The sequence below is a fragment of the Cydia amplana genome, chromosome 6 (assembly GCF_948474715.1).
Source record: "Cydia amplana chromosome 6, ilCydAmpl1.1, whole genome shotgun sequence".
In the NCBI taxonomy this organism is placed as follows: domain Eukaryota; kingdom Metazoa; phylum Arthropoda; class Insecta; order Lepidoptera; family Tortricidae; genus Cydia; species Cydia amplana.
In genome coordinates this window covers 6844581-6984225 of record NC_086074.1, presented here as the reverse complement: position 1 = coordinate 6984225, position 139645 = coordinate 6844581, and the positions used below count along the sequence as shown (strand labels likewise).

General features: G+C 36.4%; 1 protein-coding gene across 1 annotated transcript; it reads right to left on the bottom strand.

Moving 5' to 3' along the window:
* Nucleotides 1–19756: 19756 nt before the first annotated feature.
* Nucleotides 19757–85241, bottom strand: LOC134648768 (ras-related protein Rap-2b). The gene is made up of 3 exons (XM_063503323.1): nt 85033–85241; nt 43066–43498; nt 19757–20143 (listed from the first exon to the last, which is right to left on the bottom strand). The coding sequence occupies exons 1-3, from the start codon at nt 85119–85121 to the stop codon at nt 19832–19834; spliced, it is 834 nt and encodes a 277-aa protein (XP_063359393.1). The 5' UTR covers nt 85122–85241; the 3' UTR covers nt 19757–19831.
* Between the last annotated feature and the right edge of the window lie 54404 nt (nt 85242–139645).

The window sequence follows — 139645 nt, the reverse complement described above, 5'->3', positions numbered from 1 at the left end:
ATTTAAATAAGAGTAAACAAAATCTACCCTCAAATGGTTTCTTAAGCCAGTTGAGGGTAGATAAAAGCATTACATGATCAAAATAATGTAGGTTAGTCAGGTTGTTCAGTGACTGAACCAGGCGGTTTTCTATTTGGTTGGTTAACCAATAAATGTTGTAATTACCCGAAAATGCACAAATTGTTTGTGTACTTTTATTTAAATACCTAAAGATACAGACTGTAGTTGAAATCTAAATCTAGAATAGATCTAGTACGTGTCGTCTCTTGTGAATATCTTGAAGTTCGAATACGGCAGTAAGTATTTCGTAAAGGTAGTGCCGGAATATCGGGAACTCCTAAAACCAAATGTATAAGGTAAATACCTACTACTAAATTCTGGTTGTAATGTAATCGTCAGAATTGTCTAGGATGAATGTCAAAGGAAGTTACCGGTGAAAGACCTACTTTTGTATCCTGGTATAATTAATGAAATAAAAAATAGCTGATAAGATACCAATACATAAATAACTCGGCTTGCTAAAGAATGAAATCACATCAAAGGTATAGCGGCCTGCGGTTGATGTATTTCTTTCTTATTTCCGCAGCGGAAATCGAAACTTAATAACTATTCTTTAATCAATTTGCGGCTTTTCTTAAAGTAGAATTGGATTTTTGTTGATAATTTATAACCTAAAAACGCCAAAACTCGCTCAATTGTATAGAGATAACATCTGTACCCATGTCCTAGCGTACCCATTGAGTTTGAACAATACTATAACGACCGCTGACCTTAAATGCTATTATACTTGTATGTGCTGTGTCCCCCGTGGTTATGATGTATGTTTTTAATTGTGATAGTCTGTGCGGAAAGAGAAGAGTCGTGGAATTTATTAGGCCCCATACATTCCAAGACTCTTCTCTTTCCGAAAAGACTCTAAAGGTGTTATTTTAATACAAATTCGGATTATTCTACGACGATATTATTCTGACACATTTAATTATATACTTTCTGAAACTTGGATGAGAAATTCGACGGAAAACTTGAGTCTTGCAACTTAGCCACAGCTACGAGTATAGTCGATCTCACAAGTACACGTATGTATTGTTTGTTTTACATTCTCTTTTCCATACTTTGCTGCATTAATGTTATTGATATGTTATCACTTACCTACTTACTTACTTACTTGTTATGTTATGACTCGTAGCGCATCTGACTCGTACCAATTTATACATTAGGCATAAGTCCGAGCATGAACAAGTAAATAGATATGAGGTTAAATTAATAATATCATGTACACATCAAAATATGAAGGTAACTCTAAGTAAAACTAAATTTTCTACAGTATAATATCAACAACAATTTACGCATATTGTTTTAATTACTTTAAATATACTCGTAACATTTACCGTAGGCATTATGTCAGTATTTTTAATTGTTTTATATTTTAGAGTGTACGCTTACACGTGGAACAGAAATAAAACAGTACCTTCCTGAATTTGAATACGAGAGAACGGTTGAAATTAAAAGCTGTTATGTTACGATGAGAAGGGTCACTTGTGGTAAAACGTTGACGTTTACCCAAAAACGTATCAGGAAACTTTTCAAATAAAACGAAACCTAGCTCACGAATTGCAAAAATCAATTTCGCTTAATGAAATAACTTTTGTCCAGTGGGTGCTAGATTTTTTTTGATTGTTTTTTCCATTTGAATTTTTCCGAGACATTATGTAGGTACTACCTAAATAAAATACTTATTATCATGTTTAAAATTCAAAAGTTATATTTAACTCGTCGCTCATTTTATCTAGTTGCGTAACTTTCTTACAAACGTCGACAAGAACGTATCCAAATTAGGCTGCACATCTTAATAAGAGAGTTGCAGAGCAAAATAATAAACTTAAATCTATAATTAGTTAATAAGTTGTTTACATACCTTATTTGACATGTAAAATATTATGTTTTATGAATAAGTAAATGATTTACGAGTACATCTTTAGTAATATAATAAATGACATAATTAGATAAGTATGGTAATAATAAGAATCTAATAAATGCAATACACAGATGTCAAATAAGCCACTCTAAAGCGAATAGAATTTTATATGTTCGTTTTTGAGTACAGACGTTGGTTTTTACAACGGATTATACCGGTCACAGTAAAGCTAAGTCATTTCATTTGAATATATCTGCTGAACAAACCTGAAAACGGAATGAAGCAAACTTTCCTAATCGCCCTAAGCAAGCCATTACTGAAGATAAAATGAGGCTGCCGTGCAGACACCGTACTGCATAACTTCTCGATTATAGCCGTTCATTTTCTGCATTTTTAATATATCTGTTTTTTGGGTCATTAGCAATCCATATCATTATCAAATTACCTTTTTAAGTTTTTGCGGCCGAATGTTGAAAAGCTTAAACGAAACAAAATTGGATTTAAAATTATTCATTGATTTATCTTGATATTATATTTACCTACTAAATAAATGCATTCGTTAGGCGGGTGGATCAACTATTTCTTGTTGTTATTCAGTCCGGTCAGCCAAGAGACAATATTAGCATAATTTGTTAGAAGACATTGTACCTACACCAAGTTCTTCTTACACTCTTGGTAAACAACCCTCACTGGAAAGGGTTTATAAGAATCACAAAAAAGCGTATTTGGTGTATTTAAATGCCTAAAAATCAGGTTTTAAAGAGTGACCCAGGAGAACGTCACCATGGCAACAAGAAAAAGTTGATTCACCCAGGCGTACCTACATGGCTCCGTAAAATTTGTCATATCAATTCAAATTAATAACTTTCGTTTCCAAATAAAAGAATTGTAGGTATATTGCATTGTTGTTGAATAAGCTGAATATCGTATAGCACAGCTAAAAGATACTCGTACATCATTCATAACCCTCGACCAACTAGCAGCCAGTAGCAAAACCAGCACAGGTTTGTTATACTTATTGTAGGGTCGACTACAAAGAGATGTATCCACTTTTTCACCTTATTACAAGGCAATAAGGTGAAAAAGTGGATACATCTCTTTGTAGTCGACTGTACACGTACTACAGTGTGGGTCTACCCATTCAGTGACAAGGGTCATTTAATTACGGGCCCGGTAAATAAATAGACAGAAACAAAGGGCCAGAGTCGAGCATCGGTCTAAATCTAAATGACGGAAATATCAAACGAGAAACAAAACAGGAAGGTACAATGTCATTTCCCTGTATCTGTTTGAATTTTGAATGTAATCAATAACATCCACAAGTTTTGTTAACTTTCCCATTATTTATTTTATTTATAAATGGCATGTATAACAAAGACATCAGGTTCCATTTTTTTATCTTTGGAAATAACGATATATGTACAAGTTATTTAGTCAAGTATGTTACTTTTTAGATTAGCTATTAAATTTAGTGGTACCTATTGCCTAAACACATACCTATTTCATGTAACCTACACCACCAAACTCGTGAAATTTATTATACTAGTCGTACATTTACTCTAGATAGAATTAATTGCTATTTTAGTTCGTTTGTGCGCCTAAATAATTTCATCAGGCATTCCGATAAATCCATTACAATCTCCTTCTCATCTCGGAAGGAATGAGACAGGTTTGGCTAAACTAAATTAGACATTTGTTCTTTTATATACAACTTATAGGCGCAAACTTTGGGCAAACCACTTTTCAGCCTTCGTCTAGGCCTTTTCACAATTTGGTTAATTCAGACCAAAATTGGCTACATATACCGAAGTAGCTTGGGATAGGGCAGTGGTTCCCAAACTGGGCTCCCTGGGGCGCAGTAGAGAGGGACGCCGTAAGGCAATCCTCACCATGTTACCTGTCTACTTATTTCGAATAGCCTAGCTAGGTTAGGGCACCGCCGCCGAAATTTTAAACTAACAAGTGCGCCGCGGACTGAGTGTAAGGCCTGAGTGGACGCTCGAGTTGGGCGTGCAGCGGGGCGGGGCGTGCGGCGTGCATGTTAAACAAATGTAAATGTATAGGAGCGGTATTAGTGCACGCTGCTCAAATCACTTGTGAGCCCGACGCCACGCTGCACGCCCCGCCGAACGCTCCGCTTCGAGCGTCCACTCAGGCCTTATACTGAGAAATATTGGGAACCCCTGGGATAGGGTTATTGCGAGTATATGTTGTTACTCTTGGATGAACCATATTTATATCCAATACCTTTATGGTAAAATAGAGTAAACCATAGTACACATTGTATCAGATGTTAGTCATAGACATAGGTTTAGAAGTAGTATAAAGTAACCGTCACAATTTAATTGTTCTAGGTACAGTGCAGTGGGCCAAGAAAGTGGTCTACCAGTTTTGACAAAAGTTTCTGCGAGATCTAACGATCACTAAGGTTGACAATTGTCAATGACATAATATTGAATCGACCTTGTTGTCTCATGACGTTCAAACGAACCTCAACCGTAGGGCGGTAGACCACATTTTTGGCCGACTGTACATAAAGAGACATATCTCTGGTAGTATCCGCTACTTTTGAACTTTAAATAGCCCTTTAATTTTATTGCAGTATTTTATGTAAAGTCAAACTTATATATAGTTCTAGACATAAAACTTAGTTTGAAAAATGGTTTCCTACGTAAGATTACACCGCCACTGTTGTTAAAAACCCGCAAATATTATATATTGAATAATTTTACGGTTTAGACTCACTTGTTTTGTCGCGCGAGTGACTTAAAACAAATTCAATGTGAGTATATCTCACAACAGTTTAAATTCGATTATATATTGAGTATTCAAGCTGACGGCTACCGCAGTAACACCTGTACGGTTATAGTTTGTAGCTTTCTAGTAGACCCCGAAGGCTTATCCTATTGTCTATTGTTCAGTAAAACCGCACGTGCTACTTACCTACAAAAAAGGGTCCTAAGTATTCTATTTGGCACCTGAGCGCGGGGTAGTCCAACGCTCAAAAAACCAGTGTAGGTGCGCTCTCCGATAACGCGCCTTTGTTACGCATCTCGATGACACATTTTAGACTGGTTCCTTAGCGTTCGACTCGCCGGCACTCAGTAACCGAAGTACCGATTTTTTATGCAGGTGGTTGTGGCACGTGGCACGAGCGGTTTTTCTTAACAATAGACAATAGGATTAGCCTTCGGGGTCTATTAGAAAGCTACAAACTATACCATCAGTTTGTCACTGACATAAACGATAGCGTAAATGTCAGTTTTGACACTGTCAGTGACTCATGGTACGGGGTCTGGGCTAACCTCTAAACTAAAAGATGAAAGATTTAATCGCTCGAATGGTCAAGGTTAGGTGCGTTAATGTAGGCATTCATTAAACTTAAGACGTATTGGTAGTTTATACTTCGCTGGGCAGAATGTTGCCGGTTCACCGGCTTCTTTCATGCAAGCTGCGATGTGCTAGATTGACTATAATAGACAGATAGATAAATACAGGGTGCCATTTGAGTCGTGATCAGTAATATGTTTTACTAACTCTATAAACAACGAGCAATTTAATGCCCCTACTCTTACTAAAATCAGACAAGATTTTTTTTTTGTTTGTTTTTTGTCATTTATTTTGCTTTTATAAGTGGATTTAGGATATTACAACGGCTTATTAAGATATTTAAATTAGTAAATTGAATCGCCTCTTTGAATCGGAACTGTCACTGACATCAATTTTGTCATTTGTCCCAGTTAGAAATAAAATTTACTTAATTTTTCATTTGAAATATCTTACAAAGCTGTTTAAATACCACATTGCTACTTGTAAAAGTAAAATAAATGACAAAAAATAAACAAAAAAATAAAAAAAATCTTGTCTGATTTTAGTAAGAGTAGGGGCATTAAATTGCTCGTTGTTTATAGAGTTAGAAAAACATATTACTGATCACGACTCAAATGGCACCCTGTAGAATACTCTTTATTGGCACACCTCATTAAAAAGATAGGTACACAAGAAAAGAACAATTGATTAAATGTAGAGGCAGACAACAGGCGGTCTTATCGCTAAAGAGCGATCACTTCCAGACAACCTTTGGGTAGCGGAAAACAGAGAAATAATCGAAAAAGTAGGTGTTGCAAAAACATAATATTGAGTTACATAGAGTAACCTTTGTACGCTGATCGAGTCAAAGTGAATAAAGGATGAAAACATTTATTTTTGCACACTATTGGATGATAATGTAACACCAAAATGGTGAATAGATTTTTGTAACGGATTTTCTCTCGACATTCAGATATTACATTAACAGTAAATCTCGCTCACATATGACATATTATTGAATATTGATATGTGACGTTCCACGTGGTGATTGCATAAATAACCCGAATGTCTTTTTAATGTTGTTATTTTTAATTTAAATTTTTAATTTTAATTATAATTTATATTCATATACAATGTAAATTGTGACTGAATAAAAAATGAAATGAAATTAAATGAATGCAAATTAGAATGATAAAAAATTAACTTAACTTGAAATTTTAAATAATTGTTTTTAGGAAAAAAGTATGATTCTACTACCCATTCTACTTATTAGTTTTAAACATAAGTTGCACCAAACCTAAACTTTGCTCTATTGTTAAACAAAAGCTACTCTCATTGCCGTAAATACAACATTAGTTAATCATCTTAGTACACTGTACAGTTAGTCTGCTACAAGATATATCGGAGCGGCTGAGGTGCTCAAAATATCTGAACAAGCACAAATAAAGCTTGAATAGAGGCGTGTTCAGATATTTGTGATTCAATTGATTTTACAACCACTTTGTTGCCCATCCACTCCCACACCCACCGCTAGACATCTGCCAGGCGCCCGGATTAATTAATAATGATAGTATGGCATGCTAACTAGAGGGATTTCGTTACTCTATAAATTGCATACCTATTTCCGTGGCTAGCTCTTAGACCAATGTTCCTCATACATTACGAGTAAATGTGACAAGTTAACTGTCCCTCCGGCGGCAGCATCTGGCTGAGTTTCAGTCGAGAGATAGATGAGTTCCAGCTGTAAGTCTGAGTACCAGCAAAAAGTTGATAGACTCTCATAGAACTACAAAAACATATGTAGTAAAAGTATTCTATTGATATAACAGAAAACATGTCTATAGTATATTTTATGTAGGAAGGGTACGGTGACAGCTGTAATCTCCATTAAATTTAGGTATAACCTTAAAACGCAAAGTATGAATTGGCAATCACTGTACACAAGCTATATGAAAAAAAAAAAACTATAACATCTTCCTCAAACTGTGGCGTTACGACTTAAGTATAATTATGTTCTTGATAAAGTTTTGTACCTATCTGAAAAATAAATAAAAAGGGAATAAAAATGTTTTGTACAATTAACTAATAAGAAACTGGTCAAGCGCGAGTCAGTCTTAGCGGAAGCATATTTATAATTGCTACTTACCGAGAAATCCAACATCAGTTGTGTCAAAAGTGATATTTCTTTAAGTAGATACGTCACTTTTGACATTGACAGATCCATATCAAATTCATATCATGTCGATACAACCAGAATACTCCTCCGTAGTGTAGGTGTATTACGCTACGTGGTGTAGCACATCGTAGCGCGTAGCATCATATTTCTGCTTTTTTGTAGCAAACACTAACCATGACTTCTACTTAGGTATTTTGAGGGTAGTGATTAGAACATACAAGAGGCGCATTCAAGTTTTTATGACGGCAAATTTGAGACATATATCGTACAAAAATCAATCCGGTAGAAAGGTATACCTCTTAAAACGTAGGTACAAATAATAAGTTCAATAGATGATGTTTTGGAGAAGGAAATAATTATTTAAAAACCGATACCATCAATTATTAGTTGTGAATTACGTTGTCACGTATTTACTCGATTCTAGCCCCATTGATAAATACAGACACACTAAAACTAGTTCCTAGAAGCAGAAGACAATATTGTTCTTTCAATCATGTCAGGTGAACTTTTCGCACGGTTGTATTAAACTGAAGAAGTGGTCTTATACCATTGTTTCATCGTGTTGTACAAACAAGTAAAAAATCTTTAAGAAAACATATACGACACTATGCTTAAAGCAATTGTGAGTCAGGTGCAATTTGCTCGTGATCTTCCTGCAGGCGCACAAGTGATTGTGTATTTTCATCACCTGGCACTACTTTTCCCCCAAATAAAACGCCTGGCATTGTTATATTTGAATTAAATACATAATTAGCTATTATATCACACCAAACTCAGAGCTCTATAAATTGCACACCTTCAATTGATTTTACAACCCCTTTGTTGTGCATCCACTCCCGCACCCACCGCTGAACAGCTGCCAGGCGCCCGAATTAATTAATAATCATAGTATGGCATATATACTAATATAACTAGAGGGATTTCGTTGCTCTATAAATTGCATACCTATTTCCGTGGCTAGCTCTCCGGCTAGTGCATGTTAAAGCGTATAGGAGCGGCTTTAGTGCACGCTGCTCAAATTACTCCTGACCCCGACGCCACGCTGCACGCCCCGCCGAACGATCCGCTTCGAGCGTCTGCTCAGGCCTTACACTAACCTAAATTATTTAAATGTGGTTTTTGTCCTTCTGAATGTTCGTAAACATACATATAAATATGATAGGCACATCTTCTGCAGCAAACAAATAAAGTGCCATTTTGAATCTATTTTATTGTAAATACAAACACTATAACACTTTAAACTCTCGCGTTTTGTACACATATGAATATTTATCGCATTAGACCCTTTTGTGAAATTAAATATGAATACAAACACGCATAATTATACCTCCTTAACTAGGGAGGTCCTCCCTAGTTAAAACTTGCTACATTTTACTACCTGGCCCTAAAAAGAATTATTCATTTCAACTTGTACTCTGTAGGTACCCATCACAGACAAGACAAAAGAAAACCTATTTTTGTACTCTAAATTTTGCCTCTTAATGCAATACTCAGAAAAATATCGAATAGATATCTAGTTTTAAATAGAATAGATTTTTTTTCGAGCTTTGTTGTGCAAGATATTTATTTTATGTACCACGAATACTTAGTTACCTACTTATCTTTCTTGAATGGCAGCTTAGTACAGTTTCGCCACACAGGCTCCTTTGTGATGCGACTAATACTGAACACCTAATGTAGCGAAGCTTCCGCCACGTAATTAATTGGACAATGGCAAAACCGGATTATGCTACTTTTAATTAAACACAATACAATACAATACAATACATACACCATTCTTATTTACTACGTCAGCAGTACTTAATTATTATTACACTAGAAAAAAATAGGAACCTATTGGGTTTTATAAACTGAAATAGATGTTATTAAATTGTACAACGGGACTTAATCGCGTATCCCCGAGACCACGGGGACAACGCCGTCCTCGAAACGTCGGAGGTAAATCTTAAAACTTAGATACGCGATTAAGTCCCGTTGTACAATTTAATAATGTGTAAAAATCGTGAAAACTTAAATCAGTGTGAAATAGATGTTATATATTTAAAAAGAAAAGTGACGAAGCCCTCCAGTGGTCCCAAACCCAAAGTGGTGGTATTGGTCAGTGGTGGTGGTTGTTCCCAAAATTGTCTACTGGGTTTTAATTTTATCTCTTTATCCATTTTACTGTTATAATACTTCTAACAAGAAAAATGATCCGTCTTCTTCCGAGTTTCCGCTTCTTTCACCGGCTTAGGTCTAACTTCATAAAGCACAACAATAAATAAAATTAGGCTGATGAAGTACCTTCAAATAAAAGGGAGATAAGCAAATCCGCAAAAGTTTAAATAACATTAAAACACTCCACTTCCCTTTACCCTTAAATATAATAATGTTATTTGCAAGGCCTTTGTACCCAAAATGTGATTCTCTCTATAAACATAAGGTCCGAAGTTTAAATTCCTTATTTATTTTTTCTATACACAATACACATACACACGATATAAGTATCTTCTAAAACCTTTAGTATAAGTCGAACTTTGTACCTAGTATAGTACAAACAAACAGGTATTTATTGTAATTAATTTAATACTTACTCACTTGGCTGGCTCGATGACCCAAAATGAGTCTTGGCCTCCAACACAAGAGCACGCCACTTTGCTCGGCCCAGAGCGGTATCAATTAATTAATATAATGCGTTTAACGAATATTTAAATAGTTAAGCACAAAATAATGAAGTGTCATGTTCTATTATTCGTTTTATCATAGTAATACAGCCAAAGCCTGCGAAGCTAAGATAAACATAAGCTTCATGGCATCTGTGAAAGCATCTTCGCATTAATGTAAGTAATCGCCTCCTGAACGGCAATTGACTCGGCGCTGGGACGATTTATTGGTAGGCATTTGTTTTTTAAAGACATTAATATGGTATGGTGATTCTATATGTCTTAGTTTCATTTATCTGATTTAAATACCTAACTAAACATACGCATAACATACAGTATTACTTATATTATTTGTCCCAACTTTCTACAAGTACTCGTATCGTAGACTACTAAACAGTTAACTTTTAACATAAATATGAAACGAAACACATTGCCAAAAATATGTTTCATAACTTCAAGGATCCTTTTTACTCAGCCCTACAAAATTTTCCTACAATTGTTTTAGTCTTAATGAAAACTGCCTTTATTAGCGCGACGTGTGTGTGACGCGAGTGGTGACATTACACGGTTTCGGAATTTGGATGAGTTTAGATTAAAAAAAATCGTTATAACCTTCGACATCCGACTAATACCAATACTAAGCACCTGAATACTGTAGTCCGTAGCATCTTTCCCCTTATTTATAGACTGCGATAAATACATTTCTTCCAAAATTCGATACAAGCTTTTACTGCGTCGCGATTGAAAGGGACCGACGAGTCGTAGAATGAATGAAGGTTATTGGAAACGGAAGATTGCGGAGATTCTGATGAGTTGCAGATTGGATAGGGGAAGGGTGGTCGAGGCTGTCGCGGTGAATGGCGAGTGTGTAGAGTGAAGGTGTCGGCTGCACGGGAGGCGATGTATCGATCGGGGCTGCGCAACAAGTGCCGGCGGCCCGCGCGGCCGCCACGCGCCGCGCCGCGCCTACCCACACCGTGCCCAACGTCTTAAGCGCGCCGACAATTTAAGATTCCTGCTTATTGGTCAGATTTTCGGGAGGTGAATGTTATATCGACACTTTATTACGCGGTTAAAATGAACTTTTATATGAGAAACATTTGCCTCATATTTTTATTAGGTAGGTACATATACTCTCATTGATCATCAAAAAAGTGCGAGTCGGACTCGCCCATGAATGGTTCCGTAAATTAAATGTTTTTTTATATATTTGAGTTGATTGAATGAAAGGTAAATTGCGGTTTACGATTTATGACGTATTAAAAAAAACTACTTACTAGATCTCGGTCAAACTAATTTTCGGTGGAAGTTTGCATGGTAATGTCCATCATATATTTTTTTTAGTTTTATCATTCTCTTATTTTAGAAGTTACAGGGGGGGGACACACATTTTACCACTTTGGAAGTGTCTCTCGCGCAAACTATTCAGTTTAGAAAAAAAATATATTATAAACCTCAATATAATTTTTGAAGACCTATCCATAGATACCCCACACGTATGGGTATGATGAAAAAAAATTTTGAGTTCAGTTCTACGATAAATATGGGGAACCCCCAAAATTTATTGTTTTTTTTTTCTATTTTAGTGTGAAAATGTTAATGCGGTTTACCGAATACATCTACTTACTAAGTTTCAACAGTATAGTTTCGGAAAAAAGTAACTGTGACATACGGACGGACAGACAGACAGACATGACGAATCCATAAGGGTTCAGTTTTTTGCCATTTAGCGACGGAACCCTAAAAACTGCACATTAAGAAAATATTAATTGAAAAATAAATAATAATAAGTGTTTTTTTTTTCGATTCTAAAACAGTTCTTATACCTACTATTTGTACTATAAATGTAATTCACAATAGGTTTTAATATATTTAACACGGTTAAAAAATAGAACGAGTTTTGGTATTGTATGTCTCGTCTTTTTGTTGTAAACACAATTACCATTTTACCGGCATAAAACCAATTTTTTTATGATTATTTTCGTATACTTGCATCATAAGCAATACCGAACTTACCTCTATGTTCGTATTATGAAGCAAATAAAAACCCTCGTCTCACTAATACAATAATGTGGCTTGGAGTAACCAAAACTTCAAATCATCAAAATACGAAGAAAACCAACAAATACTCCGACGGCTACATACTCGTTCGAGTAAACACAATAACCATACAACTTTCAGCTTCAGCACATACCCCTTTCTAATCGGCTATGTAAAATCAGACTTCGAAGTTTCTTATGTATTATTTCAATTGCTTTGAACAGACGTATTGTGTGTAAGCGAGATTCCATTAAAGTGGTCTTATCTTGATTTAATACTAATTCTAGACCATGTACCGTCCACTTACCCGTATTCGAACAATGCTTCTAAGATATCACTGCGGTACGATAACGATTTGTCAGTGTCAAAAGTGTAATATTTTAATAAAAAACGTCACTTTTATCACTGACAAATCGATATCGTACCGCAGTGATCTCTTAGAAGCATTGTTCGAATTGGGCCGATAGTAGTGCAAACATGCAACAAAATGCAGTGATAGTATGTAGTAATATCACACATATCAACGTCAAGTTGAATTTTGAAAGTTCGAATGACTAATGATAATGATATCTGAGTGTTACCTGTAAGCCATAGTAGTACATAGAAATCCCTTTTGTGATACCACATAGTTACCTATCCCTTGGCGATAGTGGGGTGACTTGGATCGCAAAACTTTTCGCGTTCACCTCGAAGATAAAACGGATCCCGGAATTTGTTAGTTCGCTTCATGTTCATGTGTCGTTAAAAGGTTGGAAACTCAAGGGACGGATTCTAACTGTTCGATAGTGAGCGACTCTGTTAGAAGCTGACGTGCTTAACTAGCTGCCGTATTAAATGACAAATAAAAACGGCTAAAGTATCAGGTTCTTCAAAAAAGTCATAGGCGTCCATAGGCTACGGTGACTGCTTACCACCAAGCGAGCAATATGTTTGTTTGCCACCGACATGGAAGGTTAATAAAATCAATGGCAACAAATAGACGCATTTTCTATCGGAACCGGTCATCTTCGTCCATGGAGATAAGCATGGTTTTCTATTTTTATACTGTACCACAGAATAATATTATCATACAGAACGGCCACGCACCGCCCCGCCACGACTGACCGACTCGCATTACCTCGCCCCGCGACATGAATCTGGCGGACTTCTGGCGCTCAGTAAAGCGACTTACCCACACATACACAATGACGCGTGTACAGACGTGCCGTGCAGTCGTGCACACATATAAACGCAAATGATTTTTGATGTATGATGTGTCCGCCCTGTGACTGTACCTGAGGCGCTCCTTATGCGTTGCTGACCTTAGCAAACTTTAATACTCACTTTTTAAAAACCCCGTCACACGTCATAGTGAATATGAATCACGTTAACCTTTTGGTCGCCACGTCAATGAAGTAATAAAGTGTCATCAATGCCAAGCCACAAATTTGCCACACATCTATAGTTCGTTTTTTTAGCATTAGAAATAAGGTAAACAATCTTGATGTGTCTTTTAATTGAAAAACATATTTTAAAAATAAGTTACGGCAAATATGTGACAATTATGAATCTAATACGATCATTTATATTCTTCTGCTTTCATAAGTAATCGTTTTTGATTGTTAAAAAGCGTTTTTCAATTAAAAGACATGTCAAAATCGTTTACCTTCTTGCAAGTGTCTTTCTAATGCTAAAAAAAACGAACTATAGTCGTGGCGTGTGGGGCACGAAATGTACTGACTTTATATCAAGTCAATGGTGGCGAAAAGGTTAAGGGGTTGCTCACTCTCGTACCTACGTATATAGGCAACTATTTAATTTGTATACTTATTAGGTAGGTGTAATTTGCTACGTACCTACCAGAGACTAGTCAATGTTAAAGACGGACAACCTCCATTGAAATTATAAATAGCAGTGAGATGGCAATTTTCATACATAAACTAAAACGTTAAAATAATATTTAATGTCACCTACAACATTGACGATTCTCACGTCGTTATATGGGGGTTGTCAGACTTCTTTGTTTGCTAGACTGTGCTACGTACCTATCTACCTACCTAAACGACCGTTTTGATGACCGGACCTGGCCTAGTGGGTAGTGACCCTGCCTATGAAGCCGATGGTCCCGGGTTCGAATCCTGGTAAGGGCATTTATTTGTATGATGATACAGATATTTGTTCCTGAGTCATGGTTGTTTTCTATGTATTTAAGTATTTATATATATTATATATATCGTTGTCTGAGTACCCACAACACAAGCCTTCTTGAGCTTACCGTGGGGCTTAGTCAATTTGTGTAAGAATGTCCCTATAATATTTATTATTTATTATTATTTATTTATTAAACGGGATGACTTTAGGACATTTTGGGGATACTTTGATAGTTTTAAAACTGCCACTAAATTAGCATTATTCATTATTTTCCCGAACTGTTCATGTAACAAGTTAGATTATTATACATACTTGTTTACCTACTACTAAAAATTCCGAATAAAAATATGTTACGGATGGAAAACTGAAATATCGAAGGCGCCCCTGCATTTCAAAGTCACCCCGGTTTGCCGTACACATTTTTAAGTATATCACAATAATCTTTACTGAGTTTAAATGTAAGCAAAATTCCCTCAACATTACCGTTAAAGTAAGTTAGAAAAACACAACAAATATGCGGAATTCAGAGTTTTATCTGCTGCCGTTTTGCCGCCGGCTGACATCCCGTTCATACTTGCTCCCTGTGACCTTTAGGGCAACAACCGGATATAATATTACAGGAAAATATTTCTTGAATATTTATAATAACGTCAACCGAGGTAAATGCGTCTCTTGTGGTAAATGCGTCATTTGAAGATATCTTCGAAACGCAACATATTATAACTATTAAAGCCATCTGCATTTAAAGTTCAGTGACCACACTTCTAACATAGAGGGTTGCAATAGTTCTAAAATGTTCCGTTTAGAAGAAATTTTTAAAAGACGCATTTAGCTCAAGTGACGCATTTACCTCGGTTTACCTTATGGCTGAAAAAACCGTGATATCCTAAAGTAAACTTGCTCCTGTGAAAAAATAATGGTGACAGCCTGTTGATGTTGCAAAAATATCGTTAGTATCATTTCATTGCAATGAAAATTACATTTGTATGAGTAGCTATCCTATTTTTTATACTGTAACCTGAGTGCTATACCTATATCATTCGTAGTTTTATCAAGTGAAGAAAGGAAGTTACTCTGTCATTAAAAAATGCAGTACTGAAGTATAATATTAATGTTTATTCAAAGACAATGTTATAACATTCTGTATTATTTCCTTAAGTAGTCGTATTAAAACATCTGTTTCAAGTATTACATATATGCAAAACACAGAATATACCGAAATTTGTATCATACAAGGGCCCTACACATTTCAAATCCTCAGTGCTAAATAGGACAATCACGTATTTATACAGCATACAATATTATATTTCATAAACATCAATATTTAGTAATTATTGGCTTTCTAGTGGTAGAAATATATTTTATACGTAGGTATAAAGATAAGCATATTGTATCCTTGCTTTCTTTATAAAGAGTGTCATCATAATATTATTCTAATGTCGATTTTTATTTTGCCTTGAAATAGTTTATGGGTAAACTTTTCTCCTCATCATCAAGTCATATTTATGGGTAAACCCTTATTTTGCCGACAATCGTCTTAAAGGATTAAGTTTACATTTTTTTCGTAAGTAATTCCAAATTGCCAAATACAGGTTTCACAAAATATTTACCTATTGTAAGTAAACGAAAAATGTCAGATTATTTTTTATGTTTGAAATACAATTAGTTACCAATATAAATTTATAAATATTATAAAAAGACGAAAATCTCAGTAATTTTATTTATTCGTGAAATGAATTTCGGCAAATACCTAGTTTGTCGGTAAAATAAGGGAACGCTCTATTTTATATATATTTAAAATATTATTTTTATTAGAACAGAAAATAATTAACAGAGTTACATCTGGGAACTAAGGATCCCTATTTATTAAAAAAGGCACGTCCATAAACTTGAAATACTTTAAGTTACCTTTATAAATTCTTTGAATTAGAAGGATTCCAACTTAACTATTTAGATCGAATATTATACAAAACTGAAATAAATGCCTACTTTATAAGGTAAATAGGTTGTATGATAAATACGAGGTAGATTATACTAGTTAAAAGGGACAGATAGTTCTTAACTTACCATTTATATTTTTGTAGCCTCATATTAGCTAACAGTTTGTGGAACATATCATAACTTCAAAAGTTCCTTCATATTTAAGGGTGGCCACACTTCTTAAAAATATTTTAATACCGTGATTGTTTTAATATAATGACTCACTAAATAGACACCGGAGGCATATCTATTAAGTTATAAAACATGGTAAATACCACACATGTATTTGTTGGCCAGGCCCGCGAACCACGAATATTCAGAAATAAAATGTTAAAGTTAACTTAAATAGATATATGTTTGTCCTGGAAATTATCACGTGGCGTTTCTATGGGAGCGCAAAACGGATAGAGTTGCAGGCAGCAATCACAAATATTTCACACAACTAGTTGCATATTTTACTCATCTATTTGAGTTTCACAATATGCCTCCCGGTTGTTGCATGTTTGCAACATGAATCTCTATTGGTCGATATCGCGGTCGGACATCCAAGGGAATAGAGCTGAGCATGATGCGTACCATGTTACATGCACACGACACGCCATTTTGCCTACATAACGATCGATTTAACATGTAACGTACGAAGTTAAACCATTTATGAGGGAGCAAATATATATCAATATTAGTTAAGTTATTACAACTATAAATTATGGCTAGCGGTAAATTCCTGAAATGTAATAAAACCTCACCCATTTCGTCAACGAATTTAACTCATTATGCAACTCAAGTATTAAGTTGCAAATGTGTCACATAGAATAGTAACACATGACAAAAAAAGTATTGTAAAACAGCAACGTAACATATATGAAGGTCATCAAAATAAGGTGCAGCCGGAAAATGAACGAATTGACACTGCAGCAGTCACCAGCGATTAGCTTTGTCTTTTTTAAACGCTAAAAGCGACGTGACGCGTGACTTTACGGGAACGCTCGTATCAAAAGCAGTGTCAGCGAGGTCGCATAACGTCGCGTCATTTTTGCCGCTCTCGGATTTGATCTGTTTCCTGCATGACAGGCACGGTTAGATCTATTAATTTAATTTGCCGGGCTTTGCTCTAAACCTTATTCTGATAAAGCGCAAGTATGTACTTGTATTAAGCGAACAAATAAAGAATTGTGTACCTGCGGCTTTTCTCTCTGGTATAGCATGAGCTAGCATCTGATTATAAAGTTAAGTACTTATTATTTTATTTTTGAATTTTATGCAAGAGCACAACACGAACTACTTACTATTCACGATAAGAAATGACACCTACCTAGGACACATCTGAAGTTTCATACAATACATTCAGTCGATTTTTGCTTCTCTACAAAAACTGGAGGTCCCCAGCTCCTACAGAGTCCTGTACCCTACATTCAACTTACAGATAATCCAGTCATAGATACCACCTTTCTTATCTAACATGTATTTTTTTACATCCATTGCTCTGAAATATAATCTAAACTTACGTAAAAAGTTCGCTTGGCGTTGGCGTTATTAGACATATACAACATTACCTATAATGTGTATTTATTTTAATTTTAAACAGGGGAATTGAATTAGACATTGTCTTACAGGAAAAACAAATATTGCAAAAGATTTTTTGATGTGCTTTCAAAATTGACCAGTGGTACTTGGCAGTAAGAATATAGTTGTGTTCCTTGATTTACAGATACATTAAATCTACTAGGGGTATAAACTTATATTAAAGTACAGTCAACGTCGTAAATACCTGATGATATAATTGGAAACCACTTAAACTCGTGGAAAATTTTAGGAGGATTTAACAGTAACTTCTGTAACTGTTTTCCAATTTATTCGGGTATCAGCGTAATTCGTCCCATTCGTTTTTCGTTCATTTCTTATGTCCGTCTCATTCTGTGTTCGTCACTCATTCTTTATTCGTCTCGATCGCTATATGTCCCTATCGTCTTAAGTACAATTATGTAACCTGTCTCTTTCTTAACAAGTCTTTTTCGTTTTTCGTCACGGTCTTCCTAGGACTCATTCTTTCTTATTCCCTTTCGATTTTTGTCTCATTCACTTATTCGTCTCATTTTTCATGCATTCGTTATTAGTCACATTCGTGATTAGTCTCATTCATTTTCAGTCTAATTCTAAGTTCGTTACATTCGTTTTGCGTCTCGTTTTCTTAGTTTTTGTGGCTGCGGAATTAGAAAATTTGCGTTTCAAAAATCATGGCCAACATCTTGATGTTGGCCATGATTTTATTGTAAACGAATACCATGACGATTATTGACGGCATATCAAAATCTATGAATGCAGTTATTCTCATTTTTTCATATGAAATAATGTTTACCTTGAGAAAAATTAACTATCTTAAGTGTCTTAAGTTCCAGACCCTTCAGGGCCCTCATTTTATTCCGTTCTGTGTATGTACGGGACATATAAACTTCAATTTGTTTATGAATTCCGATCCGGAGGACATATGAATAGCAACTAAGACCTACTAGTACGGGACGATTAGCGAACGTGCCCAAAAAAGAACGGAACGAGTTACCATTAAAGACAAAAAAAGAGTGAGACGAATAACGAAAGTGACTAAAGATAAAGTGCGAATGATACCAAAAAAGAGAGACACAAACAAAGACATAGTCCTAGGAAGACCGTGACGAAAAAACGAAAAAGACTTGTTAAGAAAGAGACAGGTTACATAATTGTACTTAAGACGATAGGGACATATAGCGATCGAGACGAATAAAGAATGAGTGACGAACACAGAATGAGACGGACATAAGAAATGAACGAAAAACGAATGGGACGAATTACGCTGATACCTTTATTCGGAAACCCTTTCTACCGCAGTATTATCTTTAAGTTATTTATTACAGATATAAATCCTAGACAAAGCAGGTACCTATCTACCCATCCACAGATTATACTATAAATGGAGATTTGAAACTTTTAAAATTAAATTGCTTAGGAACTTACCTACTTACTGGCATTTTACTTGCAATTAGTTCATTGAAAGAAAATGTTCATATTAATTGAAAGTAATTAATGATTTAATGAACAAAAACATTTATAACAAGTTTTGTTATATTATTTCTCCAATTGAAACTTCATAAGTAATTATAATTATAAATGACACAGAAGTAGTAAGTTTTATTTTAAGGGGTAAACTCGCGCCGTTAAACAAAAGTTTTCAACACCTCGTGGGGATTTAAATTAAATTCACGATTAGGTAACAATAATGGACGTCCAAATAAACCGGAGTAATCCAAATAAGGCCTAGTTTCCCCTCTGGGTTGGAAGGACAGATGGCAGTCGCTTTCGTAAAAACTAGTGCCTATGCCAATTCTTAGGATTAGGTGTCAGGCGGATCCCAGGCTTCCATGAGCCATGGCATAATGCCGGAAGGTGATAATGACAATGGACGTCCAAATCAAAATTAACTTAAGTGTTAATGGTTTTGAAAACTCGATACCAAATGATATTTGTTACCAACGTTGTCAATTAATGTTTTTTACCAATATATATTCAATGCCAATAAAGGCCTTGGCAGATGAAGAATCTTTTTGTGATATTTACCACGTATCCGCGTTATATTAAAATTGAGAGCCTACAAGTTGGTTTCGAACTTTAAGAAATGACGCAAGAGTTGCGTTTGCTGTTAGCATGCCGTTCTCTAATCTGTTGAAGGTGCGCGAGCTGCGCGGGCGAGGGTACGTGGGGGGCAGTGGTGGGGGGAGTGCCGGGCGCGCCGTGCGGCCCGGTGGGGAGGGACTGGCGCCGGCGCCGGCGCAGCGCCGGGGACAGGTTGTACTTCACTTTGGCCTGCACCAGCAGCTCCTTGAAGATCTGGGACACGTTCATGTTGTCTTTGGCTGAAGCCTCCACGAATCCGTTCTCCCAGTCGACGGTGACCACGGACTCGGTTGTGTGGAAATCAACCTGTTGAAGAAAACCAATCTTATATTATCTTATGGTAATGCAAGATTGTAAACGAAATTGTTTCAATTAAAGTTCGGACCGGACGAATATGGATTTAAGTGAAGTGATATAACGTTTTTTATACGACGGCCACGTTTCAATATTTGCAATATTAGCCCAGTAAAATACGGTTGCGTAAAACATTTAATTATAGCCAGATTTTTTAAATATAATTCTAATAAGACACTAAGAGAATATGCAGGAATCCTACCCGGATAGCTACCCGGATGTAGGTAAAATGACAAAAACGGGGTAACCGTTATTTTCATTATAATTTTTATATACAGGTATTATATAACGACAATTTTGACTAAAATTAGTACGAGTAAAAAGCGCAAACACAGAAAAATTATTCACGTATTAATATGTAATTCTACAAATGTACGAAGCGAGTAATTCATGTAGGTATTAATTTCCTAGAAACAAATATTAATGAGTAGTGCTTAATTTAAATGGTAAAATATGGTTTTTGAGAAAAAAAAAATACCGTTTGTTATAGGTGCAGTACCCATTCCTCTGGTACTCTGGTACTGGTACGGTTTCCTCCATATTTGTAGGATTTTTTTTGTTTGTTGGATTATAGGTATATAATACTAAAATCGTGATTCCGTTTAACTATAAACATCAGCTATTAAATTATTTCCAATTAACCATACTTCCAATCCGTAAAATGAATGGAATATGGTACCAGTTGGTATGGGACACGTGTCGTATTGCGCCCATTTTTGTTTCTATTTCAATGAAAACGTCTACGAGTCCTGCAAATAAAATCTCTTGTCAGAAAATAAAATTCCTATTCGATCTTCTATCACATTTTTTATTTAAAATGGAGCCAAACCGACGAAATTGAGGTACAAGCTTAGTTTCCTCGAAATCCATCAATATTCAATATCATCAAATGCCATATTCCGAAGAATTGACAAGTGCAAATTGATTTATAATTAACATGTCACCGTCAGCAACTCAACGTAGGTACGTTGAACCTTAATGAGCTCCCGGAAGATTTATTGCAATAAGTTTTACGAGCCACGTTCCTAAGGTGCGAGTGGCGACGTCGAGTGATTTGGTACCGTAAAATGCGGTGAGTAGGGTCAAAACTGAAATTCAAACCTCGATAACATTTTATTTTTACTTATGAAAACTGAATGGTGTATATAATAAGTGTTCCGGACGTTTGTATTTTAGTTTTTATTTTATTTTGGGTAGTTCCATTTCATAACTTTGACGATAAAGAGGAAAACCCACCTCACCCCGTAGTGCCTCGTATTTGGGGTGAGAGGGGTTTTCATACAAAGGTGATTTTGGAAGATTGTTGGATCGATTTTTTTTATTAATGCGTATTAGTATAGCTCCATTTTAAATTGGAATACATTATTTTTGTAGCAGTAGCCTTAAATCCCTTCTCACCCCCCTCTCAAACCTTCTCTCCCCATTCATAACCCACCTCTCCCCGCGAAACCTACTCACCCCGTTCTACGGTAAGATCATAGATGAACCTTAACACAGAGTCCGCCGCAAGAAGCGATTTTTTTAAACTTGGAGTCACACAGGCACTATTTAATTTGTAGAAATGTTAGTTAGATACTCAGTTGTGTCCTGTCACTTTACGCAACAGCAGCCCACGTTTACCCTTAAAATTCAAAAATAATTATACTCGACTATAAAGTGAATGGTGGCGCTCCCGCAGGTACCTACTAGTTATAGTCATTAAGTTTAAGAGTGACAACGCAACGTATGGTTGCTGTGAGTCTTCTATTATGGTCCATCCAGTAGGTACCTAGTTGACCTGTGGGAAGACAAACGAGAGCAACAGATGCCTACTCGTATCTGCGAGGAAACCGGAGATATTATTCTTCGTCGTCGGTGTGCTAAAAAATAAACAGAGACAGAACATTCCGTGACTTCGTTTGTGTATTATAATAGAGCGAAAAACTTTTTCATACAGAGGTAGTGTTTGTTTTTATTCTTTCGTAACGTGGATCAAATGCTACTTTGTTTTTTATAAGGAACAGTTTACAATTTAACGTTTAGTTACGTCAATATAGGTACGTATCTTAACTAGCTACCTCATAATTGAAAAGATAAATCAAAACCTCCGTGAAGACGGATTGGAAGTTTCAGAAAGGACTATTATTATAAAATATCCTTTCTCGATAGCACGCCAAAGACACCTGGTCTCAACTCAATAATGTGTACACGAAGTTTAATCGAAATCTGCTGAAAACTTTTGGGCTATCCTAAGGATCTGCTCTATCATGAAATTGAGCAAGTTATTTCGGGTCACGGTCGGAAATTACGTGTCTTTTAGAGTGACGATCAGTTATGAACTTAGTAGATACTTAGAAAATTTGTTGAGAAATACTGCTAACTTTCTTAACAAAAACTGGTTTAAAAAAGATGAAAAGGTTCATGTAATTAGTTACACCAGCGAAAATATGATCAAAGAAAGAAAGATAATTTAAAAAGTCGTGTAATAACAGAAAAAAAACCAAACGGGACACGTTAGACCCAAATTCACCTGATTCGTGCTATTATTTTTATTAAACCAGAAAACAAAATACTAGTTGAGTTAGGCAGCCATAATCATGACAACAAATGAACAGTAAGTAATACCTACATATGAATAAAACCTTTGCAAAGGTCGACGGGTTTTTAAAAAAGCTAAGATAAAGTTCTCTGTTGATTGAGGTAGCTAGCTGTCTTCAATCTGCCATGAAATAGTACTTAAACATCCAATACATGAATCTAGTATAACTGGATTGGGCATGAGTGGTGGGGATAACTGACAGAACGGGATAGTCTTATGTATCTTTCAGTAGGAGTAGCAGCGAAAGCGCTATTATTGTTTGTCCTTGTCACAGTCTCACATCTTGTTTTATTCCCCACCGTAAATTGACCACCGTGATTGGTCGAATTCATTTGTTGCCCACCATAACAAATAAATTCGACCAATCATAGCGGCGCAATGCGACGCTATGATTGGTCGAATTTATATGTTTTGTCCCTCACGGAGGCACGCGTAGACCACTTCTATAGGATGCTACCTTCTATGATCCAATACGTTCGTAGAGGTGTATTAAGAACGGATATTGGCGACTCGGGCGTCGGGCAGCCGCGTCCGACATTGCGGTCCGGACGCTGCGGCGGAACTCTGAACTCCGCAGGTACTGTTTTATGTTCCGAGCATTAACATTTACTGTTGTGGAATTTACGACTAAAGTTTTATGAGAGATAAGCGGCATAAAACGGTTGAGTGGCTCACAGATGTGCCGGTGCACGAGCTTGGTTAAACACCAAAATAAAATCCATATTTTTATTAGGTATATATGTCGCAGTCGGATCGTATAATCCGCCGTATTACATTACGGCTAGCCGTTTTACAAAACAGGGGCGTTTTGAAATGCGGCGGTTCGACGATTAGCCGGATTGAATGCGGCTGAATGAAAATCCGCCGGAATGTATTCGGCGCCATACATTCTTCAACACGGCTAGCCGTAATGTAATACAGCGAGTCATTAGCCGCCGCTTTGACAGTTTTTAGTTCCCATTTTTAACACTCGTGGCGCTGCCTGACATAACAACAACAAACTGAAAAACGCTGGGGTGTCCATCAAATTTGGAGTTCGTCGGACTGTTTCTTTTCAAAAAACATTTCCTTCGCAACTTAACTAGACGGAGCCCCGCTTCGTGGGGCTCCTATTTCTGAGCGGTTTGCCCTTCGGGCATCTGAAGCTACCTAACGAACCTAACCTACCTACTTATTGATTTAGTGAGACATCCGTGAAAACATTACACTTTGGGGAAAAAAGCGATTACATTTTAAAGTGTTTTGGTTCTTCATTCGGCAAAAAAGTATCGCTGGAGTAAACTAACTAATATTTTAAACATGAGCAGGTATTCATTTAATGATTTTTTATTGCTCGTTTAGTCAATGCCTAAATAACTAGAAATATAGAAGGAACAAATGCAAACATGCTGTTAAGATTGCATGACAATGGCATATTTAAAAATAAGGGTAATGCAGATCGTTTTATAGCGATAGCCGCCGGTGATGGTGTACAATGAAGTTAATCAACACACGATATCACATATTAAGGTAATGTGAATTTAAATAAATGGTAATAAACTTCTGGAACTTTTAGTACCATACTAACCTTGATATGTAAACAAAACTATTAACGTTTGTAGGTTTGCACTTGTAGGTCTTAAACATAAACAAACCTAAAGGCCAAGGAGTTGACAAGAGACACATGGCGATGGTTTCTATGTTTTTTTTTTAATTTTCTGGCCTGGTTACGAGACATTTAAGCCAAGCGTTTCTGTAATACAGTATACTGTAATACATAATAAGTTGCTAAGCGGGCGAGGTGTTCAAAATTACCTTGTCACGTTCTTATTCTTTTAACAATAAAGTCGCGTCAAGATAATTTTGAACACCTGGCCCGCTTAGTAACTTCGGCTGCTGACTGTACAAAAACGTACCTAAGCGCATATCATTGTCACAGAACACAAATGCAACCGTCACAGTGCAGTGACAGCTGACATAGTTGCATGTCGGCCGTGTCCGAGACGTGTCGGCGCTTACACAGGAAATTCGATTCCGCCCATACTGCCAACAAATTGCAACTGGACCCAAACACACTTCCATATTTCCGCTAGCTAAAATACTTCGGACGCTAAAAGGATTGGCCTGGAAAAGGCTTTCTACTGTTTGCATTAAATTGGGGTGCATGTGGCATCGAAAATTTCATAACAAAATTCGCTTTGGCATTCTCTCTACACAATACCTACTCATCGCAAGGAGTCCGGCCTATGAATAAAATAAATTTAAATACCAATTTTTATTTGTGTGTCGCATCCCAGAAGAACTCAGCCAACAACGTCATAACTACAGTAACTACAGTTGCATACTATCAATATTTTTAATGACAACTCAAATCGTAATGGCCGCTAAATTAATATTTACTTTCACCATTATGTCCACTTTAACTTTCGAACACTTAACTATGTCGGAGCGAGACACCAGAAGGACGTATTGCAGTGTTACAGTTCATAGCTTTAAACGCCTGTATAAAATCGATTAGCAATGTTTGGCTACATATTATTTGCTTGTAACGGAATCATAAAGTTGCGTAGAGAGTAACGCCACCATCTATTGGCGTATTGATGAACTAAGATGACAGGTAGAAGGCTTTGGAACGTCAAGAGGGGTATCTTGAGTGAACGTAGGCACGAGCAGGCATTTTTGTCGTTATGTTGGTAGACTGGTCAGGCAGGTTTACCAACTTGAATTGGAGGCGGGAGCGGTTGGCTCCGCCGCTGGAGCTGGCTTCCTTCTTCTTGATCGGACCGCGCTAGAGATCGGACGTTAGCCAAGCTCGTGCCTAATTCGCTACGTTCCTGAAGGCTTACACCTGAAGGATTATTCTGAAAGCTTATAGATTCTCACGTTGTTTAACCGTTTAGCTAAGTGTTTTATTCCAAGTGTTATTTTGATTTCTTATGTGCCATTAGAAGCTTACTTTTGTAAAATAAAGAAACTATGTGTTGTTTTGAAAAGATGTGTCCCGCCGAGTTTGTTGCCGGGTTAAATCTTCTCGGGTCAGAGGTGTAGGGTTGGAACCGGTTTAGTTTGACTGAAATAAAGATTTGAACGATTTCATGTGATCTTTTTATTTTGAATTTAACCAGACAACATTCTAATAGCAATTAGTTCTTTTCATCATTTAGTACTGAAATATAGTAGGCACTAGTATGGTTAATGAGTCCGAATGTTTATTTCATGCGTTTGTAGCATACCTACTATTTTGGCTGTGAAGTAATACATCTAGGTACTACCCCCACGCGCCCACCGCCATCGGGACCATCCGTCCCCGACATCAGCAAGTGGGATAGATGCGGAGTTTCATGTATTGCTTACACAGCCACCTGGGAGCGTGGTGTATTTCTGGTGACCTACATTCCATAATCTGGACACTTTGTAATGTGTCCTGCAGCCGGAGCCGAGCGAGCTTGCGGACGCCATTGCGCCCGTGATACAGAGGCGGCTGTGCAGTATCTTCTGTGCTGGAGATTTGGAAATAAAAGGACAGGTTTCGTTTAATTGTTTATTAGTGAATTTTATTTTGAGTGTAATGGCGAAGCATAACAGTTGAACGTAACTAATAAGCTGTCACTTTTCGTATTGGCCCATTTACCGTGCTACTTATTTTTGGAACACGTGTTTGTTTGTTCATGGAATTAAATAAAACGCACTCATTGAAGTTTAAATTTTATTCTGAGATTTTTGAAGTCCCGTATACATTGGAAACATGTTTTTTTGTGTCTGCTAAGTACCTTGCATTTCATAAACCTTTTGAGTTTAGCCTGCATTCATGATAAACCTGATACCGTGCAAATGATAATTTCAGTAACAGCCAGCTATGTTGAACCACATCGTGTCTCTCGCAACCTGCCGCAGCAACGGCAACGGCAAGCGGAAAGGATCAGCCTCCGTGCTTGGGTTGGACCTCACCACCACCACCTTTGACTTGGTCGCGTGCATCATACTCTATTAAGCTGGTGAGCAGTTCCCATTTCGTTGGGATTATTTTGAGATGTTTACTTCTGCATAGAAGTCTTGAGCGAGTTTCTGTTGTTAAAGCTAAAGAAGAAAGCTATCTTTAGTGATTTTGATCAGTAATGTTCAGTTTCAGTTGATCAGTTGACGCTGATAGTGCCAATGGTTCTGAGTAACATGATTTAAAGACCTCTTTTTATTTTCTTTTTTTGGAATTCATCGTTAACATTGTTTTGCTTTCGACGGACTGAAAGCTTGTACTTTTGTAGGGCTGAAATTACGCCCGATAGACTGGGCACTACTGTTTTGCTTTCGATAGACTGAAGGCACGCCCGATGGACTGGGCAATACTGTCATGCTTTCGACAGACTGAAGGCACGCCCGATCGACTGGGCAATACTGTTTTGCTTTCGATGGACTGAAAGTATGCCCGATGGACTGGGTATTGTTTAGTGACCGCATCAGAAGTGCCGGAGCATGTAAGAGGTGCACGTGGTCTGCTTTTTATGTGCAGAATGCTCTTTGCGAGGAGTAGCACTTACGCGGCTGAGATGGTTACTTCTGACGAGGGTCTGGTATCTGCCGAAGGACTGGCAATGCACCGAAGGACTGGTGTTGTTTTGTTAAAAATGAATTCCCGTTTATGTACTGTGTTCATATGAGTAAAATTGGAACTATCAATTCAGAATGTTATTTATTTTAAGATGTCTTACAAAAATTTAGATCACATATGACCTTTTTTTTTTAATGCCAGATAATTTCCCCGTAAATTGATATTGATGACAATAGTAGTGATACTGTCGAGCAATGAATTGGAGCTGTTGTGATTTGTGTTTTGATGTTTGGGATTGTTCTGTTTTCACATAAATTTGAGAGTATTCGCCAGATGGAGGCGATGATTATTGGAGTGTATCCGTTAGATAGCGGCGATGATTACTGATGATTATTTTTATTTAGTCGTTGCTCGATTTTTGACTAGAGAATTGAGGATTGTTAAAGTAATTTTGAACAATTTTTTTTTTCTGGTTGGATTGATAACAAAGTTTGATTTTAATATTAATTTGAGTGAGACCCAAATTGTTGGTCAGGAATGACCGAGCGATGAGATACTGTGCTGTATGTTTTGTTTCAGTATCAAATGCATACACCCACACACGAGGACGTGTGTAACGCAGGACGGCCGTGTCGGAGCGAGACACCAGAAGGACGTATTGCAGTGTTACAGTTCATAGCTTTAAACGCCTGTATAAAATCGATTAGCAATGTTTGGCTACATATTATTTGCTTGTAACGGAATCATAAAGTTGCGTAGAGAGTAACGCCACCATCTATTGGCGTATTGATGAACTAAGATGACAGGTAGAAGGCTTTGGAACGTCAAGAGGGGTATCTTGAGTGAACGTAGGCACGAGCAGGCATTTTTGTCGTTATGTTGGTAGACTGGTCAGGCAGGTTTACCAACTTGAATTGGAGGCGGGAGCGGTTGGCTCCGCCGCTGGAGCTGGCTTCCTTCTTCTTGATCGGACCGCGCTAGAGATCGGACGTTAGCCAAGCTCGTGCCTAATTCGCTACGTTCCTGAAGGCTTACACCTGAAGGATTATTCTGAAAGCTTATAGATTCTCACGTTGTTTAACCGTTTAGCTAAGTGTTTTATTCCAAGTGTTATTTTGATTTCTTATGTGCCATTAGAAGCTTACTTTTGTAAAATAAAGAAACTATGTGTTGTTTTGAAAAGATGTGTCCCGCCGAGTTTGTTGCCGGGTTAAATCTTCTCGGGTCAGAGGTGTAGGGTTGGAACCGGTTTAGTTTGACTGAAATAAAGATTTGAACGATTTCATGTGATCTTTTTATTTTGAATTTAACCAGACAACATTCTAATAGCAATTAGTTCTTTTCATCATTTAGTACTGAAATATAGTAGGCACTAGTATGGTTAATGAGTCCGAATGTTTATTTCATGCGTTTGTAGCATACCTACTATTTTGGCTGTGAAGTAATACATCTAGGTACTACCCCCACGCGCCCACCGCCATCGGGACCATCCGTCCCCGACAACTATATCATATTTTTAAGGTGACTAGCTCGGGTAAGATTAGGTCCCGTGCTTAATTTTATTTTGACAATTAACTGAGAAGAAACCGTACTTAGACTGGGAATACTTTACTTTAATCTGATTAGTTGTAAAAATAACAACACCTTGAAGATATTTATCCATTTATTTTCTTGTCTTCTTCCAATTCACAATAATCTCTTCTCTTGACAACCGCCTGCTAGCACGACTCAACAACCAAAGAGAGCTGTCCGCCAAGTGTCTTTCTTTTTATACCCAACCAATAACAGTCATCAATTTCAAACTACCCTTAACTTTAAAAACGAATTAAATAGGTATGCTAAATACCAAAAACCCTACACTCGTCCATCCTGACTCCGTGTATGTCCTCATACACGTGCCAGGTGGAAACCCTACACTTGGCCGACAGACTACGTATACTACTTAACAGTGGATACACTAATCGCATAGGATACGAAACAGTTTCAATCAGGCATCAGCAAGTCAAAATCTCAAAACATCATCTAAATAACCTTTCGTATGCCTGCCACACAATTTGGACTAGAATTTACAGTTTCAAGGTTATTAATTCAGTGGTAAATTTTGACTAAAGCATACGAAGGGTTAAAATTGTTACTCTTCTGCCGGAGACATCCTGCTGGAGACGGCTCGCACCGGACTCTGGCGGCGCGAGGCGGGCTCCTGCTGGAGACGGCTCGCACCGGACTCTGGCGGCGCGAGGCGGGCTCCTGCTGGAGACGGCTCGCATCGGACTCTGGCGGCGCGAGGCGGGGGACGCCGGTAGAGGTGCGGCGCTCAACTTGCTAAAAATATCCAACATTGGGTTAATAATCACAACAGTGTACACCTTGACTAGTAATTCAGGGTAACAGATCATTAATTTCCATTTATTATTCGATTTTCATGAGTAATGATCATCTCTATCTGCAGGTAGATAGTACACGAACCAATTCAATTCTCGTGACTGAAACAACAGAGTACACGAACCAATTCAATTCTCGTGACTGAAGCACTATCAATCTTCCTGCCATATATAATATGAACCAGTTCAAATCTTTTCTAAAATGGTAGTACTTAGCTGTGTCAGCACACGAATCAAATCAAATTCTCGTGGCTTCAACATCATTTTCCATTATCATGTCAAGAAATCTTCAATTATAAACCTCACTCTTGAGACAGGAATATTTCCCGAGAACCTTTCAGTAACTTTAACCCTGACTATAATTTATAAAATATTACTATGATGAATAACAGCGATAATTAAGTAATTATTGTGTACAACTTGACCTATTATGTTCCCATTATCAATGCATTAATCATCTGGTACTAAAAACCTATACCTAATAGCTCCCCTCCCAATGTTTTCAGAGAAGGTCGTATATTCTAGCTTGTTAGGATTTATCCAAGCTGACAAAGTACTTAGTCCATCAATTGCAAGACGCGTTGGGATTTTCAGACTATTAGATTTTTTTATAATATGCATATTGTTTTATGAATGACTTGAAAAGTATATTAATTCACTAAACGTCTTTACAGCATACCAAATCCCGCAGTTCGGGAATAAACATAGCACCTAAATAGGCGTGTTTCCGCAGAAAAAGGACCAGTAATATTTTCTCTACACGTTGAATTAAATAAATTATACGTTTCAAATGTTACATGGCAGACATAAACGATAGAACTGCAAAAACTAGAACTGCAAAAACCTGATGTTTTACCTATCCGTACCTTCCGACAATGTATACCATGAAATCGCATATTTTGTAACTGAAATATGGTATCATTTAACTACTGGGGTGATTACGACGACGTTGTAATTATGTTTAGGTTGTAAGAAAACTGCCCACGCAACATGTATCACCCATATCCACTCAGAGATTTCTTCAAGAAAATACTTGCGTTAATTGAGATCTACATACTGGAGCTTCGCCTTTTTGTAAACATAAAATATTAAGAATAAATCTTTTAATTACGATTTGCGCACTAGTATAAATATAATTATCAAATTTCAAGTTCGGCAATAAGTAAAAGTATAAAAGTGAATTCTTTACCGCAATACGTGTCTTTAATAACCTCCCAGTTGAAATTAATATCTCTTATTATTAAATTATCTCTTTTAAAAACTGCCTCAATGGTAATCTACTATTATTTGACGAGTTTTTTATAGTTCATGCATTATTTAATATATCAGCTTATCTAGTAATGAGATAATGTTTATTATTGTACATCTATTTTTATCAAGTCTTAATTTAAACATAATAATATAACCAATAAGAGGCCATCAATCCTCCTCGATCTCGGTTTAATTGTGGTGAGTTCTACAGGTTCAACCATGCACTCTTCATTATCGCTTATATTAAAATCATCATATTAAAATCATTTCAATGTAATGCTGCAACATTAACTGCAGTAACCTATGAATTAAAAATATGATTCAATAATTCAACGATTAATTCAATAATTCAACGATTCTACAATTCAATAATTCAACGATTCTACAATTCAATAATTCAACGATTCTACAATTCAATAATTCAACGATTCTACAATTCAATAATTCAACGATTCTACAATTCAATAATTCAACGATTCTACAATTCAATAATTCAACGATTCTACAATTCAATAATTCAACGATTCTACAATTCAATAATTCAACGATTCTACAATTCAATAATTCAACGATTCTACAATTCAATAATTCAACGATTCTACAATTCAATAATTCAACGATTCTACAATTCAATAATTCAACGATTCTACAATTCAATAATTCAACGATTCTACAATTCAATAATTCAACGATTCTACAATTCAATCAACCAACGATTCTACAATTCAAATTCAACGATTCTACAATTCAATAATTCAACGATTCTACAATTCAATCAACCAACGATTCTACAATTCAATCAACCAACGATTCTACAATTCAATCAACCAACGATTCTACAATTCAATCAACCAACGATTCTACAATTCAATCAACCAACGATTCTACAGTTCAATCAACCAACGATTCTACAGTTCAATCAACCAACGATTCTACAATTCAATCAACCAACGATTCTACAATTCTGTAGTGTGTGTGGTATGCCTCACCCACACACAAGCATAGCCTTAACATATATAAGTGCATGTAAGTGTTATTTAAGTGATTATACGTCTATACTCGAAGCTAGTTGTTTTCCTTTAACGCCCAACCTCACATGGCGATCCTGCCAGTGCGGCCTTGTGCTGCACTGGCGGCGCGCCGCGCCAGCCAGTAGACGTCGAGAAGAAGAGTAAAAATTTAACATAAGTGATATAAAGGACATAATTATGTGCAAAATACAATAACAAAAAAAAAATATTAACATTCACAGTGAATAAGTTTGGCGGACTTTTATTTTTTTATTGGTGTTATTAAAATTAGTGACTACGGACGCATTAAATAGTAAGGAAAAAGTGATCGCCGTGGGCTTAAACCAAACCGTATGAAAAAGTGACTGAAAATAGGTACATTTCTATTAACTAGTGAATATTTTGACGATGATAACGTGGCTTAAAATAGAATCAAAAAAATTTAATAATCAATTCAAAAAAGCGAGAAGCATTTACGATGGTTGCAGCCGGGAGTTGATGGTGTCCTTGGCCTTGGATGGCGCCGGGAGGACCAGAGACCCGTTAATTGGATAGTGTTGATTGGTAGCGCCGTATGAAAAACAATAAAGTGACATTGTAAAGTTTATGTAGTGCCTTGCCGTGCAAAAGGGACATTTAATTGCCCACTGTATATGCTTATTTTTTTTGTTTTTTCTCAGTGGTTAGTATTAATTGTTTTTTTTTAAAACCTTGTATTTTATTAGAATTGTGTATATTGTTTTTTTTTGTGTCACTATGGGATAAATAACTGTTGTGGTAAGTAGATAAGACTATGCCGTTTAATGGCGAAACAATATATGGTTAAAAGATTGGTCAATATTTCTTTTTCTAAATAGATCTTAACTATGAACTTATTTTTCACTTACTTTTTTTTTTTACTTTTTTTAGTCTATAAAGACTAAATTATTTTAATGACATACATATATTGCATTAAATTGTATTCAATTTCATATCATAGTTACGTGACATACTTTTATCCCTTACAAATATGGCACGAGGCGGCGGCGCGTGCATTCCTTATAGAGAATGGCATGCGTCGTCTGTTATTACATCTCAAATTTCGTAGTCTTTGTACACTTATTTAGAGCATTGAAGTTTATTGTAATCAAATTGAATTTAAAGAATTAGTATTAGACGCCTAAAATATTTAGTTTTCAGATTTAAAAATATAAAAGTATGTCACAATATATTCCGACTTTTAACCATATACATATATATACAATTAATGCTTAACTTTCATAGATAGATATAAATTAAATTTATTTTGACTTCGAATTTGAAATGGTTTTTCAATGATAGTAATTAATATTGTAACGGTTTAGACATATTTGTATACACGGATTAGACATATTTAACAAACAAAATAATGACGAAGTATTATAATTATGAGTGGTATTGTAAAGAAGATCAGTGTTATTGTAGGTATGGGCTTGTTTAAGAAAAGAATTAACGTTGGTTTTTAAAGAGCGCAAGTTTCGTATAAATGTTAGTAAATGAATGTTTGTGGAAGTTTAAGAAAGGTAAGGAATGTGAAATAATGGTTAGCATGGTTGTCGATTGTATTATTAGTAAAATGGAATTTGTATTTTATTGGAAAAGTGATAAAATATTGATGTATAGGAAAACTTAAACACGTAAGTTTTTCAAAGGACGATTAGCCTGATCAACTAAGAGTTGCTGAAATTCTTATATGTTAAAGTTTTCATAGTGTGTGAGTTAAGTGATTGCATTTGAGTGTTGTTTTTTTTTTGTTGTTGAGAGGAAAGAAATGGAAGTAAATAATTGACAAATAAAACTGCCTATCGCATCTTCGGTGGCCCGAGAGGCGGCCTTGAGCGATACGGTATAGCAAGGGTACGCCAGGATACAAGGCAGCAGGGATGTTGCGGATGCAGATTTTTTGACATCCGCGGATGCGGATGCGGATGCGGATTTTTAAAGGCTCACATCCGCGGATGCGGATGCGGATGCGGATGTCAAGATTAGGTACTTAGAAAACGTCAAATATTAAATTTTTAGTATTTTTTTATTAAAAAAAAAACAAATGTTTAGTATTTGAGCAAGAATATAGGTGCGTTATATTTAATAAACAGTAACTTCGCCGACTTTTCTGGATCTAGACGATTTCGTTATAGGTAATGACGAAATTACCTAGCACTTACGCCGCCGCTAAGACGTTCCTGTACCGACTTGTTCGACATCCGCATCCGCATAAGCTCCGCATCGATTTTATGCGGATGCGGATGCGGATGCGGATGTTGAAAATAATGCGGATGTTCCGCGGTTGCGGATGCGGATGCGGATGTTCGCAACATCCCTGCAAGGCAGGCACGGAATCCTTGGCGTCTGACCATGATTCGATCGAGTATCAATCGTGGAGACCCTTGGACACTTGGAAGGTTTTGATGTAAGGATGTGTTAAAAGAACTGCCTGTCTGAGTATAAAAATAGTATGTATGCGCGCTTTAAATAAAATGTCCTTGTATCCTGAGCAAATAAATAAATAATTATAGTAAGGTCGGCCGACCACGTATGTAAAAGCGTTGCGTACCCTTGATCCTTGATTTCAGTGAAGCATAAAAGATGCCACTATAAATGAATAAATAAAATAAAATAAACAAAGAAAATATATTTAAATAAATGACGTCATAAAAGTAAATGAAAAAAAAAAGGATTAAGACTTGCAAGTAAAATAAAAAATATAATTGTGATCATGACATGAATTATGGACAATGCATACTAAATAAACTATGAATACAGAGTCTCTGAATGAATATGGATATATCCAGAACATATTATAATATATTATATAGATTTTAATATTCTGTATGTTATTTTAAGTTTTTTTTTCTCCTTTTACCAATAAGTTGAAATGTTAATTACGGGTTTATTTAGTCTAATTTGGTTCATCAAATCGCATTCATATTCATATTAATATGTAGGTAATTCAATACAATATTAGTGTAAGTTTATCATTAATTTCTGTTAAAGATTTTAACCAGTTCTTCAGTAGGTGCTGTGTATAAGCTGTGTGTATAACCATTATTTTTTTTTCATCCAAAGTAAATTAAAAATGTTATTTTGTTACAGTTAATTTTTTTTTTTTTTTTGTTGTGTGTGGTATGCCTCACCCACACACAAGCATAGCCTTAACATATATAAGTGCATGTAAGTGTTATTTAAGTGATTATACGTCTATACTCGAAGCTAGTTGTTTTCCTTTAACGCCCAACCTCACAATTCAATCAACCAACGATTCTACAATTCAATCAACCAATGATTCTACAATTCAATCAACCAATGACTCTACAATTCAATCAACCAATGACTCTATAATTCAATCAACCAATGACTATAATTCAAGCCCAATAACTATAATTCAAGCCCAATGACTATAATTCAAGCCCAATGACTATAAATTATGACTATAATTCAATCAACCAATGACTCGATCATTCAATAAACCAAACGACTCGATCATTCAATAAACCAAACGACTCGATCATTCAATAAACCAAACGACTCGATCATTCAATAAACCAAACGACTCGATCATTCAATAAACCAAACGACTCGATCATTCAATAAACCAAACGACTCGATCATTCAATAAACCAAACGACTCGATCATTCAATAAACCAAACGACTATAATTCAATAAACCAAACGACTCTATAATTCAATAAACCAAACGACTCTATAATTCAATAAACCAAACGACTCTATAATTCAATAAACCAAACGACTATAATTCAATAAACCAAACGACTCTATAATTCAGTAAACCAAATGACTCTATAATTCAATAAAGCAATTGACTCTATAATTCAATAAAGCAATTGACTCTATAATTCAATAAAGCAATTGACTCTATAATTAAATAAAGCAATTGACTCTATAATTCAATAAAGCAATTGACTCTATAATTCAATAAAGCAAATGACTCTATAATTCAATAAAGCAAATGACTCTATAATTCAATAAAGCAAATGACTCTATAATTCAATAAAGCAAATGACTCTATAATTCAATAAACCAAATGACTCTATAATTCAATAAACCAAATGACTCTATAATTCAATAAACCAAATGACTCTATAATTCAATAAACCAAATGACTCTATAATTCAATAAACCAAATGACTCTATAATTCAATAAACCAAATGACTATAATTCAATAAACCAAATGACTCTATAATTCAATAAACCAAATGATTCTATAATTCAATAAACCAAATGACTCTATAATTCAATAAACCAAATGACTCTATAATTCAATAAACCAAATGACTCTATAATTCAATAAACCAAATGACTCTATAATTCAATAAACCAAATGACTATAATTCAATAAACCAAATGACTATAATTCAATAAACCAAATGACTATAATTCAATAAACCAAATGACTCTATAACTCAATAAACCAAATGACTCTATAATTCAATAAACCAAATGACTCTATAACTCAATAAACCAAATGACTCTATAACTCAATAAACCAAATGACTCTATAACTCAATAAACCAAATGACTCTATAATTCAATAAACCAAATAACTCTATAATTCAATAAACCAAATGACTCTATAATTCAATAACCCAAATGACTCTATAATTCAATAAACCAAATGACTCTATAATTCAATAAACCAAATGACTCTATAATTCAATAAACCAAATGACTATAATTCAATAAACCAAATGACTCTATAATTCAATAAACCAAATGACTCTAAATACTAGATACTCGATACTCGATACTCGATACTCGATACTCGATACTCGATACTCGATACTCGATACTCGATACTCGATACTCGACCAATAAATAAACAAAGCAACAAATCAATCAATTCACAGAAAATGTGCCGTTAATGAGCTAATTATTGTCCAATTTTGTTTATAATCAGATGGCATTATAAATGTGGAGCTTCCTTGCAGTTCAAATAGAAATCACAAAAGTTGGTCAAAGGCCTGACCGGCTGAGAACCACTCATAGATCGTATCTATTACTTCGTAAGATAAAATATATACGCGTTATTATATCGCATTGACATATTTAGGCAAAAATTTCTCATAATTGGTACACAAGTAATAGTTTCTATCGGTTCATCAAATTTATTTTTCTCAACTTATCCTCTGGCAATATATTCATCTTATACTTATGTTATATGTGCTAGATGTCGATGAACGAGATGAAGTCAAGCAATTCACGGTATCTAACACACATTACCATATCAAATCATTCATAATATAATAGTAAAAGTAGGTGTACATGACCTGATGTCCAGTGGCGCGTGCCTCTCGCTAAGGCTGTCGAAGCGGGGTTACTCCTGACTTTCACAACAGGACTCTGCTTCGGTCTGGATTCCTTTTTCACTGCCGCTGTTATTCCAGCTACATTCCCTTTCGCGAAGACCGAGGCTTCTGGTGTTCGCAAGCGCCGTTGATCATCATGAGTCAACGTCAGCCATATTCTCCAACAACTCGGCATGAAACGTAAAAGTATCCGGTGTTACATATACCTATATACTATATCATAATACCTTATAAACTATAAAGGAATTATATGACAAAATAATGTTTAATGGTAGTTCAAATTATAAACATTCATTTATCTCAAAAACTATGCGTCGTAGCAAAAAAAATGACTGAAAATTCAATGCCCCGTTTGCATAGTAAGCCATCTACTTATATTCCACAAATTTTAACATTAAGGATCAAAATCAAAACTCAAAATCTTCAATTAAATTGCGAGACCTGGTTATAAATCATAAATATCAATTTATCTCTGAAACTATGCGCCGTAGTGAAGAAATAATGAAAATTAAGGCACCCTTGAATACTCCAACCAACACATATCAAGACCCACGTGTTGACATATTCTGCCTAATTCCCACATGTGTGTGGGTAAGTAAGTAGCAAAGAAGTTAATAACTACAGTCACGTATCTATTTATTAAGAAGAACACGTGTACTTGATTTTGTTAACTGAACATTATTATGCCTAGCTGTCGGTGGCCCTCCAGTACCATCGGTCCATTTTCCCAATCTGTCTACTTTACCAAACGGTCTACTTTCCCGATCTGCCTAATTGCTTTTCTAAATCCGTCTAATTACCTATCGGTCCACTTTCCCGATCCGTCTAATTACCGATCGGTCCACTTTCTTCATTGGTCTACTTGACCAAATGGTTCGCTTTTCCGATCCCATGAAAAACATTTCATGTAAAATGTTGTCAAGACGAAACCACAAGGCTCGGACTGTCAAAAAGTTATCAGATATCTTGTAGAGCCAAGCTTCTAACTCTACAAGCCCTAACATCACAAACTCTACACCTTAGTCAAAATACGTGGCTTGGCCGTTTTGTTACTACAAAAATTATTGTATAATAAAAAATAATGAATAGATTTCACCTTCCGCCCATGTGACGGTAGCGAAACGGCCAAGCCACATATGTTGACTAAGATGTAGAGTTTGTCATGTTAGGGCTTGCAGAGTTAGAAGCTTGGCTCTACAAGATATCTGATAACTTTTTGACAATCCGAGCCTTGTGGTTTCGTCTTGGCAACATTTTACATGAAATGTTTTTCATGGAATATTGTTTACTGGAATGATCCCAGACATTTTGTTCGTTGTAGTCACAAAACGGTAATTTGCTGGAACGCAATCAGTTATATTTGATTAAATACTGTCAGAACAATGACGGTGTCTCACTCGCACCTGTTACAATACTGATATGTCGGTCCTCTGTGGTTGACACATATTGACTTGGAATTATGCTGGCACTAAGCGGTTTTGGTATTCTGAGAAACTGGTGGTTTGCGTGAACCAATGGCGAAAGTAGACAACGTGCTCAAGTAGACAAATCGGGAAAGTGGACCGTTTGGCAAAGTAGACAGACCGGAAAAGTGGACCGATGGTAAAGTGGACACATCGCGAAAGTGGACCGTTTGGTAAAGTACAGAGATCGCGAAAATGGACCCTTTGGTAAAGTAGACAGATTGGGAAAGTGGACCGATGGTACTGGAGGGGTCGGTGGCATGGTGGTTAAATTCTCGACCAACTGACGCATATATTCTTATGATTATACATTGATATTATGTCCATTTAATTACATTTATGGGTCAAACTAACCTAAGTTTAACTGATATGCAATTAGATAGCCTATAATCATAATCATCATAATATTATTAATAAATGATGCAGGTACTCATTTAAATTAAATAAAAATGTTACCAGTACCATATTTCTTACGTAATCCATTAGAATTTCGTATAGTTAATTAATTATCTCCAAGCTCAGAATAAGGGTCATGTTATCAGTTATCTCACTAAATCAATAAGTAATAGCAGTAGGCGTGTACTTACGTTCATCCCACTTCTGAAGTGTAAAAATAACAACACCTTGAAGATATTTATCCATTTATTTTCTTGTCTTCTTCCAATTCACAATAATCTCTTCTCTTGACAACCGCCTGCTAGCACGACTCAACAACCAAAGAGAGCTGTCCGCCAAGTGTCTTTCTTTTTATACCCAACCAATAACAGTCTTCAATTTCAAACTACCCTTAACTTTAAAAACGAATTAAATAGGTATGCTAAATACCAAAAACCCTACATAGTAAATTAAGACCGAATTTTCGTCAACTCGAGGGTAAAATGTAAACACAGAACTTAAACAGTTATGTCAATCCATCAATTTCACCTGCTACGATGGCTGTCTAATTTCGAAGCAGTTGCCAGTTGTTGAGTTTTAGCCACAACAACAAAAGTAATTCAATAAAAGCGGGAAAGAGAAATGAAATGTTAATTGTTTTTCCACGAACGGTTGTATTACATGATTTGTATAGGTAAGAGTAGAGGGTTAAAATAATTTCTGTAACATTATAGAAGCGTGAAATCATTTAAAATTCAAAACAAGCATGTAGACTACGGTAGAAGGGTTATTATTTAGGTAAATTTTCCGTATCCTGAGGGATAAAGTACTTACGACGAAGAATTGAAAAAAAGGATTAGTTCTACATGCCTAAAATATATTGAAAGGCGTCTTTTTAGTCACGTACGTACGGCACTGATTTGGTCCTTGCCCTTTTCCGCTTAATGACGTTGTTATTTTATGAAATAAATAATAAACAGTAAAATAAATAATAACACGGCACAAATTCGAACCCATCCAACATTTCTTCGGACTCAATGACGGTGCAGCCATACCTAGCCCGTCTACCTCCACCCTGCACTAGCGCCATATTTTTGTTGTTGCTTATTCTGTTTTTTTTTATAATTTTACATTTTTGATAATAATAAACAGTTACGTAACCCAAAAAAAGATAAAATGTATTTGAAATATTTGGGATATTTTGCACTTAAGATTGGAGTATTTTGTCAGATTTGAAGCCGGAATTCGCATTGAGTCTAGGCACTGTTAGGATAGTTTATTCCTTAAATATTGACAGTAGGCTTAGTACTGATTATTGTTACGTAAATGTATTTACTACTTTATGTAGATTTATATGTTAAAATTTGTTATTTTTAAAGAAAAGTTATTGCTTACTTTATAATTCTATTTCTAGGAATAAAGCGCTTCATACTAAATACTAGCGTACATAAGTGATGAGAGCACAAAGGGTTCATTTTTATTTTCAAGATCACTTGCAATAATATCTATACGATGATCTCAATGATGATGATGATAAAGTATTTTTATGACAAGCTCTTGTTAATAGATGTAGGTATCCAAGGCTTCTCTCTTTTTTGCGTAACCTTTAAAATATTTTTGCAGGTTTACTTTAAATAGGTTGTCATTTAAAAAAATATTACTTATGTTCTAACAAAACATAAAAATGTAGGTATTATCCGCCCCGGTATTTATGACTAAATAATTAAATAGGGACGCTTTGGGTAATCGGATTAAATTATACCTACAGCAAACCCAATACCTTTTCTCTCATTGTTTGGATTAGTCTTGTTTTAAATAATAGATACAGTTAATTATATGATATGAGCAACTAAACTTCCTCTATGCTCAGCTTACTTACAACGTATGAGCGGTTTTTATGTAAATTCTAAATAGGTATAAGTTGATAATATATAACACCTAAGATACCTACTTGCTTAAATACGGTAACTAAACTTTACCAATTCCTTCATCAAATGAATTAACTCCGCTATTGTGTACCGATATATTGAAGCATTGTAGAATTCATTAATCAATTACGGGTGTAATTTAATGGTGTGCTCAGTACCGACAATGTAAACACTAATATTGGCGCGCCGAGCGCTCCAAAAATGATTGACTCGGGGCCCGATTCGGATTTTGAAATAGACATCTGTTAGATATCTTTTAGACATCGCCAAGATACGATAGCGATATGTTTAAGATCTAACCTGTCAAATTTGACATTTGCGCGATTCAGGAGATACTCTTGAACGATTTCCATAAGATATGGCTTAGAGATCCAATTCACATCTAAAAGATATCTAACTCTATCTAACGTAAAAGTGACATTGGTTGCCCGAATTGTGCTGCAAAAGAGAACTAGTTGAAATCTAAACTATAACATCTCTAGAATGGATCTAGTACGTGTCGTCTCTTGTGAATATCTTGAAGTTCGAATACGGCAGTCGGATCGATGTTTGTTAGCTCATACAAGTATGTGAGACGCCGGGGCCTCAGGGATCTGGAGAGTTGGAGACACGACGTGACGTTGGACTAAACTTGTTGGTACTTGGTACCACTTTGTTGCCCAACTAATCCCGTTGTTACCTAGATAGTCGCTCGTCGTAGTTTGATACCTACCTATTTACTAAATAATTTACGCGGAACATTGTTAGTAGGTATTTAAGCTCTCAACACGTTGACTCAAAATGGTACGCACCTAATTTTTAGGGTTCCGTACCCAAAGGGTAAAAAACGCGACCCTATTACTAAGACTTCGCTGTCCGTCCGCCCGTCCGTCCGTCCGTCTGTCACCAGGCTGTATCTCATGAACCGCGACAGCTAGATAGTTGAAATTTTCACAAATGATGTATCTCTGTTGCCGCTATAACAACAAATACTAAAAATAAAATAAAATAAATATTTAAGGGGGGCTCCCATACAACAAACACGATTTTTTTGCTCTATTTTTTGTTGATGGCGCGGAACCCTCCGTGCGCGAGTTTGACTCGCACTTGGCCGGTTTTTATTTATACTATACGTTTCAAGATTCTGAAACTGATAATTTCTGGTTTTTCAAATTTTATTTTACATATTTTTCTATTAAATTCTTTAACATTATAACCGTGGAACCGTTTCTTGAAAACTTTAATACACTTAAGTAACATACATACCTACTATTATATATTATATAAAGTATTATTAGGTAACAAAATAAAATAGAGTATTTTATTAAAAGTATTATCTAAAAAAGATGCAATATGTAGTCTGAAGATTTGTTTTTTCGTTTTTGCCTAGTCGCATTGAATAAATAATATTACGCTTATTATCTTCATTTTGTTAAATAGTCTATCTTCGAAAGTATTGCATTTACCCATTTACTTTACAGGACTATATTTATTCTACTGTAAACGTCTAGTCCTCGTGGCGAAGAGACACGTGTCTTATCCGATCACAATCACAAATTGTTTTCGAGAAAGAAAATACCTAACACGTTTCTCAACGTGCTCAATAAAGCATGTCTTGTTTTTAATTACATCGTTGCGTTTAATTTTTTTTTGTTTAAATATTTTGTTTTGCGTGATTAAAATATTTTGTTGTAAGTAAAATAAATGTGGAATGCTTTATTTGATCGCCATATTTTATTTTATGGTACCTACTTAAATAAAAATGTATGCCACAAAATATTTAATTGTATTTTGAATATAATGTAATGTACTCGTAATGCACTCATTGATCTACATTTATTGAACAGTCACATGGTAATTAAGTATAGTAGGTACATATATTTGCTCTTAATTAAGAAATCTCTCATGCTTTCTCTATAAGAATGCACTAGGAGATTTTGCATGTGGATTAGGTAAGACCAGCATCATTGAGTTTTAGTTTTGATTCAATAATTTTCAATTTGATACCTACTGTAATAATCATAAGTATGAAAATTAATACCTGTCTTGCTCCTGTCTCCGCCAAGTCTACCTTGTTCCCCACCACCACTATTGGCACGGCCGTGCTGGCTTTCGTCTCATGTATCTGATCCCGTAACGTCCGCACCTCTGCGAAGCTGTCAGGATCCGTGATATCGTATACTAGTATGAAGGCATCCGCCGATTGCATAGACAAAGCCCTCATGGCAGGAAATTCGTAAGCTCCTGATGTGTCTAAAATATCCAATGTCAATCTAACTCCAGCGACATTGAAGTCTCCATGGTGCATTTCCTCAATTGTTCGTTTGTACTTAGGAGAAAACGTGTTGTAGAGGAATTGTGTTATCAGCGACGATTTGCCAACTTTGGCGGCCCCTAGCACGACAATTTTATGGCGCACTGCATTGTTGGTGAGGTTGGCGCTACTAGGGACTGTCTCTTCTGTTCGCTCGGTCCTGTAACAAAACAAGCTGCGATTAGTTCTGTTTAAAATGTTATGTAAAAAAAGCAACAAACTCCGGTAAAGAAAGTTTGTATATTTAATACAATGTCAAGTGAAGTTATTAGGTAATAAATTCACAAATTTGGTGTGTAAGCCACGTTTCTAAAGCGAATGATTATCATGCAAATCGGTCATGCGTAGTTAACTGGAAATATGGCGACGACCTTCGATAAAACTCTGCGAAAAGGGCGACTAATGTATTCATGCGATAGATAAACAATGAGGGTACCCGGTTCCTTATCAAGAGGCGGGCTGCAAATTAGCTAATTGTGTAACATTATACTGCTAAAGCTAAATTTGTATTTATAATTCTAAAATTGCACGAGCGTAATGAAGACATGAATTGCAGATTACCTAATTATTGCAAATATTGAAACGTTGCTAATGGAGGTAATGTTACAGCTAATTAGCGTAAATCATGTCATAATCTTGTCTGTTTCCAACACATAAAACGTCAAAATGACGGTTAAGGACAAACAACCGTGAACGGTATTTTAGATTTGAAAGCTGTTTATGAATATTAAAATTAACTGGTTGAGTGTGTTATACCCAGACTTTAAGTATTTAATATCAGTATATTCATATGCATGTATCAATGCAGTGCCTACATTTTGTTTATACAGATAGTAGGTAGGTACCATTTGGAACCATAAAGGCATGTGTTCTTTATAATTCGAATTCGAGGTCCCGTGGGACCTACATACATACTTAAAATACACAGTACAAAAATAAAATAAAATGAAACTGAAACAAAAATGAAACTATAATGATTTTAAATCAAGAATTTATTTTGATGTGGACGTAGAGAAAAGTGTTTGTATTGCGAGCGACACACGTGCACTGTCAATGTAATAAATAATTTTGTCATTCCTTCGTTAAAATCTTCTTTTGTGCCAATCACATTACTGTCATTAATTATGACTTATGACTACACATCGGTAACTCGTGGCATTTAGGTAGCACTTAAAAGATTAGTGATGAGCACACACCGGTAACTCGTGGCACTTAGGTAGCACTTGACAGTTTCTAACAGACTAGTGATGTGACAATATTCTTCCTATCTAATACCTTTAAACGAGCAATTCTTGTTTATTTATTTATATATATATATTTTTTTTCGGGGATCTCGGAAACGGCTCTAACGATTTCGATGAAATTTGGTATATAGGGGTTTTCGGGGGCGAAAAATCGATCTAGCTAGGTCTTACCTCTGGGAAAATGCGCATTTCCGAGTTATTATATGTTTTCCGAGCGAAGCTCGGTCACCCAGATATTTCTTCCTATACGAGTCGAGAAAAAGAAACCACTAAAAAAAGGAATTAATTAAACTAATCTTTTAAGTGCTAAGTACCTAAATGCCACGAGTTACCGATGTGTACTTATGACATTACTAAAAGGCAGTCAGTCATTCTTACTGATAGTGTTTGGCCCGCATAATAACGTAGACGGCACGCCACGCGCCAGAGAGCTAACGTTCCTCTTAAATATTAAAATCTGTTTAAGAGGCTACCGCATGAATTAGCGGGATTTCTCGGTTATCCCGGAGTTCCAGTTACAACTTGTTTGGTTTCAATTTCCTCGTTTAATTACCCTTTGCCGACTTTCCACCGCCATAGAATTTAAAAATACCTAAGTACCTATAGTATGGCTCTTCTGAGGTGAACTTTTCGCTTCGAACCATAATCTTTCAAACAAAGGCCATTGTCTCTATTATCGCAAACCCGCTAGCTCGAGCGTTAGCACGTGCCAGTACAACATTCATATTGAAAAACAACCGGTATCGTCATAGTATTAAGGTCCAAATTTAATGTCACTGATATTCTAGATATTCGTTTTGGTAGTGTAGGACGATAGACCGCCCCGAAGCGATACGGCACTCATATTATTTTGATACTTAGTGTGGTGTTAAAAATGAAACGTGGTTATCTAATCTAATACCTTTAAACGAGCAATTCTTGTTTATTTATTTATTTATTTATTTATTTATATATATATATATCGGGGATCTCGGAAACGGCTCTAACGATTTCGATGAAATTTGCTATATGGGGGTTTTCGGGGGCGAAAAATCGATTTAGCTATAATATTATATCTAGCTATATATTATAGGTCTTATCTCTGGGAAAACGCGCATTTTCGAGTTTTTATATGTTTTCCGAGCGAAGCTCGGTCACCCAGATATTTTATGATCATACCCCGCAACGGAGCTAGCAAAACCGTAGCATATGACAGTTTTGTGTCAGGGTTGGCGATTATGACGAACCATTTTGCTTTAACTTTATTGTATGTAAGATTAATAAAATTGGTCGAGAACCTTGTTGACCCTCTTCCGATATAACCCGGTTTAATTAACTGTCAAATAATATAAATTAACAGGTCAATGTCAATATTAGATGCGTTTCAATGTATCTGTTATTTTGTTTATAAAATCACGTTTTTTTCTCGCGTTTCTTTCAAATATTAACATGGAATTTTCATTGCTTGAAAATACATATTGGTGTGTTTGAAAACAAAGAAAAAATATTTTTTGTACTTTAGTTTATGTGTAGTAGTGATAACCCTGGCGTACAACTGCTACAGATTTGCTAGCTCGGTTGCGAGGTATGTTTATGATAAAGCGTTGTATATTTGTTATATAACAAAATCTAAGGTAACAATGTAAATTTAAGATTAATAAGTTTAACATAGGTATAATCAACATTTTTCCGTGTAGGTATATAAACAGTTACTTACTAAGTACTAGATAAAATCGTGTCATAAAAAATCAGATATAATAAATTTCTTGCAATCAAAATCCAGGGTCACGTAAGCAGGTCGTCAAGTTTTTAACAATATCGGGCAGAGTACTTATATAAATAACACGAAGCACACGGTTAGGATATTAGAAACCGACTTAAGCCTGATGTAGGGTCGGTAAATGATAAAATAATGTGCCCCACTACTCATGCACACGGATCTTGCACACCGCTCTTCTCATAAACCTATTGTATTTACCTATGCAAAACAATAGTGGTCAGGTCGCAAATCCTTATCAGTGTTTTTATTGTCACTATGCGTAGGCATCACATCAGAGGTGCTAATTTCACAGTAGGTATCGTTATTTTAAAGATAAGAAAAAATAACAATGCTTGCAGCTGCACCTTTGTAAATTATTACATTTACCACCGCAAGCTAATAATTTAAATAAAACAATATAATAAATATGTAACCACGTTTCATTTTTAACACCACACTAAGTATCAAAATAATATGAGTGCTGTATCGCTTCGGGGCGGTCTATGGTCCTACACTACCAAAACGTAATATCTAGAATATCAGTGACATTAAATTTGAACCTTAATACTATGACGATACCGGTTGTTTTTCAATATGAATATTGTACTGGCACGTGCTAACGCTCGAGCTAGCGGCTTTGCGATAATAGAGACAATGGCCTTTGTTTAAAAGATTAAGGTTCGAAGCGAAAAGTTCACCTCAGAAGAGCCATACTATAATTATCTATGAGATATTTATTGTCTCTTTTGTTAGTCGAAGATATGATTATAGTAGGTTATGTAGTTTTTTTAACGTGGGTTAATTAAATTAGCTTGTTGCGATATTTGAAATATTATAAGCATTTATATTACCTAGGTAGTCTGCAGTGCATTTATCCCAACATCATATCGGGCAACATTATCTAGGTAGGTATTGTTCCGATCCAAAAATATTAAGTTCGAATACAATTATTCCGGTTTTACTAATGGAACATATTTAAAGCATACGCTCTACAATACGGTAGTTTCTAGTTTTTTTCTCTACCATTACCTAATGTGAATAAGAAAACAAGGGTACTTAGATGTTCCAATGGCATTTATATTATTTTCTTGGTATCAATCAGGAAGTACCTGTAAAAAAATCGATATCATATATTTCGGAAATCGGCATGAAATTTACGTATAAGAGGCTCGAAGTTCGCAGTATTACAGGTAAATCGGGACGGTCGTACCACCATTCATCAATCATAAAGCTCTTTGTGCTACAAAATGGCGGGTTTTATCTGTGCAACGCTTCACGCGTCTAAAATTAAAATGGTTGCTTTGTGTCGTATTCAATTGGAGGATAAACCCTTGGACAGTTTTCCGTGCAGTTATTTTATTAACTGTGTGCTAAATCCTCTAGGCAATGCAAAGCATGTCTAAAATCCAAGAGAACTGTTCATCAGTCGAGCATATTGGGATCCAAGCTGTGGCCATTAGACAGGAACTCTATTACCTCTGCGATGTTAGGACAATGGAACAATCAACTAGGTTAATTGAAACGTTTCTGTCAACAGTAATCACTGCGGGCGTTGCATGCTTAAAAGCTTCAAATTTGCATAAACGCCACAATTTCCATGTTCACAGCTCGCTGGTTCTATTATGGTTCAATGGCAACAAATTGTAATCAAACAAGTAGGTACTACAATATTGTGGAAAATCTTAAATCGGTCAGCTACACTAAATGTAGTTTCCCTTACAAAATGTATATGAAGATATAAACGGTCTTCACCAAAACTATGTATTTCATATTTTTGACCCGAATAGAAAATCGACTTTGATTTGTTTTAAACTTATCTACTCATGTAGAATTGTTTTGAGAGATTACTTTAGAAACTTATAATTAATAAGAAAAAAGAAGAAGAAGGAATATGAGCAGGAAATAGCTTAATTATAAGGCTTGGGGAAGGGAATTGCGAAACGTGACGTACCGTTTGTGAAGTAAAAGAAGAGATATACCCAACAACTTTCACATTTTAGTAAGTAATATCATAAAACGAAGTTTCATTTGGATTTTAGCACAGAAAAGCGTTGGTTAAACATTTATTAATAAAATATTGAGTGAGCACTTAAAATCCCCGAATAAGTATAGTATCTCTCCATCATTTAAAATGTAATTTAAAAAATGCTCAGAAAATATGTTCGTTCGTATTGTCAATTATCCATCAACATGTAAGAAAATGTCGCGTTATTTAGATGCAACTACTGATATATAATAGTCAAAATGATATTACGATAAAAGCCCATGTAAAAAATACAATTGGGTATACAATTATATTTCATAAACTAAAAACCGTAAACTAGTATTCTATATGTATAGTACCTAAATTCCAGTATTTTTCACGAGGCATGAGTCAGTATGCTGCATATTGATCGGTATATTTGCAGACTGATAAGCCCGGTGACATGTGTGGCGGGACGAGATACGCGAGTATTTACGTTTATCAACGGATTACGGTTGCACAATAAACTAACTAACATATGATATTTCTTCCGTACTGCGATAGTTATTCATGATATAAAATAATTTAAACGAATTATGTTGTACTTGAATGCCCAATAAAAAAGGACTTGTGAAGGGGATTGTGATAATAAATATGAGTTCATGAAGCACAATTTTGTCTATTCTTATACGCGCTACAATATTACCAACACATTTGGGTTACATAAATAGAGTTATATATTTTTTTGATTTATTTGCTTTTGCTTTTTCTCATTGGTTGATATGGACTCGCAGACGAATATACGGACATGCATAGTGAGTTGAGGTAGGTATGTTACTTTTAATTTAAATTATCTACATAGTATCTTTGGTGTTGGAAACTATTTCATATAATATACACCGTCATTAAGAAGCAGGTTTTCTATAAATATTATTTCAATAAATACATTCAAAGGTGTATTTATTGAAATAATATTTATAGAATTTCAAAGGACAATAATAAAGAAATTCAATTGATTCAAAGGTCTTTTTTCTATACTTATATAAATATTTATAAAAAGAAAATATTATTCCACAATTATTTTTTTATTACATGATAAAACTGTTAAGTAGAGACTGTAGGTAATGACCTAATTCAAGATCACCGTAGAATATCCGATTAAAATAATACTTCACTTAGGCACACATAAATACCCAGAGTGTGATATTAAAGCAAATTATTTTCCCCCGTAAATACAACAGTAAGAAGAATCCCATAAACTTAATGTATAAGCTACGCTTCGAACGATACCTATACATTTTATTACTTCAACAGAGCTCCATCTTCAATTAGGATTATTTGGGGTTGTCTCACACCGGGTAAACATACTGGCGGGAAATTTGCAACGTCTCGAAGCTAATTAAGTATCTATCTCACGATACAAAACTCAGTTTTATGTATTCAGACCGTTACGTCACTGACAAACTTTTGGCTTCATTATTTTCTTACGCGAATAATTTTAATTAAGGGGACGGTATATGACGTTTTCGATTTAGAGCTCACTTCGTGCAATCAATTTGTTCAAGAAATGTTTAATAACTGCATTAAATTATACGTAAATTTGTTCACGAAGACGCCGTGTACCGGCTCTTCACGGCATAATATTTTTTATTTGCTGTAATTCTCTACAAATCGACACTAAAAGTATCCAAAAATCAAAATATGGAGTTCCGTTTGAGCAACACGCATTACAGTTTTGCCTTTAACAGTAATTGAGTTGTTGTGTGATTTTGAAAGCTAGATAACTAAACTAGCAAATTATTACCTACTTATATTTTTACTCACAAATACAACACAGAAATTCAATCCCAAATGTAAACTTTCGTACAATTTCCATACATTGACGACATCACTCAAAATTCTTCTTCGAGTCAGATGGCCGCTGGCCTTGGATCGAAGCAGACGCGTACGTCGTTGTAGCTCGTTTTTGACATTATTTAGACATTTCATCATATACGCATACGAAAATGTATACCAGTAGATAAATTGTATTTCAAAAAATAGGGTAAATAAATTTATTTAAAATTTGATTTGTTGTTATTTACAGGTCGTAACGATCGAAAACAGCAGTAAACTATCCTAAAACAATACGATTACAATTGAATTTAAGTAACTTGTTCCTTCAAAACCCGCTTAAAATGAAAAAAGTTTAAAGACTCGTTTTACTGATTGGGATTGATTTTCATTATGCTGGTATCAATTTTGCGTAATTAAAAAAAAGTATATGACTTCTGTACGTCAATGACATTTGATGTCAATTGTAATCTTGTATTTACGTTAGAGAATATTATATATTCATTTAAATATTACTTACCTATTAATACGAAGCGTAATTCGTTTAATACCTGAAAGTCTTAGTGTCTACACCTACTTTGTTGCCGTTCGTTCCGTCTATATGTGTGCGATTACGTGCTGTTCTCAATAATCAAGAAACAAGCCATAATCTTCAAGAATAAAATAACAGCAAGACCAGCATTTAGTACTAACTAGTTTTTGCGGATTTGGAGACAAGAGATGAAGCTTACAGGCTAATACCGCTGCGGTCTGGTTATTGTTATGTGTATATATCGAGTATTATATAAATTTACTATAAAATAACAATGTTTTATTTCAATGACATTATGTGCGTAGGTATGTATGTTTCGGTGATTATAAGAATTTTGTCCACACAATAATTGTGCAAAGCAGAGACTGCATCATGCTTTCTTTCCGGTATAAGCGGTATGGTACCGTTATTATTTATCAATACCGGTTCGTTTTGAAGGTAAAACTATACCGGTTGAAATACAAAGTACGGTACCGGTATAAAATTACAGCAGGGACAACCATTTTTATAGGTGTACAGTCAGCTGCAGAGAAAAGGTACGACCAGATAGATAATTGTATGCAGGGGTGGTACCTTTTCTCTGCAGCTAGCTGTACCTAAACCATCATTGACCGAGCGTTGGCGAAGGTCTCCGTTTCAACTTGGGCAAAAATGCTTTCGTATGTCCGAATTCTTCTCCTTTGCATATCACATTTCTCAACTGATTCTCGTGAAAATTTGGTAGTCCGATATAATTATTCGGTTTCTTTTTTTTTTGAACAATTTAAAATAGGCAGAAATAGTCATAAAGGACTTAAGCGCCAGTAGGGTCTGTGACACTTAAGACCACTGCGATTATTAGGTACTTACTGGCCCCTATTTCACCACGACCACGGTGACAGGTGCGACAGTTGTCGACATCACTGTTGCTGACGTCACAGGCCTCCATAGGCTACGGTAACCGCTTACCATCGGACGGGCGATGTGCTTGTTTGCCACCAACATTTTAATAAATAAATAAACTCCATTAAATTTGCCACTAAAAAATTCTTATTTTGCGAAGCTAATGACAATTGTCACAAGAAACACGGCAACTGTATCGAAATTGCGACACAGAACTCATTTCCTGTCAAGACTTACCGAAAATTCTTTGAAAAATCTTGTGACAATTGTCACAAGATTTTTTCGCGAGAGAAATGTCTGTTTTATCCGATATAATAAAGTTTTTTTTAATAATAGGTACAATGACGGTGGCAAACACGAATACGGCCCGCCCGATGGTAAGCGGTAACTGTATTATTAAATTGTACAACGGGACTTAATCGCGTATCTAAGTTTTAAGATTTACCTCCGACGTTTCGAGGACGGCGTTGTCCCCGTGGTCTCGGAGAAGACTGGCTTAAGTTGACATCAGCATCTTCTAACCGCGCGAGTTTTTCGAACTACCCGCACTTGGTCTTGTTTATCCGCTTGAACGTTTTGCGGTTCCGTTGTACAATTTAATAATGTGTAAAAATCGTGAAAGTTTAAATCAGTGTTAGCGGTAACTGTAGTCCATGGATGCCTATGGCGTCAATAACAGTGATGTTTTTGTCGTACCTGTCACCGTGGTGAAATAGGGGCCAGATTACGCCGCGCCGCGTGGAACGTGAGGTGCATTGGGGTAAATGCATACCATTCACTCAAGGAAAATAATCTCCCTTATAAGATCACTCGTGTGTCTGCCATTTTGTTAAAGCCAATTTTCACCGTAACTACTGGACTAGTTCAATTGAAATTTAGTACACATATGTCAAGTAAGGAAGTAGTAAGTCGGTGATCCGAAGATGAGTTACGTAAATAAATGAACTTTTAACTTTGCGGCGATTTTTGGTATCATGTGACATATCAGATATAATACATAATTATAAGTAAGTGAGCAAAAATGTACCATAACCTAACTCAGAATTGTATTACATAAATACATATACAAAAAATAGTTCAACGCCAAAAGATTAATGGAAGACCTATGTCCTATAATAGGTGAGTTGGTCTTAAACAAAAAATATGCAATAAAAATGTGTAACTGTGGAACCCATAGTGAATCCTACTCGTACATGATCGGTTTTTATATTATGTTCCTATAAGATATTTTCTACTTTATACTTTATAAGTGTACCTACATAATATTTACTTATAAGCAGTTGTCACGTAAAATATTTGTAGATTTTTTTGGAAGTATGTGTCACATCATCATCATCTTCCTCGCGTTGTCCCGGCATTTTGACACGGCTCATGGGAGCCTGGGGTCCGCTTGGCAATTAATCCCATAAATTGGCGTGGGCACTAATTTTTATGAAAGCGACTGCCATCTGACCTTCCAACCCATAGGGGGTAAACTAGGCTCTTATTGGGATTAGTCCGGTTTTCTCACGATGTTTTCCTTCACCGAAAAGCGACTGGTAAATATCAAATGATATTTCGTACATAAGTTCCGAAAAACTCATTGGTACGAGCCGGAATTGCAATTCGCACGCTCTTACCGCTAGGCCTCCAGCGATTTTTTTGAAGTATGTATAGCACAAAAAAAATATTTAGAAATGTAACATTTAAGGTAGGTAATTAAAATACGGTATAAACATTATTGGAGAAGACTTGGAGGAAGTGTCATAGGGATCTACATTCGATGCGTGGAAAACAAGTTCTTTTGTCTAATTATAATCCATCGGCAAGCACGCGAGCGCATAAAACGAAAATCATTTTTTTTTCACTCCCTAAAATTCCCTTAACCTAATAACAGTAAAACAAAAAATAAAATATAGAGGGTTACCAACCAGCCAAAGAATTATAAGTAGATATATGCACTTATCCCAACGCACCTCACGTTCTACTCTGCACGGGGTTCATTGCCGCTCCTACCGCCGTAAGTAACTATCAACACCTACATTATCAAGGCTACGATCGAAGATAATCGCTTCAGCACTGAAATAATACCGGTGGAATACCGGTATAATATTTTTTATTTTAATTGTATTAATTTAATAGTGAAACAAAAGGCGAATATACCACATAAAAGTAAATCGGTAAAGATATTAGGGGTACATTAGCCAACACTGTTTCCATATATTTTCAAATTTTATTTTGTCCGCCTTAATTAAATTTTGCACCCTGCCGGAACTTTATTTATTTAAATTCTCATTTAATTGATTTTGAGCCTTATGAAAAGTCGTATAGAGTAGTAAATAAAATTTTACATCTGACTTAATGACATCTGGTTTTATTCGGTTTAACTTTAGAAAACGCGTATCTCGACAAAGCCATAATGTAGAAAATTGTCAACAACCAAATGAATTATTAGAATTTAAATACGTCACGTGTGACATGAACAGACAAGGAAAGCAAGATTAAATGTATTGTTTCTCTTTCTTCTTTCAATGGAACGCTTTTCCTAAAAGGAGGCCACTAAACTCAAAACGCTATCTTAAAAAAAACTTGATGGGTCAGTGACCTGTCCCAGTAAAGTGAGGTAGTGTGCGTGAAGTGCGCTTGTGTGTGAAATGGGGTAAATTGACAGAATCTGAAAATTTACCCACCTCTACCGTCACCTTAAATGTTGCTTCTCCAAAATACCTATCTTATCGGATGAGCGTTTATATTTGAATAATGGCGTTACTTTGTTGTTTACATTAAACAAAGGGACCGTTTAAACTGAATTTCATTATTTAAATAGCCTTGATAAGACTGCAATTTGTCTGCAAATCTTTTCAAAAGAAAATAAAAATACAACAAATGTAAAACAACGTACTACCCCGCTAATTACAGAAGCGCTTTGTCAAGAGTTTTTCCTTTGAGAAATGGTGTTTTTCTATTAACGAGAGTAACACAATATGGTCGGAGGGAACGAAGCATATTCGTGTGTGAGCCCCGAAAAGGCTCACAATAACCTCTTTATGAGCGTCGCTTTATCTGCCAGCGGGCGGCATCATATCAATTTACTGACCTATTGTACGAGCAATCGGCGTATATGTATTTTGTAGTAAATACACAAGGTGTATTTTATATTTCCATAGCTATGATTCCAGCATGCTTCAGGCAATTTACTTTCAATGTAAATAAACATCCATAATTTTATAAATAGATACACACAAAATATTTTTATTCCACCATTCTAAACGTCGATATTCACTTTTACCCAACTGAAGTCGGTAAAGTGGGTCTAAATCGATTTGTAAGTTGTGATTGTTAATTATAACCGAAGGGAAAATTGTAATTCCATAATGTTGCTGTTACAATTTCTGTTTAATAATGTTGATAAATATTTGATTTGTTTAGAAAGGTACCTAAGCAAAGCCTTTGTTGATCCGTTTTAAAATGTTTTATGGTAAAATCGTCACAAAATGAGGCCATTTATCAACGCATTCACGCCAGGACGCACACTGGTACCAATTAATCTTGTAAACCGTTATTATTGCCCTTTATGTCTCACGTGCTAAATTTTTATGTCCGCTGAAAGGTCAACATTACACGCGGGTGTGCCAAAATGTATTGTCCACAAATTTAACAAGGAATATTTTATACAGGGTGATTCATGAGACGTGAGCAGGACTAAGCCTACACAATCAGTAAATGTAAAAGAAGCGTCCACCACAATATTTAAGTAAAACAATCACGCTTTTTTTCTGTTGTTATACTTTTGGTAAGGACAAATTTAATTATCTACAATCATGGATACCCTACAACATTTAATTATTATTATTATTTGTATGTCTTTACCATATCTCGGGACCATGGGGTCCCGGACCTTTGGGAGGCATGCGTGGGGCCGAAGCCAACAGCGCAGAGGCCCTTTAAGACAAGTTTGATGTCATGTAGAACGCCTGGTGGAACCCATTCACGGGTACATCAATAAATACCCGTGAACCGGTCTCAGCAGGCATTGGGGCTATTGTAAGAAAAATAGAAAGAATTCAGGGCTATGGATGAAGTTTGGCTGGAGCTTAAGATTGGTCTATTGTAAAGAGGTCGGACACCTGCCATAACATTGTGTTATTATTATTATTATTATAAGCCTATACAGTGTCCCACTGCTGGGCAAAGGCCTCCCCCCTCGATCTCCACTCGTCTCGGTCCTGAGCAATCTCGATCTCCACTCGTCTCGGTCCTGAGCAACAACATTTAATTAACAAAGATAAAACCTTTTTAACCGTTATGACAGCACTTTGAGTATGAAGAAAATAAAATGTCACACTTGAGTGAGATACGATTTTTAAAAAGTAACTAGACTCCGATGACATTCAATTTGGCACTTGTTATGGATAAAACTAAGAGGGTGACCATAAATGTCGTAAATAAATTTTTAACTTTTTTTTAAACAGTGTAAAATAAATTAAAGTTATTCTCACAAATACTGGTACGAAGCAGTTGTTTATAACTTACTGTATCCGTGGGCATGATCCTGCTCACGTCTCCTTAATCACCCTGTATAGCGTGATTTACTACGAAGCGTGTTTTTGATCATTTTTTATACAAAGTAAGATAGTTGTACACTATTTTGCTACCAACAATTTGCTAACTAGTAGCCTCTTGACAATAATAATAAAAAATGTATTTCCTTACTGTTGTCAAAGTCGTGGGCAGAGGCATGTATATAGTATCTACACTCATTGCATGGACAAATTTAGAGGAACGCAAAAAAAAGTTTAATTACTAATTTTGAAATTACTTTCTAGGTGCTGTAATCCAGCACGTAACTAAATCTTTTTTTGCGTTCCTCTTAACTTGACAATTCCCAATAATGCCTCATCATGCACGCATGAGACGTTACTTGTTACAAACAAACTCCGACTTGCTGGCGCCGATTCATTTTTCCTCAACTGCATGGGAGCGGCATTTCCTCTAGTTCTCCCCTCTATCACAATAGGCGATGACAGCACATTTATTTCCCAAAACTAGTGTAATTTCCCTAGCCATTAGTCTGATATCATAAGCAGGGATGTTGCGTATGCCGATTTTTTGACATCCGCGGATGCGGATGCGGATTTTTAAAGGCCCACATCCGCGGATACGGATGCGGATGCGGATGTCAAGATAGTACCATAAAAAACGTCAAATATTACATTTTAATAATTTTTATTTCAAAAAACCGGCCAAGTGCGAGTCGGACTCGCGTTCCAAGGGTTCCGTACATTAAGTCCCACTCACGCTTGACTGCTCATTTCTAATAGGTTTTTTTGGTTAATGACTAAATTACCTAGCAGTCTAGCACTTACGCCGATGCTAAGACGTTCCTGTACCGACCTATTCCACATCCGCATCGATTTTATGCGGATCCGGATGCGGATGCGGATGTTGAAAATAATGCGGAAGTTCCGCGGTTGCGGATGCGGATGCGGATATTCGCAACATCCCTGATCATAAGTTGCTCGCTGCACATTGTTATTTTCGTGTAAGCTCCGAGGTTAGGTTATTAATACTAGCTGTTTTGATGTGGGTTGATCGAGAAGCTATTATTTTCTTTATCTTTTTTTTGTTATTACGTGATTGATTCATATAACCCGTGACTGGTTAAGTTAAGCAGTCATTTAGGCCAAGAATTGGACGCTTGCATGTGCCCCTGTATTGTTTGTGCATTGATGACTCTGAGAAAAGCTGTTAAGTTCTTTCTCCTGCAAGCCTTGGACCTTGTACCAAGGTTTACTTGCAGCACTATATTGTGTTTCCTAAAAAAAGTAGTGATTGTATTCTTGCATCTTTTGTTCCTTGAAAAAAAACCGTCGCTACCTACATTTCTACAGATTTTCTGTCTGTTATCTTTCACAAAATATACAAGTCTAATAATATTTCACTATGTTTCCAGAACATTTAATAAAGTGACTATTAACTAACGTGGTTATAAACGGCAGAATTAGAAGCCGGCCTCGAGTCGTTAATTGATAATATTTAATATGTATCTACACCGTATCTCGAGAGACAAAAGTAAAAGTGGTAAATGTTTTGAGTGATACTAACACTCTTCAAGAACGCAAAACTTTAAAATTTTTGTTGCCAGATTCCTACAAAAATAACATCACTGCATACAAGGTATCACTATCACGGTAAATAGATATATAACTATTTTAAAAGCTTGGCAATGACTATCCTAAATAGTGCCTCCAATACTAAATCCATCGCGCATAAGTATTTTATTACCTATATTACTAATATTCATTAGTTATTAGGTTGCCAAATGATTAATTATTATGAAAATACTAATTGGAAACATCTATGTAGCGTGAGAGCGTGACGTCATTTTTCCGTCAGCGGCATGAAATGTACCTACGGGTCCTGATTATGACTAACTATGATCAAAGTTAAACTGAGATTAAAATATAACCTTAGTTAGAACCATACACCATTAGGACATCCTGTAATAAATAAAAACATAAATTTTAAATGCTCTTTTATATCAAAGCTTTCTGAGCCATTTAAAATAGCGCATGGCTTTTTAACTAGAAACAAATGACGCTGAAAGGCCCGTCCATTAGATATCACTCTCGCGTTAGGAGTGTCATAAAGCGTTACACGCTGTTTTCACTGCCAACTGCTCGTTAAAATTGTTACCGCCATTTTGGTGAGGACGACACGCAATATTCCGAGAAGTGTGGAGGGCATAGTTATACCAATTTTTGTAAGTGGCGAGTATATATATCTCAAAATAAAACACTCCAGAAAACTCAAGATAGCAAACGTCGGTAATAAATAATAAATATAGGAAATATAGGAATTCGTTGATGGGGTTGCTGGCTGAAAACTAATAAATAATAAGTACCTCAAGTGAGAACACTGATAACCAACCAAAGTACATACTTGCCATACAAACTAATTTTTAAATTGATAACCTATCGTGTGTTGATAAATATTATTATCTATTAATAATAACAATAATTTGTTAATAATATTAATGACAAAAATAAAATGAATGGATTAAAATGTAATATAATTGTATATATAATGTAATCATTGACATGTAAAATGCTATCCGGTGGCGAATGCACTAGTCCCAAAACGCACTATTAGTCAATACACTCTAATTTCGAAAGCCCCTCTTCTCATAAGAAACTAGGCCCAAAATACCATATTTCCAAAAAGGCTCATTCTCGATTTACACGAGAACCATTGAGAACTAGTCCCAAAATACACCTTTCCCAAAATACCCCAAATTGTGTTCACCTGTGCGTGGCGTAATACTTTATTCTCATAATGCGTAGGTCTCAAAACACTCTAGTTCCAAAATACCCTATTTTTTTGGAATGTCTCTTTGTGACTGCTTTCAGCCGTAATCATTACCCGTTTGATGCCTAAAATATTTTTTTCAAAAATAGGATTTACGTATTTAATTATTATTTTGAGCTATACAGGGTGTAATCGTTAAGTGTTGCTCGGCGATAGTTCCGTAAATATAGCAGATATCAGAAAATTTCAAATTGATATCGAAAGTGCATATAGTGAAAGTGAAGGGCAATATACACACGAGTGTTTTAATGCCTGTGTTGATAAAGCAGTGTATGGAACTATCATAATTAGGTGGGCGAGAAACTACCCTCATTTATGGCATTATTGGCAATAATGCCATAAATGAGGGTAGTTTCTTACACTTAACGATTACACCCTGTATAGCTCAAAATAATAATTAAATAAATCCTATTTTTGAAAAAAAAAATTTTAGGCATCAAACGGGTAAAATGATTACGGCTGAAAGCAGTCACAAAGAGACATTCCAAAAAAATAGGGTATTTTGGAACTAGAGTGTTTTGAGACCTACGCATTATGAGAATAAAGTATTACGCCACGCACAGGTGAACACAATTTGGGGTATTTTGGGAAAGGTGTATTTTGGGACTAGTTCTCAATGGTTCTCGTGTAAATCGAGAATGAGCCTTTTTGGAAATATGGTATTTTGGGCCTAGTTTCTTATGAGAAGAGGGGCTTTCGAAATTAGAGTGTATTGACTAATAGTGCGTTTTGGGACTAGTGCATTCGCCACCGGATAGGTAAAATGTATTGTACCATTTTATCAATAAATAAATGAATGAATGAATACTTAACTTAAATGTCGACTAGTAGTATATTTGCGATTTTCTAAATAGTTCGATATGGTTTGATTTAAAAGTTACGTATTTAGGTAACTTTTGTTAAAAATTTCAATAGAGATCATGATTGTGTACTTAACTGACATTTCTTTGATTAAAAAAATACGCAGCAAACAAATTTATTTGATGTACAGTCGCCTTAAAGTATATTGATGCCGCCAAGGTGCTCAAAATGTCTGAACATGCACATGACTTTGTTCAGTTTTTGTTTCTGAAATATATCTGATGGCGCTGTGCTTACAGAATATAAAAAAAGTAATAGGAAAAGTAATGTCTCTTCAATTTATTTACACACCTAAGGCAGTAAACTGACCTTTCTGGAACTTACTCGTGGTCAAGAGTGGCATTACGTGATCCACGATTAGATTGTTCCGCGCTGCACTTCTATTTCAAGAAATAAGGGCGGTGTAATATAGTGCCTTCCAATAAATATTATATGTACTTTAATTGTACCTCGATCTAATTATGTTTTAAAACTTTTGTTCGGTTAACACGCGTTGAGACAAAAACAAATATTCTAGAGCGTACCAATTGTCCTGTGGTATGGTTGTGAGGCCTGGACACTAACACAAAAAGAGGAAAGTCAGCTCCTGGTAGCGGAAAGGAAAATCTTTCGTAAGATGGGATGGGTCTTTCTGGGACCTATCAAGACAGACAACGGCACCTGGAGGATAAGGAGGAATGCCGAAATCGAGGAGTTGGTGGCCGGACCCAATATCATCGGCGAAACGAAATCCCACAGACTTCGCTGGTTCGGGCACCTATTGAGAATGGGAAAGGACCGAGCTGCCAAGAGGGCGTACCTGGGGAGACCGACTGGTGGCCGCCCGGTAGGTCGGCCCAGATACCGCTGGGGAGACAGTGTGGAAGCGGATCTGCGTCAGCTTCAAGCCGATAATTGGCAGGAAACGGCGCAGGATCGGGAAAAATGGTGTGCTTTCGTTTCGGAGGCCAAGATCCTCTTTGGGTCGCTGAGCCGTAATAGTTAGTTTAGTTAGTACCAATTGTCCAAATACCATTTTTAGGCGCGAAACTTTGGTGAAGAATGGTACCTATACCTAATTATGTTTTTTTATTTCAAAAAATACTAGATCGATTTGAACAATGATTTATGTTAAGAATACATTTAGAAATCTATTTTAATTTCAATGCAATGGACATAATAAATATAATTGTAGGTTAAATCATTATGTACAACGTAGTAAAAATATCACAGGGCAGGAAGTCGGTAGGGAGATGCTTTACGAGTTTGTGAAGGACCAACGAGCTGTAAGACCGGGGCCACGTCCCGTGAACTGAACTGTCATGTATTTGAACAACCGTTAGGGCTGATCACTTTGCAAGTACTTATCTAATAGGGTATTTTTATTTATATAAGAACTAGCTAAATGTATGATTTTACAGAATTTTTAAACTAGAGGTCCATATTCTACTGTTGTTGAGTGGTAATACGGATACTCCAAAGTTGAAAAGTTGCTAATATCAATATGTAAAACATTTATAAAGAATTATTACATTTCTGTATTTTTTTATAAAATAGTTCGGTATAAAACTTTCATCAAAAACAGCAGGTGGCTATTTTAAATTCTCAACTTGTCTGCTATGTACTCGTTTGCAAGAACATTACCCGCTTTAAAAAATGTACATCTACTTTGATTTTATGTAGAACTTTACTCCGAGGAGAAAGCCAACAAACATCTATTGGCTATTGAGTATGCATTCACCGTTCAACCTTCACCCACTGAAGAGAGAGCAGCTTCAGATATGTGTAGGTCAATGTAAAAAGAACTACTTAATACGATGACATGGTTTAAGAATTTCACGATGAGTGGTAGAAGCCAATTCAAACGTAGGTAAAATCCGATATATCGGACATATCTTAAAGTGCATGTACAGAAATTTATGAGCAACTTAGCCGCATAGTGTTTTTTTCTTGTAGCTATACAACAGAATTATGTCCTACGAAGTTAAACATTAATAAATAACCATGTCAAGAACTTCCATTATAAAAACCATTGTGACTTAGGTCCTTAACTCACCTTGACGTTGTACCAAGAGTAAAAATATAAAGTTCAAAGTTTATCGAATATATTTAGGTTTTAGAATTCATTTTTATACTACAAATCATAAATATTTCTTCTCAAACATAGGTAGGTATATCGTCGGTGCGAATAAAAAAATCGCTCAGTATGTGTTTTTTTACGATTTTTTGATTTTGGCATATTTTAATTCCTTTTTCAATTTCCCGTCGACCTATATCATAATTTTTTTTTATATCTATATTAGTTTTAAAAATAACTAACAAAATGTGTACAAAAAAATAGCTATGTGGTTTTTTTTGCACATAACGAAATTAAATGCCTTGTTTTCCGTCGAGGGCGATGGCGATAATGTTGCACATGGCGATTTATTGACCCTAAAATCCGCTATGCATCATTTCTCGTGCTACGTTACTTTGGCAACAAATCGCTATGTGTAAACTTTACGCATGACGATTTTAAGTGAACCAAATTTAAGTCGCTATGTAGCAAAATTCTGGTTAAAATAATTTATATTGTAAAAATTTACGAAAAAAACTGTTTATTTTCTGCATAAGTATCATGTAAAAACCATTATCTACCAGAAAAAAAATACAGGTGCAACAAATATATTACAAACACGAAAATAAACAGTTTTTTTCGTCTCCTGTAAAGTAGCTAAAAAATACATGGCGATTTTTTTATTCGCACCGACGGTATATTTAATTTAAATGAACTACAAGTCAAAATATTTTCTCCACGAGCACTTACTTAAGTCACGTACCTACGTGTCATCCCTACGTCGAATTGTAGGGTTGGAAAAGCCGTCATTACTCCGTCAGGTAGAAAATAGCACATTGTGCGACCTCATATTATTGTCGGCGGCAAGTCGTGTGGAACGATAATGGAACGGGTTAAGGGCGCCATTAAAAAAAGTTTAGCTCAATAGTAAAGTTGCCTTACATCCTTTGACCTTTGGGATGCCTGGAGTCACCGAGTTTACTCTCTGTAAATTTACCGCGGGTCGAAAGGAAGGTATTTATGTTTAGCTGGTATAATGGAAATGATTTCTTTTGATGTCGCGCGGTAAAAAAAAGTCAAAAGTAATATTTTTTTGTAAATATTTAAACTACTTGCTGCTAATACTTTGACTTTTGGCAGAATATAGGGTTAAGATAAAGACTTAAGTTGCGACGATAACTTACGGTACCAGATCCATGTCATGTTTATTGTAAGTTCCTTATAATCAAAGTTGTTGACATTGTATCTTCGTAGCACATAATTCTGTATCATGGCTACGCTTCAGAACGTATAGCATACGTTGTTACGAGGATAAAACTCTGAGAGCGGTAGCGAAGTTTAATAAATATATACTGTATTAGGGTTTCATACAGGGCGGACAATCCGTAAGGTGAAAAATCATACATTTTGAGATGTGGCCGGTTACACTTCAATCACACAGGTTAATAGAAAAGATGTACCTACCCTTGCGGATAAAGGTTCTCGTGACTTTAAACTAATTGGATATGTCTACGGAACAAACGTGAACCTAATTTATGTGTATAGTCATTACTCTCTATATGTCGCATTCGCACCAATGAAGAGTGAGAGAGATGAACACAAAGTAATTTCAGCGTCTGTACGCATGGGAACGTCTCTCGTTGCTCAACAATCCATTGCGACCAGCATTTGCGACCTCATTTGTGGCAGCTAAAGTTGGGGGGGGTCATGTCGCCTGCAACCTCTAGGATTGTGCCTCTGCGCGTTTGCAGACCAAATTTTGGAACGAGACGTTGTCGTGGGCCCCTGGACCTCTCCACTTGTCGCAATGGGTCCCTTTTGACATCGATAGTTGCACTTGAAAGGGGCTCGCGAAAGTAATATCAAATCGATACTGAATTATGAATAGAATTAAAAAAAACCGGCCACATGCGAGTCGAACTCGCGCACGAAGGGTTCCGTACCATTACGCAAAAATCGTGTTTCTTGCGTAATGTGTTCTGTTTTTAGTATTTGTTATACCTGCAACAGAAATACATCATCTGTGAACATTTCAACTGCTGTAACATGGCAAACCTACACTGTCACTTTACAGCTATCACGGATCATGAGATACAGAAGTAGGTATATAGAATTAGATTGAAGACTGTCTAATTGCACATACCTAATACGATAAGCAAATTCCTCAAAATAGTTTCTGTCAACATGTATCGAGAATAAATTTCTTCACTGGCATTTTAGTAAATTAAGCTAGAGTTCAATAATATTGAGCAACGCACTCGCAATTCATTTAAAATGCATGTCGTAATATCCGAAGTTTTCCAAGCCAACTTAAGTATGATTCAAATAAGTTTTGGCTGAGCTCGGTAACAAAACCACGCACTATAATCTCGACTGCAACCCCTGTTTTGGCCTCTCGCCAATTTGTCGAACTAACACAAAACGGCTAGCGGGGTCATTGACCTACATAGATGTGCAGATATCAATATTAGTAGTAGTAGTAACTTTATGGTACACAACATAGTTTTACATAAAATTTACAGAAATAGAGGTACCTACAAAGGCTAAATTAACTTATCCCTAAAGGGGATCTCTTCCAGCTAAACTTCGATTAGATATAATATTATAAATATTGTAATTAAGTAGTAATATTATATTATACATTTTAATCAAGAATCATTTATTTACAAACAAGATATATACAGTGGTATTGCTAAAAGAAATTAAAAACTAGCTTAAATCTAAAATAGGCCCTTGAGGCATTGTACCAAGGATGCTGGCGACATTTCCTCGCTGTATCGCAATGCTGATACGTTGTGCGAGGTAGCCGCCAGCTCTTCGGTCACCAGTTACGTCAACCAGACGCTTCGCGATTTCTGCGAACAAAACTTATGCGCGCTGGGACCCCAGAGACTTAGAGTTTCAACTCCTTAGTTTATAATTTAATGCTCATAAAAGTAAAACTTTCACATGAAACTACCACCCTAATATAACAAGCATGTAATTTGAAAATCATAAACAGTTACAAAGAAATATAAACCTGATAATAAAAGAGACATAACAATACGCTCATTATTTTTTCAAGTTACTACTTACTATGAAAAAACTGAAACATTGCATATACACGGGCTTGTAAAAGCAGATCAGAACATATTTTTATTCAAACACAAGTGGCAGGGTATCTAATGAGGACCTTTGAAATCGGCATTTTACGAACGCGTAGGCAGCTCGTAGTATAGGCAATTTCAGTAAGTAGGTGTTTATCTATCTGTACCTGTATCTGGGTGTTTTATGAACCCACGCAACAAAAGTATTGCTTACACCGCCGGTAAATGGAACGATAACAGTAGGTAAATAAGATACGTCTTCGTTATTAAAATATACACATTAGGTACCAGAGATGCGATTTATTTGAAATACTTCTATTTAAAATGCAAATACAAAATGCAAAATACCTATTTTGTATTTTGCATTTAAATGCCTTTTAGTAAAAAACATTTTGTATTTTATTTGAAATACTTTTAGAGATGTATTTTGCATTTTTAATATTAATTTCAAAATGCAAAATACTTTGTGATTAAGTTTAGTCAACATTACCATTCAAACAAAATGAAATGAACGAATGATGCTTGTATTGCCGAATTTGACCGATAGAGGGGCCTGCTAGCCATGCGCGCCCTTTTTTAACAAGCTTTTATTAGGTCGACCTGTATGTAACTAACTATGTAATGGAATCTAAGGTAACTAATTCAACCATCTTCCAAGGATCGTAGCGTCATGAAAATTGGCAGCTGTATGTAGTTCTGATGACAATACAATAATATGGTACTATCGAACTGATCTGATGATGGAGACAGGTGGCCATAGGAACTCTCGACCTGTATGTAACTATGTAATGGAATCTAAGGTAACTAATTCAACCATCTTCCAAGGATCGTAGCGTCATGAAAATTGGCAGCTGTATGTAGTTCTGATGACATCTCGTGGCTCGCCTCGACACACTCGCGTTCGGCTTGTCATTCGGTTATAAACCTTATGCCGTGCTGTTAGTGTTTAAATTATATTAGCTCGACGAGCTTGCGAGCCACGAGACGAGCCGCGAGCCCATTGATACGCGTACTGATAAATATGACCAAAATGTCATGCATAAGGTGCCATGTTATTAGACGTTTTTGTTCGGCTCGGCATTGTGTCTCTATTTCTCATGATAAATACCTAAAATAAATAAAAATATCTGAGATTTGGTCAAAAGGTATTTTATTTTGAAAAAGTATTTTGAAAATACCTATTTTGCATTTAGCATTTGAAATACAAAACGCAAAACTATTTGGTATTTTGCATTTGAAATAGTAAATCTGAAAAGTATTTTGCATTTTGTATTTAAATGCTTTTTTAAAACCATTTTGTACATCTCTGTTAGGTACACAGTTCACAAAACCTCCGGATTCAGGGTGATGAGATTTGTACGAGTAAGGTAAGAAATCCTTCCGCAAATGCATGATTTAACCAGTGAACCAGAGACCAGAATATATCTCATTACAGCTTATCTACTGCTAATTTTGTAATTTATTTGCTACACTTATTCAGAATGTATATTATAATTATAACCTATTTCATCCAAATGGGGTAGTATAAAACAATATATAAACTGAAAGAGATCGCTAAACTGTTTTTATTGAGGCCGCTTCTATTATAATTATAATTCATGATTAACTTTCACTGCCACTCTCGAATTAAACAAAACAAAACAAACTCCGAATCTTACGTATTTCTACATTTTCCTAGTCAAACGTCAGGTTATCCAATTATTGGCCTTATTTAACAAAGTATAATTTATTTAGGCCCTTGACTAGACAATCTTTTTGGTTAGGTATAGAACCCACCCGACTAAGTAGTCAAACCACGAAATATACAACGGCAGGCGTGTCTCACTCAGCGATTTCGTCGCTTTGCTACAGGTAGCTAAAAGTACATCCGTTCGGCCCCAATTTTTGGGAAAGCCATAAGCCGCGCGTGGCGCTGTCGCCACCTAGCGGCCATATCTGTGCTGATCGTAACAGACGCGTTTTGTTAGAGAGTGAGTCTTCTGTACTTACTTAGTACTATTATTTATTCTGTGACAACGGTTAGCGTATCTATGTAAAAGTAAAAAAAAAACTTGCTTCACATTTTTAGTAGTAATTCACTATAGTTCCTAAAAAGTTTGAACGGTGGGAAGAAAATATATTTTAAATTATCTACAAAACATTAAAACTCTAATCTTGTTCTAATGCCCCACATACTTGGGCGTTTAAGTGTCAAACATCTTAGCCCGTACCTACCATGAGTCACTGACACAGTGTCAAAACTGGCAAATACGCTATCGAGAACGTAATTTACTTTCTATACATCTCGCTCGTACTCGCATATTAGTGCGAACGAGATGTATAGAAAGTAAATTACGTTCTCGATGGCGTTTATGTCAGTGCCAAACTGATGGTAGCCGTACTTGTCACTTTTTTTATTTGCTATACTTATACTTACATATTGTTGTTTCTTATCTAATTAATGTTTGTTATTTATTCTTTATTCATACCTAATATATTAAACAAACATAATATATCTCAACAATTTCCACAATATCGTTTGTACAAACACAACATAATGCCTGTTCAAACAATCGCTATGCTACTAAAGAAAATCAAAAACTTTATTGTTAGATCTCGGGCGTAAAGGAAACGAGTGGAGATAAGGAACTTGTACTGGACGCCATTACTGCCGGCAACCGTATTAACTATTTTCGCTTTATACGCTCGAAATACGTTTTGATTTTTATTGAAAACGCGCAGGCCCATGACCTGTTAGATCTGGGCGTAAAAGGAAACTATGAGAAGTCCATACGAAGATATATATTGTCGAAGAAATAAGCACGATTACAAATTTAGTCTGTTTAGTAGTAAGGTCGAAAGAATGTGACGGCATCACGCACGCGAACAAAAGCTGTTATATAATTCAAACATTTAAACTTGTTCCACGTGCGTTTATGCAGTTAAGTACCTATAAACAAGATTCTTTTAGTTTACAAAGACACTTTCCAACATTTATTATGCTGGTTGCATGCAGATTGAGCTTTCACTTTGTTAAAATTATCAAATACATAATAGTTCCCCCCCCCCCTCACTTCTATAGCTGATTTTCCTGATATTTATTGTTTTTCGAAAAACAAAATTTCTTCAATGAAATTATTGTAGTCAATTTAATGAAGAATAGGTATATTGTTAATTGGTACTTTTGTTGTAACTCCAACCATTTATCTAATAACAATGAAAAATTGCAAAATGGGACACAAAAGTGGAAAAAATGTGCATAATTTTACCCACTTGACAGGTAGCTTCCCCTTCTGATTTTTTCTTGCCTACACAAGCTACATGGCAATTCGTATATGCTTTCTTACTTTGAGCTCATAGAGTCGGATTAAGCGTAAAAATCTCAGCGCATCTCGCTACAAAGGGAGTTTCACGGGCAAACGAGAGAAAAACGACATTAAATCGCCATCAATTTGTAAGTAGGTACAAATCGTTAATTTAAATACTAACATTTCTACAACAATAACAGAACTTGCCAACTGTGTCTATGTCTGCCTCATCTCGCATAACAGCCGTAAAAGCCAGTGTGAGGTGTGAATTAAGTCTTATTGAATTAATCGTGAGACTTATAATAAGGCTTTACTTATATATTAAGTATCATTGGTTGTTCCATGTTGTTCTTAAAATTACTTACAAACTGAATTAATGTTTGCTCAAGTATTCATTTGAAGTATTACCGTGGTTTTGACATAATAATATAAACCAAATCGTTCTTGACGATGGTAAGCCGCGGGAGTGAAATTGAATTTAACTTGATACTCGGTTTCAAACTGGTTAATATGTAATGAGAACTTAAAACGTGTAATGCGTCGTCGTACCTAACTCGAACTCGAGACACAAATTGCTAACATTGTCATGAATGGTTTGAGCTTGAGGTGTTTACTTTTAGTATTAAGAGGGTTAAAACATTATTATGCGATATTCACGATGACTATATCTAAGTCTTTCTAGGACGTAGTCGCGATTTATAATAACTTTGTACAACATCTTCGCGGTGTCTCAGATTTCCCGAGGGAAAGCAAGTTACTGGATAAAAATAGTGTACATACTTGATTATGTATACGTATTTATTTTTACAGTTTTGCGTTTAAAATTTTTGTTTTTTTCGCGTTTAAAATAGGTACCTACTAAATAATATTTTAATACAGTCCTATTGATGGTGTATATTCAATTAAACTTTACAAGGCCTTTATAGTTCGTTTGTAACACCGCCAGTGTTTGAATTTTAAACGAAAATGTCCAAACTACAAAACATTTTTTTTTTGCTGAAAGGAAAACAAAAGTCTATTATTTTACACGTTGATCATATTCTAATTTGAGACAAAACCTTGACAGGAATTGCCCTGGTTGAAGCCCGGAGGCCTTTAAAAAAAAGCATTAATTCTGCATGAATGGGCAATAATCAAAAGTCACTGAAAGGAGGTGCGTTGTCGGCAGCTTTATTTGAACATAAAAGGCTAGTTTGTGGAGCCACTGACGCATCACGCAAACTTGGCGTGTTGTTCTTCATCAAACGGGGAATGACAAGCAAGTTGTGATTGAACTGATCAAAGCACTATATTTGCTGATACGCAATAAACTTTAGTAGTGAAACCGTGTCACGCTTGATTAAGTTACTTACTTTTTCATAGAAAACATGCTCGTCGCGATATAACTACACGTGCACTAGCAAAGTAACCAAGGGGATGCGTCTCGCACTCGTCGCGAGCGGACGTGTTAATTGCTGCTGTGAATCTTTGCTTTTTTTAATACTTATTTTAATTGTGATTGGTTGCTTGCCATTCCTTGTCACTCTTAAGAAGTGTTTACCTGAGGACTCCACCCAGTGGGCGGTCTTAGAAGAGGACAGCTAGGCTTCGCCACCTCCGTTGCCGGGGATCGAACCGGGGTGGGGGAATTAGAAAGCCGCCACACGCACCGCTGGACCACGATCGCTTGACTGCAGTAGGCGAAACTTGGGGAGACAAGGAATAGAGACGTCACCGTGACTACGCGCACCTGCTACGAAACCTTGCTACGCTTTACATCTTCGCGCGCATCGGCTACGACCTATTGCTACGCAGCGCGACAATCATCGGTGGCATTACCTACGTCAGGACATAGTGCGCACGGCACGCGACCAACGAGCGCTATCGGTGAGTCATAACGCTACGAGTACATCGGCGCGGCGACAATAATAACAGCTTTCGGCAGCCCGTCTTTCTTTGTTCACTTGTTAATTATTTAACTAAAAAAAAAATATATATGAACAGCAAAATGGCTACGCAAACCACACCTATTGCTTGTGCCGGTTGTCACAACATCATTGGGGACCAGCCGGGCCAGCGCTTCTTACAATGCCTGGCTTGTACGGACATATATGACTTGGTGTGTGCTAATATCACAAAGGACCTATATGACACGCTGACGACAGAACGGAGAAAAACATGGATATGCCCGGGCTGCGTCTGTCGACAGGCAAAGAGAGGAGACAACACAAATACACCAATACGAACATCCGACTTCAGTTTCAATCATACCGTACACACAGCGCATGTTGATGAATCCATGGATTGCAGTTTCTTGAATCACTCGACAAGATCGCACGTCACGTTCCGTCGCCCACAGCCACAGAATAATGCCCAGGATGACTCTGTGTGTCTAGATAATATCAGAGTTCTAGTTAGGGAGGAGCTACAAGACTACCTGGATGAACGCCTAATAAGTTTAATTGGCAAAGCAGTCGAAAACCAGATTGCGCCACTAGTACAGTCAGTGGCGCAATTGAAAACCAGAGTGACGACTGTTGAAGAAAGAGTGGCAGCCCTTGAAGAGAGATTGAATTCGTTAGTGACTTATAGAGACAGCAACCCCGTTGCCACCTACGCGTCCGTTACTGAAAAACCGAGAACGCAGTCTCCGCCAAGCTGCGACGCAACTCGTAAGTCTGTACCACCTTCAACGGAAAAGAAAGCCTCTGAAAAGGCGTTACTGCCGCCAATAACTGGTCAGATTGGTCAGATTCCTCATAGCCTGGACAGTGGTAGGTATGCGGAGACGTTAGCAGAACCGGCGAGTTCAGACGCGGGGGGCGAGGAGCGAGGTAAATCTCAGATACGCCCGCGAAAACAACTGGAGGTTAAGAGAGGCACAGCTCTCCCTGGAACTACGTGCCCGCTGAAAGCTTCGGAGAGGTGCCGTTACATTCACTTGTTTTATGTAAAAGTGGGCACAACTAACGATCAAGTACAGGCTTATCTTTCCGAGATCTGTGGGGAAGACGTTTGCACAGTCGAGACACTAAAGGCAAAAGGAAATTATGCATCATTCAAACTCACTGTTCCACTGAAGTATGTTGAGCGGGTGTTGGACCCCGCTTACTGGGCGGAAGATATATGCATAAAACCCTGGAAGCAGAATTTTCGTAACTTTCGGAACAAAAGCACGGGCGAATCATAAAACCAATTTCATACTACACGCCTACTATCAGAACGTAAGAGGACTGCGGAGTAAGCTAACGGAATGGAGAGTTAATTTGACGCTCGCAATGGACAAACTGTGCTTGCTAGCCATAACTGAAACAAATTTGAATGAATCGGTAGAAGACGCAGAACTATGTCCAGGAGACTGGAAGGTGTTGCGCCGTGACCGAGGTGATGGACGTAGTGGCGGCGGAGTACTTCTGGCAGCGCGTCCACCGATCATTCTCGAGCGCGTGCCACAATTCGAAACGCCTTCCGGAGAAGACCTATGGGCACGGTTTCAAATTGACGGGGAATACGTTTACGTGTGTGTCGTATATATACCTCCGAATGTTACCGATAGCGTTTATACGGAATGGTTTGAGAGTGTGGAAAGTGTCAGTGAAAAGGTTAAAAGCACGAAAATACTGTTGTTAGGCGTGTTAGAATGTATTGTCCTCATATAATTTGGTAGCATCATGTGTAGAGCCCTTACACTATGCCCGTAGCTTTTCATGTCTATGCATGTAGTCTATGGTTTAACTCTCTTCCATTCTGTCAGCCATAGCGATAGGATCTATTTTTAGATTCATTAATTTTTCTAATATATATTATTACCATTTGACGATTGCAAGCTGTACGTTATTCTGAGAAATAAAAGGACCGCTTCAATATTACGTGAGTTATCATTCCAACGTCTTCAGCCGGCCCCTCGCTCCCATCTCTGTGTCACGCGGTACAGACGCACTGCTAAGACCCAAGGATCTTCAACAGTTTATGTGCCCAGCCCGACAGGTAAATCAAATCCGTTTTCATCCTACGTCTGTATTATCGGCGTGACCTGGAATTACGCGCTGAGCAACCTACCAACATGCCACCGCATGGTGATGAGGTTATTGATAATGTTACACCACCGGTTGCGAACACGCTGGGTGCTTCGACGACAGCGACAAGTACGTCGACGCTAATGTTGGGTGGCGCAGGCGTGATGGAGAAGCTTGAGGGTGCTGGCAATTTTCTAAGTTGGAAATTCACTATGAAAATGATGCTCACACTGGAAGGATTGTGGGACCTCATTGTGAGATTGGATGATACGCCGCTCACGGGCTCTGATGTCGTGCGCGATCAGCGCACGCTGGCCCGTTTGTGCTTAGGCTTAAAACCTGGGTTGTACCAATATGTTCGAGACGCCAAATCAGCAAAAGACGCTTGGAAGAAGTTGTCCGACGTTTTTGAGGATCGCGGCCTGTATAGGCGCGTACTACTCTTAAGACAGCTGCACCGTATTGAATTTTCGCACTTTAGTTCAATGTCTTCATATATTGAGAAAGTTATGTCTCTTGTACACCAGTTGTCAGACATAGAGAAGACCGTTGAAGACGAAGAAATTGCAGAAATACTGTTAAGTGGATTGCCACCAGAATATGACTCGCTTGTTAGTAACCTAGAGACCCTGTGTTTGACATCCAAACTTTCTAGCGAGGTAGTGAGAACTAGGCTGTTACAAGGAGAGCAGAGGAAGGACTCCATGAATGCGTCTTCGACTTCGACTACTTCAGCGTTTGTAAGCAAGAAACAGATCACATGCAAATATTGTGGGAAACCAGGACATGTGAAGGCTAAATGCTTTAAGCTGCGACGTGAGAAGATGGCGAAGAAGAGGGACAACAAGGATCAACATGCCTCTGCCTACCTAGCCCATGCTGCTGCCGCTGAATTGTTTTTGGACTCGGGTTCATCAAATCACTTAGTGAAGGACAAGGAGTTACTGTGCAATCTTAAGGACACTAGTGCGCAATCAATATCAACAGCAAATAAACAACAGATGACCAGTACGAGCGCAGGAGAGCTGAACCTCGTTATGAACAATAAGGTTAGACAAATTAAAAATGTTATGTTTGTCCCCAGTCTGTCTGTAAATCTCTTGAGTGTTTCTAAATTATGTCAAAATGGTTTCATTATTGAATTTAATGCTGATGGTTGTTTCATATATGATGAAAATAGTAGAACTTCTGGCAATTATTTAGCAAAAGCAAACTGTACTAATGGCATTTATAAATTAGAGGGTTCTGTATGTAAAGGTAACTTGCCCAATAGGATGCACTCTTTGCTCCTGCAAGAGAGGCAGGAGACACCGAGCGCAGCAGTCGCTACCTCTGCGGCGGCAAATTTGTTTCATTGCCGTCTAGGCCACTTGAACATTGCAGGTATGAATAGCTTGAGAAAGCATGTGTGTGGTGTCGTGTTTCAGGGTGATGCTTATGACAAGTGTGAAGCTTGTCTTAAGGGGAAGATGGCCACCAAGCCTTTCCCTAAAGCCAGCTCAAGCAGGACTACCCAACCGCTGCAGCTCATACATAGTGACGTTTGTGGACCATTACCAGAGGCAAGCTGGGGTGGGGCGCGTTACCTGGTCACCTTTACCGATGACTTCACAAGGAAGACCTTTGGATACCTCATGAAGAACAAATCGCAGGTAATGTCCCATTTTGTTCAATTTAAAGCCTTAGTGGAAAAGCAACTAAATTTGCCTATTAAATGCTTACGTTCAGATAATGGTAAAGAATACTGTAATTTAAATTTTACTGAGTATTTGCAAAAACATGGTATAATTCACCAAACCACAGTTCCTTATTCGTCTTCCCAGAATGGTACGGCGGAGAGAGCATTTCGTACTTTATTTGAAAAAGCGCGCTGCATGTTACAGCATGCGTCCTTGGAAAAGCGTTTTTGGGGAGAGGCCATCATGGCAGCCATATATTTAAAAAATAGGTCTCCCACAACTGCTTTGTCCGGACGCATTCCTGAAGAAGTTTGGTCTGGGTCTAAGGTGGACCTCAGCCATCTCAGGGTGTTTGGCTGTATGGCTTATTCGCTTGTTCCTAAAAATAAAAGGGATAAGCTAGACGCTAAGGGGAAGGAGTATATATTTGTAGGTTACAGTGAGACTTCTAAGGGATATCGACTAGCTGATCCCTTATGTCCTACTAAGGTGATTATCTCTCGAAATGTAGCATTTATTGAGAACAAGTTCAGAGGTTCCTATCCTCAACCTTCAGAAGCTGACAGCGAAGAGCAAATAAATATTTTTAACTTTGACTGTGATACAACAAAACAGAACTGTGATAAAAATATTAATGAATTTAATCCTAATAATAATGAATTAAATTTTAATAATGATCAATTATGTGTAAGTGATAGTGAAAGTAATGATATTAACGGAGATAATATTTCAATTTCAGATGGCGTGTACTGTACTGGGAGTGAGGACGAGTCCGAACCCGCTGGTTTGTCTGCAAGCGAGGACGAGCTCGACCCCGCTGGGCTGCCTGCAAGGGAGCCAAGCTCCGAGCCTCTAACTTCGCCATGCGAGACTACAGCTCGGGATGGTGCCGCGACTGGTCCTGCGACTGTCGCTTCGCACACTGGTCGTCCAATCCGCTCTACACGTAACGTACAACCTCCGAGATTTTCCGACTATGATATGACTGATAACAGTTTTATGGTCTTTGAAAATCCTTTTATCTCCGAACCACTTACATACAACGAGGCGGTGAATTCAGCTCATAGTAAGGAGTGGCTGGAGGCCATGACGCGTGAGTACGACGCACTAGTTGCCAACAATGTGTGGGAGCTAGTGGATAGACCCGTAGATAAAAATATAGTTAAATGCAAATGGGTATACAAAGTAAAATATGATGCATCTGGTAAATTTGACCGTTTCAAAGCTCGTCTAGTTGCCAAAGGTTTTACTCAATGTAAAGGTATTGATTATAAGGAGACTTTTTCACCCGTCGTACGTCATTCTACTATGCGAATTTTGTTCTCAATTGCTAATCAATTTAATTTAAATATAGACCATTTAGATGTCGCCACAGCCTTTTTAAATGGCGATTTGAATGAAACTATATTTATGGAGCAACCAATAGGTTTTTGTGATAAAGATCCTAATAAAGTTTGCTTGCTTAAGAAAAGTATTTATGGCCTAAAACAGGCGAGCAGGATGTGGAATTGTAAAATACACAATTTATTATGTAAACACAACTTTGTTCAATCTAAATGCGAACCGTGTGTCTATATGAGATGTTCTGGTAATGATATTGTAATAATTGCTTTATACGTAGACGATTTTTATGTATTTTACAGTCCAAACAGCTCTAATAAAAGTTTGTTGGTTTCAGTTCTTGAAAAAGAATTTAATGTAAAGAACCTAGGAGAATTAAAGAGCTGTTTAGGTATTAATGTCACTAGGGATAGAGTTAAAGGCATTTTAAAACTCGACCAAAGTGAATATATACGTAAATTGCTTGTTCGCTTTAATATGCAAAATTGTAAGGCCGTATCTACACCAATGGAGGTCAACTGTAAGCTACTGAAATCTAAAAATATTGATAGTTTACAGGATGACATTTACAACTATCGTCAGCTGCTTGGATGCCTGATGTATCTGTCCGTCTGTACGCGACCAGATATATCTTATGCATGCAGTCAGCTGAGCCAGTTCAATAACTGCTTCGATAGGACTCATTGGCTGGTAGCTAAAAGGATTCTGCGTTATTTGGCAGGAACGATTCAGTACTCTTTATGTTATCATAAAAGTAAGAATTGGTTTTTAAATGCCTTTACTGACGCGGACTGGGCCAATGATGTGACCGATAGGAAAAGTTATACTGGTTTTGTCATTAAACTCGGAAATGATACGGTCAATTGGGAAGCTCGTAAGCAAAAGTGCGTGGCATTATCATCATGTGAATCGGAATACTTAGCTATAAGCGATGTATGTAAAGATGTCACATTTATTCAAAATTTACTTTCTGAAATTTTACCTACACAAAGTCAGGAAATTCAATATGTTGTTTATAATGATAACCAGTCCGCACAAAGATTGTTGCATGTTAATGAATATTGTCATAAGCGTACGAAGCATATAGACTTAAGGTTTCATTATGTCAAGGATCTTATCAATAAGAAATTGATTGATGTTAAGTACATGCCTACTGACAAAATGCTCGCAGATGTTTTAACTAAACCGTTATCCAAGGTCAAGCACGAGCGTTTTGTCACAGTAATGAATTTGATATAAGCATTTGTATTGTACTCTTTTGAATGTAGAGTCACATAGAGGAATGCCTTATCAAATGTAGAGTCACATAGAAATATGGTAGAGTCACTTAATGTAGAGTTTTTTTTGTGATTGTTTTATATTCTGCATTTGGTTATTTGCATTGAGTACAATAAGGGGAAGTGTTAGAATGTATTGTCCTCATATAATTTGGTAGCATCATGTGTAGAGCCCTTACACTATGCCCGTAGCTTTTCATGTCTATGCATGTAGTCTATGGTTTAACTCTCTTCCATTCTGTCAGCCATAGCGATAGGATCTATTTTTAGATTCATTAATTTTTCTAATATATATTATTACCATTTGACGATTGCAAGCTGTACGTTATTCTGAGAAATAAAAGGACCGCTTCAATATTACGTGAGTTATCATTCCAACGTCTTCAGCCGGCCCCTCGCTCCCATCTCTGTGTCACGCGGTACAGACGCACTGCTAAGACCCAAGGATCTTCAACAAGGCGATTTAAATTACCATAGTGCTAGCACAAATACTTTGTTGTTGTACGATTGTTTCTTAAATAGGTGTGACCTTAGTCAATATAATAATGTAAATAATAAGAATGAAAGAATCCTAGACGCGGTGCTTACGAGTCCGGAGTTGAGTGAGAGAGTGGAGGTTCGGAGTGCGGAGCCGGGGGAAGAATTATCGGTAATTGATGGACATCACCCACCACTATTCATTCGCGTCGAATACAAGCTTCGTAAGTCTTTAATCACGTTACCACCTTCAAATATCCCTATTGGTAAGGATTGGGTCTTCCCGAAGGGAGACTATGCAGCAGTATATGAATTAATTAAAAATACAGCTTGGGATAATTTATTTGCCACGAAAGATCCAAATTTAGCAGTCGAAATGTTTAATGACGCAATATATGATATATTTAACACATGCATTCCAATGAAAATTCGAAAGCCTTCGTCGACTAGGGCATATCCCGTTTTTTATACTAAAGGAATAATTCACGACATTAAGCTAAAATATGAGTATCACCGTATGTGGAAAAAGAGTGGAAATAGTAAATATCTTGACCAGTTTAAATCTATGCGAACAAATTTGAAAAAAGATATTAAGATGGCCTATGAAACTTACGTCAGAAATATATCGAGTGAATTAAGTAGTCAACCTGCAAAATTTTGGCAATATGTCAATAGTTTACGTTGTCATGGAGGAATCGAGACCAAAATCTATCACGGCGAAAAAGAATGTCAAGGAGCGGATATGGCAACCGCTTTTGCAAAACATTTCCAGTCTGTGTTTCTCCCAGATCCACCAATTCTCGAAGCAACCGCAGCGGACGCATTGAGTACGGCACACTCGAGGCGTGTGGCAGTAGAAGCCTTCAGTTCAGAGGAAATAAGGGGAGCTGTTAAACGGTTAAGACCTAATACGAGCGCGGGACCCGATGCCATACCACCCTTCGTAATTAAGGCATGTGTAGATTGCATAGTTAAACCTATAACATATATATTTAATATAATACTCAAAGCTGGCGTATATCCTAAATCGTGGAAAGAATCTCGGGTAACCCCAATTCCTAAATCGGGTTCAAAACTCCAAGTAGAGAATTACAGACCGGTAGCGATATTATGCTCTTTAGCTAAGGTATTTGAAATAGCATTACATGCTCGCATATTACCGCAGTGTTTACCACATATTACATCCGCGCAACACGCCTTTTTACCCAAACGTTCGGTAACTACAAATCTAGTTTCACTTGTAAACCTAATGTCAAAAGAACTAGACAATAGGAAACAAGTTGACGTAGTGTATCTGGATTTCCAAAAAGCGTTCGATAGAGTAGACAACGACGTTCTTTTGATTAAACTGAGTAGTATGGGCTTTGTACCACAGCTGCTCAAGGTATTTGCTAGTTACTTATCGGAGAGGAGGCAGTTCGTAAAATACGGACCGTACCAATCAGAGCCGTACAACACACTCTCCGGCATAAGCCAAGGGTCGAACCTAGGGCCGTTGCTTTTTAATATTTTAATTAATGACCTGCCTAATCATGTAGAATGCTCTGAAATAATGATGTTTGCGGATGATGTCAAATTAGTAAAAGTTATAAGTTCCGAAAAAGACTGCATAGACCTTCAAAATGATATCAACTCGGTATATAGATGGAGTATACTAAACAAACTCAATTTTAATATTTCAAAATGCGAAATGATGAGCTTTACTCGGTCGTCTGTACCGCTTAATCACAGATATACCTTGGGCGGAGACGCAATAATGAGGGTCGCCACGGTTCGCGATCTAGGAGTTCTGTTCGACTCGCAACTTAGTTTCCGAGAACATACCCTGAGCGTGGCCAAAAGAGCAGCACAAAAGTTAGGATTTGTGTTACGCAATTCCCAACATATGACATCGGCGGCGGTTAGAGCCCTTTACGCGGCCTTGGTTCGGAGTGGGTTAGAATCAAATGCCACAGTCTGGAACCCACACGAAGCAAAATATAGCCTAGTATTGGAGAAAGTACAAAGAAAGTACTTGCGAAGTTTGTACAAGAAGCAATTCACGAATTACCCTTATCTATATCCTACGCTATTCCTCCTGGGCGTACTCGGGTACGAGTCTCTGGAAGTAAGGCGATATCTAGCGGTAGTTAAGTTTGCATTAGGTATCATACGCAACAAAATAGAGTGTACGGGTCTGGTCGAAGAAGTGGTTAGACTGTACGCTCCCAACGCGCGGTCCCGCCTGCGCTCAGCGCCTCTCCTGGCATGCCCGCCGGCGCGCACCGCGCTGCAGCGACACGCGCCGCTCTCGACCGCACTCTCTGTGCTCAACTCCGTACTCAATGAAGACCCGCAAGGAGATCTGTTTCACTCTACATGGTATTGTTTTATTGAAAAATGTAAGAGATTAATAGAAAAATCCTAATCCTAATGTGGCTACTGCTACTGCTATTACATGTTTGTTAGAGATAGTTTTATGTATAATGTTTGACATAGTATATTAATATTTGTGACGCTTTGGCTTGTTAGCTGTAAGTTACAGATGTATATTGAAATAAACAAATAAACAAATAAACCAAGTTGACCGAATCACTGTTAGTGGATTGTAGAATTTCTAGGCGCGGCTAGTGAGCCGCGGCTATATCTAATGTGGAGCAATGATTTATAACTCAAGATAGGTTATAGGCGTTCCAAAATTGAAGCGCAAAGCATGTGACAAATTGGACAAGTTGCCTTTAGTCGCGGCTGGACAAGCGAGAAATGTGCACGTGCTAACGAGCTCCCAGCACACCGAAAGAGAAAGAGACCAGCTTATGTTTAACAACGAGTGTGACAAAGATGGATGGAATAAGAAAATTAATCAAAAATAACAGATTTCTTCGTAGGCACAGAAATAAATATGGAAGTATTTTTTGTGTTCCTCAAGTATGAGTGTAACCTATCTATGGTTATATAATTGATGTGGAGTGCCACATTTACATTGTAGCGCTTACTAATAAATGCCATAAGGAGTAAGGCCTTACTTGTTACATAGCAACTAGCAAACAGATTTTGTATATACTAACACCTTTTGTACTCACTTTCATGCAATAAAAAATTATGATTATGATTACCGTCCGGGCGTCACCGTATGTAAGGTCGCATTCCGTTCTTAAATATGTCGATTAGTTTGTTACTATTTTATAAATAACTGCAGCATCGATGATATAAAAAAAACCGGCCAAGTGCGAGTCGGACTCGCGCACGGAGGGTTCCGCACCATCAACAAAAAATAGAGCAAAACAAGCAAAAAACACAAGCAAAAAAACGGTCACCCATCCAAGTACTGACCCCGCCCGACGTTGCTTAACTTCGGTCAAAAATCACGTTTGTTGTATGGGAGCCCCACGTATTATTTTATTCTGTTTTTAGTATTTGTTGTTATAGCGGGAACAGAAATACATCATCTGTGAAAATTTCAACTGTCTAGCTATCACGGTTCGTGAGATACAGCCTGGTGACAGACGGACGGACGGACGGACGGACGGACGGACGGACAGCGGAGTCTTAGTAATAGGGTCCCGTTTTTACCCTTTGGGTACGGAACCCTAAAAAAGCACTAAACCTGTTATCTTCAGTAGGTATCTACATCCCCAAAACCAATAGCAGATTAAAATAATATCAGAGCCGTTACTTAATAAAATAATTTCATCATAATACGCAACTTAATCAGTAATAACGTCATTTCAATTGTTTTCTCAGTACCCACTACTTCAACTCATTTTGAAATTTCATCCCTAATGTAGTTCCATTTAACTCCGGTTCTTCTTATTTTAAATTAGACAGCTTCTCTTATCTTTGTGATCCAACATCACTACATAGTATAAAACAAAGTGTATTCTTAGATCTTTAAAACTACGCAACGGATTTTGATGCGGTTTTTTTTATAATAGATAGTCATTCAAGAGGAAGGTTTATGTATAATTTGTTAACCCGTGCGAAGCCGGGACGGGCCGCTAGTTATATATATACTTTACCGGCAATGTAAGATGAAAAGGCTCAACCAGAACCCCTTTTCCAATTTGCACGGCTTGTAAATCGCACATAATGTATCTTTTCACCGAATGCTGATACGATGAACGTATCTAAAGGAACTATTCCTGGCAAATATACGATACGTGATTATTTTACGTGACCGTTCTTAGCCTTTAGTTTACGACTCCCATCCTGTCACGTGTCGAACCTGTTACACAATAAATTCAAACATTTACGACTACATAGGCCAATTTTAATGAAATTTGCAATAGTACCTACTAGCAAATTTGTCTCGCTCTTTGATATCACTGGGACTGTATATGAGCAAGATGCAATAAGTTTCGCAATATCACAGTCTAGTGAGTGTGTCACATACAGTGTCTTTCTAAAACAGTAGATCTCTGCTCATAAATTTGTATAAGGTTCATGTAAGGAAACTTATTTACGACGTCAGTACCGTAAAACGGGGTGAGTAGGTTTCGCGGGGAGAGGTGGGTTATGAATGGGGAGAGATGGTTTGAGAGGGGAGTGAGAAGGGTTTTAAGGCTACTGCTACAAAAATAATGTATTCCAATTTAAAATGGAGCTATAGTAATACGCATAATAAAAAAAAATCGATCAAACAATCTTCCAAAATCGCCTTTGTATGAAAACCCCTCTCACCCCAAATACGAGGTACTACGGGGTGAGGTGGGTTTTCCTCTTTATCGTCAAAGTTATGAAATGGAACTACCCAAAATAAAATAAAAACTAAAATACCAACGTCCGGAACACTTACACCATTCAGTTTTCATATGTAAAAATAAAATGTTATCGAGGTTTGAATTTCAGTTTTGACCCTACTCACCCCATTTTACGGTACTCAGTAGTGAAGCCCTCTCGTTCAGAAGCGAAAAAATAAGGGATTGTGAAACTGTCAGACTGCTATGGGAGATGGTTTATGGTAGACTGACTTTGTCAAAGTAAGTAAGATACTACTACGTAGTACGAATGCAAAAATAAAGCTTTTAAGCTCCTGCTTAAAAGCAGCTGCAGGAGCTTTTAAATTAAGCAGATCGCTTATGTACCTATGTCTATGCAATAAAGTTTCTACCTATTAACAGTGACACGAAAGTATTCATTAAGTAGATTCTATTGCAACAACATTAAAAAAATGTCGTGTTGTTATCATCGCGTGATAAATGTTTTGACGGTTATGTTTTTATTTATTATGAATATCCTAGCAGTTAGTAGTGAGCTAGTGACCATGCCTAACAAGTAAGTAAGTAAATATTCTTTATTGAAATGAAATATATTTATTTGTAAAGAAATGTGTATATATAAATGATCTTATTCTATAGTCAGTGTCTCCATTTTCAGCCTATTACAGACATACAAATTAAATAACCTTACAACTATATTTACAGAACTTATTATATCTATATTTACATTATTGCTTCATTGCGAAATGGCATAATTGTTCCGAATTGTTGTAATACATTTTTTCTAAACACCATCTAAATAATTTTGATTTAATTTGATGATGATTTAATAATACTGATTTAATAATTTTGATTAAACGTATAATTATTGCACCAATAATTATACGTTTACAAGCTTATTTGTTATGTGTTTGTTGCATTAAGTAATTTTGATTAAACGTATAATTATTGCACCAATAATTATACGTTTACAAACTTATTTGTTATGTGTTTGTTGCATTAAGTAATTTGTTAGTTATTGTGTTTATTTTGTACATAAGTATATTGTAATACTTTGATACACTTTCTTTAGATTGGTTCGATTATTTAAATATAGCGGCAACGTTATTTTTCTCAGCTTACTGAGAAATCAAGTTGAGTCAACATCCACTTTCATTTTACGGCGGCACACATCATCTCTAATATTGACCCTTTTGGGTTAGTTGTTTGCATAATTTTACCATAAATAGGTCACGGGAATAATGCTGGGATTTCATTATACCCTTGTTAAAATGAATTAGTGCACCACAGTTCACGCAAGGTTTAATAAATTATATTTTTTTAGGTTATTTGTAGATAAATAAATTGGAATGATTCATAGTAGTATAACTTGTTTTATTTTCAGACCATATTTTGCAAAACATTGTTTTTGTAACTAAAATGTCTGAAAAGTCATTTGGTTTAGCTCTGAATAAGCACCGTGAAAACTGATAGCCTATTACTAAAATAGCCCCAAAAATCCTTCTTTTGTAACTCGTATTTTGAAACGAATAAAAGGCCGAAAGCACAATTATCGAGAGACTTTTGTTAAAAAGACGCCGTGAAATTTATCGTAAAATCTACGTCAAACTACAAGGTAAGTGGGGCATTGGGGAAACGTCGAGCATTACGCATTTATTTCGGACGACGTGAAGTTGAAGAAAATTGTCAGATAACAAACGACCCTCAAAGACCAGCCTGCACAATGGTTACGTCCTCCCCTGCCCCATAGGACTACGAGCTTAGCAAAATGAATGTCGGTCTTTAACCACATCTCTTCGTATACCGTAAAACGGGGTCACCAGAAATCGCGGGGTGAATAGAGAAAATTTCTGAACTTTCCTTTACATTGTTATATTTAAAAACTAGACTACCATTGCCAATTCTTTTGAGGTACAATTATAGTAGAATATTCAATCTTTAATCTGGTAACACGAATCAAGCATGAAGTTGATCACAAGTAATAAATATTTCAATTTGAAATGAGGCCTTGTGAAAGTATGATATATTGCCTGTGCAAACTTTGATATAGCAGTGAAATACAGGTTAGTTATTGTGTTATTTATAGTGTATTAAGTAAACCAGTTCTTCTAGTGTTAAAATAATGAAAGATAACAGCGATTTTCCTTATTAATTAAAGATAAATATGCAAAAAACAAATCATAACCGTTTTTACTTCCCAACGGGGTAAATAGACACGACAACAGGGTGAAGAGACACGCCATATGGGGTCAACAGACACGTCATATGGGGTGAAAGGACACGACTGAGGGGTGAAGAGTAACGAATGGGGGTGAATGGAAATATTTATGCTAGGGTTGTCAAAATGTATTTAATCCATTTTTTTTAATTGTAATTGTACTATAAAGTATAAAATTGAGTAATATTTCATATATTATAGTATTTAATATGAGTTTTGAATTTGAACACTTTTTTAAGATATTTTATCATGCCTATAATTGATTTTGATTTTATGTATTATGATATCACTGCTCCTTAAATAATAGGTAGGTACTTAAAGAATACGCTTCTAGTGTAAGCTAAGTTTATTTTTTTTCATACAATTCTCATAAGTGATTTATTGAAAGTCAGTTTATTTATTTACTTTTTTCGTAATAAAAATCTATTTTAAGTTTGTGACAACCCTGACTGTTTTTTGTAATCACCCCATATGACGTGTCTATCGACCCCGTTTTACGTATATGTCGAAATCGGGTAGTTTTTCTTCATTTTCTCTAAAATAAGCGGGATGAAATTAAAAATACGTATACAGAATTGAAGAACTAAGCAAGACTCAAATAATGATGTCAAAATTATTACTTTTATCATTTGGATTATTAGTGAAAATCGTCCTTGAAGTTGAAAATCGTGTCTATTCACCCCGTTTTACGGTACCTATTTATGGGTACTTGAACTTATTTTCCGTTCTCTTTTGTTTTTGTTTCCCGTGATATAACGTATGTCGATGGTCGAGCACGCGCGAACAAGCGACCGCTGAGGAAAAATAAACTATTTATTAACTACAACGTGAAAAACAATAACCGTAGTCAAGGGGAAAAGGGCGGATAAAATAATAGCGAAGAACAAACATCCAACTTGGCGGGGATCAAGTAGCAAGCGTGTTACATAGAATATTTAATAGAGCTATTAAGTTTCTTAAACGTCCAAAGTTTTAATCTCGCGCCGTCGCGCTCAAACAAACCGTTTACGCGCTACGAGGCGCCGTAGACACCTCTACGGCGCGTAACACATTTACATAAAGAGGACGTAGTTTAGGGTAAAAGATCCAATCCACAAAAATCTGTTAGTCAAATTTGAACTTTCTGTCAAACGGAAAAGTTGTTCATTTAAATGACAAATTTTAGAGGATGGATCTTTTACGCTAAACTACGTCCAAGATACCTGTGGGGCCTCCTCTCGTCTTCGTGTTCTTCCTTTAAGAACGACGGTTGCAAGCTGAACCTGCGTCGGAATTGATGTCGGCCCTTCATTGTGGAGTGGTCACTTAGCACATGTTTCGTGTTTGTCACAGGAGCGCGTGAGTAGCGGGCTCTCGGGCGGCGGTACGTGCGCGGCGCCGGGCGGTCGGGCGGCGAGTGTGCCGGGCCGTGCCTCCGTCCGCACCCGCCGTAATCTCGTGGAAGCATCAACGCATCCAATATGGACGGAGGCCTTTGTCACGGATTCGTGAAGCGACTTTCCAAAAAATCCATTATTTGTACATAATTGTTTTTGTGATGTACTTATAACTAGATAATAAACAAAAACATTAAGGTACTTAGTCATATTTTGACCAATGTGTATTAAAGGACATCGTTTAATCTCTCAGCAACATATTAAGTAAATATTCTTAATCGCATCAAAGTAAATACAGTCTATAAAATTATTAAATAACAATTGTAGGGATTGACAGGGCAAGCTATGATGGCGCCATCTGCTAAATACTTCGACCGGCCAACCCCATTGGCAATATGAAACAAAACTTTAACCAAGTTGTGCTTTTTCTGCTGAACCTACCTTATTATTTTTTCAGATAAACTTTATCAAACAGTACCCTTACCACGAGTTACTGACAATGTCAAATCTGACATAACATACGCTAACGTCTACGTAACTTACTTTCTATGCATCTCGCTCGTACTGACGTATTAGTGCGACCGAGATGTATAGAACGTAACTTATGTAGATTAGCGTATATGTCAGTGACAATGTCAGTGACTCGTGGTATGGGTATAGATACGAAATAAATACGAGATTTTACTGATATATGTTCAGTGTTTGCCCTTCAATTTTTTATTCGCTAATATACGGTTTGAATACATTTTTCAAGACATTGTTCCGCATCCAATGAGGTATCACACGTATTTTTAGGAGCAATATCTCTATTTTTCACCATTTTGAACTTGTTGACTTGACTAACAGGGATAACAAACACAAAAAAGGCCTTTTCGGGCAAGTCACTATTTACTTTCCCCTTTTTGTAATATAGCCTCCTCAGTAAATATTCGGAAAACAAGATCCGTTCTAGAGAAGAGAACGATACGATATGTACTACATACCAACTAGTTTAGAATTCAACTAGATATCTTTTGCAGCTCAATTCGGGCAACCAATGTCACTTTTATGTTAAATTATCGTTTTAAGATCGTTTCAAAATCGTTTTGAGATCTAAAAATACATAACGAGACGTTTTAGACATTGTGAAAATCATTTAAGAGTATCTCCAGAATCGCGGAAATGTCCAATTTGACAGGTTATATCTTAAAAATATCGTTACCTATCGTATCTTGGTGATATCTAAAAGATATCTAGTAGGTAGATGTCTATTTCAAAATCAGGATCGGGCCCCCTGCCATTTTAGTAGATGTAAAGAAATCGTAGCAATCCATTGACATAAAAAGTCAACTTGTCGGTCCCAAATAAATATTTTAAGTACGATTTGCGATTTACGCGGGCGTAAGGATATCCCGGGGGCGTAATAAAAGGATATAAATGCAAATGTTAACTCGTGCCATTTCTAAAACATAAAACGATAATTTAAGTGTTCATAATAATTCTTTGAATTATGGCTACCTACTTAATCCAGCCATGTACGCTGGCCATTAGGCAAAAAAAAACGATATTCATAAATATTACTCATGACAGTGGGTAAAACAAATTAAATTTTATATTAAGGGAAAAAATGGAAAAAGTTACGCTTCCGGCAGGACTTGAACCCGCATCCTCCATAATCCGTGTGTTGCTCTTATCCAATTGAACTACGGAAGCCTACCAGGACCTCGCAAATCTTTCCATTCCTTCCTTTATGCATACACGCCTTTGGGGTGGCGTATAGCGACTTTTTACTCCGCACTGTTTACTCCGCATTTTACCTCAGTAGCCTACGTATCTGTCTAGTTCTTTTTCGAGTTACAGAGGTTTGATAGTAAATAACTTCTAGGTGATACAACAAGACGCTTATTTTTAAGAGTTATAGAGGTCAAATTTTATTTTTGTATAATATTTCGTAACGAAAATTAGTATCACGTTAGTAAAGGATACACTTGTCTCCATTCTGTATAGTCGCGTTTGTGACATCTTGACTGTATCAAAGTCGAATGCGTAGGTAGGTATTTGACTATAGACAGAGGCAGGACAATCGCTTGCTAGTCATATAATAGTCATTTTGGAATACGAGTAGGTATATTAAACCTTACCTACTTATTAAAATCCTAAAAGTATTGTACCCCTATTCTTAATAGGTAAATATGTATCAACCTTTGTTAATTACGCGTCTGTGATTTAGAAACTTATAAAAGCTTAGAGATATGTATTCAAAATATTTATCCTATAAAACATACACACAACACACAACACACAGGTACCGATGAAGTTTACTGTCGAACATTATTTGTGATGCAAAACGGAATTCCAGAACATTAAACACTCCGTTATTAATTGCTTGTAAGTGAAACCACTTAAAGCGTGGGTGCGGCGTAGTTCGCCTGTTGCTGTTGTTACTCTGTCAAAACTACGATTAGATTTGTATATTTCGCCATTCTTAACAACTTGCATTCCAGGTCACAAATATTAGAGCTAGACGAATAAGTCTGCAACGATTTTGATAGCACATGCAGTGCAAGTTTATACGTCATCATTTCATAGAAGTTTGACATTTATAAAACAAAGGTACATTGTATTGGGGGAGTAGGTGAGTTAAATTGTAACGTTGCTGCAAGTTGGCTGCTATTTGTTGCAAAATTATAGTTTCCGTAGGTACCTGCGGTTTAATTAAGGACGTTTAGTTTGTAAACTAAGTTATCACAGCATCAGTTCATATCTATTATTTGTTGTTTTACCAGACAGTCAACTACAACATTAGCTAGAAATATGTGGGTAGGACCTTTACAGTTTTGTTATTATAGTTAAGTAGACGATTTCTGTAAAGAATATCAGTGATGAAACTGTATGAGATTAAGGTACACGTTTCAATAATTTAATACGCTCATATAAAAGTAACATATTTATTCTGACGCCTACTGGTTTGATTCGAAGAAGCCGTGATGCGTAATGAGAAAAACATTGGCAATATTGCTCACCAGTGACCCGGATGACTTGGTTACTTTTAAAAAACTTGAGCTCGTCAAATGAAACATCTTGCCTGAGTAGGTGTTCCAACTTCCATCGTTTGCCGTTCTTAGTCAACTTCGTATATATTATAAAAAGCGTTCTCGTTATCATAAAATACTCATCCAATATTTACGTACTGGAGGAATGAATCAATGACATAAAAATATTTTTAAGTTTAGTGATTTCATAAGTAAAAAGAAGAATGAAAGCAAATCAGAAAACGTATTTATTCAGGTTAGCTAGACTTCGGTCTTTTTATTTACAGCTTGCCAGTTATTCAGTGAATACACGCTATAATTGAATTTATAATGGCCACTTGATTGTGAATATAAATAAATTATGGCTCTTGATATCGTTGAAACAATAAATCGGAGCCTTTATGTTGAGATGCATTCGTTTGCATCTAAATTATATCAATTTGTGTTTACATGTACTTACATATATGTACGTAGGTACCTGATTCGCAAACCCTACTAATATTATAAATGTGAATGTTTGTATGTTTGTTCCTCAAACATAACTCAGGAAAGATACGTTTGCGCAAAACATTAAATTATAATGGCTTTTTTATTAAGTATATATTCTAATAAGATGTTTTCAGATAATATATGCAGGGATCCTACAAGCATTCTACCACGAAGTAGGTAGGTAGGCAGGAAGGCTTTATTTGCCCACCTTATAATACTAATTTAACCTGTATTTTGATTAAATATGCAAATTATCTAGTTACATGGGCAGAAAAAATCTAACTCTAAACCTGAGCAGAATAAATAATTAAGTCATTTTCTAATTCAGTATAAATACAGTACCTATTTGAGAAAAGGTTCGCACGTACGCAGTAAGGCTATACAAATAGCTGTGACCAGGCTTATTTTGGGGGTCGGCGTTGCAAACCAATATCGGAGGGAAGTGCGGGCGCCCTGGGATTGCAAATTAGCCAGCGGGGCGGAGAGCCAGGGCAGGTGCCCCCGGCCATGTGACCCATCAGACTACTAAGCACTAGATGGGATATTTGAGATTAATACACTGCTCATCATCCTTACAAGAGACACGGAGCGGTTTTATGATTTTACAGTACTATCAGCGAAACAGATTCACAGATTATTTCGTGTGTTCTAATAAGCGCGATTAAATGTATCATACTTATAACAAAACAATAACGAATTAGATACTTGGGAAGGTCAAGGCAACCTCCCCCTTCTAAAGACTTTAAGCTCTCGCGTTTTGTACACATATTTAAATTGCACAAACGGGTCCAGCTGTAGTCACGGAAAGACAGACGTCCTAGCAAATGTCAACGGAGATATAAATAAAACAACACTGAACTACCTCAGCTGAAACGTCGGAATTTAAGGTTTTCAATGAAACTATATCGCGGTAGACCCATTTGTGTAATTAAATATGAATCCAATTTTCTGTTGAAAAGTCACATGCATTAACAACTTTGTAAACACTGCTTGAAATACAAATTCGTGTTCATTAATCTTATTAACATGAGTACCTAATATTAGACTTTAAATCAAGCAGAATCTAGTGTTGGGTAATCTATAACAGACCCGCTCAACAAGTGAGTGTGCACTGAATTTTACAAGACAAACTTACAAAGAAATTTTCCCTTAGAAAGATAGAAAGTTGAGAAACGGGTTTCTGCGGACGACTTGGATAAACAAAGCTGCATTGTTTGTGGAAATCTTTAAAAAATAACGCTCTGTAATGGGATTGTGTTTGTTAGCCAGCTCGCGATCCGCGTGAATTGAATTACGTAACAGCTCTATTCGGTGAAAACAACGTTTCGATAAATCGAAATACCTAGTTCGATTTTTAAAATAAAGCTGAACGTAGCGAATGCTGTTTTTATTTAAAAAAATCGCGATCATTAGATTACATAGTTCAGGTATTATGCGTTAACCATTTTTAACGTTGTTATGGTTGTAAGCTGTTCTATTATTAGAGGTTACCTATCAGGATATAGTTTTTCATATACATATAGCTCATGAGAAAGTGCCCTCACAAACAATACTTGGATTCTCAAGATATGGTCGGCCGAGAATTTTATGTAGATAAAGGTTTAACAATCATAATATCATATCGTACTAGGCTGATCTCTCTTAAATGCTGCAAAAGAAATGATATAGTAGTATAGATGCCTATAGATTAATTGACAAGCAAACGCTGAATGTTTCTGAAAATATTCAATTCGTAATATGAATTAACTTACTAGAACAAATTAAATTATTTCCAGAAAATATTTTAATTTGTTATTATTTCAAGTAGTCACACTACTATATAAATTATAAACTGAAATAAATGTCATATACTAAGAAAAAGTGACCCAAGCCTCTAGTGCCCCAGGCTGCAGGAATCGAACCAGCGTCCTCTGCTATCGCGGCAGGTGCCTGTTACCTCTCGGCCACCGGGGGACAGCGGCATAGGTCGAATTTTTCCAAGCATATGCACTTCATACTGAAGGCTTATGGCGCCCCCTGGCCACCTCTTGCACAATGTTGACAATTAAACAGACCCAAATGTTATATTGCAGTAATCTATTGTAATTTGGAAGTGATTAAAGCCCCTAGTCGTAAAAGCCGGAAAACAGAAACAAAAGAGTAATGACACTGGGGATTGAGACAAGCCTGATAGATATAAATTATTCCTAATAGCAGTCTTACCGCTCAAGCGTTCCCATTTCCTATTTATTCGTTTCAGTGTTAAGAGTCCGTGTTACATTATCGCTCATTGACATTTTAAAATATCATTTTCCTATAAATAAATACCCAGAGCTTTTATTCAATACTTAGAGAAAAAAAAAATATTAAGAAATTTTTCATAAACGAGAAAATATAGTGTGAAAAACATATTGGTAAAAAGTTTTATAAGTATTTTTTTTTTCATTTACAATCAGACTAAGAGCCTTTGTACCTCAAATTTTTGACTATGATTAGAAAACCTCATTTTGTTTAAGCTCATTCTGTTTAATGAAATGGTTTTCTAAGCTCTGAGCTCTAAACTTCTAATAGGTATTACATTTATAGGGGAAGACAAATAATAAAAACGCAAATTTTACACAAATCAGCCTGGCCTACTCCAAGAATGCAAGTACCATAAAAGTTGTGTGTTTAGTAGGTAATTTTGCAACTGCAAAATGTACACGTTTTTAAATATTTGGAATTCTTGTTTTCCAATCGTAAAGGGACTCTTAAGAAACGATTATGTTCTTTGAGAACTTGAAACTTTTAAAGACTATCGCTTGTCGTTAGTTTAAATCGTTCTTTTACTTTTTCTTGGCGCTTTATTCCTTTGTCAGTTACAATCAACTTGCTGTTGATTAAATTGAATATTCTTTTTAAAACTCCACAGGAGGAGTCCGGGACACTTGTGCAGGACAGAATTAATAATAATATATATATATATATATATATATATATATGTATATATATATATATATATATATATATATATATATAATTAAATATAAAATGTACTAAATTTTTTTGCTAGCAGAGCTCGAGATGTGACACACATCATACCTACATCGTTTGGTGATAGGTGTTGGAATGCTGTAGGGCTAAGATGGTCGTTCTTTTATCATCTATCATCATGCCTGTCAAGTTCTAACAAGTATGTAAGTGTGTAAGTGACACATGCCATGACAAGTGATAAACAGCGACTATGATACCGCCGCTGATAAAATAAAACCTTTTGATTTAAACGTTTTTGATAAAATAACAAACACAATCTACCTATAAACATACCTACCTATAAACCAATTATAAAAAGAACACCCCATCCAACAAATCTGACTGCGGCATATACCTCATGACACTGGCGGCGTTACCTCTCTGTATCGCAAGGGAACTACGTTGAGAGAGGTACGCGCCAGTCCTGAGGGCCTACCGCAAACCACGTTCGACGTGTTGCATCTCTGTCGTACTTGTAAATTCGTACGTAAGTGTGACAGGGATGCAACACGTCGAACGTGGTTCGCGGTAGGCCCTCTGGGGTCCCCTGTGGTTTTAACCAGCCGCACCGACATTGCCACGATGAATGTTTTCATGTTGCTGACCAGGGACCCAAAGTCTCAACTGCGAGCCCCGCAATTGGGAATAAAACGGTCCAAGTCTCCCGGACTGGGGATTGCTACCAACCTGAATACTAGCTAAACAAAAACTGAAACTACAGACTATAGCCTAACTTCATTTCATATTATACCTAGTAAAAAGTTGAATAACTATCCGACTATTTCAGATATTTAAAATAAAATATAATAATACTTAATTTCCTGTTTTAGTTCCTACTTTGGTAATTTTTTTTCAGCTCAACAAAATCGGCTTAAAGGTGCCCAATGCCCATATGCTAAGATGGAAAAAAGCAATTATACACCTATATTAACTGCTAAAATCAAAACGTCGACATTGCCTTACTTGAAAGAAAAACGGAGTGAAAAACGGTTGCAGAAAACAAAATGTTAAATAAAACAAGTCACGCCTGAAAATTCCCGAAAACGACAAAGCGACGGACGTTGAATACTGATCATTAAAGCCAACTTTTATTGATTTAATAAATGAAACAGACTATTTTAACTCCACTGATGAAGCTTTAAGTTGTTTTTTTTGTTAGTTCCTGGAATATTTAATTACGGTTTTCTTTTTTAATGCTTTTAGTTACACTTTTTTTACTGAGTAGTATATGGTTAAGAAATAAGTAGTGTCAGTAGGTTTGATTTTCAACTTTAATATAGTTATTGTGATTCGAATTCGGAGGCACTTTGTAAAATACTTTATTTTTGCTTAGGTTTAGAATTGCTTAAAATTGGTACAAATCTATCCTCATATAGCCAAAAGTAAACCTCTTGATCTAAGGTACACAATAACAAATAAATGTTCATTGAAAAAAGAGTTAAAAGATATGTAGACTAACAAGCTCGCAAGGGACTCTTAGACTTTAAGGGTGCTAACCCTTAAAGTCTAAGCAAAATATATGTAGAACAAGCCAACTTCTGGAAATGATTTTGATCTTCAAATATTGGTATTGTAGGTAGGTAATTGATAAGTTAGTATACTAACTTACCTAGTACCTATAGGTACTGGCATCTCATCTCGCTCGCACAATATATGAGCACGGTCTAAAGGTACGGGTGAGTGATGTCAAAGTAAGATCAAATTTACCTCAAGTTTGAGATCGAATCGGTCTCCTTCGATAAGCTCGCACACTTCACGTGACGCGTCAAAATCTCCGTAGCACGCAGCTTATTAAACGACTTATTACGGGATCATTATTGGATATGATTTCTAGGCACGTCTCGATAATATTTATCTTGGGCACGTTCATACTAGGTAAGCATTAGATAGGTATGTATAAGTTCGAATGTATGTGTATTGTGTCATACATATTATGAGTATCTCTAAATCTGGATGCACTAAATCGTTAATAATATTGTTGCGAACGCAACCTTTATATTTGTATAAAATCTCAATACCTATATTCCTAATGCAGTAGCTAAACGCGGCCGTCGGGCTCGGCTAGTATTCGGAAGCTTTTTCTTAAGCACCAATAGGGGCGCTCCACATACTTTGTATCGCGGCCAATTAGAGGCACCTAAATTTAAACCACCTTTTGTACTGATCAAATATTGCAAATCACTCTCTCATCAGCCTCCATACAATAACTACACCACTTCTACATTTAACCGTTTTGGCAAGAACCCTTTGTAACCAGTATCTTTGGAAGATTATATCAGTTTACTTTAAATCGAAGCTTTTTATTTGAGTCGTCGAGATCCTGACCTGCACGGCGGCTACAAATATCATACCGAAATTACAAATTCACGTAGCGTTTTCTTAGTAAGTTACATAAAATATGTGCTCGGCAACCTTATACTGTAAAAAGTATTTTACGAAAGCTTCATTCAAATTGACTTTTACAACTCGAACGGGAACCGGGGCTTGTTGTGATTAGGCCCGAGTTTACTTACAACATATTTCATTTACCGAAAAGTTAGTGTGGAATAACGATTGATATCCCACTGATGAAAGCCATAAGTATACGTACTATTTTTGGAAAATACTTTATTAGCGTATTTTTTCATTTCATAGCATGCTTACGGATACAATTAAAATAGTATTTTTTGCGAAATGTAAACTTTGCAAATAAACCTACGACTTCTCTTACAATATCAGAAATAAAAGAAAAGCAAATAGCGCAGCGTTAAAGAGCAAAAAGCAGCAAACATGAGGCGAAGAATGTCGTGGCTTCAGCCCACTCTATACAAGCGCTAGGTAGGATCAAAAGAAATCTCAATAAAGAAATACTTACCTCTTCACAATCACGGCTTACTCTACGATTTCTGCGGTTGGAATAAATGGCCACTTAAGATTTATTTACCCATGAATTCGATTTCTTAGCAAAAATATATTGAATATTAAATCGATTTCATAATCTCGATATTGTAACGCTAATGAATTTATCATGTTTACCTGTAATTTCTCATGTTTTAAATAACAACAGCTTACAATGATGTTATTTTTATATGAACCAAGTGTAGGTAAATTACAAAATTTCAATTTCCAGTCGTAACGCATGCATATACCTATTAAAGCTTTGAATGCTGTGTTTAGAAGTTAAACTACATAGTTAGAAGTTAGTCTAAATTTCCACTAAATTATCATAAATTTAGCAGGAGTGATAGCGGTTGTGACACAAGTGTTTTTATTTAAACTTTATAATTTGCTAACACCGAATTCGCTTTGCACATACTTAATAACTAACCATCTTACTAAATTCTACTGATGGAAATAACTAAGTGCACTGATTGTTTAATCTAATTCCAATACAACTTAATAATCAGTGAGTTCTAAACCTACAAATTCAACAGATACTTATGTAATTGATCCCTACACTTATGTAAACAGGCCAGAGAGTAGCATCAGCAATAAAAATTACACGTCCATTAAAGGTATATATGTAGGTAAAGCTCAGATGAAAATATTTGCTAGGTAGGGGAACGTGGGGTAATGAGAGCCATCGGGTAATGAGAGCGATGGTATTTTACCGAAAACTACCCCTATTGGCGCACGAGTGACCACTCGGGCGTGTTCTTCGACCTTCGGGAATGTTCGTGTAACGCGGCCGACTCGTTGGTGTGCAGCATTGAGTGGCAGGAGACGGTTGTTTGTTTTTCGTTCCGTGCTTATAAAAAAGTTCAAATTGTCAGCGACAAGATAAGCATGGAAATATGATATTGTTGAACAAGTTTGTATTAATTGCATACACAAATTAATCATCTATCAAGTGCCATTCAATCGATTCTGATAGAAAGCTGATTAAAATATTTATGTAATTATTTATCAAAATGGAGGTAAGCGGGTAATGGGAGCCTAGGATTTATCTAAAGATCTATCTAAAGATCTGAAGGATCTAAAGGATCTAAAGATTTATCTTTATTAGCAGAGTAAGGTTTTGCTGATTTAGTTATGGTAAAAATCATATCCAGCAAGATTCTAAATTATGGCTCTCATTACCCTTATGAAAATTTATTAGGCTCTCATTTTCCGAAGTGTGGGGTATAATGAGAGCGAATGACGATTTTTAATATTTTGATTTGTTTTTCCAAAAAGCATATCTTTAGCAGGTTAAAAACGTGATTATCTGATACTCAAATAAACAAGGTTTATGATCATACTTGAAATATATTATAATTTAAACATATGTCGTTTTTATTAACAATTTTCCTTAGTAGGCTCCAATTCCCCCCCGCTCCCTTATAAGTTAAACCGACATTACTCATTAACTTAATAGCTTTTATTAATATTAAGACCACTACCATGTACTTTATTAGAACGTAACAATGTTGTTTCTTTGAGCTGGTTTCGCTCGTATTAGTATTCTTTAGAAAACAGGGGAAACAATGTAGTAGTTAGTTAAATAGCGATACTTAGCAACAAAGACAAAACAAAACAACTATTTAGCTAAGTTTCAGTCTGACGTAGTACGGGACTATCAGGGGTGGTCTGAAACCCGACCGTGGGGTGGTCCAGAGGGCCTACCGCGAACCACGTTCGACGTGTTGTCTCTCTGTCGCACTTGTAAATTCGTACGTAAGTGTGACAAGGAGGCAACACGACGAACGTGGTTCGCGGTAGGCCCTCAGTACTGACCTTTGGGGAGGGTCGAGCGCGGTAATCACTGAGAGATACTAAGTTTTTGTTTACTCTCAGGAAAGATACTGCAGTATAACTATACACAAGGTTCGCATATGTTGCTCTTCTGGAATTAACTTACATTGTTCGCTTTTAAGTCCATATTTTTAGATTACCTAAGGTCAATGTGACTAATTCCGTCATAGGGGTTATTCCGTCTACTAGCGTTTTTTTTCTCGAGACATGAACAAAATTAATAATTTCATCTACAAAGCAGCGATTGCTTTTAGTTTCAGCAATCAAAAGCAAATGGTTTTTTTTTTCTACGATGGAAAATCAAAGAAATATACGCTCGTGAACTGAATAGCCCCTATTATATTTTTACGTCAATCAAAGGAGATAGGTACCTACTTCAGTAGATACATTAATAGAAAGAAGTTTTTTGTTAAACCTAAAATACAAGATTAATAACTTCCATATCCACATTAAAAAGCGCTTTTGGAGTCAGGCGCAGACTATTCTATGCTCTACTGAAATTTAATCATAAGAGGGCAAAATAAAAATTAATTTCAATTTCTGCTTTTACCGAAATGAACTAGCTCAAAATCTAATTTAGGAAGCTTTATGGAAACTAACTTTTCATAAATGTTATACGTTTTTACTATAAATTCTTATAAAGTAAGATATAATTTCTGTGCAACAGATAGATACCTTACTTCGACCTAGCCCCAAATTAAACAAAGCTTGTACAGTCGGTGCCCTAACATAAGTATCCACTTTTCTATAGGTAGGTATTACAATTAGTATGCATGGCGACGTGTACTTAAGTTAGGGCACCGATACTGCGAGTAGGCGATGACATACGTACGTACATATATAATTATAAATATATTCATTATACTGATTTAAACTTTCACGATTTTTACACATTATTAAATTATACAACGGGACTTAATCGCGTATCTAAGTTTTAAGATTTACCTCCGACGTTTCGAGGACGGCGTTGTCCCCGTGGTCTCGGAGAAGACTCCCCGAAAAACTTACTACGCGAAAAACTAAACTTAAACGCGAAACGCGATACGCGATTAAGTCCCGTTGTATAATTTAATAATATTCATTATATTCATAATTCATGATAAACACACAAATATTTATACCGGGATTCGAACTCTGCTTCGTGGGAAAGGGTCACTGCCGACTAGACTAAGATGCCGTTAAACGTTATAATCATACCGATATTGAGACTACACTCACCAGAAATAATGTTAATGTTGTTTGTTGTATGTGTTGTGTGTTAGCAAGGAAAATAATGTTTTAGTAATGTTTACGGTTTAAAAGCAATTAGTCTGTCCACTATCGATATTACCGCCAATTTACATTTCCCGGGGTAATTGATGACTGTAAAGTTTCTCAGAACCTAATAAACTCAAGGAACTTTTCTAAGTAGCATTAGTAGCTAACGCATTCACTGCCAGCGTTGGCTACGTGGTATAGTTAAAGCCAAAAACGCTTTTTTCTGCTTTGTAGTGAAAAATGCCTTTAGTGTAAGGCCTGAGTGGACGCTCGAAGCGGAGTGTTCGGCGGGGCGTGCAGCGTGGCGTCGGGCTCACAAATGATTTGAACAGCGTGCACTGCGTGCACTAAGGCCGCTTCTATACGCTTGCATTTGTTTAACATGCACGCCGCACGCCCCGCCCCGCTGCACGCCCAACTCGAGCGTCCACTCGGGCCTTACACTAATACGAACGGAGAACACGTCTAGCTTTTTGTTGTGTAAGAGAATCAAGGTAGATTTAATCTGAACACGATACCGAATATTACATGGATCCACACTATTTTAAACTGCTAAACAGTGATAGGTTTACCTACCCAACACAAATAATATTAACACGATCAGAGTGATACATCAAAGCTGAATGTAGTAGGTAATACCATCCATAACCTATCTAGGTACCTTTACTGGGTTTCCATGATTTTTTGTAGGTAGCTGATTAGCGCTTGCTTACTTAGTAAAGCCTAGTTTTCAAACCAAGCCTCTAGTACTCGTTCTATAGAGAAAGCAAGCCCAGGAAGCCTAATTGTACTTTTAACATCACATCTTAATCTTTTTTATATTTTATTAAGATATGCACATTTGAACATGTAGCAATATTTGTGGCTTATATCAATTATATAGATAGAATTGTAATGAATATCTGTCCACCCCATTTGCTCTAAAGAACCTCTTTATAGTTTGAATTGTCATCTAGTTGATCTAGTTCGCAATAAGCTGCGCCTCATTAGCGCCCGTCCTTTATAAACCAACTGTCTGGAAAGGACGCAGTAAGTTACAGTAACAAGCTATCCTAGCCATCCAGATAGCGATCTGGGTTATCTAACAGTCCTTGCATTGTTTGTCTGTGCACTTTGAATAGTGTATCTCAATTATAAAAACTAAAAACAAACAAACGATGTAGCAAAACTATGATAATGCTATTTTAAATATGACAGCTACCCAATAGACTCTATAGCACTTCGGCGTTCCTAAAGCGAATGTATTTTGTGGTAAATAATATAAGATTTACACTGAATTAAACTTTCACGATTTTTACACACTATTAAATTGTACAACAGGACTTTTTTTTTTCATTTATTTATTAACACAAAATATTTACATTCAAAAACGTATGACAGCGAACAAAGCCCCCTGAGGCTTAACTGCCGCTGTAATCGCTCTTATATTTACTCTTAATATATTATATTAAACTATGGAGTATTTCATTTCACGAAGTCGGCATTCATGTCTCTTATAATGAGTTGTTAGAGTCTAGATTCCGCATGCACCCCGTCTTCGTGATATGAGACACTCCTATAAGTGTGAGGTAATATAATTTACTTAACTAAGATATAAGGCTTTCAATATTTGTTTACACTTATGTGGGTTGTTACTAATATTATTATAAGTTACTTCGGGTAGTTCGTTTAGGGTATGTGGTAACAAATATTCCCATCGTCGTTTTCCATATGTATTAACACACTTTGGTAGGACAAATCGAGGCAAATAGGATAACTTTCGTAAATGTTGATGTCTATAGTTTTTGTTTAGACTTCCTAGGTTTACAATCTCCTCATTGATTATTGCCATGTCAATTTTCTTAATCCCTTAAACTTAGATACGCGATTAAGTCCCGTTGTACAATTTAATAATATACGATTTATTTATTGAAAGCACGTCATCAATCTAACAGCCCCGACCCGTCAAAAAAAAGCTTTATTCATCAAAGCAGCATCAAAGAATAAACATTGGCAAAAGGAACCAATCAATTGCAGCGATAGCAATGGCAGTGACAATTTAAATGGCTGTATTTTTTTGTACAATATGTTTTATATGTTGTTTTGTTATGTTGTATCAGTAACGCGTAATGAACATAATATTTTACAAGAAGCTTCGTAATATTATAATTGGGTGCTTTAAGCTGTAGATTTGTACTTTCAAACCTGTTACGAGAAAAGTACTTATTAAAATACTAAAAACCTACATCTTTAATATACGTTTTTTTGTATTCATAGTTTCACGTCAAATTCACGTCACATATGACAACTTCCAGGAAATTTTATACATTTTAGCCATTTGACAAAGCAGCCTAAGGGTAACATTCTACTGAACGCGTCGCTGTTACTGTCAATTTCCATAGTAAAATGAACAGTAGTGCAGCTGCGGTTGAAAATAGGTTGTCACCTTAAAAAGCATCACCGGCAACTATTACCTATTAGGTAATTTATCAAAGTGTCCCGTGTCAAGGTATCATGGGATATCGTTATAGGCCTGAGATCGTCTCTAGTTTCAATGAGCCGTCAAAACATGATCGATCGTCTGATTCGTCTGGACATTTGTTTGTGTTCCGAATAAAAGTTAATTTAAAACGGTAGCACTTGTTACACGCTCTTAAATCGTCTCTCGAGAAAACAGGTCGTAGATAAATTGCACCACTTAGAGAAAGATTGCTAGGTGTGTTCCTAACGCAGGTTTTGCCTTTTTTTGTAGGTGGGTAGATAGGCAGGTTGTTAGGGTTCCGTATCCAAAGGGTAAAAAATAGGGTCCATTACTAAGACTTCGCCCGTCCGTCTGTCACCAGGCTGTATCTCATGAACCGCGATAGCTAGATAGTTGAAATTTTCACAAATCATGTTGCCGCTATAACAACAAAAACTAAATATAAAATAAAATAAATATTTAAGGGGGGCTCCCATACAACAAACACGATTTTATTGCTCTATTTTTTGTTGATGGTGCGGAACCCTCCGTGCGCGAGTCCGACTCGCACTTGGCCGGTTTTTATTTTTAGTTTTATTCTACTTACTCCAATTGCACACAAGTACATTGCGTTAACATAGTTGTTTATGAGGTTGCTATCATATATAACCACTTATAACGCAAAATTTTGAATGGCTCAACGCTTGAAAGTAAAGTAAATACTTTGAACTTAATATTTACCTATGTGACATTCTTACTTCACCATTCAGGAAAAAAAACCTACGAAAACTTTTAATGATTTTCCTGAAACGAACAAAGAATGGACGTGCGATCCCTATAACGAAACCACTTTAAACATTTTACGCGAGTCAATCTTTCATTGCCTACTCAAATTTCAGAATAAGCACAAAATAGGATTGAGACTAAGCCCACTGTTTTCCATTAAGTACAGGAGGAAAATTTCCATTATCGAACCTCGAACACTGATGAACGTACAGAGGGCATATTACCGTAATTATATGCAATGCGACATGGAAAACCTCTCTGTTCCGATTGCGTAGTAACAATCCGATCACAAGGAGGCCGCAATAATAAATAAATTATTCAGAAAACGCAATTGTAGCCTGAAAGAATTTTGTCACTGGCGTCCGTTGAACATATACTATAAATTATGTGTAAGGATTGGTCCCATATAGAAAAGCAAAAAAAAGTTATAAATCAAACGAATATGTTCATAACAATAGCCGCGAACTTTCATGCAGTTGATATATTTAATGAAATTCGAGCTGAGTTTTCGTTAGAAGTATGCGAGTATGGGGTCCTACAAAAAAAAACATACAACTGAATTGATAACCTCCACCTTTAGAGATTTGGAAGCCGGTTAAAAATAGGAGTGTAGATACAGGTTTTAAGGCGCTGACAACACGCAAGTAACACCATAATTATGCTTCGCAAGTTTCTTGCATTATGGTAACCAATTATCGGACGGTATGCTTACTTGCCACCTACGTTGTGTAAAACATCCTTACGAGTAGGTAGGTAGGAGGGTTTAAACACCCACCTAAACTTAATTTCATGAGGACAGTAAAATCTTCATTCTAGCCGAAATAACAAGCTACGTAACTCTTCATCATCAATACGTATTCTACAATAAAGAAGTTTAGATGAGAGCAATCCAACACAGCCTTTCGAAAATTCTACACGAGTATTACCGAATTGTTTTGGCATTCAGAACGAACAGAGCCGCGAATAAAAGTTCTTGCTGTAAGCTGATTGGATCGAGACGCCGATACGACGGATCCGACGACAAAAACTCAAAAGCGTTTGAGGATAACTTCCTGTTGGAATGTAGAACTATTCCCAGTTGACAACACTATTGGCTTGGAAATGAAGCTTTATCCTTTGCGCTTAGTTCCCGGAACACTCAATGAAAAAGTACCAACTGAGAGTATAATTGTATAATTAGTTTTAGTTCTTATAGTGTTTGTGACACTGGTCACGCCGATACTTTGCGACTTAAAAAACGTAAAACCGTGCAGGAGTGACAGTTGTGATAGCCATGATAAGAAACGAAAGAAAATATACTTAGTAAATATTATCAAAAGACCCATATTTCGTATCAGTAGTGTATTTTTTGTGATGTTGAAAAAGAAGTTGTTTAAGACCTTACTACAACAATTGTCTGACTAAGTACAGGGGTATTATAATCGGTAAGTATGATTTAACGGCAGGTACATGAAGTACTACAAATAACTAAAATTCAAATAAGATTAGATGTATAAAATAAGTTGAAGAATTGTGACCTGTAATAGGGTCGTTCTCGCATTTCGTGCAAATCGGTGTTTTCGGAAATTTACCAAAAATGTGGTGGCGTTTTCAAATATCTGTTAATGCAAGGTTGTATTGTAACATAGGGCCTAAAGTATATGTCTCTCCAATGAACAATTCTAAAAAGATATGTATTTTCTTTATATGTACAATTAACACCCAAATTTTTCATTCATCTCTACATGTAACGCGTGAAGATATAACTTTGACCTACATTTTAACCTTAAGATACTACAAATAGAAAATTCGTTGTTTGTTCAATAAATGACTTATTTAGTTATGTTTTAAATCGTATAATATTAGAAGCTAGAAATAAATAATAAAAACTATACAGCCTTATAAGTGAATGGTTCAAGTAATTTCTTCATTACCGACGCGAGAAATAGATTAGCTATATTTTGCTATATAGCGAGGGTATATAGCGCCTACCGCCGATGCAACACATTGTTCGTCAGTCAGTTGGCCGCGTGATCTCGTAGCGGACGCCCGTGTGCCGCTGTTAGCGAAAATATATACGATCTCTCGGGTCGGGAAGGAGTGTGGTTCTCGTTAGTCTTCATCGCCATCGCGTGATTTATACAGTAAGTAGCAAGTGTACATTATTATAATTATACGTAATGAAGTGTTTTAGTGTCCCCTTTCAGATGGTTTATTCTGCAAAATTAAGGTCTGACGCCAACTGATGTAGGCAACAAAAACTTCCAAAACTTCATTCATATCGGTTTAATTCACTTCTTTTCCTTCTAATTTTACTGGGAAAGGTAATGAATGACTTAAGAAGGTAATGATAATATATTCGAGGCAGTGCATTTAATGGAAAGAGGCTTAGTTATTATAAATATTACGTTGTTATAAACATTTAAAACTGTATATGATAATAGGGGAGCCCAACCGGGGAGCCTTTGTAGTCTAAGATGGTCGACCTTCACCGATATGTCTGACGGATGAAACTTACATATTATGAAAGAAAATATATTCCTGAACATAAATAAATAGGGTTGCTTAAAGAAATATGGTCAAAACTATGTTTAATTATTTTTTGAAAAAAAAAAAATTTTTTTCTTTAAATTTCACCGATCTGTCTGGCAAACGAAATAAGTAATAAGTAATAAATAATATTATTTCCGAATTGATTGACTTTATCAAAAAATGTTGTTTGCAAACTCCTATTTATTTTTAAAGACCTATCCGATGACACCCCACACTATAGGGTTAAAACGATAAAAAAAAATTACATAGGTACAAAACGCGAATGATTTAAATATATTTTGTCTATGCTAATTTTTGAAAATTTGAAAACTATGTTTAATGTGATATGGTGCGCAGATGATCAAACCGACTTAACAAACACTTGGGGTTAACAATCTCGACTTATAATGATGATAAGTAAATGGTGAATGTACCATCTAGCTTGAACATTATAAGTTGAGATTGTCAACTCCAAGTGTATGTCAAGTCGGTTTGATCATCTCCGCAGTGCTTAAGACACATGTTTTTAATATTGTTGATTTTAATTGGTGTTAATTTTCTTGAAATACAGTTTTTTATATAAATAATAAATAAATATTGGGGGACATCTTACACAGATCAACCTAGCCCCAAACTAAGCAAAGCTTGTACTATGGGTGTTAGGCGACGATATACATACGTATATAGATAAATACATACTTATATACAAAGAATATGTTCGATTTCATAAGTTTGTTTCATTACCGTCCACTGATAAAATTACCATCTCGGCCGAATTCATTACCAGCGCGTAGTTCATTACCAGTAGCCTTATTAAATGAAAAGTAATAACGTTACAAAGGTGCCTTTAGCAGAAAAATGTTAATAAATGAATCCACAAATTGACGAAACTCAAAAGTTTACCATTTAAAACAAAAATTACAAATCGAGAGAATCTCACCGATTTGCACGAAATGAGAGAATGACCCAATACCTAATTACGAATCAATTATGTCTATGTCTAAATCTAAATGCTAAAATAAACGCTAATACGCTCCTTTATATATTCACATTTTTTGTTGAATTCCTACTGAATGTTTTTTTCTTTTCGTATTAGTTTTGCCTTTCTGGTATGACTACCTGACTTTATGAAAACATTTTTAAGTAAACTTGTTTTTAAACAAAGTCTCAATAGGCTACGCTACAACTCCAAGTTTTAATAAAAGACGGCACCACGTTTGAGTCTTGCAAAGCAACTCTTTAAAAAAGTAGTATCTGAGGAGCCATATTTCACTCCAATTAATTTTTTAGCAACTTTTCTTGAAGTTGAATTCATAATAAAAAAGTAACTATCTTGGAAAAGAAGCAGAAGACAGGTTATCATCTTCCTCGCGTTGTCCCGGCATTTTGCCACGGCTTATGGGAGCCGGGGGTCCGCTTGTCAACTAATCCCAGTAATTGGCGTGGGCACTAGTTTTTACGAAAGTGACTGCCATCTGACCTTGCAAGTCGCACGCTCTTACATGGGCCACCAGCGCTTCAAATAAAAAAGTGAATTCATAATAAAAAAGTAACTATCTTGGAAAAGAAGCAGAAGACAGGTACTTATAAAAATGATACTCTTTATTTATCAGTCTGTCGTAAAGTCTTGGAAAATATTCGAAAGCGTATCTTACTCGAACAATAAAAAGATACGTAATCCATAGGCCTTGGAGTAGGAGGACTGTAAATCTCTTAAGACATAGAAAACCTATTTTCGTTCCAGCAAATCCCTTAAACCTACGGCAATATCACAGAATAACTAATAGTACTACCGTACAGAAAATTCACTCCTTCACAAAAGTCAGATTTAGGTATAAAATTACATCTATATCGCCGCCTGCATGCAAAATTGAAACTTATAACCGCGCACGAACCGTGAATCTCCTTTGGGCGCCGCAGTTTTATGACCGACACTCACAGCTCGGCACGGGGTTATCACTTGACAAGTTTTTATACCTATACCCACTGATTTATTATTTTTAAGATAAATATGTAGGAATTACAAACGTTGATTATGTAAACATACATTTTTTATCCGGAGATAGTATGTCTGATTCTCACGGAAGTAAGTTTCGAAGCCATTGTGTATTTTCAATTTTGCGCGAGCGCCACGTGACACGACTATCGTGCACGCCGAGCGGCAGCCCACTGCCATACGCCTGTCTGATGGGCGCGCCGGCCAAATATACCTAAACTGCGGAGTGACACCCCCCTGGCAATATGTTAAACTGGAACCTAATATCACAGCATAGGTTTACTACTTTGTCTTTTGGTATAAAAAGTTTAAATAGTATGTATGTAAACAAAAGTTATTTGTAGGCAGTGTTGGCCGAAACGTTAATGCAATTGAAAATGTTGGCCATTAACCATTATAAATTGAACCGTAAACTGTAATCGCCTGTTACGGTTTAAGGTTCAATTTATAATGGTTAATGGCCAACATTTTCAATTGCATTAACGTTTCGGCCAACACTTTTTGTAGGTACCTATTCATAAACACTTTATTTTACTCAAAACATGCCAACATTACAATCAGTTAACCTTTGAGCAATTAAGTTAAAATCAAAATGAGGTTTCAATTGTTACATACAATTGGATGGCCTGTTATTATTAAACAATTTATTTTGTATGTGTTTCGGTAGAAAATCTAAAACATTTAAACCATATATTATATAAATCACAAACACGGATAAATTACTTGTAATATAATATTTTTGATTAGTAAGAAAACAGAAAATGGAAAAAACTGCACCTATTTTCTCCTTTTCAAGTCTAGGTAGCAACAATTTAAAAATACAAATATGTACAGCTCAGAGCATCGTTCAGCTAAATAAACAAACACAAAAAACAAAAAAAAACATACAAAAAAAAAATTCATTTCTGTGCATGTTTATTTATAAAATAAATATTATAAATAAACATGCACAGAAACACTTGTCAGTCAACATAAAACATCATACGATAAAATGCTGGTATTGCCAATATTGGTAAAATTTTAATGTGACGCCATATCGTCGTGGCATTGCATTTAATCTACCGATCTCAAATGCTGGTATTGCCAATATTGGTAAAATTTTAATACGACGCCATATCGTCGTGGTATTGCATTTAACCTGGACATCTAAATTTACCTTTCATTTGTTATTTAACTAGACTCACCTGAAGGAACAATATAAATAAACTAGAGTTAAAGGTCGCGTAAAAGTCCGGGAAAGGCAAGTCAGTAAGTGGGCATAAGAGAAACAAACAGCTCTTACCGTGCTCGTTACGCGAACTGCATGCACTTAGCACCCGCGGAGTAACATTTAAGACCGCTCTCCGCGACGATAAACGTCTGAAAGCTCACTCAGTAAAGTACAATTCAATATTAAATTGATTCAAATGAGCCTTCATTAATAAGAATGTACACTATGTTTTGTACCCGTTTTATACAGCTCAGTAGCTTCGCTCTAAATGAAATTACTTACCTATCTATTTAAAAAATATTTTTATTCCTTGATTTTTCTTCATTTAAGACGGAAAGCCAAAGCATTATAGGTAGGTATGTAGTTGTAGGTACTTGTAGTTATATTGGTGCAATATTTTCTAGCACAGTGACGGCAGGATCAAGTGTCCCGCTGGCTGCACCATTAATCTAGCTGGCTGATGATAATGTCTGTCCTCGAGCACAGACCGGTGAGATTGATGAACACTTCAAAAAATATTACCCTTAATTTAAGGAGCTGGCGGGAAATTAATTTCTGATAATAAGTACGTATAAAATTAAAGTATTAAAATTATTTTGTCTGATTATCATAGAATTTGCTCCCAACAAAATAGTAAATGTTATTTAAATTGGCTAGCTTTTATGTAGATTATCCTCGGATAGCTAATTCTGCGGAGGCGTAGGTATATAGGACGATTTCCCAACTACGCTATTTAGTAAAATAAGCTTTAAATATTGAATGAGGCTCATTCCAATATACCCGTAGCCCAACAAAAAAAACCGGCCAAGTGAGAGTCGGACTCGCGCACAGAGGGTTCCGCACCATCAACAAAAAATAGAGCAAAAAAATCGTGTTTGCTGTATGGGGGCCCCCCTTAAATATTTATTTTATTTTATTTTTAGTATATGTTGTTATAGCGGCAACAGAGATACATCATTTGTGAAAATGTCAACTGTCTAGCTATCGCGGTTCATGAGATACAGCCTGGTGACAGACGGACGGACGGACGGACAGCGAAGTCTTAGTAATAGGGTCCCGTTTTTTACCCTTTGGGTACGGAACCCTAAAAAGAACTTAAAGGGTAACGAAGGTTCGAGGGTAAAAAGGTACAGCCCCGTAATATAGTATAAATAATAATCAGTGCCGGTTTTAATTTAGATTAAAAGCATACTTCAATTTTCGACAGATAAACTCGTGAAACTCAAGTCGATCGAGTAACCCGAGTGAAGCGATAGTAATAAATCTTTTGATCCGTTTTCCCGGCCGACTTTTAACAACAAATTGATTAAACCCACGGGCCGCTCGATCTCCCGACCGCCGCCACCGACCCTTTCCTTTTGCGACACCCAAGAAAAACATTTATTATCGCTCGACTTTTACTCTTTTACTCTTTCTTACCGTCACAGAACAAACTCTTTATACCGCTACATCTTTTTCAGGACGGCAAAAGCTCAATGAGAACCTATAAATCGCGGAAATCCTCTTTTGTTACCGACGACTAAAGATTGTCATCAGTATTGGCATAAAGAGAGTAGGTAACTTTAAATCTTAAAACTCCTGAATAAACGTTTTTATTCAGGAGTTTTATTAGAGTATTATTAAGTAAATACTTATTAATAATAAAACTGATTTAATTGTAAACTTTCTTGATTTATCAAACTTTGTATGTTATTAAACGTGGTTAATCAAAGATTCGTAAGACAGATAACTTTTGATTTGATCACTGCTATTTTACTGCACTATTTTTTTCACAAACTGCTGACACAATAATTCGTAAATAGTTTGGCCCAAATACTTTTTCCTCGTAGGCTGCGATTGGCCGACTAACGATTTATGTATTCCCTTCTGCTTTATGTTTAGCTAGCCTTTTATAGGCCTTATTTTATTTTATCCCTGTATAAACGTTTTATCGTATTAGTAAGTAGGTACCTACTTACACCAAAATTAAGCTTAGCGGAAAGGAAATAATACCAGGTTTTTTTCGTGAACATGCATACTACAATCATTATTATTCAGGTAGTTAAATAATGAAAGTGTACCTATTTCATCACGGGCTACACCTAAATACTGAAATATGCCTCTGATACACTTATCACTACCTGAAATTATCTTACCTTAATAATTAATGTCGTCATACGCCCGTCCCAATGGTCGATAAACGTATAATGAAGTACCCAGGTATGTATCTATACTACTAGTACTAATATATCGATACCCATTGCATATTAAGTTAGTAATAATACAAACGCTATTAGGTTAGGTACATAACTATGCGCAAACACTCGGTCGTAGAATTTAACCCGTGTTCGTCCTTACAATTTGCCCTATGGGACCTTAATCTGAGAGCTACGATCCTACGATCCCTCAGAGCACATTCTAAGACCATTGTGTAGTGTTCTATTTCCAAATGTTTGGTCCTATATATTGCCTACGAACCAGCTAGGTTATTCCCTAGATCCTAAATTGTAATCGATCGCTATGCTATAACTTATAAAAATTATAAGTAAATCAGTCAGCCTTGAATCCGGCTTAATTTTTTTGAAGTGAAAACTTCTTTAGCGGCGCTGTGCACTTTTTGAGGTGGGGAAAAAATGTTAAACTCGAGACAGCGTAAGACGATCACGTGACCGTAAGACGGACACGTGACCTGATCGAAAAAGTGTTACATGTAATGTCATTGAGTTTTTCTTTATTGATTTAAATGCCATCTAGTGAGTTTCGCTCTAACTGGTATTAATATAACTAGAGTACTAACAATGATGTGCTTAGGGGTTTCAAGTAATTAACGCTAACGCTAGATGGCGTTAACCTCAAAATTATAATAATGCATTTTGCAATAGTTATTAAGTTTTCACTTCTGCCGGCACTCCCTGAGTGCAACCGGTTGTTTTTTTTTAATGTATTTATAATCAGCCAGTTTATACAATTATAGATTAGCAGATATAAAACCTTGCTTAACGTTTGCATTTGTTAAACAAATCTAGTAACCTGGCAGATCGTAGTCAAATGATATGATATGAGCAGCTAATCGCGTGTGTTTTTTATCAGTTGGTATTTCGTAGCTGCCTACCTCACATTCCAGGCGGCCTTGTTTATCCTCCCCTTGTTTTTTGTTTTTTCACTGAACCGACGGATGTTAGCATGGATGCATCTGCTTTTATGTGCAAAAACGTTTGGGCTGCACTTCCCGCGGGGCAGTGCGGCTGTAGTTAACGATTTATTTCCTAAATATAAATATATATATGACTGAGAGACGAACTGACAAAATATAAAACTTTGTTAAAGTTGAATATAAGTAAATTAACATGAGAAAGGGCTTCATATATATAAGAATTTACGAAACTGAAAAAAAAGTATTAAAGCCATCAGAACCGACCGACCAAATAAATATTTAGAGTTAGACCAAGAAAAGTCTGCAACGATTTTGATATCATAGGTACGCAATGCAAGTGTTATTTATACGTCATAATTTCATAGAAGTTTCATGTTTAAAATAACATTTGCAACGCATGTGCTATAAAAAAAACCGTTGCAGACTTATCTTGGTCTAACTATATATTGTTAATGGTTGTAACGCAGAAATACTATTAGGCGATGCGACATCCCCCAATACCGCAAACTAATACCCCCCATACTAATGAATTTAGTTTGAAGTGTTTGCTGAATAAGTAAAACCATTTTCGTTAAAACTTTATCAAAATGAATTGCTTAGTTAGCATTATATTTAGACTAGTAAATCATCTCTGATTAACTACTGTCGTGACAAACGAAGATTGGCGCAGCCTCTTCAGATAGATAAGTGAATTTATTACGTTTATTAATTTCTTACCCGTTTTATTTCAGTTAGTTGATATTTGTTTCCTTAATATTATCTCTTTACCTAAAATGAATGTATAGCTTCATAATTGACCAATTATGTTGCTTTATTGGACTTGATTCATTAAAGCATTTGGGAACAATTACCTCCTTTATTAGGTACTAGTCTAAATGATAATGAAACCAAAACCTTTGTAACTTCAAAGAAAGCCCAAAAGAATGATACTATATAAAAAGCGGCCAAGTGCGAGTCGGACTCGCCCATGAAGGGTTCCGTATTTAGGCGATTTATGACGTATAAAAAAAAAACTACTTACTAGATCTCGTTCAAACCAATTTTCGGTGGAAGTTTACATGGTAATGTACATCATATATTTTTTTTAGTTTTATCATTCTCTTATTTTAGAAGTTACAGGGGGGGGGGACACACATTTTACCACTTTGGAAGTGTCTCTCGCGCAAACTTTAGAAAAAAGTTTAGAAAAAAATGATATTAGAAACCTCAATATCATTTTTGAAGACCTATCCATAGATACCCCACACGTATGGGTTTGATGAAAAAAAAATTTTTGAGGTTCAGTTCGAAGTATGGGGAACCCCAAACATTTTTTGTTTTTTTTCTATTTTTGTGTGAAAATCTTAATGCGGTTCACAGAATACATCTACTTACCAAGTTACAACAGTATAGTTCTTATAGTTTCGGAGAAAAGTGGCTGTGACATACGGACGGACAGACAGACGGACAGACAGACAGACATGACGAATCTATAAGGGTTCCGTTTTTTGCCATTTGGCTACGGAACCCTAAAAAGGCACCAACTAACCAATAGATTTGAATTTGAAAATAGTTAGACATGTTTTTAAAACCTTATTCGCAAACTAAATGCATCTCATTTAAAATTAGATAAGAATTCACGCCATCATTCATTAGCTAGATACACGTGGAATATATAGTTCTGTCAGGTACGAGGGTGGCGATCGACAAGGTAATTAATCTGTTTAAGATTAACCGAAACTCGACGGAGTCCTTAGCTACGGGTATATTTGGAGTCGGAGATTATAACCTTGTTACCTAAACCGCTGCTGGTGAGCTCACGGCCGACTAATCTAAATGCTAGCCTTAGTAACGAACATGCACCAAACAGGTTAAAAAAGGTATATCTATACAGCGAGGGAAGGCCTAGGTAGCACGCTTAGGTAGCTTGATGATCTGGTAAAAATCTGCAGGGAAGCGTTGAATAAAGGCAACGCACAACCGGACGGTGACTAAATTGTAATGTTTTGCCACTTTGAAAAATACTTACATTACAAAATTATAAAGGCATTTCAAAAATAACTATGAATTTTTAATCAGTGACTCATGACAAGGGTACTGGTTATCAGATTGAATTAGATTTCGGTAAGATTAAGACGAGATGAATTCAGATCCTTATCTCAATATGAAGGAGTAGTGAAAAGACGATAAAAGGGGAGAGGGATTATCGTGAAATTGGGCCGCGACGCTGGGTCTGAAGTTCAACAGGTTCGTTAGTGGGCCATTCTATGTAGGTCGGTTCATTTATATTTATGAAAAAATATACCGTTTATACACATTCCCAATACGACATGGGTCTAAAAATACTTAAGTAGGAAAAATGATTATAAATAGTCTATAAGTAGGACGTGTATATGTAGATTGCGAAAAAAATACTTACAATTTGGTTAGCATCCTTATTTGTAGTCGATGACCCCGTTTGCTCACGAGGCACAATAACACGAGCACAATAAGCATGAATGTTTTCTAATTTTTTTTTTTCAATATTAGCTACCTATATAATACATTGCCATTAAACTTTTAGCATTACAAATGGTCTCATTTACGAATCGCGAAATAAAAGCTTAGTAGGTACTATAAAATGTAAGCACTGTTCACATTTGGCCTTTTCCTTGATTTATGGAACAGCGGCATAAACATTCGACAGTCTCGCAGTAACATTTGACTCGTAATTAATCACACACGTAAACACAGCAAATAACACGTCGTCGCGGAAAAAACGATACACGAGGAAAGGTATCAGAACACCCTTATTAATCTTCCGTCGCTGAGCGCGTGGGCTATGATACTTTGATGTTTTTACAATTGTTAGAATATGAATATTTAAGCCTCACGGCGTAACATTTGACGTAATATTTGACGTATCTTAAAGTTCGAATTTGAACTTTAATATACGTCAAATATTACGTCTAGCTCTAGATACGATATGGATTCGATATGCAAGTGTCAAACGTGACGTTTTTCTTTGAAGAAACTTAGATAAAAGACGTATCTTAAAGTTCGAATCGGGCCGATTGGTTGACCGAATCGAGCTGTCAGTTTGTACGAGTAGTTTTTAACACGCTTGCTTTAGGTCGACCTGTATGTAACTATGTACTATGTAATGGAATCTTGCAAGTTACATTTGATCCACTTCCCGGTTTCCGATTGAGCTGAAATTTTGCATACACATGTAAGTCGGGTGACAATGCAATATTATGGTACCATCGAGCTGATCTGATGATGGAAACAGTAGGTGGCCATAGGAGATCTGTGATGAAACAACGCAACCTAATTGTGTTAGGGGTTTTTAGAATTGTCTCGATGAGTATTAGTTGTCTGTCGTAAGAAAAGTACAGTCAGCGATAAAATCTTGTACCAAAAATGAATTTTTTGCCAAAAACTTATTTGAGACCGTTTCTAATTTAACAATTTGTTATGGGTATGAACTGGTTTCGATGCGTCCTTGAATATATAATTTTATCTTCTTTGTGATTGGCGCGCATATCGCGCACGACCTTCTCTTAATTACATTTCATTTCATGCACCAATTAAAAGATCAAAACCGTTATAAATTGTTAATTCAAAATCGGGCTCCGTGTGTCTGTGAGCTGTAGACCTTTCAAACCACCACGCCATTCTGAAAAGCTTCCAAAACTTTTTTACTGAGAATCGGTAGAGAACTGCAAACTACAGAGGAGAACAGTCTCTCTTCGCTCTCGCTCAGTCGAATAGATCCATTTTAAATTTAAGCTAGTTATTAATTTAGTTTAGTAGTTACCACTGTATAATATATATATATATATATTATGTAAATAAATAAATCATTACTTACATATATTATGTAAATGTTTTTATGTTTAGGTCTGTCGTCATCGAGTCCTGACTCACTCGCTTTCCTACACGTTTCACACACACACACACACACACACACACCCTACAAGCATAACTTACTACTCTTACACCTTGTCACCCTCTCAGACATAATTTTAATTAGGTTTAGGTTATCCAATCTGTTACTCTTTTTTATAAGCCCCAAGATACAGGCTCAGCCTAGTTTGGGGCTTACCGGACACCTTTCTGCATGCGTATTTCTTAGTAGTTAAATAAAATGTATTCTTATTCTTATTATCAAGTTATGTTGTATTACCTACTTAATAGAAACGTATTATATTGTGTTACGCATCCATGTCACCGGCAATATCTTTAAAGTGAGAATATAAAAGTTCTAACTTATATTTTTGTTTAATGCAATCTGAATCTTACTTCAGTTTCAATAGAGTTGATATTGTTTATAAAATGCTAATGCTATTATGAAAAATCTTACACTACGTCAGCCGTCGTTGAATGAAACTAGTTCTTTCGTAACGAAATAAACTTATATAAGAACAAATTGTTTGATCATAGAAGTGTGCATATCACATTTCATTCCTCTTACATGCCAGTTTCGTGCCACTTATATCTTTCAATTATTCCGAATCGAGATACATATTGTATCACGCGGTAAATATGTCGTTTTGTTCCCATGTGACACAATATACTATGCAGGTTATACTTACTTACTTACTTGGCTGGCGCGATGACCCAAAATGAGTGTTGGCCTCAGGTTATGCTGCTCCACAATTTTAATTTGCATGCAATTAAATCGATTGTAACTAGGGCTTGCAATTCGAATATTCGAATTTGTCGAATATTCGACCTGTTTTGATATTCGAATATTCGGCCGCTCAGGTTTCGAATATTCGAATATTTTTTATTACTATAAAAAATCTATTTCATCAGCTGTAGTTACAGTTTCTGTGTGTTTTCCGGGTATTTACAGTGAATGAGGAACGGTAGGTAACCAAATACGAAGGAAATAATAGTTTTACTGTATTCCTCTCGATATACTTCGTGAATACAGTGAAACCTAACCTAACTCAATTTCAAAGAAGACGAAATCAAAAAGGATGTTATTTTTACGGCGCATAAGTTTTAAGTTAAAGGGTCATTCTGTTTATTCAGTACATGCGTACGTTAAGCTAATTTTTGAAGTCTAAACCTTGCCAATTATCGCAATTGTCAAATTTGATCATACACCAAACCTGCCCAACTAGGTAATCTAACCATGCACCTTTAGCTGACGAATAATCCACCCAGTAGTCAACTAACTTTTCCCTTAAATATTCCAATATTATATAATTAGCCGACCATTAGGAATAAAAACTTGCCAAAACAAATAAAGTGAATAATAATTCCAAATACAATGGAATTAAAGGCCTTTATACAGTCTGAGTGACTACAAGTTAATTTAAATCGGATAATAATTACCTACTAAAAATATATCTTACATACTTACCTAGGTGTTTGGATGGTTAAAGTTATATTATTTCACGCAACGACGCATTTATAATAAAAGTTTTATCTAGAAATATTGAATAGGTACGTCTAATTTTGGCGTTTTACTTGTTTTTATAAATGTGGGCATCTCATAGTAGGATGATAAAATCTAGTCAATTAAGTGGATTTCTGCAAAATATCATTAGTTTTAGCAATATGTGAAAAAAGCTTTTGAATAAAACGATAATAAACCGATTTCTCGTTCCTTTTCTTATTTTTTATAATATTCGAATAATTATTCAAATATTCGAATATGTCGTCAGAAAAAGTCGAATATTCGAATATCTGAAAGTTTCGAATATTTGCAATCCCTAATTGTAACCAATGTACTGGTGGACACTGTTGTCAAGATCGTAATCCCCACAGCGACCACCATGGGACAGGCGTAATCCCACGGGCCGAGTTAAGCCGTCGTGATGAATTGCGTGGGTCTTCCACTCGACTCGAGTCACATTGAGGCAAATTGCGATCGAATCATTAGGTTCTAGTGTAGAACCTAATGCGGCGTGGTAAGCACGGTTGCTACATTGTTTTATAGTAGTAATTTATTTATTTAAACTTTATTGCACGATAAAAATTGTACAAATGACGGACTTAATGCCTTAAGGCATTCTCTACCAGTCAACCAATGGATCAAACAGAAAACTTATACTTAGTGCAGGATTGTAGACAAAGAGAAGAAATATTTGAAACACAAATCAGGTTAAGTATTCTAAACAATATTCAACAATACAATAAAAGTTTACGTTGTTTGGTGGTAATTTTTGCACATGAACTAAACAGCGCGTTTTGTTGGAGAGCATAGCTGCGGATGACATTGTTCACATGTTCACATTCTGCCCGTATATTGTTAACGTGATGATGATGATGATGGTATCCTGTTATCCCTCATCAGGGACATAGGGCTCTCATCATTGTTAACATAATCATATTAATCATGATAAAACCCTTTTGACTCTCGGTTAACAATGCAGGACAAATCAAGTGATTTTAAATTTATAACATAAAAAGATATTATAGTCCTTAATCCTAAAACTTTCTAAAATCTTTCATTAAAGTTTAACTTTGCATTGCGCTTAAGGTATAATCCTGTCCGGACAGTTGGGTTTATTTATGTATGCCGTTATGAAGTGGGTCACCCTTCGGCCCTTGCTTTGAATATCATCCTAGGGAGTTCACTAAATAAAATATACAAGGAAATCTTACGGGAAAACACAGTCATGAAATATGACGCCACCACTGACAGGGATCTGATTTATTAACTACCTTTAAAGGCAAAGACGCATAATTTATATTTGCAATGTTTACATATTTTTTCTACTCCCGTACCCCCCGTTGTTTAACTGAGTCAAAAAATACTCGTGGCGTCTTTATTAACAATTTTCGGCTTCGCCTCAAATTGTTACTCACGCCACTCGCCTTTTTTGACCTCTCTCAAACAACGGTTGCATAAAATACTATAACTGCTGGCTGTTTATGTGGGTATCAATAAATCTTTGACATTATACCCACTACGATCGCGTAGGAAAAAGTATCTCAAAAGAATGCTATTGAAATTCCCTTCTATTACCTATTGGTACTAATAATTTTATAGCCCTTACTGCTCACTGGCAATAATATCTCGGGTGTATTTTTTCTCACAATATCTATATATAGGTTAATAGTGATATGTGGTAGTAAAGTAATTCATAAGTTGTCCTCAACTACAAGAAAAATGGTGAAAATCTCACTATAATATATTGTTCCCACATAAAACATTCGGTACATGCCGCTCCCCTAATTTCTCAGACGTAATTGAATAGAGGAAATTAACGAGAATTAATACTAAGTGAAAGTGTACTCGTTAGTGGTGGAGTGAGGCGGCTTACGTCGTAGCGGCCTTAGAGTTTCTTAGAGCTTTAGAAGTATGCCGTGAATACCATAATAGCCGGTTTAGACTCGCGGCTCGCGGCTCGACTCGCGGCGCGTCTCGTGGCTCGCCTCGAGCGCGTAAGCCCGTCGAGCTAATGATTACACTCTCGCCTCGTGGCTCGTCTTGTGGCTCGTCCCGTGACTCGTAAGATCGTCGAGCTTATATATTTTAACTAATTATACTAACAGCACGGCATAAGGTTTATAACCGAATGACAAGCCGAACGCGAGTGTGAACGCAAGCGCGCGTCCCGCGCGAGCCCCTTAGGCTCGTGCCCAAAAAACGGTTACATATCAGAATACCGAAAACTGATTTACCTAATGTTGAATCACCTATGCTTGATTCACCTATTTTTAAATTACCTATCGATAATTTTACCTAAACATTGACTGACCTAAGTTTATAATACCTAAGCTCAAATAACCTAATGGACGAAACACCTAATGCACGATATACCTAATACACGTTTTACCTACTGCACGTTTCACCTAAAGCCGATATACCGAATGGACGTTTCACCTAAAGCTGATATACCTAATGAACAATGTACCTAAACTTGATTTACCTAATGGACGAAAACCTAAAACTGTTAAACCTATCGAACGAAATACCTAAAGTTGATATACCTCCTGAACGAATTACTTAATGTCGATATCCCTAATGCACGGCATACCTAAAGTCTAAATACCTAGCACAAAATTCATATCATTTTTCCGAATGATCCAGTGGCAACTCCACCCAATAAATCGTATGATTTCCCAACCTTACAGAAACTGTTTGTTTGGATAACAACTTAAAAATACACTTTTAGAAACGCTACGTTTTAGGTAGTAGAATGATTTCGTAAGTGTAATACAAAACACAAAAACTTTATTTTTGTAAGCTAACATCATGACGATGAAAGTAAAGTCGGTTTTGGCACTGTTTGGTCGCAGTTAACCTAACACGCTCCTCCTCGCTTTGCTCGTCGTCGCACCTATCTCGACTCTGTCAAATGACTAGACCTTATATTATAATAAAAAATAGTAAGCCAATTGAATGATTTGGCTAAACAATTTATACCAAATGTTCTATGTCCTAATAATATTCTACTAAACAATAATTGACCGGAGCGTAGCGAAGGTCTACGTTTTGACTCGGGCATTTTGCTTTTGTATGTCCGGATGTTCTCCTCTACAGGTCACAATTCTCAACCGATTCTTGTGAAATTTTGTGGCCAGATTCTATGAGTAAATAAAACAATTTTGTCGATCCCGTTTTTGGAAATTTTCAAAAATGGAGGAGTTGTGATACCTCGCGCTTAAACAAATAGTCGTATCGATATCATAAGAGTATTTTCTTTTTGAGACATATTTACATAGTAAATGGCAAAAAATGCAGAAAAATTGTATTGCTGGTTTAGGCGGTATTTAGATATTTAGTTTGTACTCGAGAATAAGTAGCGGAATTTCGTCAGCTTAGCTAAGAACTATCATGGCGCATTTTGTAAACAATCGCTTTTTGTTTGCACACAGAAAGTCTAGGTTCGATCCCTAGTAAGACATACCTTTTTGTATTTTTTTTCACTTAAACTTCGTATTTTTTTTAATAAATTAAAATGAAAAATGAAAATGAAAATGAAAATATATTTATTTAAGATAAGTAGGTACAATACACTTAAGTAATCTATATTTACAGACTTATTCGCTAATTTATTATGTAAGGAACTTATCTTAACGTGCGATGCAAATTCGGTATCGGTGGTCCCCGCACTAGGCAAGCCTGTGTCGCGGAGGCCAGTACTCGGTGTGGTACAGATAAGGTAAGGTCGGTTGACACAACAGTCAAGTGAAAAAAAAAACTAGTATTTTGGAAAATATGTACAGGAAAAACAAAAATTATAATACAGATAAATATAATAAAATGTGAGCTGCGAAATAACCTACTGCAGAATACTGAATCTGTTACTATTAACTCTTAATTAACTACAAACAAAAGATTAAAGAAGCATACGGGGAAAATAAAATTAAAGTAGACAATTATTAATTTAAGTGAACGCGTGATAACTCCAATTTAGTGAACTTACTTAAGTAACTCCTCCGTTTCATCGTACGACAATCCGGTCAACCAGTTTTTCAATAGCCGTTTCACCTCATAAACTGAGCTGTCCTTAATTTGACACCTTTTCACGACTCTATTGTAAATAAAACTTGAGATGTATGGGTCAAAACGACTAGCAAAAGCACTCTGTACCTCTGGCGTTTGTGTACGAAACACTCTTTTTTGTAGCATAAGTGCATAGTCATTAGAAGTCATTACAGATTTGTGTTTTCGTAGTAATATTTTGAAAATAAAAAGTTGACGCACTGTGAGTATTTCCACTTCATTGTATAGACATACTGTTGGGTATCTGAATGGTTTCTTCAGCATTGTTTTGAGCACGGCGCGTTGTGCTCTTTCGACCTCGATAAGCACAGTCTTTCCGGCACTACCCCAACAAGTGTTGCAGTATGTTAAGAGGGACTGACATAGCGCGTAGTAAACAGTTTTAAGTGTGAGTATATTAGCTGCATTTCTGAGAAGACGCATAATGTAACAGACTTTCCTTACTCGCCCAGATAAAGCGGAGATGTGATTTTTAAAGTTGAGGTTGTTGTCGATTAACACTCCTAAGTATTTCAGGCAGGCTGTCCCGGATATGGTATCACAGGAGCAGTCAATACAATGATTTTTGCAGGTGTGGACTTTTATGTCTTGTTCGGTGGGTGGTGATGAAGAAAGAGTTTTGTAAAAGCATAGGTATTTGGTTTTGTCAGTGTTGAGAGTTAGGAGGTTTTTTTGCATCCAGTCGGCGACCTGCGCCATTCCCAATTCTGCGTTCATGAAGGCATCCGTCCAGGTAGGTCCACGGAAAATAATTGCAGTGTCGTCAGCGTAACACAGAACTTCCGCGTTTGTCAGGGGAAGCTTATGCAGATCATTCATATACAGTATGAAAAGGGTGGGCCCGAGAATACTACCTTGTGGTACACCAAAGCGTACATCTTGGTAACTGCTCGATTCTTGGCCTATATGTATTCTCTGTTTTCTACCTGTCAAGTAGCTCTTAAACCACTCTAGTGGTAATCCTCTGATACCGTGCTTGAATAGCTTGTTGAGTAGTAGTGGCACGGACACAGTGTCGAAGGCCTTTGCCAGGTCTAAAAATACTCCAACGCAACCCTCTTTTTTATCTAGACATTTCGCTACGGACATAGTAAGCAACCTGACAGCATCTTCAGTTGATTTGCCCTTCCTGAACCCCAACTGACGGGGAGAAAGAAGATTGTGAGATTCCAGATAAGTGACTAAGCGCTTGTTGACGATTTTCTCGAGTATTTTTGAGAATGCACAAAGGAGCGAGATAGGTCGGTAAATCTTTGTATTGTTGATTGATCAAACCGCTGTGTGGCGCTGTCATCGTGCACGGTCCCAATAAGCTATGCTCGCGAGGTCTATAGCTCACAGAGCCACTAGTTATATTTTTGATTTTGATTTAAGGTATTTTAAGTGCATTAACTTCAGGTATCTCGTGCATTAGGTGTATCGAATTTAGGCAATTCGTGCAGTAGGTATGTTAACTTTAGGTAATTCGATCATTAGGTATACCGACTTTAGGTAATTCGTGCAGTAGGTATGTTAACTTTAGGTAATTCGATCATTAGGTATACCGACTTTTGGTGTTTCGTGTATTAGGTATATTAGCTTTAGGTATTTCGTGTAATAGGTAAATCGGTTTTAGGTATATCGAGCATTAGGTGTTTCAACTTTAGGTAAATCGACCATAGGTATTCTGAGCTTAGGTAAACCAATTGTAGGTGAAACGTGCAATAGGTAATTCGTTCATTAGGTGTTATGAGTTTAGGTTAATTGATCATTAGGTATTTAAAAAAATAGGTGAAACGAGCATAGGTGATTCAACATTAGGTAAATCGATTTTCGGTATTCTGATATGTAACCCAAAAAACCCCTCCTCCACGCGAGCGCGAGCCGAGCCGCGAGACGAGCCACGAGCCCACCGCTTACACTCACGTCTCGTGGCGCGGCTCGCGGCTCGGCTCGTGGCTCGCGCGAGAATGTAAACCACTTATAACAATTATACATCACGTACAATCAAAATAAAAAGGGTAGTTGGCGACACATACGGCATACTTGCCGTACCTATACATACAAGTTTCCTTTTTTTACATGCGCAGTTATAAAAGGTACTCGTATTCTAATATTAGGCGACAATACACCGTATTTTAAGATAAAAAGTTCTGTTATTACTTGACCTATTATTTATTCTGTGTTATCAGCATAGAATAGACAATGAAGATGTAACAGCGTGTCAGCGTCCTAATGGGAAACAATGCGGGCGCCTGATGCATCACACAAAGGACACGCTTCCCCGATTGACATGTTCATTAAGATGACCCCCCACGTTTCTGCGCAAACTGAAGGAAAAGTTGTATCTATACAACTAGGTCAAGCCTCAAGTTACCGTATAATAAGGAGAATGAATGGTATGTAAGTTTGTTAGCGCTATTTTTCTGAGCAAACAAAACACGACGCTGCCTGCTTATAAATGTTTGAATTTTATCTCATTGTCAACAGAGAAGGTGATACATCGCTATCGCTATATTTTGCGGGCAAATCGTGTGGCTAAACCAAATTTATGGGGGCCTAAAAGGCAACGGCCGTAATCTGTTTCATTACACTCGGAAATGACGCCTGAGCGTTTTGACTAATCCATTTGCGGGTATCCATCACTCATATTTAATTTTGGTTGCGTCTTTAAATTTTTGTCGCAACCTTCAATTTAACTTGTATTATGAGTTGCCTGATTGCTGGGTTGGTTGTTAGAGTTAAACATTTGGTAGCAGCCTATCTTGATGGTATTCTGTAATCTTCTACAAAATAAAGCTATAGGTACTATCGATTAGAAACGCTACAACCTATATTTCATACAAAGAGTTTAAACTTATGATGCGTATCAGTTTCAAAGAGAAGTTATAAATAAGGCTGTAAGCGGTATCCGTGGGTAGGTACACTTTTATACGGGTCACGATTCCTTTCATGCTTACCTTTAGCTGCAAAATCTTTGATCTTGTGTACCTATTAAATATTTATAGAAGTCTAAAAATAAACTGAGGTATAAAAATTGTATGAAAGTACGACTTACAATCATATATGTATTTGATTGTAAATATATATTTGTGGTAGTTAAAACTCAACAAGTAGATAAATAAGTTGGAACTTATATGCGGAATAGCAGTTGATTTTTAAACACACCTTAGGTAAAATAATAATAAATTAGAGATAAGCTAATGTGATATTGCTATTAAACCATCTGATATGAATCCTAGTTATTCGAAATAAATGATTAATGAATGAATGAATAGTTACTTTTGAATATCATTGCGGCAACCTGTCGGCATGTAGGTATGTATTTTTCAAAAGTATATGTAATTTATTATGCTACCACTTTTCTATATGTATGTACTAACTACTGTACTAGTTGGTGCCCAGGTTACTATGACTATGACTAAGGGCTCATTTAGACGGTGCGAGAACTCGCATGCGAGTTTCATTACATTGCGTCATTTGGTCGGTCGGCTGAATTGACGTAACCTCAATGGTCCGCAATGTAACTAAAATCGTATACGAGTTCGCGCGCCGTCTAAATCAGCCCTTAAACTCCTAAATCATGAATCCCTGGTGTTACCGTATTTAAACTCGTTTAAAACTAGTTTTCCGAAGGGCCTCATGAAAACTAGTTTCCGCAAAGTGCGTTGGTGGTGGCCACAAGGCCGTTCGGAAAACTAGTTTTAATTAGGGAATACGCGTTTTCACCAAGGCGATAGCTACCATTACCTATAACTACGAGCAAAAGCGCTCCGAATAATGAAATATATTTTTCAATTTGGAAATGTTTGAATGCCTACCCATGAATCCAGGATTCATGTTCGTTGATGAATATTCAGCATCGTGCGTGACATCGGCTGATTTGCATACTAACTGTATCAATTGGAGCAAGCCGAGGAAAGCTGTCTGCCCACGTTTGTGTCACGATGTGAGTATGGCGTAGATATGGAAATATTGTACTATTGTGTGAATACTACCTACTTAGTCCCTATGTAGGAGATACTTACATATACCAAAATATAGAATGACGAAGTAGCCAAGAGAGAAAGTATTGGTTATATTATAAAAGGATTTCACAACAGACCATTGATACCGTGTCCTTTTTGTTGTTATCATTGAGAACTTATATATAAGTAGACAGTTTATTTCATTGATCATGATTATTATTACAGTAGCAATACTAAAAAATACAGATAATACGTATGTTTCAAATATTTATTATATATCTTAAATCTAAAATCATACGCACCAATAAATAAGAGTGTATTTGCCTCCAATTTAAAGGATAAATTTTAAGAACTCAAAAAAGGGAAAATGTTTGACCGACCTAAGTATTCCGTAATACCATAGAGAAATAAATAAGACAAGAGTGCTCACTCCATACATCAGTTCAGACTTTTAATTTCAGTGTCTACATCTTGCATCGAGTAGCGGAACTATCAGTACTGCTACTTGACAATAGATGTAGCACCAACCGGAAAGCCTTATCTCAACAGCATAAGACTTTCCGGTCGACGCTACAGTTCCGCTACTCGATGCTAGATGCTAATTGTCTTTTTGGCACTAAAACTGATGTATGGAGTGAGCACTCTATGCATTTTTTTTCTCTATGGTAATACCTATACGTTGGCACGTTACCTGAATACACAATTTATGTTCCTGCTAAATCAGGAAAGGTCCGGAGATGACATTACATAATCTTTCTGAAAGGTAATATTTCTGCAGAGTTTCAAATCCTGTGAATATGACTCAGTTTGAGAGCTTTAGAAGACATTTTGACAAGGATAAATAAGTATTCATTAATCATTTGTAATAAAAAATATCTTTTACAGAAAATTATTGTTAGATAATCAAAATACATAATTAAGCTTATACTACCTTTAAAAGAATATATAAATATTATATTTTTTTTATATATAACTAATACCTAAGTAAGTTATATTTATTTGTCAAACCTTTTATTCTGTTTACTTAGGTGCAAATTCCCGTATCTACTAAGAGTAAAAGAAAAATGAGAAAATAAAAGATATTTTCAGATATTCCTTTAATGCTTCTGGATGTGTTGTTTAGATACATTAATATATTTGTATCATGTCCCACCATAATATCAAGACTATTAAACCGATTTTTGTCGATGAGATGTCAGTTACTCTATTTTCAAGAATAATTTTCAAAAAACCGCAGTCGAGATTCGGTTTTCAAACTTTTCACTTGTTGTTTTCTAAAGTACCTATATACATAAAGGGCCAAATTTTGTTCCAGTGGCCGTACGTATCTCCTTTAGGTCCGATTTAGACGATGCGAGAACTCGCATACGAGTTTCATTACATTGCGGGTTTTGATCGGTCGATTGAATTGGACGTAACCTGTATGTAATGGGCCGACGCCGGCCACTCCAAGGGACGCAGCCATGCGGTAGAATGAGATAGCAATATCACTTGCTCCCTCTAACGCATAAATGCGTCCCTTGGAGTGGCCGGCGTTGGCCCATCCTGTAGAGGAGCCATTAGGTGGCGAACTGTTGTCCGCAATGTAACTAAACTCGAATGCAAGTTCGCGTGCTGTCTAAATCAGCCCTTAATCTTCGGCTCGGCTTCCGCTGCACTGACGCACACACCCATACTGATCAACTACGTTATTAAATTGCTACGTTTTATTAAACCTTGTACGGGCAACGATATCAAACTGGCGGGGTTATTATCTATCCAGCGAAGACGCCTTAGTTTATATAGCGGATATGATGGTCGTTCTTGTCTACGTGACAGCGTGATAAAACGGTGTCCGTCACTTTCAATCCCGCGGTGTTAAAAAGTGACGGATATTTTATCACGTGGATAATGCCATATGAAAAAATGTTAAGTATTTAACTCTAGTTAAATGTATGGCGTGCTTTTTAAGAACGAACCGAGCAAATAATGTAAGTAGGTTATTAAGCATGGTCATACTTTGGATCATCCTAAACATATATTTCGCTCACTAACCTTTGCTACTGACTTTACTAATTAGTACCTACCTGGGCGTTTTTTTTTAAGTTGTCCCCTACACTTTTTTTTCAAATTTGGGATTTTTTATGTTATTTCTACTCAGAATCACGAGCTCTTTCTATCCTAATAGGAGAAAAAAGTGTCCTACGTTTTTTATTTCCATTCCGTCACCATTTTTCATAGACTTTGTATGGCGGTCGCGGAATGGAAAGATCGAATAAATGTATGGAAATTTTGGGATACTTTTTTTCTCCTATTAGGATAGAAAGAGCTCGTGATTCTGAGTAGAAATAACATAAACAATCCCAAATTTAAAAAAAAAAGTGTAGGTGACAACTTAAAAAAAACACGCCCACCTACCTTTTACACCCTAATTCGTCTAGACGCGTAGCATGCGATTTATGGCGATATTAAACTCAAGTGACCATGCGATAAAATTCCGCACACAAGCTAGCGTATTTCAAAACCTTGGAGGATATAATCAAACGGAGACACCATGTCTGTAATTTTCTGTACAAAACAGTCTGCCGATTTTTGCGGGGGAGGGGAACGTGAAATGTATGCGTAACGTAAAAATAGCCATGTCAGATAAAAGTCAGTCCATACATTGTGTTTGACCGTTGGCCGCCTATTTTCGACAGAGGGGAAAGCCCGTTAATGGCTACTCCGTTTAGTTGTATCCTCCAAGTTCAAAACGGATATTAATACCTACGAGTATTTATTATTAAGTATTTCACGTAAATCGCTTCGCTCTATAGCGCAGATATGTGTGGATACATAAATCAAATAGATACTGATTGTTGTCATCATATTTTGTGTATCTAATACGTCAATAGAATTGACATTAGCAACATTGAATATGCAACACATACTAAATTAAATTCAGTATCGCGTGGCGTATTATGTCGTATTGGCGAATTTGCGTTCATTAGGCGTCAACTCGCGAGTAACGAGTGTATACAGACTGTGATGCTATTCTTATTACTCACCGAGCAAGGGCGAGTCCAACGAACGTTCTAATTGCATAAATAGATTCCTAATTGTAGTACGAGTATAAGTACTTATACGAGTACTAGTTCCCACATGTATACTTGCCACATACGCCCGCCGTGAGGGTTAGAACGGTGTACGAAATGCGACTAAATTAAAATTGTAACAGATTTTAACATTGAAAACAGCATATCTAAAAGGACGTAGGTACCTATGTACGTAGTTTAATCAGGTTCATTGCTACGACGTGGCGCGTAAGACGTGGCACTTAGGTCTGCTTTGAAGAATACAAACCTAAAGACTATATGACTATGTTACTTTTATTGAAAGTTCCATAAGACCATCCCATCCAGTCTTGGTATTATTATTAATATTAACTTATCATCTTTATGGTATACTTACTTGCTTCCAAATTCGTGTCTATAACCGTACTTCGTATCGTTTACATAGAGGGTTTACCGCGAGAATTTAAAATCACAATTTTGCTATTTGCCTCTCTATCCCTCGAATATGCAAGAGTGATAGCGAAATAGCGGCGATAGAGGCAGATAACGAAATTTTGATTATCGATTTTCTCGGTAGACCCTCTGGTTTTCCCTGGTTCTCCATTTGCCAGCGCTCGCGCATCAATGTAGAATACACGAGCGGTGCCGCGACGTTGCGAATTGCCGAGTTAATTAAAAGCTTGCGAATATTCCTTTTAAGGCTGGTCGCCAAGAGAGCGTTTTGAAATTAAAACATTTCGAGTCCGCCCAAATTAAGACCGAAATGAAATAATTTGGCAAGCCCAGTGGCAAGCTCTCGTTTGCCAAATCATTTTATTTCTAACTTCATTTGAACGCACTCTGTATTTAACCATTGTTTTGTTATGTGCTTTATATAATATTAGTAGGTATTGATGCTCTTTTAGTATGTACTTATCTTATACGTCTTGGAGTATATGTACACATAACATATACAAATATGTGTATGTGTCAACTGCAAACATTATTACAAGCGTAGAAAACTCTCGAGTTTTGTACACGTCATATTCAATGATGAACAGGTCTACCGCGATATAATTTCATTAACATTTTTACCATGACCAAAGCTGGTGCAATCCAACTGAAACGTCGGATTTAAGGTAAAAATAATGAAATTATATCCATTCATATCATTAAATATGTTTTACGCATTGCTAAATCTTGCATGCCCCCACATCTAAGAATATATTATTATCTTATAAGAACGTATATAACATTTACACAGTTTCATTATTACAGTGAGCACTCGACCCAAGAAAGGCGAACACGCGGAGCGAGCACTGAATAATTACAGCTTTTCCACACCCCTGCGGCTGTTATAAAAACATCGGAATATCCTATAAGTAAAAGATAATTTCTCTTCCAACGCCTTTTAAATTTTATGGTTATTACTGTGGCATTATTTTAAACAAACTTCGCGCACCGGAAATTTGTTAATGAGAGTTAGTTGAAAACGTAATAAGCTTATAGGATAGGTCTCTGAAGTCAAGTCTGTTATTTGAAACTGTAGGAAAATTTCAGAGAATCGTATTAAATTCATGCACTGAAAATTTCACAGAATCGTATTTGTATGAATTAAAAATGCTTTGCACTTTCTATTGCAAAACCTGGAGGCCAATTTGCACTATTAGGGTAACATTCCATTTCTGACCGCAGCTGCACTACTGGTACTGAACGCGTCGGTGTTACTGTCAATTTCCATAGTAAAATGAACAGTAGTGCAGCTGCGGTTGGAAATGGACTTCACCTTTAGTTTGTGTGGGGATGAATACAATGCAAAACCAGCGTTAAGCCTGCCTCAAACATGAGGGATAGACTTTAAAACGTTCTCTTATTGACTCATGCCGATTGTACGGAGCAGCATTGTTCTCATATTCGAGTAATAAATCTCATTTCATTAATATAAATATACTTTCAACTTCAAAGTTTTTACAACCTGGTTTTCACTACCCCTTAAAAATTACAGCCATATTTTATAACAGATTGGATTAAACATTACCTTCTCACTAACGAAGTTTATCTATGAAGATGTTTTGCTCCAGTAAACGAGGTTCCTAGAATCTACTCACGTGTACACAAAATGGAAATTAGTTATTTTAATAGGTAGGTACCGTGTTGTTTGTTAACAAGCCATATTATAGCCAAGCTAATTTCACAACAGTTTCATGGTTGCTTATAATAGATTTTCTGCCAAACTAGGTAACTTAAAGCTTAACGGATCAATGTTGGGAAAATAGCATTTTTATTTAAAGTAAATAGGAATTGAGCAAATTAGGAGTAATTTATACAAAGTTAGCTTATTAACTACATCAACAGATTTTGTGTATTCAGCAACCGATAAAGCTATAAATATATATATGTCGGAGCGAGACACCAGAAAGACGTATTGCAGCATTACAGTTCATACTTTAGACGCCTGTATAAAGTCGATTAGCAATGTTTGGCTACGTATTATTTGCTTGTAACGAAATAATAAAGTTGCGTAGTGAATAACGCCACCATCTATTGGCGTATTGTTGAACTAAAATGACAGGTAGAAGGCTTTGGAACGTCAAGATGTGTATCTTGAGTGAACGTAGGCACGAGCAGGCAATTTTGTCGTTATGTTGGTAGACTGGTCAGGCAGGTTTGCCAACCTGAATTGGAGGCGGGAGTAGTTAGCTCCGCCGCTGGTACCTTCTTCTTGATCGGACCGCGCTAGAGATCGGACGTTAGCCAAGCTCGTGCCTAATTCGCTATGTTCCTGAAGGCTTATACCTGAAGGATTATTCTGAAAGCTTATAGATTCTCACGTTCTTTGACCGTTTAGCTAAGTGTTTTATTCCAAGTGTTATTTTGATTTCTTATGTGCCATTAGAAGCTTACTTTTGTAAAATAAAGATTTGAACGATTTCATGTGATCTTTTTATTTTGAATCAAATAATTTTTAATCCAAATAGTGATTGGTCGTTTTGATTATTTAGTACTGAAATATAGTAGGCACTAGTATGGTTAACGAGTCTGAATGTTTATTTCATGCGTTGGTAGCATACCTACTATTTTGGCTGTGAAGTAATACATCGAGGTACCATGCCCACCACCCGCACAATTAGCGTTTTAGCCCTTTCCCTCTTCGACATATATATATATATTAGCTCATTATAATTCTCCTGTCCCTCGACCCCCCTGAAGCCTCAGCATTATCATGATGAATACGCCCATAAATCGCTCATGTCCCTGAGAAGCCGAGCCTACTCGCGTCTTAACGCAAATATCCCCACTATCAACACAACCTCTTAAAGCTCCACCTCATTCGCTTGAATTTTAAACGCTATTTCCATTGACTACGTTTCTTTTTCAAAAATAAAGTGACGTAAAATAAGACATTGTGACGGTATCCACTCAAAATATTTGTTCTAATCTCTAGAAGGGCCATATTTTAAAGAACTTGTTTTCTGGATTCCGTACTACATAGTACCTATAGGTACCTGAGGGAAGTTGGCAAACATCTATTAATCGTTTACTAAGTAGTAGTAGTAGTAGTAGTAGTAGTAATCACTTTATTGTACACAACACAGGTTTACATAATATTTACAGAAATAAAGGTACAAAGGCGAACTTATCCCTGTAAGGGATCTCTTCCAGCTAACCTTCGAGTTATATAAGTGAATATATAGTAAGTATATAGGTAAATGTAAACAAAGGTGGCTAGTTTTAACTCTCACTATACTCAATTGTACACAGAATAGTTTGCGCGAAGGAAGAATGTTAAATTTAAGCAAAAAGTCTGACTTTATGCTTGATATAAGTAATTAGGTTATAAGTGATGGATTAGGTTAAACGTCCAATTGTTTCATTTTCTTCAGCTGTTTATAAACAGAGTACATGTTTGTACATCGTTAAAACATCGTTACAGGAGCCAAAATTACAAACATAAATTATATCTGTTTAAGTTTCAGAATAATACATTAATACCAAAGAACAACATATCTACCTAAACAATTAACGATTTTTACCTCGACTAGGCACCAAGACGACTCTTTGTTTTAAAATGAATAACATACATAAAATGCAATGTATTTTGCATTTTATGGGAGGTATTTTTAATATTTCGATAATATAATCAGTTCGTTCGCTCATTGATATAACCAAAGGTTATTTTTGTCAAATAAAAACAGAGACATCGAAAGATAAAGCAACAGACTTCAGTTAAAAAATCATCTATCCCTCTGAGAATATCTTAAAACAAGAAAAAGAAACAAAAGAATAAGATTTACAAGAGTCTCCTCCAATCCTTACCATTTTTTGAACTTTCCTCATTATAAATAATATTATGTGTACAAAATGTCACAGAGCGGAATTTTTGGGAAACATTGGGTATTTTTTTTACATTTGCGCTTAGAGTAAGACCAAGATAACGTTGCAGCAATTTTTATAGCACAAGACGTGCAACTCGTGCAAATGTTACCTATTTAAACGTCATAATTTCGTAGAAGTTTGACGTTTAAAATAACACTTGCACGTCTGTGCTATAATAATCGCTGCAGAGTTATATTTGTCCGACCATATTAATGGTACTGGTAAAATGACTATGGTATTTTAAAAAGTCACATTATTTATTTTACACGCTTTTAACGATTCTGTGTTTTACGTGGCCGATCCGATCCGCCACGTACAAATGAATTGGAAATATTTGTAATTTACGAGTACGAGATTATAAATAATTATAATTGATTTAATTACTTAATCACAAAAAACTAAGCTTATGTCAATCCCAAACAAAAAAATAGAAGTAGGTTAGGTAGTTATTTACTCCGTAAGCTTTTATTTATATCAACCTGCCAGCCTATTATGGATAGCTTTATCCATCTTTATCCACGTGATAAAATAACTGTCACTGTTTAACACCGTGGGAAAGAAAGTGACGGACACCGTTTTATCACGCTGTCACGTAGACAAGAACGACCATCATATCCGTACAGATTCGTAAAATCAATGTTATTCTTATTAACTTTGTTACATTTCTGTCGAAGAATTTGAGTCAAGAAGACAATTAAAATAAACTTCAAACCCAAGTTTCCATCGGGCGTAGGGTAGTATAAATTTATACTCCCGATTCTGCCAAGTTATCATTGGAAATCTTGGCCACATATTATATGAGTAATACGTAAGAGCGGGAAGTGTTCGAATACCACTTCTTACAAAAAATGTTATTGTTATTATAACTTATTTTCAATTCAATCTGCATTATTGTTGCATCTATTTGGTTTCGATTTAGAGAAAGTCGGTGTAACGGCGACAGACGAACCAATTCCATCTTTATTGGTGTGTCTGACCGTACCCGTCTGTTTTCAATATTGTGACCTATTCGATTCGTCCGAGTGAGAGGATTCAACATGGCTACGGCATATGCATTTTTTTATTTACCTACACTTAAGTCTGCATATTTCATTGTCTGACATATTATTTCGACAGGTGTAAGATGGATGTATCAATTCGATCTATCCTCAAGTCCCCGTGTTCTTTTACAAGTACAAATTAAATTCGAGTTTTGAACTCGTATAGAAATAAAACAAAGTTCCAAATTCAAAAGCGCCATAATTGCCCTGGGTTTTACGAGGCTATAGCGCGGTTTTTGAGCGTATTGAGAACATCCCATAGGTTTTAGTGTACAATTATATCCTATTTCTTAATAAAAATTATACGTCAAATTGTGGATTACATTGTAAACAATACTCTACAACAGCAGCCTTTAAAGTAAGTTATTGATTTAAAATCTGGTATTTATCCTGGCAGTTATATTCTCCTAAAACCTTCCATGATCCAACGCCGCCTATTTCTTGTATCAGATAAACGGCGCCTCATTTCTCGGGTCGGGTACCTGCCTGGCCAAGGGGTCTCGTTGCCCGGGCGAATCGCAGTCGATCTAGTCTAACGTGATCTTAGATGCATTCAGTCATTTATTATAATAATAAACGGCGGTCGTTATATACCAGCCCATGGGAACTGGAGGCCTCGGTCACTTTCGTGTATGACAGCTATTTCACTTTATATAATGTATTGTATAGTAGTACCTAGTATGACTGCTAAAATAGTAGTTTATGTGACTGCTATATGTATAAATACGATTACGAGTGTTGGTTAATGAAACGAGCTGAAAGCGAATTTCATAATAGCATAACTCACATTTATAGACGGGTCTAACGCGAAATTTATTCACATACCTTTATTTACCGACGTTTCGACACAGGTTTCACTGGTCATGGTCGCGTGGTGTTGCATGTCGGACTATTGACAATAATTAACATTATGTGTAGTGGGTGGTTTGAAAATGTGATGTCTACCCCAAACTTTTTCATACACTTTTCGTCGGGTAGTTGCACAAATCTCTGTTTTGACATTTTGCTGGGACATCAGTTGGCCGCGACCATGACCAATGAAACCTGTGTTGAAACGTCGGTAAATAAAGGTATGTGAATAAATTTCGCGTTAGACCCGTCTATAAATGTGAGTTAATATGTGTTCAAAACGCGAAAGTTTTAAATATTATATGATACTAGGACTGTTTTAATGCCTAATTATGTACAGTTATATACATACACTGATTTATCTACACACGTTGTTACACACACACACACACACACACACACAGGGTACACTCGGTACTCGTACATAGCACAATAGACCGGCATTTTGAACGTTCCGTCCGTCATCGCGTCGCTAACCGAACTGAGCGCGCGGCTAAAACTCGGCTAACTGCTGTCGAGGGGCGAGGTAATCCGAGTCGGGGCGGGGCGGTGCGTGTCCGTTCTGTATGATCTGGGGGCACGGTAGTGCCCCCGCCAAGACGAGCAAAGCGAAGCGCAAGGGCACTACCTACCTTTTCTCGAAGCGCTTCGTCGTTTTTTTGAACCCTCATAACGTGGGTTTGGATTATACCAGATAAACAAAATTCTCGGGATATGATGTCAATAATGGACTTATTAAACATAAAAAATTTCAATTGCATAGCTCTTATACTTAAGATTTTATTAATATCTAAAAAACCCCAATTTCGTCACTGACTCACTCACTCACTGTTGATCATCAAAACCTCTAGGGTACTTCCTAAAGTCCTAGGAAGCTGAAATTTGGTATGTAAGATAGTATTAGTACACAAACAACAAAATAATTCAAAAACTTGAAATTTTTTGCCCCTAAGGGGGGGAAAGGGGGGTGGAATTTTGTATGGGAAATCAATAACCGCTGAACCGATTTAGTTGAAATTTGGTATGTAGATAGTTTTTGTAATGTGGAATGGCATTGAATAGTTTTCAACCCCAAAATCACCCCGAAAGGGTGAAAAGGGGGTGGAAAAGGGCGTTAGGGGAAAAGGAGGGTTGAAGTTTGTATGGGGAATCAGTAAAAAGCAGATTGTATAAAAGATGCCCCGAGGTACGTATTTCAGGATTTTTAATAGTACTTACCTTAAATCACACGCGCAACCCTTTAAATTAGGGGATGAAGCAACTTACAAAAAGAAGTGAAATCCCACCAAAAACATTTTCATGTAAAATGTTGCCAAGACGAAACCATAAGGCTCGCACTGACAAAAAGTTATCAGATCTCTTGTAGAGCCAAGCTTCTAACTCTACAAGTCCTAACTTCACAAACTCTACACCTTAGTCAAAATATGTGGCTTGGCCGTTTCGTTACTCCAAGAACTATTGTATTATAAAAAATAATGAATAGTGAATACATTTTTCACCTTACGTCCATGTGACAGTAGCGAAACGGTCAAGCCACATATTTTGACTAAGGTGTAGAGTTTGTGAAGTTAGGGCTTGTAGAGTTAGAAGCTTGGCTCTACAAGAGATCTGATAACTTTTTGTCAGTGCGAGCCTTATGGTTTCGTCTTGGCAACATTTTACATGAAAATGTTTTTGGTGGGATCTGTGCTTCCGGTAGCCTTACGACGACTTACTTAACACTAAACCAAAGGCGAGCCGACGCTAAAATTCTTATTTTGACGTAAAAACGACAAAACTATAACATTACAGTACTATCATGTAAAGGAGTACCTATATAGGTATATTATATATACGCTTCCAGTGACTTTGCCGATCCGGTCTTTGATCAGTCTCACCACTGCTTATTAATTATGTGACCTAGTGCCATAAAGTGCCCCAGTTTGGGACGGTACGGTGTAATGTGAGACAGCCTTTAATCTGAGACCCTGCAGCCTTGCATGGCTCGCCATGACGTGTGTAATCCTCCCCGTAATACGCTCTCCGTGCCTTCACCGATCCATTGTTGGCCTTTGATCGGGAGTATTTTATATACTCTGAGTGAATACAGCGTTTAAGGGCTTAATGTGCTTCGGCGATGAATTGTAATGCGAAGCGACAGCGACATTATCAATAATTTATGGTTCCTAATCCTTTTGATTCAAAGTGTTTTAGGAGGCATCTATTTTGTTCAAAATTGGATTTCTCAGTGATTTGTCGCATATAATTATCTTGTCATTGACTATACACATTTATATAAGTCATATATTGTAGGTAACTTAATGAATTATTAATGACTGATTTCGCGTGATAGTAAAACCTGCACGTTATGCTTTTACATTTTATTTATAGTATCAGCAGACCAAGACAAAGACTGCGGCCTCGGTGCCTTCTTGTTTCTCTACTTAGTGTTAAGTTAACCTACTAGCAGTTAACGCTCAGCGACATAATCGCCTTAGCGGCGGAAAGCTTTTTCTAAGTACGTAAATTGTCCACACAGTTAACGAAATATACTTAAACCTTATTGTAACGACTTAAGGTCTATTCATGGTCAGTTAAGTACGAGTATGTTGCTGTTAGTCGTTACGGGCACATTTGCCGTGGAACTATTTTTAGCCGGCTTAGTGGTGCATTCAATCTGCCAAGTGTGCGGGAGAATCCCCGTTAGAGGCTAGTGTTTTGTTTATGTTTATTGTTGGGAAAATAAACTAATCGAAAACATTGATAAACAGCTCGTTTTCGTTTTTTGTAACACATAATTTAGGTACTCTGTTTTTTATGGTTTCGTCCTTGAAGGATGTATATCACAAAGCTTACGCTGTATGTCTGTCTACCAGCGAGCTCTATCCCAAGAACCATTGTAGGCGGCCAATTGAATGTCTTAATCTTGTTTATTTTTAATAATTCAACTAGCCCTTTAACCTTGAACTATTAGTGGCCTTCTCACAGCTCATTCGAGAAAATATGGTGGATAATACCATACGTGTACACGATTTTTACCAATTCTGCGAATGTATTTTTAATGCTCAAATTCGCACGCGCTGGCCTGGTGATCTATTTATACCCTTATTTATTATATGGCGAGGTCGCCTTAAGCACAACACTTTGTTTTCCATGTAGGTAATCTTTCCCGGGGGATTAATTTTGCACAACTCTCGGACAATGTAAAAGAAAAACAATGGCGTGGCGTACAAACAGCAACACTCTTAACTGTCCATCGGTGGACCTTATGCCTTTTGTAATAAGGTTTACGAACTGTCCATTAACAGTGTGGGCGATAGTACGTAATAAACATTCGCCCGAATTTCTAATTAGTTTCTCGTAGCAGTTTTTTTGTGACTTTTCTTTTTTGACCTTTATTTGATCTCAGCCTTTGACTGTATATATATTGTAGTCATTTGAAAATTAAGCAATTATTTCTATTAAATCTTTAAATTAAGGCGATTTTTAAAAACCAATCCAGTGAAAGTTCGTCAGAGGGATACGAATGTTTGATGCCTTTAACACAGATAATATAACTTAAAAAATAAAACCGGAAACTTTTTCAATTTCATTGTCTGTTTTATGTGCCCAAGATTAAAAACCTACTTAAATGATCTTGTTTTGATGAAGGCTCACTTAATGTGTTCTACATGTGTTAGATATTAGTGTGAGCAAGATTCACTGAGATTGCTTAATATCAAATCAATATTAAATCACGATGTTAGCTTTAACCGGTTGCGTAGTACCGTAGCTCACGTATGCCATGTTGGAGACCGTAGCACCGGCTGTGTTTTCCACCTCGTAGCGATTATTCGTAGACATTACACGGTCGTAGGTCGTCTGGTGCTGTATCTAAATGGTTACAAAGTAACCCACCGAATCCTACCCCGAGAAGACTCACGCCTTTATGTCCCCAAAATTAATGTTTACTTTATATTATTTTATACGTGCCTATGTAAGTTTGTTGCCCGATTTAAAATTAAATAAATAAGTTTACTAACCCTCGCTTACGACTTTAAATAAATAAAGTAATTTCTTCGTAGTAAGTGATTCACAATACAACACTAAAACTACATTTTTACCGCTTATGTTCCATATTTCTAAATTCCTACTTAGCTTCAACAATTTACGGCGCGATTCGGGAAATGAATTGGAGATTCACTAGATATGAAATAGTAAAGATATGTGACGTTCCGTGGCAAAAGGTACCTTATGGCGGCTGGCGCTTACGCTATTATTAACGCCGCTCCAATATTCAGCCGGGGGGCAATGGTACCTTTTGTCGTGGAACGTCACATATCTTTACTATTTCATATCTAGTGAAGCTCTAATTCATTTCCCGAATCGCGCCGTTAGTCTGCGCGTTTCATCAGCATATATTATATAGACAAAATGGCCCCTTCTGGTGGTTCAGTAGCAGTTAACGTGCTTAATATATTTGTTGAAACACGAGCCGAAGGATTATGTTCGTCGAAAGCTAATTAATCATCGCAATGGTTATTGCTTGCGAATGACGAATAACGAGTGGTTTCGAAAGAGTAATTAGCGCAAACGGATTACATGTACGTACTATTCTATCCTAATTTATTTCCAAAGTGGAAATGTTTTATAGCAGGCGTGTCGTACAAATAATATCCAATAATATATCTGTATGAATTGAAGCGTTTATTACTCAATTTTATTTTTACACACTTTTATTTAGCTTCACCGCGTATATTATACCGGGTGTTTCCTGTAACACGAGCAAATAATTAGAATACGTACTGTCTGTCTGACCATTTAAGATAATTTATTGTAAATCTAAAAGCGAGTTTCTGTATTTCCTAAAAATGACCAAATTGTATTCAAATCATTTAATACCTACTTATTTAATAGCAGTCCGCAAAGGCCATGTGAGTGAGTAAAACACAGTGATATTAGAACCAAAATTAGTATCCTATCGTTCATTTATGGACAGTTAGAGTCTTTGAAACAAGAATACATTATCAAGTAATATTCACGCTATAATTAAAATCATATACTGGTTAATTTATTTGATTAATTTCACTGTGATTACTTCATATTCGGCGGTAATTTATATTCCAACGGAAAGCGTAAATTTCCGGACAAGTAATTTGGGTCGTTAATTGAAAGTGACCCACTTCTAGATGTCGTTCCAGTCGCTTACCCAGCATAGTCGAGCGAAGTCCAAGGTTCGGTGAATGCTTTCCCATCGGGTAACAACTATAAATCAAATTATTATATAAAATATTATTATCTACAAACACTAATCGCAAATTATGGCCAGCAAAAGTGTTTTTAGAATGATTATTTGTAAAAATGCTATTATTGGGTAATAATAACATCCGACTCGATTTTATAATGACATTCGAATTTCGAACATTTGAAAGGAAATGATTTTCAGTCCGGATGACGTTTTTTTCGAAAATAAATGTTAAATAATTGCAAGCGGTATGAATATATCGTAGAAAGCTGATAGTAACAACGTGTGTAGATAAATCAGTGTATGTATATAACTGTACATAATTAGGCATTAAAACAGTCCTAGTATCATATAATATTTAAAACTTTCGCGTTTTGAACACATATTAACTCACATTTATAGACGGGTCTAACGCGAAATTTATTCACATACCTTTATTTACCGACGTTTCGACACAGGTTTCACTGGTCATGGTCGCGTGGTGTTGCATGTCGGACTATTGACAATAATTAACATTATGTGTAGTGGGTGGTTTGAAAATGTGATGTCTACCCCAAACTTTTTCATACACTTTTCGTCGGGTAGTTGCACAAATCTCTGTTTTGACATTTTGCTGGGACATCAGTTGGCCGCGACCATGACCAATGAAACCTGTGTCGAAACGTCGGTAAATAAAGGTATGTGAATAAATTTCGCGTTAGACCCGTCTATAAATGTGAGTTAATATGTGTTCAAAACGCGAAAGTTTTAAATATTATATGATACTAGGACTGTTTTAATGCCTAATTATGTACAGTTATATACATACACTGATTTATCTACACACGTTGTTACTATCAGCTTTCTACGATATATTCATACCGCTTGCAATTATTTAACATTTATTTTCGAAAAAAACGTCATCCGGACTGAAAATCATTTCCTTTCAAATGTTCGAAATTCGAATGTCATTATAAAATCGAGTCGGATGTTATTATTACCCAATAATAGCATTTTTACAAATAATCATTCTAAAAACACTTTTGCTGGCCATAATTTGCGATTAGTGTTTGTAGATAATAATATTTTATATAATAATTTGATTTATAGTTGTTACCCGATGGGAAAGCATTCACCGAACCTTGGACTTCGCTCGACTATGCTGGGTAAGCGACTGGAACGACATCTAGAAGTGGGTCACTTTCAATTAACGACCCAAATTACTTGTCCGGAAATTTACGTTTTCCTTTGGAATATAAATTACCGCCGAATATGAAGTAATCACAGTGAAATTAATCAAATAAATTAACCAGTATATGATTTTAATTATAGCGTGAATATTACTTGATAATGTATTCTTGTTTCAAAAACTCTAACTGTCCATAAATGAACGATAGGATACTAATTTTGGTTCTAATATCACTATGTTTTACTCACTCACATGGCCTTTGCGGACTGCTATTAAATAAGTAGGTATTAAATGATTTGAATACACTTTGGTCATTTTTAGGAAATACAGAAACTCGCTTTTAGATTTACAATAAATTATCTTAAATGGTCAGACAGACAGTACGTATTCTAATTATTTGCTCGTGTTACAGGAAACACCCGGTATAATATACGCGGTGAAGCTAAATAAAAGTGTGTAAAAATAAAATTGAGTAATAAACGCTTCAATTCATACAGATATATTATTGGATATTATTTGTACGACACGCCTGCTATAAAACATTTCCACTTTGGAAATAAATTAGGATAGAATAGTACGTACATGTAATCCGTTTGCGCTAATTACTCTTTCGAAACCACTCGTTATTCGTCATTCGCAAGCAATAACCATTGCGATGATTAATTAGCTTTCGACGAACATAATCCTTCGGCTCGTGTTTCAACAAATATATTAAGCACGTTAACTGCTACTGAACCACCAGAAGGGGCCATTTTGTCTATATAATATATGCTGATGAAACGCGCAGACTAACGGCGCGATTCGGGAAATGAATTAGAGCTTCACTAGATATGAAATAGTAAAGATATGTGACGTTCCACTACAAAAGGTACCA

What these genes read in the sequence shown, in the direction of transcription:
- LOC134648768 (XM_063503323.1), bottom strand. Translation starts at nt 85,121, where the DNA reads ATGAAGGGCCGACATCAATTCCGACGCAGGTTCAGCTTGCAACCGTCG. An exon ending in GACGAGAGGAGGCCCCACAG is followed by an intron (nt 43,499 to 85,032) that starts GTATCTTGGACG and finishes GTTTTGTTACAG; the next exon opens with GACCGAGCGAACAGAAGAGA. An exon ending in CGGAGACAGGAGCAAGACAG is followed by an intron (nt 20,144 to 43,065) that starts GTATTAATTTTC and finishes TTTCTTCAACAG; the next exon opens with GTTGATTTCCACACAACCGA.